General features: G+C 25.8%; 7 protein-coding genes across 12 annotated transcripts; 2 read left to right on the top strand and 5 right to left on the bottom strand.

Moving 5' to 3' along the window:
• Positions 1-27,602: 27,602 nt before the first annotated feature.
• Positions 27,603-28,800, bottom strand: LOC145844177 (uncharacterized). The gene has a single exon (XM_082951549.1). It carries the CDS (start codon positions 28,757-28,759, stop codon positions 27,803-27,805), a length of 957 nt encoding a protein of 318 aa, XP_082807675.1. The 5' UTR covers positions 28,760-28,800; the 3' UTR covers positions 27,603-27,802.
• Positions 28,801-35,603: 6,803 nt separating this feature from the next.
• Positions 35,604-47,614, top strand: LOC145849291 (uncharacterized). Of its 3 annotated transcripts, none has more exons than XM_082954462.1 (18): positions 35,604-35,832; positions 35,903-36,144; positions 36,329-36,381; positions 36,533-36,686; positions 37,557-37,705; positions 38,036-38,205; positions 38,755-38,926; positions 39,003-39,106; positions 39,338-39,481; positions 39,797-39,964; positions 41,541-41,651; positions 43,213-43,327; positions 43,584-43,726; positions 44,429-44,499; positions 44,949-45,053; positions 45,285-45,382; positions 45,453-45,630; positions 47,132-47,614. In XM_082954462.1, the coding sequence occupies exons 1-18, from the start codon at positions 35,757-35,759 to the stop codon at positions 47,252-47,254; spliced, it is 2,376 nt and encodes a 791-aa protein (XP_082810588.1). In that variant the 5' UTR covers positions 35,604-35,756; the 3' UTR covers positions 47,255-47,614. The 3 variants fall into 3 exon arrangements, with proteins under 3 accessions (XP_082810588.1, XP_082810587.1, XP_082810585.1); XM_082954461.1 differs by having other exon boundaries at positions 35,605-35,832; positions 39,740-39,964; positions 41,565-41,651; XM_082954459.1 differs by having other exon boundaries at positions 35,605-35,832; positions 39,740-39,964; positions 47,132-47,613.
• Positions 47,615-57,367: 9,753 nt separating this feature from the next.
• Positions 57,368-69,675, top strand: LOC145829039 (LIM and senescent cell antigen-like-containing domain protein 1). Of its 3 annotated transcripts, XM_082936792.1 has the most exons (10): positions 57,368-57,449; positions 58,631-58,681; positions 63,783-63,951; positions 64,789-64,855; positions 66,256-66,448; positions 66,694-66,771; positions 66,840-66,980; positions 67,700-67,851; positions 68,310-68,385; positions 68,648-69,674. In XM_082936792.1, exons 2-10 carry the CDS (start codon positions 58,644-58,646, stop codon positions 68,760-68,762), a joined length of 1,029 nt encoding a protein of 342 aa, XP_082792918.1. In that variant the 5' UTR covers positions 57,368-57,449; positions 58,631-58,643; the 3' UTR covers positions 68,763-69,674. The 3 variants fall into 3 exon arrangements, with proteins under 3 accessions (XP_082792918.1, XP_082792906.1, XP_082792913.1); XM_082936780.1 differs by lacking the exons at positions 57,368-57,449; positions 58,631-58,681 and adding an exon at positions 60,500-60,681 and having other exon boundaries at positions 68,648-69,675; XM_082936787.1 differs by lacking the exons at positions 57,368-57,449; positions 58,631-58,681 and adding an exon at positions 62,760-62,985.
• A 15,533-nt stretch (positions 69,676-85,208) lies between these two features.
• On the bottom strand, positions 85,209-100,466 carry LOC145846490 (tyrosine-protein kinase CSK-like). The gene is made up of 12 exons (XM_082953252.1): positions 100,386-100,466; positions 99,000-99,101; positions 98,191-98,270; positions 97,281-97,311; positions 96,826-96,905; positions 96,248-96,467; positions 95,378-95,480; positions 95,141-95,309; positions 91,457-91,630; positions 91,158-91,353; positions 90,673-90,759; positions 85,209-86,062 (listed from the first exon to the last, which is right to left on the bottom strand). Exons 1-12 carry the CDS (start codon positions 100,398-100,400, stop codon positions 85,889-85,891), a joined length of 1,431 nt encoding a protein of 476 aa, XP_082809378.1. The 5' UTR covers positions 100,401-100,466; the 3' UTR covers positions 85,209-85,888.
• Positions 100,467-107,949: 7,483 nt separating this feature from the next.
• LOC145847802 (sorting nexin-19-like) lies at positions 107,950-129,718 on the bottom strand. Of its 2 annotated transcripts, none has more exons than XM_082953743.1 (13): positions 129,697-129,718; positions 129,297-129,407; positions 128,748-128,937; positions 128,406-128,523; positions 128,127-128,324; positions 127,657-127,916; positions 125,949-126,135; positions 124,496-124,646; positions 123,370-123,558; positions 120,151-120,260; positions 119,366-119,706; positions 110,602-110,753; positions 107,950-109,642 (listed from the first exon to the last, which is right to left on the bottom strand). In XM_082953743.1, the coding sequence occupies exons 3-13, from the start codon at positions 128,926-128,928 to the stop codon at positions 109,337-109,339; spliced, it is 2,193 nt and encodes a 730-aa protein (XP_082809869.1). In that variant the 5' UTR covers positions 128,929-128,937; positions 129,297-129,407; positions 129,697-129,718; the 3' UTR covers positions 107,950-109,336. The 2 variants fall into 2 exon arrangements, with proteins under 2 accessions (XP_082809869.1, XP_082809894.1); XM_082953768.1 differs by having other exon boundaries at positions 125,949-126,027.
• Positions 129,719-130,882: 1,164 nt separating this feature from the next.
• LOC145837120 (zinc finger SWIM domain-containing protein 7-like) lies at positions 130,883-132,007 on the bottom strand. Its single transcript, XM_082944892.1, has 3 exons — positions 131,929-132,007; positions 131,843-131,864; positions 130,883-131,024 (listed from the first exon to the last, which is right to left on the bottom strand). Exons 1-3 carry the CDS (start codon positions 132,002-132,004, stop codon positions 130,883-130,885), a joined length of 240 nt encoding a protein of 79 aa, XP_082801018.1. The 5' UTR covers positions 132,005-132,007.
• Positions 132,008-132,070: 63 nt separating this feature from the next.
• On the bottom strand, positions 132,071-133,259 carry LOC145832935 (uncharacterized). The gene has a single exon (XM_082940141.1). The coding sequence runs from the start codon at positions 133,241-133,243 to the stop codon at positions 132,251-132,253; it is 993 nt and encodes a 330-aa protein (XP_082796267.1). The 5' UTR covers positions 133,244-133,259; the 3' UTR covers positions 132,071-132,250.
• Positions 133,260-144,179: the final 10,920 nt, after the last annotated feature.

Raw genomic sequence — 144,179 nt, 5'->3', positions numbered from 1 at the left:
TGTAAGTAGTAAAAACAATTTTCAGTTAGTAAGTTTATATTTGTGCAAGTATAAGTAATTCTAATAAATTTTTTTTTTTAATTATTGAATTTTGTAACATATAAGTATTTTTTTGAACAGTGACTTCGAATTTATTTTATTTATTGAATTTATTTTAATTAAATTACTTATAATTTTTTTTTTTGTAGCTTATTAAAAAAAACTCAAGTTAGGGGATTTTTTGAGAAAAAAATTGCGCACCCTATGACCAAAATACCTCGCTACGCCACTGGTAGAAAGCTAAAAACTAATTCAATAAGTTTTAAACTTTTATACTTTTTCACTTTTTTAATTTAAGGACATTTTCTTCAAATTAATTGTACGAGAATGTATTGACTAAACAGTGTAAATTAGTATTTTATTGTAAACTTTGATCTATGTTGAAGTTTAATTTTTAGCCTAATAAAAACTGTATACATAAGAAGTTAAAAACCTCAGTAAGAAATTAATCACTCATTTAAAACAGACTCTTTTTTCCTTCCCATTAACTAATTAAGTACAAAAACTTTTCTAACACAACTTTCTAACTAAAAAACATTTTTTTTAGAATGAAATCGGCTAGTTTAATTATATTACAAATTGCATCAGTTTGTGTTTTTAGTCAGCAAGTTGACGAAACTGTTATTACTGAAGAATGTGACTACTTTCATTTAACTTCTTTCGGGCTGATTTCTTTTTTACCTGACCCAATGAATGCGGGAAACTCAAAATACTATTGTCGTAAATTGGGAAGCGTAGGCTTTCCACTCCTTAATACGCCAGAAAAGGTAAAAGAAGTTACAGAGTTCATCAAAAAGTGTCACGGAAACAAATTTAGTAGTACGATCCGTTACGGGTCACAAAATAAAAATTTGATTAGTAATAATAGCTTTATTCGAATAGGCATTGAATCAAAACAGCATAAACGTTTTTGGCCAGATGGATATCCATTAAGTTTAAAGAAGCACGAAAATATTATTTCAACTGAACTGAAAGAAAAGGACAACTTTGACGTTTTTTTCAGCAACGATTGGGGCTTGCCTGTGTCTTTACCTGATTGCAGCGAGCTGTTGCTAAACACTGCAACAGGAAAAATCGAGCCATACAACCTGTGTAGTTCAAAGGGAAGAATTTTAGAACACAAGAGCTTGTGTTGCCATGGAGAAATCGAGCTACCTTTCCTTTGCTGGTTTCACACTGAAGAAAAAAACATAACACTTACCAAAACCAATATCAAATCTCCTGAGTCCAATATTTGGGTGATGGTGATGTTCATCGTCGGTTTTGTAATCGGTTCTTTTATTGTCGGCTATTTCATAAAAAGAAGTTCCAGAAATTCACAAACAACCTACGGAGACCGGTTGAATCTCGTGGATGATTGTGAGGAGGTGGAGTTTGAGCACCCGCGTTTAGACGCGGTTAAATACCGCCCATCTGCTGAAGAAAAAACCGAATCCGTATCGATCAGCTTCGTTTCATCCAATTAAAAAGGTTGTAAAATCTACATGATTATTGGTTCTCAATTAAAATCTAAAAGTCTAGTTGTTTTATTTTGCAAGCACTAAATAAATTTATTATAGCTGTTTCTTTATATGTAATATATTAAATTTTTATATTTCACAAAAATATTGAAAAAAAGAAGGTTAAAAGTTAAATAATATAACTATGTTGAAAAAAGGACACTTTGCTCAAAAAGCTTTTGACAGATGCAACAAACTGATTTATTTAATTAATATCACTAATTACAAATGAAATTAACTTGAAATGGTTCAAAACTATGTTGCTTTCTATATTTTGTATTGATTTTAAATTAAAGAAAATTTATTAATTTATTGCTATGTATTTATAAAATATTTAAGTGTCTGACCAATGATATAACTAATAGAAATAATTTTTTACGTTTTTTATAGTTTTTTACTTTGTTTTAAAAATAATTATTTTTTAAATCAAGTTATTTTCGCTGAAACTTAAAATTATAAAATATATTTAAACAAAAAGTTTTGTTTTTACGAAATTTGGTGAATTGTGTATTACTGATTAAAAGTTGAGATTTTGTTTCTAAAAGAAAGAGTAAATCAAGTATAAAAATACATCAGAATAAGTTAAGTTTTAAATATATATTTTTCTTTTATTATTATTAAACTTTATATAACAATAACTATAGTTTTTAAAAAATCTCATGTTTAAAAAGTTATTAAGTTAAAGTATTATAGTAAAAATACAAGCAAAATACAAGGTTCATGTTGAAAAAAAAACTAGTTTTGTTCTTATTTTGAAACGATCTTAATTTTTCTTTTATTTAATTTTAACTTTACCTAATTTTAAATGATATTCTGCTCTATAAAAAAATACTAAAAAAAAGCATGGTTATAAATATTAAGTTTAATACATTTAAAACTTACAAAAAATAAAAGATTTCCGATTAAATTTCAGTTTTATATAACTGTTATAACAAATAGACTTGGACTAAATTTTTGAAATTAAAAAAATTAAAGCTGTGTTAACTAAAAACATTTTTGTACTAAAATGTTTTAAATGACTAATGACATAAACTAAGATAATTTTTTGCTTAAAAAGTAAAACTCATTACTCCTATTGGCGAGTTTTTTTTCAAAGTGGGTGGTTTTCTTATTGTAAAATACTTAGTAGAAAATTAGCCAATGTAAACTGAAATATCTAAAGGGAGGACAAGTTAGTTGTGGGAAAAAAAATATTTATTAAAGTTACTAGTTTTCTATTTAATATTGAAAATTTGTTTCTTTACAGTGTAGTTTAAAACGACAAGAAATTTTCTAATATAAATTAGTAGTTTTAAAAAATCTAGTAGTATAATCAACAAAACGTTAGCTTCTTAACTCTTTTTAACTAAGTTACTTAAAAAACAAAAATAAATAAACGATGGTTTAAAAATCTATCAGTTTATTGCAACATTTTGTTGTGTCCTGTACCGATTTGCGAATTATTTATAAATCTTACTTTAAAAACAAAACATTAACTCTGTGTAAATTTGTATATATATATGTATTGACTATTAGGAAAAAGTTGATGGTTAGTTTTTAATATTTTAATTTTTTTTCAAGCTTTATAACAAGAACAAGTTTTAAACATTTCAAAATATAACAAAAACTACAACCGGAAAATATAGAGTCTATTCTTTAGACCAGTGGTCGGCACGGTGTACACTGGTGCACACTAATGTGCATGAAATTTCTTTTAGGGTGAACGAGACTTTTGGGGTGCATGAAACTTATTTTTGTGTACATGATTTTTTTTTTCGCGCACAAAATGAATAAATTTTTTTTTAAATCTTTCTACATTTAAGACATATTCAACCTTGATATCTAATTGACCATTTTGTTGTTAATAAAACGACCATTTTTGTACTCTACTAGTTCTATTCTGTTACATTATGTAAAAATTCTTCCACCCTTTTTTATGACATAGATGAGTTTTCAAGTTTGTTTTTAAAAATATTTTTCTATTTTTGTTGACCATATAATTTTAACTAAATATTTAAATTTACCATTCAATAAAAAGTACCAAGACTACTGATTGTAAATTGGGGTAGTGGCAATGTACTAAATTAATCTAGTTAGTACTTTAGACCTGGGTGATAGAAGTAAAATATTGTTGTAAAAATTAGATCATCGATATTAAAAGTTTATTGAAATGGATAGGGTAAACTGTTAAATTTAAAGTTAGCGTGTTAAATTAACTGGGTGTTACCGAATTATTAGTAAAAAAAACGACTATAAGTGTGTACATATTCTTAAACACAAGCGGCGCTAAAGAATGCAAATTGGGGTGCACAGAATTTTTATTTTATGATTTAGGGTTCACAGATTCGAAGTAGCGTGCCGACTACTGCTTTAGACAATAAAAAGGGTAAATTACAGTATAGCTAATAAGCTTCTCAATTGACTGTGAGTAAAAATAAAAGTATTCGTTACGATTCACGATTGTTACTCGTTTGAAATAGTCCTGATACTCAAAACAACTTAAATAAGAAAATAAAAATGTTGGCTTCAAAATTTTAAAGTTATGGTTTTTTACCCGGTAACTCATGTGAAACTCAATGTAAAGTTTGTTAAATCATGCTAATAAATTTTTTACACGTTTTGTTTATAAGTTTTACAATCACTTTTTATAATAACTTTATGTTAGTACTTTTACCAACTTAACTTATATATTTATTTTAAAAGTGTTGTTTCCCTAGAAGTGTTACTGATTGAGTAGAGAAACTCTATGAGCTTATTTGTTTGTATACATTTGAAAACTCTAAATTTAGTTAACATTTTTTAGACACTATACTAAAATAATAAAAGTTTTGTTTGTTTTTTAAGTTTACCTTGTCAGCAGAATAGTCAGTTATGATCATTGTAAATTAAAAACCATATTAGAAAAAGTTTAGGTATTTTTAACGAAGTTTAGTTAAAAATTAATTTTTTGTAAAACGCTTTCTAAAAAATTTGACAATTAATTAACCATAATCTTAGTAATTTTTAGTAACTTATCAAGTCTGGATCTGACCAGGTATGAAAAAATCGTGTTGGCGACTAACTTTTGCAGATAATCCGACTAAAATCATATAAATTAGTAGTATTTTTGCTAATAAAACGTTTTGTAACTCATGATTTAGTAGTTCTTTTAGAAAAAACAAGTCCTTTGCGTAATAAAAAAAGGTCCGAATCTGGCCTTGTCCTAACTTGTGGATTAATACTTGTTATAAAAATTTTGTAGCAAGTTTTTATTGCTATACAAGTTTTACTGATTTATTAATTTTGTATATAAGGAGGTTTACAAATAAATAACATTGAACTAAAATGTTTGCATTCTTTAACGAGCATTTATATATTTTGACAAATAGTAGGTATGAGACATATTTCATTAAAAAATTAATCATTTTATTATATAAATCAACCAATGCGTATCTTGAAAAGTTGATAACAAATTTGATATAAAACTATCGTGTTGAAAGCCCCAGAATGTCCCAACAAAAAACAATAAAATCAGTAAAGAAGTACAAATTAAAAGTTCTAGTGATTATTGAAACATAATAAAAAATACTCAAAAATCTAAATAAACAAAAAGTGAAACACAAATTTTTTTTAAGTTGTAATTATATTATTTTTGAGTTTATTCTATTTTGAACTGACTGAACATAAAAAAAACTCAGAAAGTTAAACTTCTGGAAATAAAACGGAGCAATTCTGAGTTCAAACTATTGAACTAATAAAACCGGGAACGGGTCACTTTTGCACGAGCGTCACTTTTGCACGAGCGTCACTTTTGCACGAAGGGACACTTTTGCACGAGCGTCACTTTTGCACGAGGGGTCACTTTTGCACGGAGACACCTTTGCACGAGCGTCACTTTTGCACGAGGGGACACTTTTGCACGGCGTCACTTTTGCACGAGGGGTCACTTTTGCACGAGAGGACACTTTTGCACGGAGACACCTTTGCACGAGCGTCACTTTTGCACGAGGGGACACTTTAGCACGACGACTCTTTTGCACGGAGGGTCACTTTTGCACGAGGGGACACTTTTGCACGGCGACTCTTTTGCACGGAGGGTCACTTTTGCACGAGGGGACACTTTTGCACGAGATGACATTTTTGCACGGGTTCACTTTTGCACGAGGAGACATATTTTCACGGCGACATTTTTACACGATGACAATTTTTTATGGCAGGTTTCTTGCACAACGACACTTTTGCACGGAGAGTTACTTTTGCACAAGGGGACTCTTTTGCACGGCTTCTTTTTTTCACGAGGAGACACTTATGCACGGCGACATTTTTTGACGATGACAATTTTTACGGCAGCTTTCTTGCACAACGAAACTTTTGAACGGAGAGTTACTTTTGCACAAGGGGACTCTTTTGCACGGCTTCTTTTTTCACGAGGAGACACTTATGCACGCAGTCATTTTTCCAAGAGGAGACACTTTTTCTAGGCGACATGTTTTTAAAATGACAAATTTTTACGGCAGCTTTGTTGCACAACGACACTTTTGCACAACGTCACTTTTTTAAGATCAATTTTTACACAGCGACATTTTGGCACTATGACTTTTCCGCACGGAACATCAATTTTGCATGCAGGCCAATTAAAATTTTTTTTTTAGCTAGTACCAAATCTGTAACATAAAAAGAAACTGAAAACTAAAGTTTTATAACATACCTATATTTAAGGAAAAAAAAAACCAAAGATTAAAAATTTTAAACAGTAAAAATTGAGGTTAGAAACAAACTAACGATAAAATAAATTAAAGTTATTTATAAAAGATTTATACTAGGGACAAAAAATTTAATTTAATTAGGAAATAGGATATAAAAATACATTAATTGTAAGTAAATTGTTCTAGTTAACTTTGAATTTTAATATACTAATCAACAACTATGCCTTTTTATATAGTTTACTATACGGTTACAAGTTTATCGTCCACAAAAAGAAAAAAAAATAACAAAAATTCTTAATTTATTAAAACAAAGATAAAAACATAATTTGATATAAAACTTATAGGTTAGCATAGAGAGCAAAATTTTAATCACAAACTTATACTTATTTACGCTTTGATGTAGAACGATCAACATCAAATATCTAAATGCATTGACTAACAACAAAAATAAAAACCTAACGCTCCAAAGACATTAACAATAGACCGGCTGATAAATAATCATTTAATACATTGATATATGAGTCATCATTAATAGAGTAAAGGTGCTGCTAATAAAATTGAACTATAAACTTAGCTAAATCCTAAAATTAAATCAATAGTTGATAAAAATTACTTAACTAATTTATTTTTAATACGGTTAAGAACTTAACAATTTTGTTAACAATGATATAACACAGATAAAACGTTTTTAACTTTAATCGAAATTCATTAAAATTTTTGCCAGATACTAATTCATTAGGAAGTTTGCACCATATTTCAACTGACAAATATAAAAAAATGAACTTTACCAAGCCTCATTGTTGAAATATTGCAGCGGTTTTCCTTGAACAGATTATATTTGGTTAATATCTTTATTTTATTATGTAGAACAAATTGGTGTTTTATATTTTAACTTAGGACGAATTTAAAAGAGAAAAAAAAAGCTTATTAAGACAGTTCATATCCAGAGACTGAATGAATGAAATTATTTTATTATGTAAAACAAATTGGTGTTTTATATTTTAACTTAGGACGAATTTAAAAGAGAAAAAAAAGCTCATTAAGACAGTTCATATCCAGAGACTGAATGAATGAAATGTGGTTGTTTTATAATGAAATTTAAATATAAAGTTTTTTTTTTTGAAGTTTTACGTAGAACAATATAATAACGTACCACATTTCTTTAATTAATATTTATAATCTGAATTTAAATAAACTAGATGAATGAACTTAATCTCTCAATAAATTATTTAACAAACTAAGTTTTGATCAACTATATCTTTAGTGCTTCAATAAATCTAAAAAAATATGTGACAGTCATGGAAAATAGCATTTAAACAATTGAAACAGATATATAAGATTTTTTTAATTTAAATATAAACAATTTAGAATACTTTAAACAAAACCAATCTGCATTTTGTTAATTTTTTAAAAGAAAGATAAACTTAATTTAGTAAGGCTTTAAAACACGAATCTTAAGTATTATGTTTTACTTTTATTCTCCTGATGGTAAAAATAGCATTATATGTTTGTTAAACAAATATTTTAATTTTAAACAATTGTTAAATTGGTAAAATAAAAATAATAATTAGTTTATGAAGTGTAAAGGTATTTCAGATTTTACTTGATGTTTATTTTTAGTTAACTTTTTAACTCAGCGTGAGAATAAAAAGAGCAGTAAAATAGCTTATTTTTCATGAGTTAAATTTCGATTATTTCATTACTTTAGTGTTGCATAATCGTCATAAGCTAATGAGAGAGTAACATTTTGAAGTTTGAACTTATGTTTATTCAAAGTATCAAGAGATACTAATACCAGCATCACATGATCATGAAATAAGCCAATGAGAGAGTAACATTTGCAAGTTTGAACTTATGTTTATTCAAAGTATCAAGAGATACTAACATCAGCATCACATGATCATGAAATAAGCCAATGAGAAAGTAACATTTGCAAGTTTGAACTAAAGTTCATCTGCAAAAAAAAGTATATAGAGACATTGACTAATCACCAGACAGAACTATTAAAGTTAATATGGAGCTAAGCCTTTTCCCTTATCCATGTCAAACTCTGCAGTTTTGTTGTTAAGTTTAAATATTTTTTGAAATATTTAACACAAATTATTTTTTTTTTCGTTATTTTTCTTTTTGTTCGTTTATTGAGGATCTTATAAATTGTAAACAATAAATAAGTGATGATTGGGTAAAGAATAAACTGCTTAGTTGTTTTTTTCTATAATTAAAAAAATATTCTATATTAAAATATAACGTAATCTTTAAATTTATAAACTGATTTATTATTAATAGTTTTGATAGTTAATATTTAACTTTTACAAAAATGTAGAGGTTAGCGCATGATTATAATTAACAATTAGAATTTAAAGACTACTAAAAAAACAATTTTTTCGATTTTTGTATTGTACACTGTTTTTAAATTGATATTTTTAGGAAAAAATTAATACAAAAGATTTTATTTAAAAGTTAGAAATAGGTTTCAATTTATATAATCAATCTTTAAAAAAATGTAGTTCTATACATTAATATTTATAATTTTATCTGAGTACATTTTTTAAATATAATAAAAAAACGCACGCAATAGAATTATGTTTTTATATATGTTATAAATCTAAAAAAGGCGTTTAATTGGTCTTCATGCAAAATTGATGTTCCGTGCGAAAAATTCATAGTGCCAAAATGTCGCTGTGTAAAAATTGATCTTAAAAAAGTGACGTTGTGCAAAAGTGTCGTTGTGCAACAAAGCTGCCGTAAAAGATTGTCATTTTGAAAAATTGTGGCCTAGAGAAAGTGTCTCCTTTTAGAAAAATTACTGCGTGCATAAGTGTCTCCTCGTGCAAAAAAGACGCCGTGCAAAAGAGTCTCCCCGTGCAAAACGTCCCCTCGTGCAATAGTGACTCTCCGTGCAAAAGTGTCGTTGTGCAACAAAGCTGCAATAAAAGTCTCCTAGTGCAAGAATGACGCCGTGCAAAAGAGTCACCTCGTGCAAATGTGACTCTCAGTGCAAAATGTCGTTGTGCAACATAGCTGCCGTAAAAAAATTGTCATCGTGAAAAAATGTCGCCGTGCAAAAATGTCTCCTCGTGCAAAAGTGACGCCGTGCAAAATTGTCTCCTCGTGCAAAAGTGACCCTCCGTGCAAAAGAGTCGCCGTGCAAAAAGGTCCCCTCGTGCAAAAGTGACCCTCCGTGCAAAAGAGTCGCCGTGCAAAAGTGTCCCCGCGTGCAAAAGTGACCCTCCGTGCAAAAGAGTCGCCGTGCAAAAGTGTCCCCTCGTGCAAAAGTGACGACCGTGCAAAAGTGACGCCGTGCAAAAGTGTCCCCTCGTGCAAAAGTGACACTGCGTGCAAAAGTGACGCCGTGCAAAAGTGTCCCCCCGTGCAAAAGTGACGCTCGTGCAAAGATGACGCCGTGCAAAAGTGTCCCTTCGTGCAAAAGTGACCCCTCGTGCAAAAGTGACGCTCGTGCAAAAGTGTCCCTTCGTGCAAAAGTGACCCCTCGTGCAAAAGTGACGCTCGTGCAAAAGTGTCCCTTCGTGCAAAAGTGACGCTCGTGCAAAAGTGACGCTCGTGCAAAAGTGACACCCACCCAATAAAACCATTGCTAAGTAAAAAGCTGTTTATAAAGTTATCGGACACAGTGAGTAAATAAGTAAAACATGTGCATTGTGCACACTGAGTCACATAACGAGAATTTACTAGGCTATTGTTATCATTGCTCCCTAATTAATAAATAATAAGTAAATAGGTAAGTACTTTTTATTGTTGCAATCTACAGTAAACCATAAAAATATGTTAAAAATAAATTCTATACAAATATATTATCGATTTAGGCTAAATTACTAAAAAAAAACCAATTCATCAAAATTTATTATAATTATTTAGAACTGTATATTAATAAATTATTGTTAGAAAAATTTAACTTTTGTTTTTTATTAAGGGAGCATTGATAACAATAGCTTAGTAATGTCTCGTTATATGACTCAGTGTGCACAATGCACATGTTTTACTTATTTACTCACTGTGTCCGATAACTTTACTACTAAGCTATATTTTTGCAATGGTTATTTTGTATTAGTTCTAAACATATCATGAATATCTGTAAAATAAACATAATAAAAAAACGTTTTACGTTATTACAATTTTAGTTAAAACGACAAAATACTTTAATTTTTCAAAATTGTTAGACAAATTATAGTTCTGCCTAACTTTAAAAATTATTTAGCTAAATTTTTAAAAATTAACTTGACTGAAGTTAAAGACGTAACAGTTTAACAAATCAAAAATTTGTTTATGTTAGTATGCTTGTTAACTGTTTTATTTAAATTTTTAAAAATGAAGTATAGGCCTTAAAACAGTATATTGTTTTTAAATTTTACAAAAAATTAAATTTTATTTCAGCTTATGCAAATGAAAATAAAAAAATATTACAAGATATAATTACAAACATTATTAAAAAACAAATTCTTTTTTAGAACTATTACTAAAAGCTTTTTTCTTTAAATATGAAAGTTTTTAGTTAGCTTCAAACAAAAAAAAAACAGTAAAAACACAAAAAAAAAACTGTGTGTAAATTTGTATTAACTTTGCATCTGTTTAAAAGCTTAAATTATGCTTAGAGTATTAGACAATTTTAAACAGCGTAACTTTTAAATCGAATAAAGATACCATCATAAAAGTTTTTTAGTAGTAGTTTAAAGAAAATCACAGTAAGCTGCTGTATTTATCTGCTTATTATTTTACTAGACAAGACTTTAAGACTTGTCTAGGACAAGACTAATTAATTTGTTTGTTTTACTAAAATAGTAAGTCTAATACTTTCTTGAATCTAAAACAGTTATGACTGATAAAACTTAGATAATTTGTTTAAATTGTTTACTATATATCAAATTGAAAACGATTTGTTTTAAAACGATAAACACAGCTTCTAAATAAATACAGGTTTTCAATTTATTTCTAAAGTGGTTTTTAAACTGAAATTAATTATCGTTTTGTGGAGCTAAAGAGAAGTTCTTACTAACTTTATATAAATGGCTAAATGAAAGCGCGGTAAAATTTTTAAAAATTTTAGCTCTCTCCAATTTAGAATGTAAATTGTGAAATAAAAAACTAGTAAAATTTGTTATAAGTTTTATTACAAAGGTTTTACTTGATTTTTTTCAAATTAACAAATTATACATAACCTCTTAATCACCTATAAAAAATAATTTGTAAACATCTTAGTAATACTATATAATTAGTATTTCATATCTTTTATTATACTTAAACACTAATTTGTTTAACCTAAATAACCTAATTATACCTAATTAGACCTAATTATAATTGTTTTCTAGTATTATATCATATTAAACAAGGCAATCAATAGGAAATAGCCGATAAAGTCTAATTTTAATTTAGTTAGCTAGAACTGTATGTGATAATAAAAAAGATGCTTAAAAATATTGTTGAATCACTCATTTTTAGAATATTTAAATATTCGAAATTAGAACAAACAATCAATTAAAAGTAGATTAGCTCTTTTGGCTTTTTACAGATTTAATAAAACCATGAGCTTATAAAAACTTGATTTTAGTCATTGAACTACGTGTGTATGTGTTGCTTACAATAAGAAAAGTCTAACAAGCTTGTGGTTGAGTTTTGTGTTTGAAAAAAACAAGCTGAAGAGTTTTCTTTTGTGTTTCGCCCCGAAAAGACTTCGACAGCAAGTCTGACACAGCATATATGTAGGTGAAACGTTGCATGAAAACGCTCGTTAAACCTCAAAAAAGCGGCAAAAAGCAAGAGCGGTTGTGGCGGAAAAGTTGCGTAGCCACCTTTTTTGTTTGAGTTGTACACACACGCACAAGAATACTTGTAGGCGGGGCGAAAAAGGGAGAAGCGAAAAGCGCTGAGTTAGACTAAGCGCGTTAGAAAGCAGAAAGAAAAAAGGTAAGTCGAGCGTTAGAAGAGAAGTACATTGTGAAATTTTGCTGGCCGTTCTGTTCTTTCACCTTCGTGCCGATGGCCAGCCAGTTAAACTCCCTCTGTTAGCAGATTTGATTTCGACACGGAGTTGTGGTAAGTACCTTTGAGTAACGACAAGAAATTGGACGAAAATGCAAAATGTTAAAAGTTAGTTTAAGTCGTGTAATTTTTATAGTGATTTTATTGAAATTTGATCTAAGAAACAAGTTAGTTTTAACAAATTTTTTATAGGAAAAAGTTTTGACTAAGTCTAGGAATACACAAGAATAAAATATAGCTAGTATATACAAAATTGTGTACTTAACGAGCATTTACTCAATAAGACCTCAATAAAAACTATAGAAAGACATGTATATAGACAATTATAAAAAGTTTTTTTAGTTATTTGGTTTTAATGCTTAATATTTTTTCTTTTACTTTATTTTAAATAAAACAAAAAATAAAATTAGGGAATCTTACTGAAACGAATTGTTTAGTTAAAGCTGTTTTTATCTTTGTTTGATCTTAGTTGACAAAAACTAGACTTAAAAAAAATTAATAAGTTTTTCCATAATTTTTAAACTTTTTGGTTTTGAAGCAACTTAAATACAGTTTAAGAAATCTTTTGTTTATAATTTTACGTTCTTCATGATATCACTTACAAACTATTCAAAACATAAATTAGTTGAAAATGCAAATAATTAACAAATTAAACCATAAACGTTACATAAACTGTACAAAATTAAATAAAAGTGTATAAAAATTAGAAAAAGCAAAAAAATCTAAGATAAGAATGTAAAACCTCACTACTGTTAAGAAAAAGAAATAATCTACTTAACAACTTGTTACACGCATAATGTGCGCTTGATGAGAATTCAACCTTCTGGAATGTTCTTTGTAATCGTTACTGTCGATTGGGCCGAGTAAGCGATATTGCGTAACACACATGGCTTGTTTTTCATCTTGCTTTTTCTTTCAGCTTACAACTTTTATATTAGTTTAGATTATTTTTTTATGTAGCGTTATGCCTGTGTTTCAAATAACTAGAAAGCTGTAAAATTTGTTGTTAGTTTAAAAACTTGTACTTATTATGGTATTATATTGATTTAACTTTTAAGTTATTTTACTAAATCTTATGTTATTTATGGTATTTAAAACTCGTACTATACACATTTTACATAATATAGCTAGCTATTTACGAATGGAACAAATAATTTTATTTATTTAAAAACAATTTTATAGAAGATAAATTCTTGTTTTAAATCAGCAGAAAAACAAATATGTAGTTTAAAGTATTACTGCTACTTTTTTTTCGCTTTTAAAACTTGTATATAAAATAATGTAACAGACTAAAATACTGTAAAATATAAATATATTAAACTGAACTAATTTTGAAAAATTAAGTTTAAATACTCTTTAGCAGGAAAAAAATTATGTCGAAAAAAAAAACAGTATAAACTGACATAATTTTTTAATGCAATTAAAACTTAAAAAACAATCTTAGTAAGTTTTGTTTACTTTAACATCCAAAAATAAGCAAAATGATTTAAAAAAAAAAATTACACTTTCTTGATTTATTTTTACATTGTTAATCACAAAGCTTTTTTAAATGGTTAAATAAAGGTTTTCTTTAAAAAGGTTGTTCCAGATTACAATAAAGAAAAAAATGTAATTCAATTTAAATTTACACTTTCTACAGTATACATTTTTAGCAAACTATGATTCATTTAATTTCTTTTTAAAAAATATACAAAAAAATTGAAAATAAGACTGTTAATAACTAGATTTGAAAATACTATTATTTTACTAATTATAACACTTATATTTTGTGACTTTAAGTGTGCATTAAACGCAGGTTAGTTAATTTTAACGGTAACTTTCTTGTGAACTTTATTCTACAATAACCGATTGCATTTTTACCTTAAAAGGCCAGTTTACTGTAATTTATTTGGCATTTCTTTTTAAAAGTTTTTTAGAAACCCTTTAATCTTTAATTTTGTTTTTTGGTAGTCTCAAACAGCTTTTACTAATAATAATAGATTAAACTTGTACTACTAGATACAAAGAAACTTACGTCATAAACAAACTTAGTCCAAGAAATCCTTATCATATGTAGGTAAACAGCTTTAATTGCTTCCTATGTGACTTGGAAAAGGCTATAAATAAAGGCTTAGTAAAATACAAGCTAGTCTTATAAATTGCTTTTGCTTACAACAGTTCTATACTGTTCAAAGTATTTTGTTTGTTTTGTTAGTAAGTTGTCTGATAACTCACCAAGTTTTAAAAATTAAGAGGTGTATTCTTAATAAATTCCACAGAGAAAGTTACCATTTTTTTAAACAAGATATAGTTTTTATACTTTGTTCAGAAGTATTAAAAAAAAAAATCTCAATAAGAAAAGTGTTAATTAATAATAACTTTAGTAAAAACACACGAAAATTAATAAAAAGTAATTTCAAAATCAAAAATAAAGTGTATATTTTGAAATTTAAATAAGCGTTATACTATTTCTACATTTGTATTACAGTCTATAATATCATATTTCTATCGGCACTTTTAACAGTCAAATAACAACTTTGTTTTGTAATCTTTAACTTTATTTAAAAATTCTTTTTTACAATGTTCAAATTCTTGATCAAGTGTATGCTTATAAATTTAAAATTAAAGAACACCAGAGCAAAAAAATGTTCGTCAGAATAAGGAACTAGACAATGGAGTTCTTTAAACTATCATAAAGAGCTCATTGTCGTTCCACACTCTTTCAAACACTTCAACTTTGTTCTTCTATATAAAAAGTGTGTTTTTATTTAGTTGTTTACTTTTTATGTTGCAAAATTTATTTTGTCCAATTAAAAGAACAGTAAGAAATAAGAAGTTTAACACTCATTAAGTTATAATAAAGTAACTGGTTGAGATGTGTTTAAAAATTTTACTTTTATTAGTAATATTTTTTGTTATGAACGAAAATTTCTTATTGACATTTTAGATAAAGTACTTTTGATATTTTAAATGAGATAACCATAATATTCAAAATAAAAACAACTTGCAAAATATAAAGTTTATTGAAAACAAGTGCATTTTTTTCTGTTTTAAACTATTGACACAGTTCAACATAGCTCTGAAAAGTTATAAGTGCTTTAAAGTATGAAGATAAATAGTAGAAAATAAGTGTGTTTTTTAGATAATATAAACATTAAGTATAGGTAAACAAATTAACAACTAATAATAATTACAGTATATATTAATCGTTTACAGTATTAGATTACAATCATTAATTAGTAAGCTCCAACTTAGTATTATAAAATTTGTTCAACTTACTTATAAAATTTTGTATAATAGTGTTATAATAGAATTTAAAACTTTATATCTTTTTATAAAAATTAAGATAATAAGATATATTTTGCACTGAATAACTTTTTCTTACATTTCACTGCATTGCTATGCAAAATATTCAAACCAAAATAATAACTCCTTATAAGAAGTTTTCGCTTTAAAGGTTTTTAAAATTATTATGGATTTGTGCTTTATAGATTGATGAATTAAAAACCACAGATAATGTAAACAGCAAAACGCAGCAATTTATAAAAAATTGATACAAATCATTTTTATATTATTCTATTATTCAGCGGAAATTAAACTTTTTAAATATGAAAATATGGTAATTAATTTTCTCTCGTTACGGCAAAAGAGTTTTTAAAATCTATAAAAACCTTATCTTTTTTTTACTAATAATAATACAATTACAAACGAACTTTGTATTTAATAAAATAAAACAAGTAGCTTACTTAAAAGTTTATAGTAGTAGTTGTAGAGATAAAAGTGTATGGCAAATTAGAAATACCAAGAAGTTTATTAATATGTTATTGACTAACTTTTAACTAATTACTTATTCAATATTAATCCACCTATGTTCTGTAACATGAAATTACTGTTAACAAAGATAATTTGGTACAGTAGATTTTGTAATAATATAGCTTTATTAACTCTAGTTTAATATACAAGTATGAGTAATTTTATTTGTCTTTAACTGAAGTATTTTTGTTGTCGAGCTACAAAGTCATTCACAAAAGCTTGTTACAAAAAATGCTAAATGAAAGTTTAGATGAAAATAATACAATTTGATAATTCTAAAATATTCTTTAAAATTCTATATAGGATGTATACACTTATTAGTTATTAAAAGTTTGTAGCAGTTATAAGAAGCGGCTCTAAGATTTTAGTTTGAAGCAGCGGTTCTTAATCTTTTTTTTTTTGTTTTTTACCCCTTTTTGGAAGGTTATACCAAATTACCCCCCATATACAAAATATTATTTAATTTGAGGAAAAATAATAGATTTTTTGAACTTTAAGCTTATCAAATCTTAAAAATACTAAAATTTAAAGAGTTTATTTAACTTTAAAAAAACTACAGTTAAATATTAACTTATAAATTAAAATAACAATTTAAAAAAAAAAATTCATCACTTGTAATAAAGAAAATTTACCCCCTAAAACAAGGCAATTTATCCCCAGGGGTAAATTTACCCCAGTTTAAGAATAGCTGGTTTAGAGCAACATAGATAATTTTTGTAAATAGAAAAGGTAAAATTAGCCGTAGAGTAGGGTAGCCAAGCAAAAATTCTGGCCCCCAACGTTATTTTCAGTTTGAAAATTATTTATGCAAAGTTGATAAAGTTAACCTATTTTGTAAAAAATTTTTTGAAATATCTTCTTAATTTAGTTTTCAGTTCCAATAGTGATCATTAAATGGTCATTTCATTACAATTTTAGTTTTTAGAAGTTTTTTATATTCCAATTTTTACAATGTAATGTAGTCTTTTATTATTACGAGGCATGCAAAAACTTTTTAAACAACTCCTACAAGCTCCAAAAAAATTAGCCGGCTGACTAGAAAAGTTACCCACCTTTAGTGTAGAGGCTGTTTAAAATAAAAAATTAATCACGCTTTTCAAACGGTCATAAGCTTTTGTGATTAACTTTGAATATAAAAGTGATAGCTGTATCCTGAGTTACCACAACTATATTGAGTAAACCATCTGTATCTTGAAAACTGAGAAGAACTGTGATAATAGTTTAACATAGAGAAACGACATCAGTTTTTAATAAATCAAGTATTTTGCAGATCGTTGTTTTTTCCTTAGTATAAAGACAAAAAGTTCTTAATTACAATTATGGTCAAATAACATTAGTGGTTTACATACAGCTTTTATTGTGTTTCATATTGAACTTTAAATTATTCGAAACTTGAATAATAAAAAAACAAAGTTACACTTTTAGAAAAAAGATTATAAATTTTTGTACAAGCATGCATATCTGCTAAATTTAGAGCTTTTTTTGTAAATTAACATGTAAATTACATATGCTCAAACAAAAAAGATATAAGTTATGGCAACTACGCAAGTACAATTTTTTAAAGAAAAATAAAAAAGAAGTATTAATATATTGCACAAAATTTGTAAATACTTTAAGTCCACTTAAAAAAACTAAAATATTCTAGTCATAAAATATTCAATTATTTTTTTTGCATCTAAACAACTCTAGACTAAGTTAATTAGTAAAGTTAAACTAAGGTTTTTTTTTAAGACATATACCAGTATGTACGTAAGACGAAGTTATGCTTGGTATGTAACAGCTATTTTACAGTCTAGTCTGGTTCGTCAAACTTTAAATCTTAGTTTATTCAATTCTTTATGTACAAAATTAGTCATGCTTTAAAACATACAGGAAGTAAAATAAAAGTATTTTTAATTAGGTAACTAAAAAATAACATAAGAAAATGTTTTCTAAAAATACTATTGTCTTCCTTTAATTGTTATAGTTTAAGACAAACTTAGTTAAAATAGAACATTTAAATCTAATTACATTGTAGTTGATGAGTATGGCAGATTTTGTGTTTTTGTTGTTTTAAAACACAATAGATTGAAAAAAAAGTTTAAGCAATTATATTTAGATCGTGAAAATTTTTAAATATGTTACCTATATGTGTTGAAACAACATTAGATAAACTTTCACCTAAAAGCAATTAACATTTTCTTTCTAATTATGTGTTCATGTCTTTGGAATAAATCTTCGTTAAGTTTGTTCAGAAAAATATAATACAATTAAAAAGTTTTAAATGTATTATACCAAAAATAATCTACAATTTAAAGTACAAACTTTTAATTTAAAGATAAAATACTCAAGGTCGTTAAACACACTCAATATATTATGTAAAAAAGTATGAGCTCTACATAATGCTAGTAAGATTTTTTGAATCAGCTGAAAAGTAGAATTTGTTATTGATAGTAACTACTTTAGATATTATGTATAAAAAATTAAAATTATTAAAAAAAAATTAAACAATAAACTAAATAACAAATTTCACAGTTTTTAGCCCTTTTTAAATGAAAACTACGATAGTAAAAGTAGCTAAATTATTAATGTAATAGTAAATAATAGTTTTTTTGAAAAATCTTTAAAGCTATTTTACTGTAACGACCTTAAACTTAATAGATATAAGAAAACCATATAAGTACTTATCTAAATTTTTTTTAACCTATATTTTTTTTTTGGAATTAAGCATATCTTATAAGATTGAAGACAGTTAAATAATTAAAGCTTTAGTTTTTATCTAAATTTAGTATTTTTAATTATAAATAATCTTATACGGTTTGCTTCGTACAAAGTTTCTCAATTAATGAATAAATTACATTAAAAAAATTGATACTACTGATTTAAAGCACATGATAAGTTTCTTCAACTACCCAGCCATGTAGATTACATTAAATTCCATAGAAGTTTTAGCTAATTATAATGTTTATTTTTTGCTGAAGTATTACGAAAGAAATGTAGAAATTTCCACTATACATCTAAAACTACAATAAATCTAACCACATAAGCTAACAAAGATGATTAATTTATTTCTTACGTCCTAGAGTAAAAGTTGATAACATTTCTAGTTTGCAGGCCAGACTTACCAGTTTTTTTGCGGGCTGTTTTCTTTGAAAAAAATTTTTAAAGTCATGAAACTTTAGAGTAAATTTTATTTGAATAAATAAAAACTTGTTTAACTATAATAAAAACGTCAAAAAAAAAATTAATAAGCACTAGTGCAAATTGAAATTATAACTCAGAGCATATTTATATCATTTATTTATTAACAAAACTAATCAAATGATAAAAATCATTTGATTAGTTTTGCACAAGTTGTTTTCAAACTAAAATTACGTCGAGGGCTATAAATTTCTGCTTGATAGCCCGTACGTTTTTCATAGTTATTTCATAATATACTTTTAAGTTATTTTAAATATTTTAAACAAAGTCTAGAAGTATAAGGTAATTATAACTTTGAACTGATTGTTTTACAGTTTTGTTAAACGCTCACGTTTTTTTTTTGCAAAAGATGGAAAAATATTATTTGTTTTTTTTTGTAATTTTGGCACTGGCTAAAAATATTGAATTTATTGTTTTAATGTGTAATTTAAATTAGTCCCTACATTCAATAAAAAGTTACTTTACAACAAAGAAGTTTTATAGAAAAATTAATTATGAACTTTACAATAGAAAGTAAAATTAAGTTGATGACAAAAAAATTTAAATTATAGATATGGTATTTTTTTTAAATATGGTATACTACCTAAAAAAAAACATAAAACACGAAAATATTTCAAAAAAGAAGTGGCCTAACTAGTTTATTTTTAATATATTATAAACGTATTGAAATATAGACAGAGCGTGCTTAAAAATAATGTGTAAAAAATACATAAGAAATAAGCTATGTGTTTTAAAACTTTTAATCTATAAATACAAAAAAAAAACACAACAAGAAATTTGAGTTAGATAAATTTAAAATTTGAAAAAGGCGTCAGTTCTAAATTTTCATGAAGCTAAATTGAAGATAAAACTTAAAATAAAAAATTATATCATGACTTATCAAAAAATTATCTTTTTTAAACGTTCATAAAAGAAGAAAACAAAACAAAATTTAAGGATTAAGAAAATTCGTAATTTTATATTAATCACTTTTAACATCACGTTTTGTTGTCTGTAGAAGGTTTTTTGCTTTGACCATAGAAAAGGTGTGAAGTAAACATACTCTGTAATTGTATTATAGCAAATAGATTGAAAAGATTGATAGTACAGATATTTTTAGCAAAACTAAGAGACTTCAAAAAGAGTATAATCAAAAATTTATACTTTTTAAAGCTAGTTTGCAAAATGTTTATTGTATTTAGAGTAAATCTTTACGTCTTGTGGTTTCAGAAAAGAAGTTTGAAATTGTTTTTCCTAAGTTAAGACTCTTATGATTCTTTTGAAATAAATTTTAGTCTAAAACTTGTAAAATGTATGATTAAACCGCAAACATAATTAAATGTCATATTTGTAATTGATTTTTACCTTTTTTATGGTTAAAAAATGTCACAACATGTTAATGATCTGTTTGAACTGTAGACTATGAACAGAGTAAACTAAAAAAAACTACTTACAGTATATAATCTACAATACTTAATTGTTGTTATGCTTTTATAGTATAAAAAAGTACATACTTTTCAAAAATACTTTAAAAACAAAACAATTATAAATTATTACCATTTAATAAAAAAATTTTTAGGCATCAAAAATAAATATACATATATACTTTATTATAACTATTGTATAAATAGTGCACAATAAAATCAATTGAAATTGATTAATAAATAGTAGAAATTAACATATTAAAGTTGTGTATTATTTTAATTACAAGTTTTTTTTGAAAAACAACAATTAAGTTAAAATCAAAAGCCAGTACAATAAACGCAAAAAAGGCGGGATTTTGCTCAACCAACTTAGCTAAAATAACGATGAACTTTGTGAATGAGAAAAAGTTGCGCTAGCATAAACTAGCGGATAAAATTTAAAATAGTTACTTGGAAGTCACAATTATACTTTATCAGTTTATACGAGACTTTTAAATTATTTAAAATTTATATATAGTTTACAAAAAAGATGTATCAATGAATCAAAAGAACAGTTTTTAAGATTATATCTAAAACTTACGGCTGTTTTTATGGCTTAACATTTTTTTGGATTAAATAAAAGTTCTGCTCCAAACTTTGTGACATTAAAACGTTACCTTAGAAGCTGACAGTTATTAGTATAAGTAACGTATAGAGTTAGTAACAAGAAATGATGGTTACTGAAACAACAGCTTTTACATAATAAAGTCAGAAGATAAGCTACTATAACTTAAAATTAGTTAAAGATTTGTAATAACTAGCTAGCTATTTTTTAGTTTTTAGATTAGTTAAAAAAAACTAAATGATAGGCTGAGGGCTGTAATTTTCTTATATTACTCTTCAGTTTCTTTAATAGCTTATACCAGTGGTCTTCAAACTAATCAAAATCTGTGGACCCTAAATAGAAAATTAAAACTCTGTGTACCCCAATGTGCAAATATCTAGTTATAAGTTTCAAACTTCCCGTAATATCTAGTGCAGAATTTCCCAATTTCCAAAAGATTTCTCAAAAAACTGCCTAATACCTTTTTTATTTATTTTTTTGCTCTTCATTATCAACTCCAAAACAGCTAGTGTAATTTTCATTTTTTTCCATAATATCTAGTACAAGTTGTACAACTACCACTAAAAACCCTAATACTTTGTTTTTTTTTGCTCTTCATCATCAACTCTATAATATCTAGTGTGAGTTTAATTTAAAGTTACGACTCATGCACCCCAAAATAAGTTTCATGTACACTAGTGTGCACTGGTGCACACTTTGAAGACCACTGTCTTATACAACTTATTTTGAAAATACGTTTTAATTTTTACAGCTTAGTTTCATAACCAAATAAAACAACATTTTACCATTATTCAGTAACTTATTCATATTTTATACTTTTTTTACACATTTTCTCTGTGTACTTAAAAAGTTATGCTTCCGTAAATATTTAAAAAAAAGTCTTGTTTAAGTTATGTTGTTTTTAAATAAAAACATGATTATATTTGTGTATATGAGTACCTAACACTGTAGAAAATAGAATAAACTTTTATATTTATGTTTTAAGCCAGAGTCGGCTGGCATTTAGAAGTTCAAGCAAAGTTTTGAATATTAAGATTTTTGTTGGCAAAAGTTGTAGTTTTTTTACGTCCTCTTTTTTAGTTTCCCGAATTATACTTTTAGGCCATTTAAAAAAAGATTTATAAACCTTCATCTTAAACCCCAGAATATTTAGTGTAAATTTTGAAATTTTCGTAAGTTGTACCGAAAAACTTTTTCAACTTTTACTTTTCTTTTCAGGTTTAGGAGTTTCTAATGTAAGTTTCAGAAATTAACATGCTTGCCCCAATTTGAACGTTCACGGGCCGCAGGTGGCCCGCGGGTTGCAGTTTGATGATCCAAAAAAAAGTATTTGTTTTATTAAAGTTACAAGACAGTATGTGTAAAACATTAATTCAAACATATGTTTTTTACATCTTATGAGCTTCTACTTATAGAAAAGGCTGTTTTAGAAATTAGTGCTTAAATTATTTTAAATAACAAAAACATACTTTGTAGAGGGAAAACAAGCATGCTTACTGAGATTAATTCAGATTGATAAAATTTATTTGGTTATAAGATATAACGCGATCTGATTTTTTTAAAATTAAAAGGTAATCTATAATTTAAAACAAAAAAAAAATTGTACTATTTACAACAATCAAAATTATTTAAAAGTTAAAATAACAAACTCATTTTTTAAGCATAACGAACTTTAGTTTTATTTATAATTTAACAATTATTTATCCATAACTAATATAACAAAAAAAACCATCAAAAAAACTTTTTATTTACACTATACAATTCCAAATATCTTAAATTTAATAAATATTTAATTTTATTTATTTTGTTTGACTGTTCTTTCTATAAAAACAGCGGTTAAGAATTAATAAGGCAGAAACTTGAAGTATGACTACTAAAAAATTTAGTTTAAAGACATCACAACAATAAATAAGCATAAAATTATTTAGGTTTCAATACGCCAGAGTCTGGAATGTATATTTTTTAACTTTGCTAATATGTACTATGTTAAATAAAGTAAAATAATGTTAATCAACCATAGTTAATAATCAGTTTCTAATTTCACTTTTTTTATTTTAAGTAGAATAATTTTACACTTTGATTAGCAAGAAACTTCAAAACTTGTATATATGCTTTAATATTCCTATTTTAATCAAAAATCAATAAGTAAAGCAAACAGTTATTTTGAATAAACTTAGTAAAAAATATCAAAAAATGCAATAATTTTTTGTAAAATAAAAAATTTCGAGTTATAATACGAAGTACAAAAATAAAGCGTATTTTAGTACCCGTATAACTAAGCACTTTTTAGAGAAAAACGTCGAACTAGCTTTTAAAGTCTAAATTTAGCCCTACAGTATAAATTTCTTGCACTAGCCTTTTATTTAAGGTTCAAAATGCTAAGTTGCTATAGTTAAATATTTTAATAATATAATAAAGTTTGTTAACTTTTAGTTAACTATAATGAAATTTTACAGTCTTCTAAATTAGTTTAACTATTTAAATAAATATTGGAATTGATTAACTTTAGTAGTAAAATAATATATTTCGTAGACTATAAAGTTTTTAAACATAAAAAATTTTATCCAAATAAAATAAAAATATACTTTAACTTTAATTACTGTTTTAAATCTTTATGTTATACTTGTAGCTGAAATGTAGAAAACTTATGTGTGTTACTTAACTATTTGTTATCTTTATTCATTACTTTGTATTTATTTAACTGAAATAGTACAAACAGTCTTGAAATAGAATTAACGCATTTTTACAATTTTTTATTCTGTAAAATTTGTAATACTTCTCATATAAATATTTGATTAAAAATTTTTATTTGCTGAAGTTTTTTTCACAATAGTTTTACGTTTGTTAAAATAAAACAAGCTTTTAACTAAACTTTATGATCGTTTAATTTTTTCATATTTAGTTGAATATTTCGTTACGGAAACAAAAAACATAACAAAATGTGAGACTAAATACTAACTGCTTGAATTTTGTTGTTAAGTAATTAAGTTAAATAAGTAATATTGTACTTAAAATCAATTTTTCTAATGGAAAATTCAATGTGTCAACTTGTTTTCAAAACAAGCTTAAGTGGTTTTAGTTATAAAAACTAAGTAGAAAGTTGGCATTTAGTTCTCAAAGTTGCTAAAGAGTTTGTTCCTTCGTTGCAAATTACAGCTCTTGAGAGTTTGCGCGAGAGTTAGAGAATTTTTTGATTTTAACTTCATTTTAAACTTATGCAGTACTCCCATTATAATATGACTCAGTATGTATATTATTAAGCTTTTTACACTTTTGATTTGACATGTAAAAAATTTTGTTGTCTTGTACAAAAAAATTAAAGCAATTCAAAAAATTGTATCAAATCCGTGTTTGAATAATTAAATTCAATTTAATTTCTTATAATAAAGAAATAAGATGTCATTTCATTTAGCAGCGCTAAGGAAACAAGCTTAAAAACCAATTATTTATAAAAATAAACTTATAATAATGTATATTTTGTAAAAGAATCAATGCTTGTCAAAATTATATATAACAATTCACATTTAAGTTGTGTATACTTGTTGTAAATATTTCAACTTGTGTTGTAAATAAAGTAGTGAAATAAACATAGTTCAAAATTTGATTTTATACTTCAATCAATGTTAAGTTAAACTCAATATTTTTATTATTCTATGTCACGTAGTTGTGTTTTTATATTGAAATGTACCGTTTTAAACACAACTTGAAAAATGAACCCACTTATTTTTTAAATGATATTTTTGTACTTAGATTTACCTTTGTTTAATTTTTTTTATCAATTTCTACTTAAGTAGGTGTACTTCTACAACTAGTAGTGTATTTTAGTTTAGTTTATTAATAAATATTATAATGAAGATTTTTAATTCATGTATTTATTGCAATTTTTCAAACTTCGGAAGGGAATGTGAAAGTTTAAAAAGTCTTTATACTTGATGTATAAAATTTTCTTAGTTTTTTTTCTAGGTTAACAAAAAATAGTATGCTTAATTTGCAAATTTTAGGTAAGCATTTATTGTCGAAAAGCAAAAAATTTTTGTTTTGGATATAAGACAAAATATTTAGTTTGTATTTTGTTGCAAAAAAAAGTTTCTTCTTTTTTTTTTATAACATTATGTTTATATCATAATAATTCATCTTTTTAGAAGGTTTCTACTATCATATAACATTAAACACTAATAAGTTTTATGATTTTTTAAAATAATTGAAAAATTTCAATAAAATTATATATCGGGCTAAACATGAAGTGTTTGTTGATACGGTACGAAAATAGCTAATATAATAAAAATTGAATACAGTTCCCAAACTAATAAATAAATGAAAAATCAATGTTTATTATATTTGTTTTTCAAGAATACACTTTTTTACTCATGTGTTTTATTTTATTTAATAATTTAATGGGAAACCATAATGTGTTTTGAATAAAAGCTGAACTTTTGAACTGGAAATTCTTTTAGCCTTTAAACCTAAAAAAGTATACCTAGTGAAAAATAATAGCTCTCTAAGCTAGTTTTGCTACTAAACTAAAGTGTCACAGCTGTCGTTATTTTATGGTTTTCAAGTACAGCTGATTTTACTACGAAACAAGTGTTTAACTCCCTAAGTTTATGTTTTTAGATAAAATATTTTTATTATATGATAAGGTTAATGTGATAAAAAGAATATATGTTAGAAACCGACTAAAAATTTTACACAAAAAAGTAATCTTTCTCTAAAGCTAAACGATAGTTTTTTATAAAATTTTATAAGTTAAAATAACTTGGTTACAAAAAATGCACTTTAATAACTTTCATGTTCGTCTATTTAAAAGTAGATTAATGAAACAGTAAAATTGTTAATTTTTAACTGTACGATATTACTGTTAAATAACTTAAACTACTAATGTTTTATAATAATAAAAATACACGTCATTTCCTTTGCTTGAAAAAAATAACTTTGAGCTCACATTACGTTTTCACGACTAATTCTAGTTTAGATACTTAAGTTTTAATTTCTTTACTTTTCCTCTTATTTTTCAATTTAGATAGTTTTAAGGCTTTTAAACTAAACAAATGTTATAATACAATCACAAATAATTTATATAAAAAAAAAAATGATAAAAATAAGTTTAGTTTGCTTTATATAACATTTTATTATAAAGATTAATTAAAATTCAAGAACCGTTTTCCAAGCTACTTAACAATTTCCGCTTGTTACTAAAATGACATTGTTTGCTCAAAATTGATTTTCACTTGTTATATAAGTGCACAATGAACTAGTTTTGAGTTGCTACAAAAAACGCTATTATGCTCATACACAAATTAAACGTTTTTTGTTTTTATAATGATTTTTCATCATAGTTTTTTGGATAGCTTTTAATATGTAAATTTTTTTTAGCATTTACTGCACGACTTATTATAAGCAAATTTTTCAATAAAATTATTTTTATTCTTCATTATAAATACAAAGTTAAAATAGAGTTTTATCATCAACAAAAAAAAATAATAATAATAAAGTTACCTCAAAGTTTTAAAGTATAAAAAGTATTTGTAACAAAATTTGCATGTAAAAAAAAAAAACTCTTATTTAGAAATATTCTTACTTTTTTGATAATTTTTTTCCATCTATTTCAACAAGTTATCAATAAATAAAAATTAATCACTTAATTTCGGAAAAAATGAAAAAAAAATCATTAAACAAATATTTTAATGCAATCTATCATTTCATACAATTAAATAAAGTATTTTGATTTTAATACAAAAAGAGTCTTTAAATTTTGAATTAACTTAAATATTTATAGTTTTTTTCAATTAATAAACTTTATTAGTAATCTTTTAAAAACAATGAATAAAAAAATTGAAACGGCAGCATTGTAGTTTATGCGTAAGTAAATATTTAGTACAAAGTAAATTACTAGCATTTTACTTATATACAAAAAAATCCTAATGAAATATCTTAAGTTTATTTTTTCAAAGAATATATTTTAATAGTAAACCAAAATCTAAAAGACTTTGTTGAGGAAGTCTAAAAAAGTGTTGTAGTATAACAAAGAAGCAATATATTTAGTTTTAATACATTATGTAAAAAATATTTTTTTCTTTAAAATATATAGACATTGATTAAACTAACAAATAATTTTAGCCATAGATGTTAATTTTTTTTTTCACCTTATGATAATTAAAACTTAAAAAGATTGGAATTTCGGCTACTTTTGATAATGTCGTCTTTTGATAATTATGAATTTAAGTAAAAAAATATCAAATATAATGTTCAATATTATTTTTAAAAATAAAAACCTATACTTTCGTAGAATGACAATAAAACACATACTTTAAATATTTTAGAAACATTAAAGCTAAAAGCACGTATTATAACAAAACATTTTTTTTTTCAAAAAACTGTCAGTTAAAGTATTTAAACTAAATACTACATCTATAATTAGCCAGTAAAAACTTTTAAGAACTAATACACTCGTAAAAATAAAAAATAAAACTACAACATTTTGTGTAACTAAAAGCAGCTTTGAAATATTAAATACAAATTATACTTATTCATAAATTGAAACAATGGCTTGTTTTAATGAAAAAATAGATCTCTAAAAAGTTCAAAAGCTATTTATATTTTTGATATTGACTAGTTTAGATTAAGCGTCTACAACGCATCATAAACGCTGTTAACTTCGTTTGCATGCTTCAGTTTTGAGCGAATTGAGAAAGAGGTAGATAGAATGTTGAAATCATCATCGACTACTATCCTTCGAATTTTTTCTAGTCTGCTTATTAACTTCGGAAATCTTAAATTATCGTTTTCGGCTACAGTCAGTTGTATGAGGTTTTTTAGTTTTAGTATGTCTTGAGTGAAGGATTTGATCTCGTTGTCGTCTAAATGTAAGTGTCGAAGTTGTTCTAAATCGTAGACTCCATCTGGGACTTTGGTTAAATTGCAGCCGTTTAATGAGAGACGTTTCAACTTTCTGAATTTTTCAAGTGAGCTGTTTTCAAAATTGACATCTTTGTTATATCCCAGTGCAAGAACAACTAAATGGTTCGAAAGACTGTAAACTTCATTTGGAATACTTTTCAAGCCACAGTTGCCGAGATCTAGCCATTGAAGGCACATCATGTGTTTTATCGGAGAAAAGCTTCCTTGATATAGATCTTGGTTTCCTGAAAGTCCGAGAAAACTCAGTTTAGTGAGTTTGCTCCACGATTCTGGGACGGTTTTCAAGGAGCACTCGCTCATATTTATCGCTTGCAAAGAACTGAACTCACCAAACACTTCCGAACCTTTAATGTTTAAATTACGATTGAAGCTCACGGCTTGAACTTCTCTAAAAACGAAATACTCTATTTCTTTTATCGACTTTGGAATCGAAGTCAGTCCCATGTCATCCATGTCAAGTGTCTCAAGACACAAGTTGAGAAAGTCTATCATGACCCACTCTGTAGGGTGGAAGTACTTTTGAATTTCGTCGAGGCCGTATATTTTCTTTTCTGCTTTGTCGTTTGAGATTGGTTTGCAGCTCGGCGGTTTTTCAGAAGCCGTTCGTGTTTGTTCATGTTTCGGAGAACAAATCAGCGGGGTAGCTATGGCTACGTCGCTTACCATTTTATATGTTTATAAATATTTAAATAAATATAATAAAATCAAGTTTTAACCTGAGTATATTTAAACTAAAATTGTGACAAAAGCTTTGTTTATGTAAAAGTTTTACAGAACTATGCTAGTTAAAAAAAATTATAGTTTAGCTTTTAATATTTGTTGTAATAAAGTCGTTTGCACATAAAATTTGTGTACTGAAATAGGTATGCTACTTTTAATATTAAATATGAGTTTTAAGTCTTTACAATTTTTTTCAATTTATTTCATTGTACTTACATCCACTATGAAACCAAATATGTTTTTAATACTTCGACGTAAACACAGTATTATTTTCTTTATAGTATTTACAAGAAAACTAATAAAACATATATCAGTTACTCATTTATAACTTAAAACTTTAAGTATAATTACAAAATGTTGTAAATCGTAAATTTTACTACTTCTGGATAAATTTATACTTTTTTTACCTTATAAAAAGCAGAGGTTTTTTTTACTTATACTTAAGGTTTTAGTATTTACTTTTGATATTTTTGTTAAAAAATACATGTTAAAAACATATAAATTATAATTTTAGTACATATATTGTTTTAGTTTATTACTTTTAAATATTTAAAACGATAGTTCACGAATTTTTGAGATACAGTAAAAAACATTCAATAAACACTTAAAGAAAGTAAATGACCTATATTTACTTTATTTCAAAAAAAAAAAAAAAACTCAGTAAGCTACGCTATTTTTGAACAGAAACTCTTATGAAAATAGACTGAAACAAAACTTATTTCTATCTGAATAAAAATATTTTTAAAGAAAAATGCTTTCCTTTCAGTTCATGTAACTTTAATTAAGTTAAAACAAACAAAAAATTAAAAGTTTATCAAAAATTTGTTAAAATCCTTAATTTTTTAAATTTAGTCTGTTATGAATTTGTATTAAGATAATAATTAAACATTAAACACAAAATTAGATATAATTAGCTGTCTAGCATATTTGGATTAAAACAAAATTTCCATTAAAAAGTTGTTTAAATAGAATTAAACTCACAAGCATGTTATTACTAAATATAATTTGAGAAAGTTAGTAACGTTTAAATTTTAAAATGTGATGAAATATATATATTGAAACGGAAATGGCTAAAGTTTCTAAAAAAGCTTACATAAGTTTTTTTATATGTATATAAAGCTAAGTTGTTCAAATATAGTTTTAAACGCAAGTGATTAAAGCAATTTGAAATTTTGTAGTTCAAAAGTGATTATGCATCATTTTAAATTTGAATATACTATTATACTTCTAAGGCTTTACTACTTTATATTTCTAAGGTTTATTAATCATACAAATAAAAATTTTTTTATAGTTTCTTCTAGTCAATAATCTCAATTTAAACTAAATATACTCACTATTTTTTTTTAATTCTTAGTTGCGTTAAGCCAATGATTAACTTAATTAAACTAGTTAATTTTGTTTTCTGTGTTAGCACAGCAGTATACAAAATTATTACGAAAACGTGTAAACAAAAATGTCTTAGTTCTTAATATGTTTTAATATGTTGTGTTATTTCTTAATTTTTTTATATAAAGAGATAGGTTTAAATGTATAATAGTAGAACAGGTTTTTATAGATAATTTTTAATATTAAAAGTAACTGTTTTGCAAATTTTCAATCAAAAAGAAACAATATAACATTTTTATCTGTCTATTTATCTAATGACTATTTAGTCTAATAGCTAAATCAATTTTAAAGACTATCACGAATGAAGTTGTAAGCTATTGTTGAATAACTAAAAATATATCAATTGCGCGGTAGGAATATTTGTATGGAAAACTATAGTTTTTGAAAAATATAAAATTCAATAAGTTACAGTTTTGTTAGCTAAACTTATAATAAACTCTTCAACATAAACTAAATTTATAAAAGTGTAAAAACAGCTACATTAGAAAAAACAAAAATCTTCCTTTTTTTTTCTTAAGTTTGACCATATATAAAAGTGTCTTAACAAATAATAAAGATTTAAAGCTAGTCACAAGATTGAAAAATCACGTGCATTTCATAAAAACCTTTTTCTATCAAAGTAGTTGAACTGTTTTCAATAAGTATACAGATTTTATAAAATTTTACTAATGCAAATCCCACACTTCGTACTTGCTACTGTATTGCTACCTAGCGTTTAAGTTTATACAAATGCCAAATTTATTTTTTTGTTAGGTATACATGTGTTTCATATTTGAGAAAAACAAATAATTTCGTATTCTAAAGTTAATTTAGTGTAGACAGGCAATTAGTTTTAAGCTGTGCTCTAAAATTTTAATAAATTATGATAATCTAATCTTAATAGATTAAATTTTTGACCAATATTTACATTATTTATAAAAAAACTGTGTTATTCATTTTGTACAAAAAAAAAAGTAATTCTTAATGATCATTAACTTTTGTAATTAAACTACTTATATATAATATTTATAAAAAACATTAGAACAATTAAGTCGCTACTATAATAAAGATTGAAAATTTCTTTAGATAGAATGTGATACTAGAAATACATTTTATTTTTATTTTTGAGCTTTTTAAAAACAACAGTGTGTTTATAGAATCTGTTATTTAATGATCAGTATATCTAAATACAGTTTAAAAATGTAAAATTTAATATCTGTTTAATAAATATTTTGAAATGTACATGACTTTCTTTTTAAATTTTTGATATACTAGATGAAATTATTTAGATAATTCATGATTCAACCTTTTAGAAACAAGTATTCTTCAACTAAAAAAAAATCAAACAAATTTTATAACGAACTATCTCTGAAAACAAACAAAGTATTATTAAGTTATATTTTCAGTTTAATCATTATCGATTACATTATAAGGTAAGAGAGACATTGGTTCAGTTTTTGATTGCATATTTATGTTATTGCTAGTAAATTGATTTACTTAATTTGCTAGAAATATAAGTAAATTGATATTTCTAAGGAGATATTTATACACAATTTGATTACTATTGTGTATCATGTAAATATTACTGAATTAAGTGTCATATACTATTCGTTTTTTTTAATAATATATTTTTTGTCTTAGTATTTTTTATGTTCATTTTTTATAAAATTTTAAAATTTTAAATATATAATAAATGTGTATTCGTTGCCTAAATAATAGAGTTGCCAGAATTTGAACTTCATTTTTCATTTACAAGCTGTATACTCTATGGTTTTCTTACACTTAAGTTGTCAAACTTTTAGTCTTGTCGAATTATCTAAAAATCAAACTAAAGTAAAAGAGGCTTTATTTATAACGATTAAGCTTTGAAAATTTTTTTTTGGCTAAAATGTTTGGGGAAAATGGCTACTATGTCGAGTAGAATTTTTATACATAAGGTCTTCTGACCATATTTATGAGTATCGAGTTCTTTTTCGTGTTGAATTTAAGTCCATTTGCTTTAGTAGTTACTATAAGTTTATTATAAAATAAAAGGTAGTTCTAAACTTGTACTTCATACGCGCATTATAAAATAAAGTTGAATCAAACGAAAGGAACTTAACTGATCCATAGTCGTTTCAAGATACACCTATACTAACTTTTGTTTTTTTTTGGAATATTTTAATATTAATGGAATTCAATTCTAAACCAATTAACCTTCGTACGCCTAACTTAAAGTTCTACAACTGTGCTTGGCAGTCATTTATATGTAAAGTACTTCATGTGATAGTAAAAGTCTTTTGTGGTCAGACTTTTTAAAAATAGTCGTCGCAGGAAACCGTAAATTTGTAAAGTTATGCTGTAATGTATAGTGATAGACAAGACTTTAAATGTATCCGTGGTGTACGACTCGATAACCAAAAGTTTTTTTCGTGCATCAGGTTATAGGACTAAGTATGTTGAGTGTTTTTGTTTGTCGTTCGATAAACTATATATAACAAAATCTTTTCGAAATGAAAAAAACTGTTATAAAATAAAATTCAGCTTGGTTTCTTACTTATTATTAAATTTAAAGCATACTTGTAAACAGTTAAAAACACGGTGCGGGTAATAATAAAATTGATAAAACGGTGTTATTTTTACAGATTAATTTAATGATAAACTAGAATATATCAGTATGTGATGATAGAACTGTATTCGGAGTGTGATTTAGCACTATTTAATTAGAAAAGTTTAAAGTTTCTGAACCGGGATCCTAATTTGTTGAAAGTAAATAACTTTAGCTATGTTTTTTTTTAATTTCTAGTTTGTTCTGAGTAGGTTTTGATATTTTATGGTTTAAATTTGTAACTTTAAAACAACTCTGAACTTTGCTAAACTAAACATTTCTTTGCTAAAGGCTTTAAACTTCTTATTATACTTATTAAAAGTACAAATTAGTTATTCATATTTATTTGAAAAAGTGATAAGTAATTAATTTAAAACTAAAATAAGAATAAATATATATTTTTTTAATTAATTGATCATTATATACAATCTAAATTAACTAAAAGGTATAACTATAAACTATTTTTTATACGTATCATAACAACTAAGTTCTCAAAAAAAAAACTAATCCCAATATTATAGATATACTAGAGATAAATTGTATAACTTTCATAGTAAAATATTTAAACTAACCATAATTCAGATGTTTTAGCGTATTGCTCTATTTACAAACATAAAAATGTTTCAGCAAAAGCTTTACTAATACTTTTAATACTCTAACGTTTCTAAATCAAACTAGGTTTGAATATAACAACTCCTTATAAAAGTCAGAGTAAAAGATTATTTTGTAAAAAATGTGTCTACAAATAAATCATTAAACGTTTTTATTAAACTTCTTAAGTGGTAAACAAAATAAAACTTAAGTTTGCTAAAACTAAGCGAAGTTATAAAAGTAAGTTATTCAACCTATAGATTACAATCATAGTATATCACTTTGCTTAGTAAAATTAATTTATTAAGATTCATAATTATTATCAAAAATTTAACCAAAATTTTAGGAAATATCGTAGAGACCTAAAAAGAAATAAAATAAAAAGCTAATAGTAGTTAAGAATTGTAAACTATTTAAAAAACATGCTAAAACTTGCTTATAATTATATTTATAATACCTAAAGTAACCTTATTATTTTTTAAATTTGCATGACTGATCAAACGCAGGTTTATCACTTAAAGTTTCAGAATCAAACTTTTACTGATATCCTTTCTAGGTAAATTGTGAACAGGCTTAATTTATCTGTAAATAGTAAAAAGTGAAAAAAAAAAAAGTTAATTAGTTTTTAAAAAGATTTTTAAATAAAAATAGATTTCGAAACGTGGTAAAATTATTATTTATTTTTAAAAGGTGTATACTAAACTTTATTTCAATTGAAACATTTTTTAAGAGAATTTAAAAAAAGTATAAGAAGTACTAAGTCAGTTTTAGTAAGTAAAGTTTAATAGTTAAATTATGTTAAACTTATTTTTTCAGCTGAAATACTAAAAAAGTTATAAAGATATTAACAAAAAAGCTTAAACTATTGTCTAAAAAATAGTTATAAGTACTATAATTAGTAAATCTAACAATATAGAAACTTTTCAGCTTAGTCTAGTTACACCATTATTACTTTTTCAAAATTTTTACTCTTACTATTTTATTAAAAAAAAATTAAACCAAAAATTAAAAAAAATGTTTCTCTTATCAAAACATCCTTTTATACTAAAAGTTAATTGTTTTAGAAAAAGATATAAAACTGTAAACTCTACGACAAAAAAGTAAATATGATTTTTTTAAAAGTAACTTTTATGTGAAATTTTCCAAAATTAACAGATACTTTTAAGTTTATTATTTATGTTTGTTTAATAGTGATACAGAATGTGTTCAAACTTTTTGACTTTTCTGTACTTTATTAATATTGCAAAAAAAATTAATTTAAATTCCCTTTATTTTGCTAGAGTTTGTTAAAACATTAGTAAGTTTCAGTAAAGTCTTATTGAATTTAAACAAAAAAAAAAATTAAATAACTTTAAAAATATTTATTCTTCATCAAAATTCATATAAATACTTCAAAGGTCTAACTTTAAAGTAGCTACTAATCTTAAGTACAAATATATTTCAAGTTTGTTTGCAAAGCATTTTGTGGTTTATTAGAAGGACTTTGTCAATTGTCAGATGCTTAAGTACTATCATAAAAAGAGATTATTTACCATTTAAATCTAGTTTTTGGGTTAGTAAAATTTAAACATAGCTGACCAAACTCTTCTCTTAGATTTGTTTAGAAAAATTGAAAATTGTTTTGTTTAAATAATTTGTTGTTTATATATAATGTTTTTTATTAAATTAAACGTTATTAAAAGTTTTTTTTTACTTTTTCAAATTTATATCAAACAACAATCCAGTATTTTTGATTTTTATTTTTTTTGAGAAATTTATTGCTTTTCGCTAAAAAAATAAATTAACTTTTGTATAGTCATGTTATTCTTTATTTTTGTTACTAATATTTTTTAAATTGAATATAAATGTTTTTTATTTTAGAATTTGATAGTTTTACAAATTTTAAAGTATTGCTTTAGTAGTTACTTTATTTTATGCGTAGTTTTAAAGAAATATTTACGTTTTGTTTCAAGTCAGTTAGTCTATATTGATTCTATATACTTTAAATAATACTTATACAAGGTTATGACTCCTATTTTTAATTTTTACTACAGCATTAATTTCTGAAACTTTAGCGGCCTTTTACGTCTTAAATTCAATTTTAATGCGTTAAAAACTCTATAAAGCTTATAAAGTTGAACTACTTAAATGAAATGTTTATTAAAACCTTACACTGAAGTAAAACATTTACTCATTAAAGCTTGTTAACTGTTATAATGGTAAAAACTTAAGAAATTGTGAACAGATTATTAATAGTTATAATAATTTTATGAGAACGAAAAACAAAATTCGGTCGCTTTTTGTAGTCAATATTTTTTCTTCTGTCTTCTCTTCTCTCTAAACAAGTTGTTACTTTTATATTAGTTTTATATTTTTGTTACAATGGTAAAAAATAGCTAGAAGGTAAACCGATATTTTCAAATGATTTACTCGGATGAAAATAAAGTTTTATGGCGGCATAGTAAAAGTATAGTAAGAGGGCCTACAGTAACAGCAGGTTGGTAAACTTTTAGTTTTTTTGTTATTTTTGTTCTATTTTTTTTTTTGTTTGAATACAAATATCGTAGATGAGTTTTCACCAAAATATTCCTGTCGGTTACCACCAATAAAACAACTATCAAATGAAGCTACTCAACATAAAAAAACAACTATGAGTATGGATACTGAAGGTGACTGGCTTAAAACTGAGCTAAAAAAACAGGACAGTGTTAAGAAAAGGTTAATAAAAACCTATGAAAACTACATGCAAAATCGTTGTGGACAATCATTGTTTTACTCATTGTCTTCCGATAAAACACTAATTGATAAAGTAAGTCTTTTTTATTGTAAAAAAAGTTATGCCAATAGAATTTAATCATAGTTAAAATGTTTTCGAAAAGTTTTTAAAACTCTTGTTAAAAGATAATAAAGTTACTAAGAAAAATATATATGTGCTTTGTAACCAACTTATTTAAAAAGTACAAACTTTCTTTGGTAAAATACAATTAAAACAGAGCTGTTTTGATGACTCTTCGATGAACTATGGGTTATACGGAGATGACTTAAGGTAAATTGTGTTTAAGCTAAAATTTAAACTGTTAAGCATATAATAATTTTTTTCTATAATAATTTTTTTTCTGTACAAAACTTAAATATAACTTTTAATATGTTTGTGTGTGTTGTTTTTAAATTAAAATTAACTGTAAGATTGAAAATAGAGCAAAGGATTTAAGAGTACGGCTGTATGAACTGTCTGAAAAATCTACAACTTACAAGCAGTTTAACCCCTTTTCATTAAAACCTTTATCGTACGACTTTGATGATTTTCCAAAGTATGTTCATGCAAAAGATATCAAAAAAGGAAATTTTAAGGTAGACTCTACTTGTAAACATATTAATTGTGCAAATTAAAATCAAAATTAAAAAATAATATCTCCAAAATTAATTAATTTTTTTTTGTATATACTATTTGTTATTTAATTTTAAATTTTGTTAATATTGATCTTATAAAACTTAACTGTTGTATCTGATATTAGTTTTGAGCCGTTAAATTTGTATAAATTTTTTAACAACTTATAGCCTGTTATTTGATTTTAGATTTTGACACATGTAAGTAAATAATAAAATTGCACACACCTTATAAACTTTTACAAGTGGAAAAATTTATAAAAACACATACTGAACAAACATCTTTTTACTTTAAACGTATGTGAGAAAATCAAAATTGTATTTTAGTAGTATTTTCGTAAATAACCTTTTTATAGTTTTTAATATTTATTTTACTTCGTACTTTCAGTAGGAAATATCATGTTACTAACTTAAATTTTTAAGATTCAATATAATATTTTATACATTGTTTTTAGTAATAATGTTTCAACAAAGTTTAGTTTGTAGCTATTAAAAATAAAATTATTAAGTTTTAGTAGTATTAATGTAGTTGTTATTTTATATCAAAGATTTGTTTTCTACAAAAACAAAATCTAAAAAAACGATTAAGTCACATGTTGATATCAACTATCTTTGTTTCTCATTTTTATTTAGGTTGTCACTATAATAAAAATTATAGTGAAAGTTTATTTATAAGTGACTTTCAAATAGTTTAATTTTTTTAGTCAATTAAGATTAAGATCTAAATTAAGTATTTCAATATCAGGTAAAAAATACTTCAGTGAACACTAAGATAAGTTTAGTAGATAAATAGATGAATAAATTACACAATACAAACAAATTATAACTTAATAGAAGCATATGAGGAAAAACTACATTCAACTAAATGAAAAAATACTTCTTATTGATAAAGAACTTCCATTTTGTAGCTTTAAGCATGATCCTTATCATTGGAGACTCAGTGAAAGATTAAAAAGTAAATTACAAAAACAATCCGAACCAAAGTAAGTGTGAAGTGAATAAAGTTATATATCAATATGTTATTATTTATCTATCAAAAAGGTTCTGTACTTTATAAATTAGTTGTTTGAACACTGGAAAAACATTTGCACTTTTTATTAAAACAATAAAAAAATTTGAGCATTTTTTATATCTAAACTTGAGTCGCTGAAAGTAACCTACTATTTTATTTTTTATAAAAAAATTCCTTGTATATTCTTTTCTGGTTTAAAGTTTTTTGTACTTTTTTTATGTAACACCTACATTAACTATACATAATTTAAAAAATCAACTTCTTTAAAATATTAATACCTTTAATAAGTGTCAATTTTCAGAATAAAAAGAAAAATTAAAATACCAAAAATTAGCGGTATACCAAAAGTAAAAAAGAAGGCAGCAACAATCCCAAAGAATCCTTTTAAATCTAGTCTTGAAAGAAACATAGAAAAAAGTTGGTTGAAAAAGTATTCTCCTCCTAAAAAGATTCTGGAAACAATTGAAAAAAGTAAATGTATTAAAGATATATAGTTTTAAGCTTTCTGTAAAAGGCATAGTTAATTCGGTTTTTAATAAGTTTAGTACTTACAAATTTGCTGTTATGTATATTTACTTAAACTTACAAAAGTTAGCTATAATTTAAGAAACTTATTGACATACTTTATAAACTCTGTTATAAGTAGTTAGAAACAAGTTAAAAACAAAATTAATTTTACTCTGAAAGTTTATTAGTACACTAGCATTATGTATTTGAAAACAACTTGCAATACATACAGCCTGCATTGATATTTGTTTAAGTTAATAGTTATTACCTCCATAAAAATAATTTTTTGTTATTGTTTAACTTTTTTGTTTTAATGTTAAAAAAAACAGAGCTCTTATAATAAAGTCGAGTACTGTTAGAATTAAATTTAAATCATCTCTATCATATTTCTTTTTTTTAATGATTTTGTTCAACTCAATACTTTTCTATTTAATTTTTGATATTTTTTATTAGTCACATAAAATAAGAACTATTTAACTTAAACTTTCGTATAAAAAACTTAATAACTTTAAGATTGGGATACGAAGAAAATCGCTATAGAAACGATAGAAAACGTGGAGGAAATTATAAAAGAAAAACAAGACCAAAACGATGTAAAAACCGTAGAAAAGATGTTTAAGATAGACTCAACTAGTATGACATCCCAGTCCTTTTTATTAAAACAAACAGAAAATAATTCAAAAAAGTAATTAAAAAAGTAAAACTATTACAAATAAGTTTTGATAGTTATTATCTAAATATGTATTATTTTTCACTTTTAGCACAAACTCAAATCAAACGATAGACTCTTTAAGTTCAGTGACTTTAAGTGAAACTTTTCACGAAGCAGATGTTCTTCAAAAAGATAGAACTTATTTAAATAAAAGTCAGTGCAAAGTTTATTTAAGTCTAAAAAATCTTATTGATAGTGTATTTTATTTTTATATTCTAATTTTAAGTTTTATTTACAAAGGAAAAATTAAAATGGTTAAAAAAAAAGTAATAAAAACTATTAAGATTCATTATTTTCAATTTCGAAATATTATCTAATTACCTATATTCAATGTTATTAGAATTTTCTTTAAAACTTCACTAAAATTAGTTAAAATCCTCAAAGGTAGCAGCACTGACTTCAAAGAGGAAGAATTCGGCGAAAAAATTAATTATTCAGAAAAAATTGAGGCAGGAATAGTAGATCCTGAAAATGATGACTCTGTTTCTGAAAATGTTAATGAAACAGTTTCTGACCTGCCAAAAACAGGTTTTGAGAATTACAAAAAAAATTGTAAATTCTTTTGCATGTTTTCATATGCGTGATATGTAGAAAAAACATCAAAATAAAAGTTAAAGAATATTTGCATGGTCATTAACTAAAACAGTGTTTATTACATTTCAAATCAGTTTTTGTGTTGTTAATTATCATTTTCAACAGTTTTTTAAAAAGTAGACTAAATGAGAAATTTTTGTACCTGATTGTTGTTTTTCTTTACTTAAAATTACCAAATAATATGAAATAAAGAAATAAACAAAGTCCATGAGGAAACATCAGAAGTATCTAATATTTCTAAATTGAAAGAGAGTAAAGTAGAAAGCAGCTGTGAAGTATTAAAGTCAGACAAGCTATCGAAACAAGGTGGTTGCACTGAAGTTAAAGACTTGAAGAAAATTGAAATAGAAAGTTTACAGAACGAATCAATAAGTAACTCATCTGATATAGAGACTTCAAAAGAAGCACTAATAATTGGTAATAGTTTAGTTAAAGTAATATTTTGCGTATCAGTAGATTTATAATTTTAATTTTTAAAAGTTTAGTTACATTAGTATAACTTTTAAACTAGTGTTAAACTTATTCATAAATTTCGGCATATTAACTCTCTTTTTTGTAGTCGGATGTTTAGAAGTGTGTTAATATTTGTTAGATTGTTTTAAAAAAGTATGCAGTTTTGTAGTTAGTATTCTTGCATGCTATTTTTTTTTTTTTCAAGGAAGCAACAATATTCAAATTGAACTTTTTACTTACTACTTTATAATAAAAAATTTCTTGAGTCATTATTTTATCTTGTGTAAATTAATTATTAGTAATAAAAAGTGTATCATTTAGGACTTGAAGTCTTTTTTTTGAATACCAAAATGGGCGATATTTCTTTTTTTGGATCAAAATGGGCTCTGAGGGAGCAATAATTAGTAGTTGAAGTAAAAAATTATTATCTAACTACTAAAAAGAATAATGTCTAACATATAGGAGCTTTCTGTAATTTCTGCTAAAAGGGCAACAATGAATATGAGTTTTGTAAACTTTGGAACAAGCTTATTACATGTCCTCCTAATTGTAAAGTGACCTTATGTTCAAATATATATTTTCGACAAACTAATGATAAACAATTAATCATAAGTACATTAAATAATGGTAACTGCTAAATATGTTTTTAAACATTCCTGACCAATTTAAGATAACTAAATTAAATATATAACAGTAGAAAGTATTGTAAAAGTATAGAAATATATTGTTTTATTTTTATTTTAATAATATTATCAAACATGTGATGAAAAAATTTTTGAACAACTAATACCGTTGTTAATCTTTAACATTTACAGTCTTCATAGTCATTATCACACCACAATATTTTAAATATAAATGTTAAGAGTTTTTAAGTTTTTATTTTTTGAAATAGTTCAGTCTAGTTGTAGTATAAATATTTTTTTACAAGATTTATTAGAAGACTTAAAGACTTTGTTTTTTTTTTTATTGAAGCAAATAGATAATATTTCAAAACAAATACTTTTAACACAGTGTCTTTCTCCAAAAATTAACTTGGCATATAAATAATTTAACTACAATATAATTGTCTAAACGTGTCTTTAATTTTTTGAAACATGTAATTTTGTATATGCCACGCTCAAAACTATCTTAATATAATTCAAAAAAGAATAAAATCTCTAAGTTTAGATTGTAGTTAAGGGTACATATGTTTGTACAAGACAAAATATAGTTTTGAAAAAAAAAAGTTTATTGTATCAAATAAAAAACTAAGTTGTAACTTTTTCAAAATTACGTTGGTTTATATTCCTTACATCTTTTTTATAAAACTTGATAATCAATATTAATAAAAAATGTTCTTTAAATTAAAAAAAGATGAATAAGAAAAGATTGACTACAAAATATTACAAGATTTTAAAGAGCTTTTTTGAACAAAAAAAATATTTAAACTTATACGCGACACTTTTTTTTAGTTTAACAATAAACTACATTAACATTTCACTATGAATCTAACCACATACGTTTTTATACAACTATGAAAAATTGAATACCAGCTTAATAGATAATCATAGTCAAAAAATTGAAGTTGAGAGCCATGATACAACTTCATTAGCAATACCAAAAGAATTGCAAAAAGAACCTGAAATAAGAATACCTTCTCCAAAAATAATTGGTTTGTAAAACTTTAGTCTTTAAATCAATAAATATGTTGTATTTTTTTATAGCTGGTCTAATTTTAACAAGCTAAAGGCCACACAACCAGTGCACTTAACAAAATTTTAGTTGAAAATTACATCTAAACTTAATTAAATTTAATATAAAGAAGAAAAGTATTAAACTACTAAAAAACTAACTAACAACTTTAGTTACACTTTAGTTTACCAGATACGCTTTACCACAGTTTGTTTTAACTACTATGTTATTTGGGAACGGGTCAAAAGTGCACGAAAACAAAATTGCACGAAGGGTCAATTTTGCACGAAGACAGTTTTGCACCAAGGATCAGTTTTGCACGAGTTACAATTTTGCACGGAAAGGTCATTTTCGCAAGAGAGTAAAAAAAAAAAATAAAAATATATAAAAAAAAAACAGAAAAAAAAAGATAAATTTATAAAAAAAACAAAAAGAAAAAAAATGCTGACCGAGGGTAAGGGTTAGGGGTAACAGTGATAGTAAAAATCAAAAAATAACTAATCAAATTATTATCAAAAAAAGCAAGAAAAGATAATAAATAAATAAAAAATATTTAAAAAGAAAAAAAGTTACCGACCGAGGGTAAGGGTTAGGGGTAATAGTGATAGTAAAAAAAAATAAATGATAATAATATAAAGTTACCGACCGAGGGTAGGAGTTAAGGGTAACAGTGATAGCAGTGGCGTCGCGTGGTATTTTTTTTAGGTGGTACAGAAAAAAAAAATCCGAGTTGCCGGTGCTCGAATTGCTAGTGATCGATTTGCCCCTGGTCGAGTTACTTCTGCTCGAGTTGCCTCTGCTCGAGTTGCCTCTGCTCGAGTTACTTCTGCTCGAATCGCCTGTGCTTGTGTTGCTTCTGCTCAAATTGCCTGTGCTCGAGTTGCCGGTGATCGAGATGCCTCTGCTCCAGTCGCCTCTGATCTGCTTAGCTTTGTTTTCATGTTTTGTTTACAATAGCTTGTCGAATGATACTTAAGCTTGTACTGTTTTGGGGGATTTTCAACTTAGTTTACTTACCGCAAGATATTGATTTTGCGGTAATTCTTGAATAAATTTTGCTTTTTTGAGTTCATTTGCGGCAGTCAGCTAAGAATTTGCGGCAGTGTAGTGAGCAAAATGGTCGTTTTCTAAATTGGAGTTTTATAAGAGATTTTGTTCTAAAATGTAACGAAAACGTTATAGATACTTAATTTTTTCTTACAAAATTATAAGGTGGTGCAGTTGCGACAGTGTAACACCCCACGCGACGCCCCTGAGTGATAGTAAAATAAAAAAAACGAAAAGAAATTAAATTAAAATTGATAAAAAATCAAAAAATCAAAACAATAAAACATTCAACCCGTGCAAAAATATCTCCGTACAAAATTGTCTGCTCGTGCAAAAATGTTCCCTCGTGCAAAAGTAACACTTCGTGCAAAAGTGTCTTCGTGTAATTTAGTCCCCTCGTGCAATTTTGTCATCTCGTGCAAATTTGGCACCTACCCATGTTATCTATATCTTAACGCAGATAGCAAAAGTTATTTTGTAAGTTTTTGTTACAGAAAAGAAAACTGAAAAAAGTATAACAAAACGTAAAAGAAAGCCTAGAAAAAGTTTAGTACAAGTAATCAAAACTAAGGAAGTTGAAACTACTACTGAAAACGACTCATCTTTCAGGTATTTTTTGTGTAATTATAACACGTATAACTTTTAATAACTTTTTGAACTATAAAAAGATTTAACTTACCTTAAATATTTCTTCTTTAGTAGAATATTCAATCTTTAATCATAAACTAGCGTCGTAAGCCAATAAGCTAAGTTTTAGTAGATTATTCAAAAAAAAATTAATACTTTTATTATCGTAAATTTTAAAACATTTGATAAACTTATTAAATTCATAAGTAAAAAAAGTAAAAAAAAAAAAATTTTTCAGATGGGCTGACAACCAAGCAAAACTTCTTGCATTAAAAAGAAAAAGAAAAGCGCAAGAAAGATTCGATAAAATGAAAGAAAGAAGAAAGTCAACATTTAATGATTTAGAATTTTCAGATGATCATAAAAATGATCAAAATTTTAGTAAGAATGTAATATGTTTCGACGAATGCATCATACATTGAATAAATAAATTAAACTTCACTTTAGTGAAAGATTATTATTGGACTATTTTTTAAACAAAATAATGAGTTAAGAGAATAACACACTGTTTTAAATAAAATTTGAGTTTGGTTTATTTCAAGGAGTTTACTACGTTCAAAATTAAAAAACTTTTTTTTTCTAGTCATTTAGTCTTTATGCGTTGTCACAAAATATATTTTATTACCTTGGTACTCATTAGTAAAACCAAGAAAGTAGTTTTAATTCAGCAATTTTATAATCTTTTTGTGTCTGTTTTAAACTAAAAAACTAGTACAAGTAACTAAATTACTGAGAACATCTAGAAATAGCATAGTATGTTGATTAACAGTATTTCTTATAATATTTATAACAAACTTTTCAAACTACAATTTTTTTAAGTGTTTGTATTTGACGATGACTTTCTAGCTGTATAGTTGTATTCTTGTAATTTTGAAACTCAAAAAAAAAAACTTGTAAGGACTAACGTAACTTTTTTTATTTAAACAAAAATTACCTTAAAATAAAGTGTGTAGTGTTTTGTACAGAATATTTCGAGCTTTATATATAAAACTAAGCTTAGCCAAAACTAGCAACATAACTAGTTTATATAAATCAATGCTTTTATTAGTTTTGTTTACAATTAAACCTTTAGTATCTAAATAGGTAGCTTCTTGGAACCGTACTGTATAGTTGACCCTGAGCTTATTGAATATTATGAGCGTGTTTTCAAACAGGTAAACCTTATTTAAATAAATTGAATAGAAGTGTGTATTATATTTGATAAAAGTCTTATACGATTTTCTTCTTATTTTTTAATTTTGAAACTCATTTTATTATTTTTTTATATCCTGAATAGTAAGATACAAACTTAGAACAAATATTTTAACTTACTATCTTTAGGCATTCTTGTTTTTGCTTTTATACTAAACATTGATCTATACTTTAACAATTTTAAATAAGAATTTATCAAAACTGAGCTATCTTTAAAAACTAATTAAAATACTATCGTAATTTTAATGTTTAAAGTAAATTAAATTTCATTATATTTTGATAATAAATCTTAACAGAAATTTTTATTATAACTTATCATTGAGTACGATAAAAAACTATTGATTTCATCGTAATATTACACACTTGAAGCACTTGATATTACACTCAATTACAATGTTTTACAATGTCACAGCACGACAACAACAAGGACGGGTACTTAGAAGGTTTTGAGGCGCTACTAGCGATTGATTATGTTATTCCTGACATTGACGATGCTCATATAGAGTACATTTATCGAGTTAGATTTTTTTGGTTATTTGCTTAAGGATGTTAATGCCTTGTCAGGTGATACTAGTTGACTCTGCAAAAAGAAAAACGACGTATAAATTATAAAGCTTTTGTAAGCCTCATGTTAATGTTCTGAAACAAAAAGTAATCTTTTAAACTCTCTTTTAGAAAGTACAGCTGCTTAATTTTGTTCTTTTTTTTTGGTTATTATTTCAAATTAATTTACCTTAAACCTTTTTAGATCCTTGAACTTTCAAACTTGCCTATATACACGGGAAAAATGAATCAAAACTTGTTCAATATCGTCCTATCACTAACCAGAAAAATAGAGTCTTTAGAGTTAGTTTTACTTCTTTTGTATGATTTGATTAGTAAATTCAATGTTTTTATTTTAAAAACTAATTTTTAGAGGGTTTATGAAAGGAATGCTGAACAGCATGGACTTTCAATCAATCGATTGGAAGTTTTATCATGGTAAGAAACTGTTTCAAAGACTTGTAGACAACAGTAGTGATGAAACAATGTCAATTGACTGTTTGTTATTTGAAATAGAAGCTGGTTTGCTGTCTAGATTTGAAAACAAACAAGTTTGTATTTAGTTTAATAAATAATTGGTAGAAAATAAGATTATTCTGTTTTATATCAAACCTTAAAAAATATTAAGTTTATATGTAAAAGTTTTTCTTGAAAATTTCTCATAATGACTGATGACGTTTATAGCTTTTTAATCCTTTTCAACTAAAGTAACAATGGACAACAAAAGGTAGGTAATCATGTTGTACCGTGACAAAGGGAATTCAATGATAAATGTTTACTAAAAAGATTTCTTTTGTTATCAATTAATCTATAATAATACCGTGTAGTAATGATATTTTTGTAAACTACGTGACAAGGCAAAGCTATTTTAATGTTTTCATAAAAATCAAAACAGTACTATAAAAAACTAAATGAAATGTTTCAATGCTAAGTTTCCTTATACCTTAAGTAGTTTAGTACAATTTCAGTAACTATTTAAAATTAAATTTTTAGGCTGATGTTTAGATTAAACTTTAATTTAATTAAAACGTTAAGTAAAATTAGTACATTTTTCCTTGACTTTTTACACTTTTTTTAGTAAGAACAGACTCCCATTAGAATTATAAAACACTTATTATTTAGTGCAAAAAAGTTATCGTTATAAAATTATCAAGAACTCTGTTCTAAAAAATTTAAAATGAAAATGAAAATTGTCTTGAGACTCTCAAATCTTATTGTAAGCATAAAAAACAGTGAAAGTTGATTAAAAAAAATATAAATTTATACTTTATATACTTCACTTAACAGTTCCATAGTCTTATCAATTTTTAACCTGTACAGGGTTTTAGAAGTTTTAAAAATGATAAAATAGAATGGAAAAAAAAAAATTAGATTAATTAATTTAGATTTAAAAATATCACCAATTTATAAAACTAAACGTTCTTCAAAGTATATACAGAGGGTAGAAAAATACTCATTTCAGTTATCTTAAAAAATAGTATTATTCAATTTTTATTTAACATTTGTATACTAAAAATAGTAAAAAAACCTTGAAAAATTAAAAAAAAGTTATTAAATACTAAAAGCTTATAACTTTTTTCAATCTTAAAATATAAAAAAGTATTTTTTGCTTTAAAAATGGGTAATAAAATGTTAACGTGTTTTGTATAGCCTACATTAGTAGTGGGCAATTTTTTCTAATCGGCGTGCGCGATTTACCTCGAATAGCCTTTTTCGGGCTGGACTTGTTTAAACAGCATTATTTGCAGCTTGTATATTTTGGATGAACTATACTCTGAAATAGAGAAAAAAAACTTTCAAAACCTCAAATTTACTGAGTTTTTTATATTTTACGCACTACAGTGCACTAAAAATTATTTTGAAATAATTTAAAAATTGTTTGCTATAAAAATCAAATTTTTGATATTTTGCATAAGTAGGTCAGGAGCCAATGATTTCTATTGGTAGGCCAGATCTAGATACTTTGCCAAGCATAACCTATACTTTTTTTTTTTTGAAATTTTTTTGAAAGAGCTGTTGTAAGCACATTGATTATAAAATACTTTTTTCCAGATTCGAAAAGAGTTGTCCAAGTTTTCCCATTTCAACCTGCTAGACTTCCTCACTTATCTACCACTGTTTACTTACATTCATGATCACATCGTACACCAGCCACTTAAAATGTTCGAAACATGACCTTTGTTTTTAAAACTGTCTTAAAATTTTCAAAGCCATATATTTTTATGCACTTAGTTGTTTAGTTTTCACTGTTTTTAGTAAAAACAAAGTCACAAATAAAGAGTAGGTTATACTAGAAGAATGATATCTTTTTATATAATAATTTCAAATTACTTTGAAGTAATTATACTTTTTTGTTCAAGTAAACCTATTGTCTAGTTTTTTACTACGGATTTTTTTTTTAACTATTGCAATTTTAAAACAAATTATAATTTTCATTAATGTTTTAAAACAAATATTTCTCAATATGTGCACAGATGAAAACTATATTTTTTTATAATACTTTACTTGAGTAAGCATGTGTTATATAATTGTTGAATAAACATTTTATTAGTTTTTATTAAAAAATATGATCAAACTATAAACAGTATATTGATTTTATTATTTTTAACAAACATTTGTTTATTCATTTTTAATTTTGTTTTAATAAAAACAACTTTTACTGCTATACAATATTACACAAGTAAGAAAACAGGGTTGACTAAATAGAACTAAACTAAAACATAAAACACGATTAAATATACGAAAACTAATGTAATAAAGAGCATCCTTGCTAATCCAGTCATATTAAGCAAGCTATTATTTAATTATAGCTGGATAAAAACAAACAGTCGTATTTTTAATAATCAACCTCTTTTCAATTAAGCCATTTATATAATAAAATTCACACTAAAATTTTCCTAATTTAATTATTTTTGATTACTTTAACAAATTAATTAAAACAGATTGTAAATAAGTAAAGTTAAATTTTGATAAAGTTAAAAAAACTATTTAACGATAAAAATATTACAACATACAAAACTTAATTTATATCTCTATAATAACTCTTGATGGAAACGAATGGAGGTTTAGTTAACTAACCAGTAAGGTTTCTTAGCCAAAAACTCACGGAATTAGATGAGTTGTGACACTATTTTTTGTACGGTTTCTGGTAGACAACGATAGTAGGCTAAGCTAAGTAATCACCCATTTTCTGTGTGGTTTCATCAGTCAGTCACAACCTTATACATCATGCTTGCATGTATAAACCGTTTGTAGATTGAAGACTGCAAGATTTTCGGTTGTGAGTGACTGATGAGTCCTAATCAGGACAAAACCGGTCTCAGTCTACCGAAAGCTTTAAGCCTGATGATCAAACTGGTATGATCAAACCTTGTAAACTTGAGCTTGTCTCACGGCATATGAAACTCCAGGCTTCGGTTCAGTAGACTTTCGTCAATATTTTTGTTGATTGAATAAGTTACGAAAACTTTTTTAGTGTGTTTCCAAGAAATATTAAAACACAGTTAAGGTATTAGTACTAAAATCTAAAAAAAAAACTAAGTTCGTTTACAATTAATGATTTCTCTGAAAAGTATTACTAATTTGAACATTTAAGTATCTTGAATATGTCTTAAATTTTAGTCACAGCTAGCTCAATGAGCCAGGCTTAAAAATATACACAATTCAATTGAGCCGGCGGAAAATTTAAGTAAAAAGCTTAGGATTCCGTCAATAAAACTGCTAAAAAAGACAAAAAAAAGGATTATTTAACTTGGGCAGCTGAGAATAGTGCATAAAAATATCAAAATAAATTTTGAAAGCAATGTGTCCACTGTCCATGTAGTTAATTTAACTACGCTACTGATAAATGAAAATTCTAGATTAGCAACAACCTCATAGAAAATATAGTGGACTCAGGATGATAACCGGTCAGTCAATAAGCTACCCCTAGGAATTTCTAATACAACAAACATCAGGAAACAGACTGAGATATTGTGGAATCAAGAAACAAGGCTACTTGGCTTATTTCTTGATTCAAAACATTAAGTTGTATTTAGTTGTAGTCTGTAACCAAATATATAAGATAAATGTAATAAGCTCTGTGATTGAAAACAGTTAAATAAAATGCAACATTAGGCGTTCATCTGCGCGTCCCTATATGATTTTAGCCATTTATTCATTGGGAAAAGATCTTTAAAAAGTTTCACTTTGCTTATGCCTTACCCATCTTAATGAGCTGCTATTTTAGAAATATATAATAGCATAGACTCCTATAATTTAAGCTAAAGGTGTCAGAATTGAGTTAACCACTTATGCAGTAAATATCTGCTTAACAACTTATTAGGGACAGCCCCACCAAAAAACACAAAGTAGAAAAGAAAAGAAAAATACATAACGCTTTGGTTAATAGATCTCAATACTAGAAAGCACAACAGCGAAGAGATTACAAAAGCTTTATATACTGATCTAACCATACATGACCTTTTGTACCAAGTAACCGTGGCTGCATAGATCCTAGAGATTAAAACTGAGGTTTTAAAGTTTGTATTGTAATTCAGAAATGTTTTCAGACGAGATATGCTATTGAGATAAGGAGCACTCGTTCTTTGAGGCCATATATTTCAGCTTGCTTGAAATTAGTGTATCGTAGAAATTTAGTACAGGTTTATTTAAGAGTTTTGGTTTTTGTATTTACATTGTACAGCTTTAATATTGCTAATTTAACTCTGCACGTAAGGCTCTTTTTTCATGTAATGTAGTATTGTTTTATAAATTGAATTTCCGTTATTTCATATCACAGGGCAGCAGACTAGTTATTCCAGTACTTACACGATATAACAAACTTTAATTTTTTCTAGCATCAAGTTTTTAAACGCTCATAATCGCTAAACACAAAAAACCGTTTGAATTGATGTTAAAAAAGAAAAATTGATTAAATTTTTCTATTTGTTAAGATAATTTCAAGCACTTAAAATGCAAAAGAACTGTATTTGTAAAAATTGTAAAAATTAGATAAATCGTGTCAAGTTTTGTAGCTTGTATTGTACCGTTAAAACGCTTAGATACACAAATAGTTTAAACATAGAGCATGAATAAAACTTTGACCGTTATAAGTACATAAACTTGAAAACTGAAATAACTTTAATGTTTTAAGACTTTTTTCTCTGTTATTATTATATATTCTATGATAATGTAAAATATACAAGTATTTTTTGTTTTTATAAAATTTGTGAAAATATTCGTACTTAAAAAAAGTCAATCTTCATAAAAATAAAATAAAATAAATATTTATAAAGTTTTACTTTATTAGTTATATATTCAGTCTAAATATTTTAAAAGCAAAAAAAAAACTATCACTGTATTTGATTTATTTTTTATTGTGCTAATTAAGTTAATGTTTTTAACTTATTTTTTAAAGGTTATAAGACATAAAAATTAAAGACTTGTTTTAAATTACGATAAACCTCTACCCTAATATGTTTTTAAAATATATATTGTTGTTTTAATCAATACCGTTTTTCGATCCATTTGAAGTTTTTTTTATAACAATTCTTAGACCTTAAAATTTTAAAAACGCATAAACAAAAACAGTCAGTGTAAGCTGACCAGCTTGTCTGCTACAAAAGCACTACATTTTTTTCAAAACTTAAACGGCCGTTTTAGCACGTTTAACTTGGGGCTGAATATTCTACACATGTGTCGCTGATTGGCTGATCTATTTTCATAGAAATAAAACTATTCAACCGTAAATTTTGATGCTATTTATCATATTTTGGCACCACAAGTTGTTACAAGTTAGCAAAACACTTGGTTTAAAATTCAAAGGTCTGTTCTCAAATATTAAACCTTACTAGTTTCAGAAATTTGTATACAATTTTACTGTAATACATATGTAGGATAAGAAAATAATATTAAATAATAATTTAACTTAGGATTATTTACTTTTACTGCTAATATAAGGTTATTAGTGGTTGGGTCCATTATTTTTGTATAAAAATTCATAGTAATTACCTAGGATGAAGTTGCACCAATTTCAAGCTGAAATTTTATTGAATTTAATGTCTTTCTAACCATTATTTTAGGCTAAAAATCAATGTTTTATGCAATCTATGTTTAGCCTGAAATATACTTTGTATTAAACAAGCTTTAAATACAAAGTGAGAATAAAATTTATTTATGATAAACTAAAGTATTCAATTAACTTTGTTTTACAATATTATAATCAATATAAAAAATTGAAATGATTTTATTGCTTTATATTGTTTAATAAAAGCGATTAAATATTTAAGTTTTATTAGTTTATGATATATAACTCAATTTGTGTACTTATAAAGTATAACTTTTTAGCCAAAAATTATAGTTAAGAATACATCAAATACAAAATAATTTCAGTTAGATATTGGTGCAACATCATCCTAGGTAATTATCAAATTCATATTGGCTTTTATGTAATAAAATATTTATAGGGTTGCCACACACTAATGAGCTCAGGAAAATTTCAAACAATAGAAAATCTCTGGGAAACTCACGAAATTTTTAATTTTTTAAAACTCTGGGAAACTCAAAGCAGTTTTAAGATATTTAAAAAAATCTCAGGAAAAATTTTAAACAGTTTATAAAAGTATTTTTGGATTTAAGAAAAAATTTCGGGAAGGTTAAGGTTACTCACAGAAGATTTTATGACAAAGAGTGGCAAACAAGTATATATTAGGACTTGATTTATATTATTTCCAACGCCAATTTTCTTAAGGTCACTAAAAATATTTTATTCCTCCATTTTAAAGAAATTTACTAAAATTTTCCAGATTTTTTTTTAAATATTACAACAACTTGTAGAAAGTATATTTATAAAAAAAAGTTTTAAAAATTTATGATAAAAAATGTGTCAACACACTTTGCATCATGCTCATAATTAGTTTCACTAGTAAATGCCATTAGTGTCTTGATTTTAAGTAAGATTGCAAAACATCTTCAAGTTGAGATATTTTATAAATCATCATTCTACAACCTGGAAGAAATTCTGATATACCTGTTAAAAAAACTATGAACATAATTCTAATTACAATTTTTTTTTTAATTATAATTAGTAATTAAAATTTTTTTCTACAAGTTGTTAAAAATTTATTATTGTTACTCTGAGAAATTTTTTTAACAATTGTTCAAAATAAGAAGGATAAGATAGATTTTAGTGAAATCTTCTGTACTTGCCTTTTGAGTTTGCATTTAAAAAAACCTATTGAACTCTCTAACTTTGATTGGTTGTAGCTTCAAAGTTACTTTTAATCAAAAAATATTGTTAAAACTAACTGGTAGCTTAAAACATATATAAAAAAAACAATTGGATTTAATACATCAATTTGTATTAATTCCAAAATGGAAACTTAATCTCCCAAATAAAAAACCACTCACAAATAATACAGCAGAAAGTGCAAACGCCAAAATCAAGACTATTACAGGAACATACACTTTAAAATATTATGAAGCTTGTAGACATTCAGTTTATAGACATTAAAAAGTCCTTTTATAATGAAGGACAATTTAGGATACTCAAAAATACTGCCCTAAAATTTAATCTTACTAAGCCACAATTAAACACACTTTTTATCATTTTACTCCACCGACAACAACACATACAAAATTTCAACATGCAGAAAAACAAAGACTTTTAAAGCAGCATGGAAAAAACACCTTGTATACATAAACTTATGTACAATCAATCAACAGACAAAATAATTACAGCTAGAAACCAGTTAAAATACCAAAAAAACAACAAATGTACTAGAGTTTTAAATAGGGCTTTATAATGATCAGCTCAAGTTTTTTTTCTCATTTTGAAATATTTTCACTCCACATTTACAACACAGACACATATCTTTCTTAAAGCATACTTATTTTTAGTTTAATAACCTTTTAGAGGAAAACATATTAATTATTTTCTTCTTTTTACATTTACCATGCACACACACTTTAGAACAACTTTCTTTACTTTATGTTTTTTCTTTCTTAATGTAAATATGTATATAAGTTTAAAAAATAAAATAAATAAAAATATAAAACTACTTAAAAAAAAAAATCTTACTTGTAAACCTGTTAAAAAAAATATTTTGTTTTTTTATTTGTAAATTCTTTTAAAATATGTACATAAATATTTAAATTAAAAAGGTTGAGTTTATTTTTGGTTAGTTAAAGGTCAGTTATTCATTCAGGTAATTTTTTTCATATTAGAGTTAGTTTATTAAAATTTTTTAAATACTTTTTGTGAAACACACTTAGTTTTTGATCTGAAAAATTTGAGTTAACTTTTGGTTAGTTAAAGGTCAGCTATTCATTAAGATAAAATTTTATTTCTTGAAGTATTAGCTTATAATAATTACAGTTATAGTTAGTTTTAATTAAGTTCAGGTTAAATCTATAAAATAAAGTTCACAGGGTAACTTAGGCCTCTGATTGTTTTTATAACTTTGTTTTGGATCTAAAACATTGTGTGAACAACAGATATCTAATTTGCCACAAGAACTTTTTTTAAGGGTATAGGGGGTTAAAGCCAATCACTTCCATGTTTTTGCATATTTATATAACTATGATTCTTCCATTAAATAAGCAAAAGGAAATTACAGTTGAGGGCAGGGGATTACATCCATGTAAGGTACGCACAAATTTTTTAAAATGTTTATCTTTTACATTCAAAGAGTATCTTTAAGAAGTATACATCTATGTAAGGTAAGAATAAACTTAGGGGCATAGGGGGGTTAAAACATTTTTTTAGAAATAGTTATTAGTTAAAGGTCAGTTATTCATTAAGATAAAGTGTAACTCCCCTGTAAGAATAAATTTAGGGGCATCGGGGAGTTAAAATATTTTTTATGTTTTAATGTGATTTTGTTTCGTATAGTTTTTAATAAGCTACAAGTTCTTTTTTACAGATTTTAAAAATTCAAAATAACTTTTGAGATATAGCCGGTCAAAGTCAAAGGCAACAATAGGTTCCATATGGGAGGCAAAACTAAAACAGCTAATAACTAGAAATCACTAAAAATATATCTTCTAGTATTCCCAGTAGTTTTTGAGATAACTACCACAAATTTTTAGGAAATTTTCCTTGCAATATTTAAAAATACTGGTGCAAGGAATTATTAAAATTATAAAAAAATCTATATATAAAAAATAAAACATTTTTTTTTTGTTTTTTTGTTATAATTCTTTTTTTTTTGCAAAAGACTTTTCTAAACATTGCAAGGAACATTTCCTAAAAATTTGAGGTAGTTATCTCAAAAAACCTAGGAGGAGATAAATTCTTAGTAATTTCTTGTTATTTACTGTTTTAGTTGTGCCTCCCATAAGGAACCTATTGTTTCCTCCGACTTTGACCGGCTATATCTCAAAAATTGTTTTGATTTTTTTAAATCTGTAAATAGCATCTTGTAGCTCAGTAAAAACTATATAAAATAAGATCACATTGTGAAAAAAGTGTTTTAACTCCCCTATGCCCTTAAACTTATCCTTACCTTACACGGATGCGTACTTCTTATAAATACTCTTTGAATGTGATAGATAAATAATAATAGGCTTTTTATTTATTTTTTTATAATTATATGTGCTTACTTACATAATTGTAAAAATATGGCAGCGGTGGGCTTTGAAACCTAACATAGGTGTTATTGAGTAAAGGTACGCAGCCTTGACCGTTCGTCCAAGTTGCCTATAGAACAACCGCACATTTTGGGTTTATAAATGTAAAATTTTTAACAATTTTTCAAAAGTTTTTGCATTGAAATTTATTCATAAATACTAATTCAATAAAAGTATGATAACATAACTAATTATGTACCTATTTTGTTAACATAGCAAACCAACTAAATCAATATTTGAATTAATTTAATAATTGTATTTAATCAAGTATAATACTTGATATTTAAAATAATACAAAACAACAAAACAAAAACTATACGTAATACACACAACAAGGTAATACATATAACAAACAAGATAATTGATTTACTAAAACTAAATAATAGTAATAGTTACTTTAACTTAAACTGTTATGCCTAAGTATAAGCTTAATATTTTAACCTACAATTAATTAACTTTTTTGAATCCTACGTTTAACCCTTACTACACTCATTTTATGTCTAATTTATATAGATCTCATGAAATTTACTCCTTTATTAAACTAATTCTTAATTACTTTTAGAGTTTTGTTTTTTAATAATTTGAAAACTTTTTCAACTATACTTTTATGTTTATTTTCGTCAAAAAAAAAATTACTGTAAATTTATACTAAAAACGTGCTCGAATTTTTTTTTTTACTATTTTTTGTTTATATGTGATAAAAATCTCGAATCAAGATGTTTTTTAAGCGTTTTGTGTTACTTTTTATTTAAAATTTTGTTTTCTCTTAGTGTTTTCAATGAAAACAGCTTTTATACAAATAAAAAATATTTTTTTAAAGTACAAACAATTAATAAAATTCATTACTAAACGGGTTATCAACCAATGAGAATTTAAAATAAAGTTTTTGAATGTACGAACCTTGATTTAATTCCTTTGATAAACCTGTTTTGACCATATATTTAATATTCTGTCATTTATGTATCAAAGAGTTATAAGTAGAATTCAAAATGATTTTAAAGTGTATTCTTGTCTCTTTAAACGTTAAATTTTATTTATACCTAGTTTTTCTATTAACTTCTCATAAAAACATCTATTAATAATATTTTGATATTTACATATAAAAAAATAATCTATATATGACGTTTAAACGACGTTTTATTGTTTGTTTAATTTACAAAATGTACTAAATACCATTGCTTTTGTTGAAACTGATTAAGTTACAACGTTTATAAGTTTTCTTCTTATTTTTTGAGTTTTAACATAAAAATTTAACCGCTTTTGATTATTTTACCCAAAAGTACGTTTCTTTTATTTGTTTATTTTAAAATTTACGTAAATTTGGTTTTTTATAGGTAATTATTAAAAAATTTAAATAATACTTAGTGGCTAATAAAAACACTAATTTAATTATTAAAAACTAACTGTTTAATGTTATATTACGTAGATTAGTTATTTTCAAGTTAACTTAATACATCTAAGTTAAGTTTAAAATATTAGAGTTTTTTTAGATTTTTTATTAATAATATGTTTGCTTTTTTAATGTTATCGCATCATTTTGTCCCTGGTTTCGTAATAATTTTGAAAAATTTAATAAATTTTTATGCTCTTTAGCGCCACAAATTTTAAACAAATCAGCGACTCATTGGTGGAATATTCAGCAGAAAATGTGAACAGTGGTGTGTTGTATAGGGTGTCTTGCCAAACGTGAACTTTTTTCCTTTAAATATACACCAGTTTTTACTGGTTCACTAAGCTTTACTGAGCACAAAATATGCAGTTAAGTACTATTTTTCAAAGTTCAACTCAAACTAATTAAAGACAATATGTAAGCTAATAAGTCAATTCAGCAACAAAAAAGGAAAGTGAATAATAAAAGATCGTTAATTTTTAAACAAACTAAAGAACTTATGCAAACAAAAAATAAATAAGCTACTTAATTAAAAAGGATAAAAACTATAAAAAAGAATTAATTCCAAACTGTGAGGTAAAATATAAATCTATTACTTGTACATTATTACTCTAATTCTAAAACAGTATTATTTTGTGCTCAGTAAACTATTACACCTGCAATAAAAACTGGTGCATATTTAAAGGAAAAAAGTTCACGTAAAAACTGGTGCATATTTAAAGGAAAAAAGTTCACGTTTGGCAAGACACCCTGTTGTATGTAAAAGAGTAAGGGCGGAGAAAAGAGCGAAAAGTAGTAGAATGAGCTGAAAACAACCTTATAAGTCGTATTGTTACTGCCTAGTGGTCAGAAGATATAAATTCTCATCACTTTATTGCAGCTAAAAACACCATTTTTTTGAATGAATGGTTTCAAACCATGTGTTTGATTTTTTTGTTTCAAGGTATTTTATAACAGTTACACAATAGACTTAGTATATATATATACTTTATTTTTACTTAAACTGCACAGGTGAAGTGTTAACAGAAAGAAAAAAATTACAATTAAGTCTTTACATTACTATACTTTCTGTAAAAATTAACAAAATTCTTATAAATATAATTTTTTTGTTTAAAACTATTTTTAAAGCTCACATAAACATTTTATACAATAATAATAGTTACTAATACATTTAAAAAAACAATTAACAAGAAAAATTTTATTTATTCAAGATTCATTAAATTTGTATTTAAATGAAAAGTTAAAAGTAAACAATAACTAATGTTAAAATAACTTAATTTTATATTTATAGATATTTAAAAGGTAGATTTGATTTTTTGTACAATTTATTGTCATTGGTTGTGTGTCATTTGGATTTGAAGAATCTATTAGGTGAGTTGAACTCAAAACATTTTTTGGTTGAATTTCATGTTATAAATTTTTCATTCTTAACTGTAAAAATATTTTGTATTTAGTATTTATTTAAGCATATCACAAAGTCTTAAAAAATGTTCTATCTATTTACTGAAATTTGAAAGAGCATATTTATAGTTTAAATTATATCAATTATGCAAAGTTTATTTACTAAAATTTTATTGATAAAAACAATTTAAGTCTTAAAAAATGTTCTATCTATTTACTGAAATTTGAAAGAGCATATTTATAGTTTAAATTATATCAATTATGCAAAGTTTATTTACTAAAATTTTATTGATAAAAACAATTTAAAAAGAAAACTAGTTCTTCTGATGTTTTTGTAAATTATAAAAAAGTTAAAAGAAGCTTTTTAGATAAAAATATTTTGCAATCCCTCAGACTACTTTAATACTATAACTAAAGCTCATTTAATGTCAATTAAATTTAATAAATATATTTTAACCAAGTTGTTTTAGTCATTTAAAAGTATTAAACTAACTTAACTTTACTATTTTTTATATTATAGAAACGTATTTTTTAAACAAATATAAAATTAAATTAATTGAATTGGTTTTATCAGTACTTAACTTATGTAATGAGTTTTTCAAACCATCTATTGAAACATTACAAAGATATAAACTGAATTTTAACCTTAAATGTTAGTGTAGTTTAATAAGTATATAATTTTAAGTTAGTAAAACGTATATCTGGTATTTGCAAATAAGTTAAAAAAATAAATATTAAAATTACTTAAACCCACTAAACAATTGCAAAATGAAATAATTGTTTTACTGGTAATAAGTACTTTATATATAGTTTTCTTTTCCTAGTAAAGTATACATGTAAAATTTTAAGCTTCTTACTTTGTAAATGTTTTTATTTAAGCTAGTGTTTTTCTTAAAAGGAGATAAATAATAAATCTATTGCTTTTCCATTTAAATATTTTAAAAATATATATAGCTTTAAAGTTTTTAAAAAAAAGTGTTAATTTTATAATGAAATTTAACAGTTTAAAATTTTTTTATTAAATTTTAATTAAACAGTTTTTTGTTCATCTTCTATAAGGTTTAGTTAAAATTGTTCTTACAAACAAATTAAATTATCTATAAAATTGACTAAATTATACTTCAAAAAATAACTTGATTTATCCTTTTAAGGTTGAACTTAGAAATGGCTCAAGCTATTGGAGCACAAATGAATGGCATGCAGTCAGTTTTAGTTTTTTAGTAGAAATTTTACAGATACTAAACAAAATTAAAAAAGTTATTTTTACACACGAATGTGATGAAAATAATAAAACCTCTAAAGTTGTTTATTCTAATTATTACAAAAATTTTAAGATTAAACTAGTAATTAATTATTATAAGTTATGCTATGTTTCAGTTTTATATATCTGTAAAATGTTCTAAAAACACCTAAAATTATATAAAAGTAGCAGTTTATTTTTAAGACAAACGTGATAACTCATTTAGAAATTAGTTTTTATTTTCGATTCTACTTAGATGAGTTATGAAAAAAAAACTGCATTGTAAAATATTTTTCTTAGTTTGTAAAGTACGCAAAAATTAATATTTTTTTTTTTAAATGCATAATTTTAAAAACCAATGTAGCAGACAAATAAAAATTGTTTCAATATGTTAGTTTCTTTTGTTGAAAGTACATCAAAAGAATCATTTTATAAATATTACCACTTTGATATTGTACACTAGAATTTATATTTTTCCAAGTGTTTTACTTATTTTATTCCTAAAAAAATGTAATCTTAAATACAAATAAACCTTTTCTTTGGAGTACTAAACCTTTTGAAAAGTTAAGACAGTTATTTAAAAACTATAATGCAACAACTAATAAACAAACTAATAAACTAAAAATATTTGAGCTTTTAACGAAAAATTTAGTTTTTAAAATATGGAAAAAAAGCTTGTCGAATTTGTCAACGTCAAATAAAATTATTTTACGACTTAGAATATCAAAATTTTACGGTTAAAAACAATAATTATTTGTTGGAAGTTGTATAAAGAACAACGCGTATTGATTAAAAAAGTCTTTGATTTACCTAATACTTTTGGTATAAAAGTAATATCAGTAAGATGTTAGTGTTAGCTATTTTAGTAAACTAATTTTTAATGTAAAATAAAACTAAGTGAATAAGTTATTAGATTAGTAAAAGCTATTAAGTAAAGTTAATGACTTTATAGCTCTTTTTATTGTGTTTTTTTTTAAATTCAAAATTTATTTATTATTTCTTTAATAGCTTTGTTATGTTCTTAATAAGTAAATTTAAATTTTATTTAAATCTTTCATAAATAAACTACCCATTTTTTATATATTTAACGTTAGTATAACAACCTTTTAATGAAGTATGTCTAAGTAGTACTCATTTGCACTTCTCAGGATTAAAGTGTTTAACAAATGTTGACAGTGTTTTTTGTAAACATTTAATCCTTTTAAATAAGATTTGGTGTCTTTGTGTTTTTCAACCAGCTAGTAATAGTTCAATTCAATGTTCTATTTTATAAAAAAGTAAGTATTTGTGAATTTTTTTATAACCTGTTTTTTATGTTTTCAAATATTTTTTCCTTACTTTTAAAACACATAAAAAGTTGTGTTTACAACTAGAATGATATTACACCAAAAGGCACACTCTAAAAAAATCAAATACCGAATTAACGACTAGTGAAAAATCTCATGTAATATTCTAAAGACATTCACTGTTAAATTCAAAGTATAAGACTGACTTGCTTTCTGAAATTAAAGTGCTAAACTCTACGATTATTTTCTTTTCAGAAAAAGCTTTGTTTTTAAGTTTTTGAAATACTCTAATTCTTTTCAGTTTCTATTTACATACAACACTATCTAAAAAGTAGATAAATCGTTTGCGTTAATACAAAAAAACGAATAAATGAGAAGGACTTTTCTATAGACTTTTTTTCTACCGGATCTTACGCAAACTCTTGCACAAATATAAGAAAAAATAAGTCTTTTAAATGTGTCTCAGTTAGTTCTTAACTAGTGGGTCAAAAAAATCTATTTTGATGTCTTCCTTTTTTAAAAAGAAGAGTACAAAACGAATAAAAAAGAAATATGAGCCTGTGTGTGTAATCGAAGATGAGGGGGATTATCAGGAGCCAGATGACTTGATCGGCGACGAACCCTCTGGAGAGCTGATTAGAAGCCGTGTCGGATCTTTCAGACAGCAAGCCGAAAGGTTGAATCTTACATTTTTTGATTTGTTAAATTGTAAGAAACGTGATCTTTTCTTTTAGTTTATGTCAGTTTTGTCTTTACTCTTGCAAGCAAATTTTGCACAGATTTAAGTTGAACTTATCATAACTTAAAAACCGTATATAATTTTGTTTGATTATTTTTCAATATAAGTTAGTTTTTGTTTTATCAACCAACTTTAAAGATTTTATTGACTTATAGGTATCTAAAATATAACTATTAAAAATTAAATCAATGAGTTTTTTATAAGTTAAATTAGTCATTAAACTAAGAGTAATTATCGAAAACTAACTGGGTTAATGGAAGTTGAGTAAAAATTTTTTACTCAATTCGTAAACTGATTTTATGAAGATAAAATTATGCTTTGGAAAATTTTTAAAACATGTATTTAAATAGAATATTTAAATTTTGGTAGGTATCAAACACGAACTAACATATTTTTAAACACAAACATCTAATAGCGCTCACGAAGACTATAAACGTACAACATAAAATTATATCCTTATTTGGAATAAATATGAGTAAAGCGCGCTGGTGCACGTAAAAAATTTAACCGAGAAGTTCGTATGACGACAGCAACTTGTTCAGCCAACCGTGTAAAACTTTAACTAGCGACAAAAATTTTGTAAAATTCGTTTTTTTTTTGTTTTATAAAACACTAATATTTCATTTAATGTTATGTTTATTATATTGAATAAGTAATAAGAAATTCTTATAACAAGCTCTCAACTATTGGAAATAAAAGCTATCCAAGTAAGTTGATATTTGAGATGTGTACTAATATTTAATACTTTGATAATACATGCATAAATCAATTTGTTTGTTCTTAATTTTAATTGATTTGTTTATAAGAACTTTAACAAAAATTAAACAGCTTTTCAAATAATTTTAATCAAAAACAGTTAATAGCTAGTACAAAGTTGCAAATAATTACTTTTTATCTGAAAATCCCTAAATTAAGAGTTCTAATGTAAATGCATTAAAACCATAACAGTCAGATTACTCTTCTTATATATATTTTTTATTGCACTACTTAAACAATTTAAATTAACGTCTAGATTTAAGGTTTAAACTTTAAAGTAGTATAGATAAAACAAAATTACCAAGATTAAACTGCTTTCTTAACAACAACTTCAATAATCATCTGAGAGTAAAAATGTTTGTAATAATTCTAACATTAAAAGGATCTCCAAAAGTAAATAACTGTTTACTAGAAGCAGAAAAAACCATAATAAAAATATTAAAGCTGACAGAAAGTATATATAAAAAAATTAAAGATAAAAATTAAAAATTGTAACTAACATTGATAATATTGCTTTATAACTGATTGTCCTCAAAGTTTCAAATTAAAAGTATGCAGCAAGATAGTTTTCAAGTATATACAATCTGAATATTAGCAGATTCTTGAATAAAGTGGCCGTAAGTTCATCACAAAATAGGAAATCTTGTTTTTTTAAGCTGTTTTAAAATTAAGCAATTAAAACATTGACTTAAACCTACATTTGAAGTTTTTTTTTTTAATTCATAAGTACTTTGATTTAATAATCGTTTGAAACTAAACATTAATAATTTTAGAAAGATGTATAAAACAATAGTTTACTTATAATATTACCGTTAGCTTAACTATTTAAAACTCAAAACCACCATGATGCATATAAAATATTTTGAATATTTTTTCGCCCTTCTTTGTTTGATTTGCAAAGTTGTTTTCCTTCTTAAGTTAGCCAGTGAAGTTTGTAACATTTAAATACTTTACAATTAAATAATCTCAAACAGTAACAGACAAAGACGAACAGAAAGCTTTCATTTATTATGCTCAGTTTAACTTTTCATTTATAATAGTGTACATTTTAGTTAAGCTAAAACCTTTTTCAAATAGTTTTTTTTGTTGAACTTTAGTCGGATTATCATGTTTATTAATTATAGTATATAACTTTAAGTTATTTAACTTCAGTTCTTATTCTTTTAAGATTTAAAACCATTTTTGTAAAAATGCTACGCTTGGTCTGTTACGTTTGCTTAAACAAACACTGTAGTGTTGGATAAAAAGCGCACAACATTTGTGAAAGCAAGTCTACTAGGAAGAACTTTATAAAAGTTTTTTTTTTGTGATATTTGTTTTCTTAATTAAAATCTACCGAATTTAAATTGAATATTAGTTTGAAGTTTCTAAATAAAAAATGACTACAAAAGCACATGAGTTAGGTTTTGAATTATTAGATTCTGATTTGTTTAGAAGGAGAAGAGACCCTAATCATAGTTCTAACATCGACTTATCTCCATTAAAGTATGATAATTTTAATTATTTTTATAAATTTTTATAGTTAAAAAAATTTTAAAGTCGAGAATTAAACATTTTGTACGCGTAATCAACAAAAAATACTATTTTTCAAAATAAAACATTTAATGCTCAACGTATTAGAATTTAAACAGAATTATTTATGAAATAAGAATATATATATAAACATCAGTTTTCAAATAAAATATATTATTTGCTTTACTTTTATTGATAATTTAATAGTTATATAACTAATTTGAATTTCTGTTTGTTTACATATTTTTAGTTAGATTTATTATATATTTTTGTTCTCAGCATAGTTTTTAACTTTCAAGTAATAAATGTTTTTAATTTTTAACAACATATTTTTAGATGATTTTAGTTATATTTTTGCTCATAATTTTTTATATAAAAGTAATACTTAACTATATAAAAAAGTAATTTTTTTTGTTCAAAAGATTTTTTAAAATTGTATTATAGCTACTGTGATTAAAGATATATTTTTCTATATTAAAAACTTGAAATAGTACAATTTTACTAAAAGTATAGAAAAAAAGTAGGACAGTTTTTTATTTAGTTTAGTAAACTACCTGGTTAACCAGTGAATAAAAGTTTTGTGAAAATACTTTTTTTACATGTAAGAAAGTACTTATAAGTCTTGATGATAATTTTAAATAAGATTTTACGTAAGAAAACAGAAAGAAGACGTTATTTTATACTTCCTCGCAACTGAATATTTTTAAATACCATAAATTATATTAAAATCTAAAATTCTGTAGTATAGTTTACAGTTTAATATTTTATAGTATTGGATCACAGCCAGGAAGTCAATTAAATCAAGTGATATGTGTGAGGTGCAAACAAGGTTTCGGTCCAGACAAAGAAATGATAAACTCGAATGGAGAAATTTACTGCGAAGAGTGTTTTGTTTGTGCTCAGTGTTTCCAAAAATTTCCTGATGGACTTTATTATGAGGTTTAATATCTTTTATATATTTAGGTTTTATTTTCTACTGAAACTTAAAATGATTTAAAATGTTGATATTTAATAATGCATTTTTATTTTCACTTGTTTTAAGCTTTTTTTGATGCTTTCAATAATCAGTTGGAAATTTATTTTGTTTACTCTACAATAATAAATGTTGTTAGCTGACGAAAATTTAACTAAAACTTAGTAAATTTTAGTATTCTATTTTATGCTTTAAAAAAAGATTTGATAAATTTTCAGCTACAGTCACACTTTATTTGTAATAATTTAAAACATTATTACCAAAAATGGTAAAAAGCCTTTAATCTTAAACCATTACGCTAAAGTACTAAGCTTTAGTAAAAAGTATTGCTAATTGAAAGGAAATGGCTTTTCGAAGGTCTTTAAAAAAAATCCTATTAACAAAAGTAAGCTTGGCAGTTCATTAAAAATTTATATATCTTTTTTGAATTTCAAATGAGTTTATAGCCTTGTTTATCTATGGTAAAGCTCCTTTAATAGTTTCCAGGCCTGTACAATAATTTCTATATATTAGTTGCTCGTTTAATTTTATTAAAATTCAGTTAGTAATAAGTAAATAAAAATAGTTACTTTTAGTTTTGTCACAAATATAATTACAGCTATTTTAGTAATGTTTTAAGTTTCTGTTCCTAGCTAATATACTTTTATTTGTTCAATTATAAATGTTTGTTATAATTTGACACACTAAGACTGTTATTTTTTTATCTTATTAAAATCTGTTATAATGACTTAATAGACTACAAATTTAGTATTTAATCAAAATATGTTTTACTAATTTTGACCATCTTTTTACAAACTAAACAGTATGAAGGAGTGAAGTATTGTGAACACGACTTTCATATGCTCTTTGCACCTTGCTGTGGAAAATGTGGTATGAATTTTAATCCATTTATTCTAAATCTAAATTCTGTATTTCATTAAAACTAAAACTTTTATATCGTAAACAAAGACCCGTGTTTTGAAACAATTTGGAATTTTAAAAGTAAGGTCTTTCTTTTTTTGCAGGTTTTTTAAGGTTGCACTAATAACTAAATAATTCTTGACTTTGATTAAGTTTTATACTAAACAGACAAATTAAAAAATATTAAATGAATATTTTAATACTTTTTTACTATAAAATGTTTAAGTAAAACGTTTGCATAAAACTGAAATAAACTTTTTTTTGTTTTCTTACGTGTTTGACTTAAGAAAATATTTTAATTTTAAGTATTACTCAACATATTTTAAATGTTTCGTTTTTAAGTTGCTATGTGTAATTTTTTGTATTAAACATGGTATATGAAATTGTTTTAAGATAATATTTTCTTATTTTCTTATGTTTTCAAAATCACCTATACTCGTTTATCTGTTTTATTTACAGACACTTGTCTTTAAAAGATGAGATCAAAAAAGCAAATTATTTTTTTAAACTTTTAAAAACGGCTTTTAAAGACATCAATCTTAAAACATCTATTAGAATTATCTAGTGTTTGTTTTTTTGTACTATTTAAAGTAAGTAGCCACGTGTTTATGAACTCATGTAAGTTACTTTAAACAAAGTCTTAGATTCAACATTTGACTTTTTTTAAACATTTAAGATTTTTTTTTTAAAGTTATTTAAACAAATGTTCAAAAAAAATTTTTAGCCTCAATAACACCTTTTTTTTGTAGATGTTTTGTTTATGCAAAGTTTGTATTTCAAACATGAACTTGAATTTTTATTAATTGTTATTGATATAACTAATAAACTAAGTTGTCTCCGTTTCATCAACTTTTTCTATTTTAAATTAATATCTTTATAAGCTAAAATAATGTAAATACAATCAACTATATATAGGTCTTAAAAACATTCGTTTAAAATCCTAATTTAAACTTTAAATTTTTCTACTCACCTCGCACTTTTAACTTGGTTTTAATATGTTAGACGGCAGGTGGTTGTAATTTAAACTGTTCTGTATTTATGTACTTGTTTTTAAATGAACATTACTTGTACAATTTTTTAATTAAAGTTAATCTTGCGCCCACTATAAAAAGTTAAGTTTTAAAAGAATTTTTTAATGCTTTTTTGAAGCATTTCAAACAGAATTTATTCCAGCGTGCACCAAAAAACGATATAAAACTGATGTTCTTATTCTAATGATAATAAATCAGGCCAAACATTCAGGAACATAGCAATACGCATGTAAAGCATCAAAAGTTCTTAATAGTTATAAAAGCCCGCTTTATGTTTTATTTTTTCACAATTTAGATCAATCAAACTACTCGAAACTCACAAAATCTTAATAATTTCAGAGGAGTTCATAGTCGGAAGAGTCATCAAGGCGATGAACAACAACTGGCATCCTGACTGCTTCCTGTGCCAGATCTGCGGTTGCGGGCTGGCAGACACCGGGTTTGTGAAAAACGCAGGCAGGGCTTTGTGCAGGCCCTGCCACAACCGAGAGAAGGCAAATGGGCTGGGAAAATATGTTTGCCATAAATGCCAGTAAGTCTTTTACGTTAAAAAAAAATTTTACAATAAAGTTTTAATTAAATATACGTTAAAGTTAATTAGCTTGCATTTAGGAAAATTTATATAACTAGTATATAGTTTTAAATGCATTATAAGTCAAAAAGTTTTAGCTGAATTAAGAACCGCATGTAATACAAAACCAATTATCAAAGCATGATCCTTAAAAAAAACAAAAAAAAGTTCTAGTTATAAAAGCGTAAGCAAAAGTTTGTTTACAGCGCGGTGATAGAAGGTCCTCCACTCAGGTACAAGGGCAACACGTACTGCCCGTTCCATTTCAACTGCACATCTTGCGGGTTCGTTTGCTTGCAATGAAAAATAACTCAAAATTATTAGAATTTTCTTAAAAACATTTGTTTAACAGAAAGGAGCTGACCGCAGAAGCGAGGGAGCTACGGGGCGAACTGTACTGTCTGCCGTGCCACGACAAGCAGGGAATCCCCATTTGCGGGGCCTGCAGACGCCCAATAGAAGAAAGAGTTGTGAGAGCGATGGGAAAAACATGGTTTGTTTTTGATAACTATTTTCATTAAAAAACCATTGATATTGAATGTAATAAGAAAGTGTATGTCTTCTTATTATAATTAAATATATAAATAAATATTAAAAATTTAATTAAACATAATTTTTAAAACTTTGTTTACTTTACAACGTAGCTCCTTTTTAATTGGAGTAGAGCCAACCTTTAGAAGCTTACCTTGCCTATTTTTATTTACTTTAGTAGTCATAAACTCTTATGTTGGCGTTTAAAATATTTGTTTAAAAAAAGCACTTTTCTCTGCTGATATCATAAGCACAAACATTCCTTCTTTTAGTATTAGAAAGTAGTAACAAAATTTTTTCTGTAACTTAAAAATACTTTTAACTGTTAGAGTTATTAGTTGGGTCGCAATACTTTTCCTATTAATTAAATTTGATAATAATTATTTTGTTTTTTGAAATATAACAGAGATAACAAAACTTAAAGTTGAAGAACTTCATTATTAGTTTAAATTAGTATTATTCAGCAGTTTCATATAGATAAGTATTGTACAAAAAATGTTTGCTTACTAATGATATACTATTTTTTTATAATAGAAAATAACCTAAACCTATATTTTAACAACGTACATATGGTTTCTAAAAGCACTTTAAAATATTTACAATTTACATAATTAAATAATAATTCGTATCAGCAAGTCCAAAATTTAAAAAATATTTATACAAAACTCTGTATCATTTTAGGCATGTAGAGCATTTTGTGTGTGCCCAGTGCGAGAAACCTTTCCTGGGTCAAAAGCATTACGAACGCCGTGGACTTGCGTACTGTGAAACTCATTTCAATCAGCTTTTCGGCGATGTATGCTACCACTGCAACGAAGTTATTGATGGAGATGGTATGTTTTATTTATTTCTTACATATACTAACAATGACAATTAAATAAATTAAGTAGTTTTAAAATCAAATGATTATATGTTTTTATTGTTCAAATTCCCTATAAAAATATCAACGACTAAGTTTAAAATAAAAAATGACGTAAAAATAGCAAACCAAATCGTGATCTATAAGCGTATGTTTAAGCACGTTAATTCAAATAAAAACTTTTTAAATTACTGAGATAAACATTAACAATGAATGTGACTTCTAATTTAAAAGATCAACACATTTTTATTTTATTTTATTGTACAGCATACGGTGTTATTACAACTTTACTAAATTTAGTTTACTTCTTTTATTTTAGTTAAAACAAGCCTGTTAAAACAAGTTATTTAAAAAGTCTGTGATTTCACAAGCTTATATGAAAAACTACAAATTTTACATATTAAAGTTGTTTCATTATTTTAATTTGTACAGTTGTCTCAGCGTTGAACAAGTCATGGTGTGTATCCTGCTTCCAATGTACCTGCTGTAATGGAAAACTTACTTTAAAGTTTGTTATTTGTTTTAAAGTTTTTAAATATTCTACGAATATATATACTTTTTTAATTATGATAGTGGAGTAAATATTCTTATGGTAGCTTTGATAAAAAGAATATTTATATTTAAAAAAAACTGAAATCTTTAAATTGACGTTCGTAATTAAAATGACTAGTTCTGAAAGAAGCAATCTTAAAATTATTAATATTTTGAAATATATTGTAATAATCTAAATAAAATTAAAACCTAAAAATAAAATATACTAATTTTTACAGGAACAAGTTTATTGAGTACGATATGAAACCAGTTTGTAGAAAATGCTATGAAAAGTTTCCTGTTGAACTTAAAAAGAGGCTTAAAAAAGCAGCTGAAGCAGAGAAAAAGCGTTAAAATATGCTTAAAATCAACAGATGAAAGAACTAACTATTATTTTTATCAGTTTCAACTTGAATATATTTTTGAAAGATAAGTTACTTGCTGGTATAAGTTAACAGTTTCTTGTAAATTGGTCAAATTTTGAAATGTATTATTTCTTACAAAAAGCATAGCATCGTTTTTAAATAATTCTTGCCACTCAGTTTGTTCTATTGTTTTTTAAACCAACATTTTAAAAACTCTTCTAATTCTTGATAATAATTTGCTTTAATAGTACTTTTTTATTCATAACTGAAGAATTTAAAATTATCAATGCTTTCGAGTTAAATTCTTAATTTTATGAACAAAATCTTTTTAAAGGTTTAACATTTATACCTAAAAAATAGAGTCGTTTTTCATGGAAATTCTAATAAGATATTTATGTGTTTTATCTTTTAAAAGTACTGATTTTTATTTTTAGTTTGATTTTTAAGATTTTTTCTTTACTATTACTATTATAATGAAAAAAAAGACATAAAACTTTTTATTCCTAAATGTTGTATTTTTAAAATATGTTTTTTAAGTATTTTTTTTTGTTAATTGAACATTGTATACAGGTAAATAAAATAAATTTATCATACCGATTTTTAAATAAAAGCTGTTCAACTATGTTTCGTTGTTTATAATTTTTGCCTTTAGCTGGTGAATATGTCTTATGTACGATTCAGTGCCTACAGTAAAAGTATACAAAATTAACATTTAAACATTTATACACAGTTTAAAAAAACACACTTTGAAACAATGACTCAAAACTTTTTACATAATATTTGTATATTTATCATAAGGCACAACTATTTATGTAAACTAGAAAGAATGATTTTGTTTTATGTATTTTAACCCCTTTTACTCAATAATATTAATTTCTTATTTTAATTTTACTACGACTTAAAATAAACTTTGTAAAAAAGTATTGTCTTTTTATTTAAAATCTATCATATAAAAGTTTGTAAAATTAATATCATATTGTTGAAAATACTTAAAATTAAATTGCTTGACTAAAATCACTTTTAAAAAATTACTTAAAGAACAGTTTCCTGAAATGTATACCAATATCCAAATTTAACTTTTAGCTATTTTTTTAATCGTTTTTAATGCTAAAACAGTTTACTATTGTTTGATACTAAAATAATAATAAAGCTTTGCTGATAACCTTTACTTTAAATTTTTTGAGTTCTAATTAACTTTTTATGTTTTTAAATAATAAGGAAATCAAAATATATTTATTAAAGTTTCTTGCTATATAGTTAATTGCCTTAAAAATTACTCAATTTACTGAAATGTAAAGAGCTTATTTAAAAAGTTATATAAATAGCTTATTTAAAGTTTTTTGCTAAAAAATTTAAACAACTAAAGTTTGTTTAAAGAAAATGTTTCAAGTTATTTACATTTTATATATTCCTGTAACAGACTTCAATGATTCCCATGAGTGTTTTCTTGACTTTTGCTCGAAATTTTTTTAACTTAGCTAATCAAAAGTCCTACTCACAAAAATGGAAATATACTTGATCTGTTATTTTGCTATAATTTTTGTCTAGATAGAATCATACCTTATTCAGTAACTTCTTTATTGACAAATACGTGTGACCCTAACTTGTTTTCATTTAAAATTCAAAGTCAAAAAGTTATCAATGCTAAAAAAAGTACATATGGTTTTAAAAATTCAGAATTTGAAACCATCAATGATTACCTGTCAAATTATAGTTGGACTTCATTATTTAACAAGTCGAAAAGTCTCCAACATTTTTATGACCAATTTATCAGCTCAATTCAAACCTCAATTAAACGTTTCACATTACTTTGTTCTAAAAATAACAAAAGTAAGAAATATCCATCTCACAATAAAAAATTATTAAAGGAAAATTTTTCCTGTACAAACAAAGTAAGACAAATAAATTATTTTCTAAAGATTATAAATATAAGTCAAAAGAATATCAGTTAGCCGTAAAAAAAATACAATCTTGAATTTGAAGAAAAATTCTGCAAAAACCCTAATTTAAAAAGTTTTATAGTTACGTAAAGTCTAAACTTAAATTAAGTACTGCAATACCCCTTTTATATGACAATAATTTAGATAAAACAATAAAATCAGATTTTGAAATAGCCTCACTTTGTAACAAAATTTTTCAAAAAGCACTTAAAGTAAAGTTGATAACCACGAAAGTTTCAAACTAGCTAAAAAAACTGTAGTAAAATGCAAACTTTTTTTATAACTTATGAAGACATTAAAAATTCAATTAACCTAAAAGATAAAATCATTAGAACCCCAGAAAACATCCCGCCCTATTTTATTAAGTATCCAATTCCATTAATAATTTTTCACTTTCATTGATTTAAATTGCTCTAAAGAATTAGCTGAAGTAGCAAAACAATGGAAAATGTCGTTTGTTATTCCAGTTCATAAAAAAGGTAACAAACACAACGCGTTAAACTATAGGTCAATATAGTCATCTTTAACTAGTGGGTTCTCTCGAATTTTTGAATTTATAATATCTGTAAAAATTTTGAATCACCTTTTTGACTATAATTTACATCTGATGAACAATTTGGTTTTGTCCCTAACCGCTCTTCAAACATTCAACTAATAATATGCATAAATTTATGGATAGTTCTTTATCTCAAAATCAAATGTACTAAAATAGTTTACACTGATATCCAAAAAGCTTTTCATTCAGTATCACACAAACGAGTATTAAAAATATTGAGTCAGTATGGACTACCTACATGAATCATTAGTGAAGTGGTTTATTAATTTTTTAATTTGGAGATCACAAAGAGTGGTCATTAACGACACGCTGTCAGACCCTTTATCTATATATAGTGGAGTACTACAAGGTGGTGTAATTGGTCCCCTCCTTTTTTTTTAATTTACATTAATGATATTAGTTCAAGCATTGATATTAAAAGTGACATGAGTTTATTTGCAGACAATACAAAAATCTTTAGTGAGTCAAATATCTCTTTACAACGGTCAGTTCATTACAATTCATTAACAACGGTCAGTGGCAAGGTTCTTTTTTTTCAAAGAGTAGATGCTATGTGGAACAAATGACCACAGGATGTAGTATCGTGTGAGAAGGTGGAACATTTTCGATTAAACTTAAAAAGATTTAATTTGAAATGTATAAATATCAGAAAAATTCATTAGTTTTTCATCAAAACAATACAGAATAAAAAATAAAGATTTGTATAATATTTATCTTATTTTACTAGCTACCAATTTCTTCACTTTCCTATTTGTAATATTAATTAGTTTTATTTCCCTACGCCTCCCCTCTGACAGATACTAATTTAATATAATTATTTTTGTACAAATAATTTTGTGTGTACTAATTTATTGCACTTTATATCAATCAAATAGGTTTAAACTTGTTAATGAAATTTTAATTTTAACTATGTTTGATGTTTTGTTTATGTTTATTTTGTGTTTGAAATAAATATTTTATTTTAATTATTCTCATTGTGTTTCTTATTTAAGTTGCTCAGGTTTTGATGTCTGAGTCCAACATTGCATAGTAAACAATATAATAATATAGATATTTTTGTTTAAATAAGATTGGTTCATTAAAAAATTATTTTATTTGATTCATTTCAGTTTAAAAGTTTGTTCAAGTTAACATTGTACATAAAATATTTAATTAATGTTTCAATTAAGTTGTTAAATCAGTTTCTAAGGAAAACTTAATATTATAAAAGTTAAAGTAAAAAAAAAATTAAACTGCAAAAAAATAGATCAAATTAGTCAAAAACTCATTTAAAATAAAATTATAATAAACTAACTTAAACAAAACCTGAACAACTTTAACAAAGAATGAATTTTTAAACTGCCGACAATACTAACAAAGTTAACTAAACTAAAGGAAAAAGTTTGTAAATATACTAATAATACTCAAGAAGAAAGTCGGATTAAAATATACTTTATTAAAACATACTAATAAAGATTTAACTTAAAGAAAAATGTAATAAAGATATTGTTTAGTTTTAGAAGCTTAGTAATACTTGTAACGTATCAGGATTTCCATAATGGATGTTGTCGTCTCCTTTGACATGAAAAAATAAATTTGTGTCAATGTAGTAAAGACGCAATTTATAATGAAGGGAGGCGATTATTTTTTAATTTTTTGCCATGCAAGCAATTATGAAAATTAGTTTAAAAAACCTTATATGGATTCAAAAAATAAAATATCTATCAATTAATTTGATACAGAAATTAAATAGAGCCAAAAGTGAAGTTAATAATATAAATTTTATGCTGATATATTTTGAAGTTTCTATAATTAAAAATTAGCGGTGACTTTTTTACAATCATTTTAGTATTTGAATACTTTACAAACCTACTCTAGTTGTATAAAATGAGATGATATGTATTGCTCGCAACAGGTTTAACTGATCGAACAAATTTACACAACATTCTATAATAAACAAATGTTTTCGATATGACTGTATATTATATCAAAAATAAAAGGCTCGCTACCAGCCGAAATCGGCTATGCGTATTACGCATATAAGTAAAAAAACAGACGGTAATAATAAATTCTAAGCACAGTGATGCAATAAATAACAATATAACTAATAAAGTTAAATACATGAAATTTAATAAATAGTAAACTCATTTTGCTTTTCGTTTTTTAAAGTTTTGTTTTTCCTATCACTTAGTCTTTTGTGTACAGTAGATCACCATTTGGCGAGGTCATCTGCAAGCAACTTCCACTCACCAGTTGTTATATTCAAGCTTTTTAGGTCGCGGTTGCATACTTACTTAAAACGTAATTTTTGGCGACCTCGGTTGCGTTTACCAACGACCCACTCGATATACAACATGAATTTGCTCTTCATCCATCCTCAGAAAATGACCGAGCAAGCGAAGCCTGCGCTTATTGAGGGTAAAGCACATGGTGGCAAGACTAGTGTGTCTCAACACTTTCTCTTTCGTGATCTATTGTTGCCATGAAATAAATATACGACGAAGGCTTCCTGAACGCGAGACAACATTCATGTTTCACTACCATATAGCAGAGTTCTGCATACACATGAACAATAAACGTTAGTCTTTTTGCGAATGCTTAACTTTTTATTATCCCAAACTCTTGCAGTTAACCGAGCGAAAGTACCTGAGGTTTTACGAATACGACTATTAACTTCTGTGCCAAATGATGCGTGGGATGCATCATTTGAGCTAAGGTATATTTTTTTTTCACTTAGGATTTTAGCTTTTTGCTACTTATTGTAAGGCCGAAATCCAAGCAGGCAGAAAAAACTGATTCAGGGTTATTACACTATACAACCTACTGAAGTTATCTTTTTAAGATAAATTTTTCTGATACTTTAAGAATAAATTTTTAGTAATAAAACGTACAAAAGAAAATTTGTTTTCGAGAATTAATTTTTAGCAACTTATTTAATGTAAATTCTCTAATCAAAACAAAAGAAGTTTGAAAGGATTGCACTATAATCTAACCAACTTGAGAGTGCAAGAAGTAAATTTAATGGATTTAAAACTATAAGAAAGTTAAAAACTTTAAATGAGAAAATTTCATTTGTTTCAGAATTATTTAACTACTTTAAAATTTATGAAGTGAGTCAGTTTATTATCTTTTTAAATGATTCTAATACAGTACTATAATTCTAAAATCTAGCTATTACTAAAGGTTACATTTATTCTAATTTATTTTCTATTTAAGTGTAAACTAATGGTTTTCACATTGTAAAAATACTTTGAAAACTTTCTATAACTGATATACATGCATATCACTAATCTTATTTTTATGTTTTTTTTTATAAACAACAAACTACAATCTAAATTTCGAATGACTTCTTTTTTAGTTAGCAACGTTATGTTTAAAAAATAAGTTTTATTAGAAAAAATATTTGATTTGTTAATAGAAAATAATCACATTTAGTTTATAATAACGATAATCAATGCAGTAACTTCTCGGATCTTTACGCACTCGTGACGTTACGCATTCTCGTTTAGTTACGCATTTCAGAATTCTATAAAACTCGGAAAATAAAAATTTTAATTTTTTTTTAATATTGCACAAATTAGGTTTAATGTATATTTTTAAATTAAAATATGTTTTTGAATGCTAACACACCTCTCTACATCTTTAGGCTTTGTAAATTTATGTTCCTTGACTAATTGATAAACATTTAGTTATACCTCAGTATATCAGAAATTTTGTTAACAATAAGAGATTAAATCTAAATTCTGAAATAAATATGACTGTGTTTAATAATGAAAGTATAATGAAATAATGAGATTTTAAAACACAAAGAAATAATACAGCAGTCTTGCCCTATATATTAATAAACACCATTTTATAATTGTAAAGAAATGCTTAATTATAAATTGAATTTGCTAAGTAGAATAGAATATAAATGTTACATATAAATAAAGATTGGGATAATTTCTACTTATTATTAAAATATTAAAATTATTTTTACTCGTATTATTATTATTTTATAGAAATTCAAATCCTTTTTTTTAATATATGTATAGTTTTATCTGCCGTTTTCATATTTATAAATGAAGTAAACAAATAGTTAAAAGTGGGAAAGTGCCCAGTCTGCTTTTAACTAGAAGCAATATTAAAAAACAGCCATTATAGTGAGTATATTTGGTACCTCTCGTTTCTTTACGATCTCTCATATCTTTACGCACTTTTTCTGTGGACACAATGTGCGTAAATAAGCGAGAGGTTACTGTACTGTATTATAATTAGTAATGTACCGGACTCACTATCCGGGTCCGGGTCCGGCAGGATATTGCCATTTTTGTCTGTTATCCGGATCCGGCCGGATCTTGATATGAAAAAAAAGTCCGGATCGGGTTCCGGCCGGATTCTATTTTGAAAAAAAAAGACCGGATCCGGGTCCGGCCGGATCCTTATTTGAAAAAAAAGTCCGGATCCGGGTTCAGCCGGATTCTAATTTGAAAAAAAAAGTCCGGATCCGGGTCCGGCCGGTTACTAACAGAGATCCGGCCGATTCGGATCTAGTTAGTCAAAAAGAACATACAGAAATTTTTTTTTTTCAAAAACAAACCCTGTGTAAATTAAAAAGAGTCATTTTCGTCAGAAAATGCCTTCGAAAATTAAACACCTACCGTGATTGGATCATTTTGTACACGTTAATAATTTACATTTGTTTACATTTAAACTATGAAACAAACATTTCAGAAATGCAACTCTTTACCTATGTTGTAAAATTAAAAACTTTACTACCAAATTGTCAACCTTATGGCTAGCTATTCTACTGATTATTATATTAAAGTATTTTTAGACTCAGGCTAGTTTATACTCACTCTAGCTAGTTGTTTTTTGACTTAAACAGTGGCAACCCTGCTAGTTTGAAAATTTTTGGGAATTTTTGAAAATCTAAGGCTGCCTCAGGCTAGTTTAGTTTTTTATAAAAACTCAGGCTAGTTTTAAGATTTTTTGAAAAACTCAGGCTAGTTTTCTTTTAGATTTTGAATGAGTTGAGATGATCCAGTTTTCAATATTTTGTGATTTTCTAGTTAGTTTTGTTCAAGAACTTGATTTTAATTGATTTTAGATTGGTAAGGCTATAGGGGGGTCCACCTTGATTTTTACAAATTGATCTTATTTGATAGATTTTAATCTTAGCTACCAGATACTTTTCACAGCTTAAAAAAATTTAAAGTAGTTTTCGAGATACAAGGGCTCAAAGCCGGCCAGCTCAATAGCTTCCTTTAGATTTAGAAGGTGCAAACTAAAAAGGCAAAAAAAAATTTTTATTAAAAATCTATCTCCTCCTACAGTTTTTAAGCAATCTTATTCAAATTTTCACAGTTTACTCTTTACTAAATTTTAAATAATTTGAGTGTATTAAATTTTATTATTTTGTGAAAAAGTCCCCTTTTTTCAAAAAAAGGTGTTTTTTTTTAATTTTTAGACCTTAAATTTGTAAATTTAATTATTTGAAATTCCAACACTCAAAAGCTTTTAAACTATGTAAGAAATATTTTTTTGAAAATTTGAGGTACCTAGCTTAAAAAACCTAGGAGGAAATAGATTTTTAGTTAAATGGATATTTCCGCGCTTTTAGCTTGCGCCTTCAATTAGGTCCCTATGGAACTCTCCGGCTTTGACCGCTCATATCTCAAAAACTGCTTTGAATTTTGTAAAGCTATAAAAAGCATCTGGTAGCTAAGAAATTATTCTATTAAATAAGATCAACTTGTAAAAAAAGTGTTTAACCCCCTATAGCCTTAATTGTAAACATTATTTAAAATGTTAAAATGTTCAACCTTGTGGCTAGCTGTTCTACTGATTACTAGCTTAAAGTAATTATTTTTTTGGTTTTTCAAAACCTCATTCTGACTCAGGAAAGTTTATAATCACTCAGGTTAGTTTTTTTGAATCAAAGAGTGGCAACCCTGATATTAGCTAAAATTAGGTGATATTGTGGTTGCCAAAAATCATGGAAAATTTATTAGTTTAGCAAAAAAGATATTTTAGTGTTTTTTATTGTTCTTTCAATTTAAAGTTTTTTTTACTGTTTTTTCAATTTCAAGTTTTTTATTTGTTTTTTTAATTTTAATAAAATTAAAATTTAAATATTGTTCAGAAAATTAGCAAACACACCAGCTACTATTTTTAACTGTTAATCTTAACTAGACCTTAATAACATGTCATAAACTTTCTTATTATTTAATTATTTTAGCAGCACATTAATATTTTTTAGTCTTAATTTTTTTTACACTATAATTTTTCAAAATTCATAAGTATATAGTTAGATATAATACATAAAAGAAAAAATTCACTCAATTGTACTTAGTTAGTAGTCAGTTATATAAAGTTGCATTATCGTACATAGTAGTTTTTATACTACTTACATTACAAATACTTAGAGTATTAAGAATTCGGTTCCAGATCCGGTCGGATTTTAATTTGAAAAAAAAAGTCCGGTTCCGGCCAGATTCTAATTTGAAAAAAGATCCGGATCCGGCCGGACCCGAAATTGTGGGTCCGGTACATCACCAATTATAATTACTTGTAGCATTTTCTTAAGTGAAAGTTTAATGTCTATAACTTTTTAGATGCAAATGCTTTATAAAATTAAACATAATACTTTTTCTATATTTTAAATGTTTCAACTACCGATGATGAGTTAGGAAAGAAAAACTGTAAATAGTAATTGAAGACTTATTACTTAGAATCGTTTAGCTTTTTTTGTTTAGAAAACACAACTTCAGTTGTAGAAGTCAAGCTACCAAATAAAAAGCCTAGAATCTAGGCCCTAGATATGCTCTCACGCAAAACACTTCAATAAACGTTATATAATGAGCCTTTTTAAGTAATTCTTTAAGTTAGAGCTAAATTAGAAATTAACTTAATTAATTGTTATGAAGTGTTTATACCATTTCTTTTTAATTTATTTTACTTATAGCTTCGTTTATCTATTAACAATTCGACGTATTATCTTCACTATCACTAGGAAATGTTAATTATTCAACTTATATATACTTTATTGAATGACAAAAAAGACTCAAAATATTTGGTCCAAGGACCTGGTTATCGAACAAACTTTCGGTTATCGAAGTCGCACACCACCGATACCTTTTAACGTCTTGTCCAGGGCTAACTAACTAAATTAAATTTTAGAAACAGCTTCATATATGTAGAAAGTAAAGCACGACCATTTTTAATTATTACCTTTATAGGCAGCAATTATAATTTTTTCTACACATTTTTAAAAACTAACAAATCTAAGCAAACATCCTAAGTAATCAATAACAGCAATGGATAAATACATCAAAGCGATTATCTACAGCATAACTTTTCTTCATCCACCTTAACTGATCTATTGAATTGTTAATTTTCTTGCTCTTACAGCTGTCGGTGTACTCGAAATACTAAAACACTTGAAACTACAATCCAGTAATCTTATTTAAAAAAAATTAAAAAAGTTTTAAAATATTTACAAAGTTTAAACACATTTACGTGACTGTCGCATGCATAAGCAAGGTTTGTTATTTAGATCGAATTTTATTAGCTATTAAAATTTTCTCATTTTTTGTAAGATATTTCGAGTATTTTCTTTTCCAAGTAAGTGTTTTATTTTTTAACAAGTATGTATTAAAAAATGTATAACTACTTAACAAACTACCTTAAATCTATTTCATTGACAAAAAAGTTAGATTTTTTAGTAGGCATTCACAAACATTAAAAACATATTTAAAAATTCAAGACAATAATTCATTTTGCAGTATATTTTATTTTTGTTAACTAAAAATTTTTCAATCTACCCTTTTCAATAGTTTTTGTAGATAACTAAATAGATTTTTCTAAAATAGTAAAATTAATAAAATTGTAAGATTATGCGTCATAATAGGTAAATAAAATTACATGTACTAGGCGATGCTAATATAAAGTTGTTTAACAAAATTTAAAGTATAAAGCTTAAGTACTAGAAATTGAAAGTATTAATAGCAATTTTAATAAGAGGAAACCGACTTATTTAAACTTTCTTAAAATAAAATTAAACAACAAAAACAAAACTTAGTAGCGAATTTACAATAATTTAAACAAATTAGAGTTATAAACAAATTTTTGTTTGCATAAACTTGGCTTATTAGTTTTAATAAATATAGACTCTAAAACACTTAAATGATACATGTTACGTCCTTTACAAATAATTGAAAACATATTATCGTTATAGTTTTTTGCGCATTCTAAATTATTTAACAGATGTTCACCTATTGCCGATTGACTTTTTATTGGCTTATTAGTCCCATAGATCATCCAGTTTCGCAATGCGTTGGTCACGTGTTGGTCCCTTCTTATGTGAAATCGTTGCGAAGTTCTCCCAATATACTCACTATCACAGTGGCATTTGTATTTATAGATTATATTGCATTTTTCTTGATCAGGAGTGAGATCTTTAACGATTCCGTTAAGTGGTTTTCTAGTGGAATGGGTAATTCTTAATTTAACTGCCCCAAAAGTGTTATCTACGGTTTCTAAAACTTGGTTTTCAAAAAGCTTAGCTTCCTTTCCTAAATATGGAAGTCTTAAGTATACTACACATTTATTTGGGCCGTGTTTTGTAGGACTGACAAGCTTCGCGGTAGTCCTATTGATAGTTTTTTCAATAACTTCCAAAGGGTAACCTAAGGAGCCAAAAATACTTTTAATATTACTGATTTCTTCACTTAGTTTAACCTCAGAACAAATTTTATGTGCTCGAAAAACTAAGCACGATATTAAGTTGGTTTTTTGTGAGGTGGGACAAAAAGACTGCCAAGGAATATATTGGCCTACGAAAGTTTGTTTTCTATAAATGGATGTGTTTAAAGAGGTTGGTGTTCTTTCAACTAAGACATCAAGGAAAGGTAAAGAGCCATCAGCTTCATGCTCACGAGTGAACTTAAGTGAAGGATGTAAGTTGGAAATTTGGTCAAATAAATCATCAACATTGTAGTCTGTCTTGTAAGAAATAAAAATATCGTCAACATATCTAAAGTAATTAAGGGGTTTTTCTATATTCGTAAATAAAATGGACTCAAAATAGCCAACAAATATATTTGCTAACACAGGACCCAGGGGGCTGCCCATCGCGACACCGTCGACTTGTCTATAGATGTAATTGTTGAACCTAAATTCTACGTTCTTAGCTGCCATGTAAAGCAAACTCTGGCATATCTCTTTTGGAAACATTGGTGGATTTAGATTTGAATTATAAAGCTCGTTTACACATATGTTTATGGTTTCATCTAAAGGTACATTTGTAAAAAGACTTTTTATATCGAAAGAACACATTTGGTCGGATAAACAGGGGTTATTACGTAGATTGTCAACAAAATTAAAGGAATCTTTTACGCAAAATTTGGAAAATTTGTTAGAAACTTGACTTAAAATAGGAATTAAAAATTTTGCTATTTTATATTGGGAAGAATTTATCATATCTAAGATGGGTCTGCATGGAAGGCCTTTTTTATGCGTCTTCGGAAGTCCATAAAGTTTAGGGCATTGGGATCCAGTTGGTCTAATAGACTCATAAACATCTTGGGAAATAAAACCTTTAACATACCAGCTTCTGAGTTTCTTTTGAAAAGCTTTCTCAATTTTAACAGTTGAGTCTGCTTTTTCAACCGGGCCTAGCTTAATAAATTTAGATTTGTCATCTAAAATAGCATTCATTTTGTTTATATAATCCTCCTTATTTAAAATAACAAAAGAAGTACCTTTATCTGCTTTTAAAATAACAATTTGATTATTTGATTTCAACGATTTGTAGGCTAAATTGCAACTTTTAAACATTTTAAAATCTGCATTGTTTATTCTACTATTTTGTAAGGAGTGAGATAAATCATATAACTTAGCATAACATCTATCTAATTTATTCTGCGAAAAAGGTTTGTGGTGTTTTAACTGTCCAGTAAGAATTTCAAATTCTGAGAAAATACATTCTCGTTGTTGTTGAAAAGGTACGGAAAAACGTAGACCATTTTCTAAAACAAACTTTTCATTTTCATTTGGGACGTAGTCAGAAAAATTTAATACTTTAGTTTTACTTGTTGCAAATTTACCAAATCTTTTAACTTTTAAATGAGACAGACTTTTATCATCTTTAATAATGTTATTTTTATTTGTTTTAGTGTTAAGAGCACTCAAGTATTTTAAAAACCTTAGTTTATCGAGAGTTGTAAACCAATTTTCAGTTTCTTCCAAATCTACATAATAATTTGCTTTTATATATTTATTTAAACTTTTAAGTCTATTTATTTCATCTTGCATAAACAACTTTTCTACAGACGGACTACATTTCAGTTTAGATTTTCGTTAGAAAATTAGTTAGAAAAACATATTTATTTAAAAACAGCTGTTACATTTGAAAACTTATTTATCTGATTCTGTAAGTTCTCACGTGAATAACAAGCTTAATCATAAAAGTTATTTTTTGATACAAAAATGATCTATAATTTCCTAAATCAAAAATAAGAATTCTTGATCGGAGCATTGATACCAAAGAGTTAATTTCTTTATTTTTACCAGTTCACATACTCTTTTTAAAACCGACAAAAGACTGTTAGTTTAAACCAGAAATTTATCATCTAAAATTTAGTTGTATGCTAACATTTTTTAAATTTATAAACAAGTATAATAAGTCGTTTTAATTATTTTATTAATGTTCTTCAAATCATGCACACAACTTTGTTTAATGTGCACCGAAATTTTCTTGACCAATAAAAACATTACTAATTAGATATTTTTAATCTTATTCCATTTTTAAAAACACATTTTTTTTAACATACAGTATTGACATTTGTAGTAACAGTTCAAAAAAAAGATTACTACTAAATTTTGCAATAAAGAAAAAAACAAGTATTTTTATTTAGGTAGTTGATAGAAAATTTATCTTTAGAAGTAATTTTCTTTGTAAATATTTTCAAACGTTGAGAAATACGCTTTAAAGTACATCTTGATAATCTAATACAAAGTCGGCAGCGTTTTATAAGTCAGGGACCAATCTTTCTAAAAAAAGCTGCTCGCAGACAGCAACAAAAAAAATATTTTGCAGGCCGCGTTTATTTCAAAATTTTTGTAGTAATCAAGATAAAAAATTGTGTAAAATAAAAATGTGCAGAATAAGCAATATTAGATCACTAGTGATGAGTAATTATTAAGTTAAAAGTCTAATTTTAAGTTTTTATCAATAAAGTTTTTATTTTTACTGTTGTAAAAAGGTATGTTTTGAGCTGAAAAGTAACTCGTATGCAGCAGGTTTTGGCTTTAAGGACCACATTTAGACCGCAGACAGCAGTTTTCCGACACCTGGTCTAATGCTTCACTAATTTAAAAAATTAATTAGTAAATTTTTGAAGTTTGATTTAAAGGTTTGTTTTTTGAGATAAATTTTTTTTTTTTTTTTAATTCTAATTTGTGTAATAAAATTTCAAAATCAAAAACTTGGTGGCAATCATTTGAAATAATAATAAATTTGTTTGATCAATTTATTAGTTGAGAGGTATACTGTACTGACTTTACTATTTGTCCAAATAGTTTGCTAATTTTCGCTTAGAAGACGTCACTAAATCAAAGTTACAACAAAGAATAAAAATTTTCTTAAATAGCAGTAATACATTTGTAGAATAACTTCTTTTTTTGTCCAAAATGGTTTTCACTAACTATAGCTGTTAGATAAATATTTATTCATATGTTTTCTTTTTAAAAGAAGCTAATATACAGTTGTCTAAACAACGCATAAATTTCTTATGGCTACCAAAATTTGTAGACTGATGCTTTTTTACTGAAGCTTCATTAAATATAAAACTTTCAAAACAATGTTTTAATTCATTCGTCAGGACTAAACGCATGGTGTTCTAAGTCCAAGAAACAATAATATTCACAAACGCTAGGATTTACAAAAGTTTAAATTATGTTAAACTGTAGGCACAATCGTTTACTTTTGTAGGTCTGCAAATTTATCAACCACGTTTTTTTTTTATAAATTAAAAAAAAAAAAAATATATATAACTAAAAAATTAATCTCGATTTAAAATATATTAAATGCAGGGTTGCCACAGATCAAACTGAGAAAAATTTCCTGACTTTTTACTAAATTTTTTCTGCCTTTTTTAAGTCAAACTCTTAATTTAAACTTGTTCTACAATACATAATCTAACATTTAAAACTATTTCTAATTTTAATACAACAGTTTTTTGCTGAATCCAATCATCAAACTTCCATTACATTTATTGAACCATCTGTGTATGATTGATGTATTTGCAATAAACAGCTCTACCAGCAAAATACTTGTATTATTACATTATAAACACAGCTTGTCTGAAAAAAAGACACATTTTTTTAGCATTTCCTAACATAAATGTATCTAAGAAAACGAAACGACATAAAGGAAATTTTACAACTAAAGTACATAAAATTTGAAGTATATATCTGCTGTATATAATATTTCCTCTTATCATTTAGTATAAACTTGTTACAAATAAATATACTCTTATTTATTTTAAAAACTTATTCTACAAAAAGTACAAATAAGTAAACTTAATTGTGGCATATACCTCTCTTATAATTTATTTTACAAATTAAAAAAATTATAAAAAGGAAAAGTATACACATTAACTTCTTACATAAAATACTAAACTAACTGCTTAGTTATAAAGAACTCAATTATTTACTAAAACAAAAAACACTTTGATTCTAAAATTATGCTAGATTAACTTTTGTGTACATGTCACAGTTCCACTATGAAAGTGTCCTTGCTACAGATCATCAATACTAAAAAACTTACAAAAAGTGCTTGTTCAAGTCGGGTAGTTGATCAATATGTTAATAGAAAAACTTTGCAGTTATATAATGTATAATTTATATTAGGTTAAGGCATTGGAAATTAAATAATTTTGTAAGTTTATAGGAAAATTTTGCGATTTTTGTCTGACTATAGATTGATTTTCAATTAATTTTTACCATTTGAAGGCTTTGGAATTAAGGAATTTTGTAAATTTAAACTGACAAAACCTGACTTTTTTTAAATTTTTTCAAATTTTCTGTTTTTTTTTTTTTTTTAATTTCCTGAATTTTCCTGACTTATTTTTAAAAACCCCCATTTCTTCCTGACTTTTGTCATTTTTTTAGTTTTTCCTGACCTTGTGGCAACCCTGTAATTGTTTATTTGTTTTTTTCAGTATGCCTCTATCCATGTTGGAAGTACTTATAAAATTCTACTCTGTCTAGTTTAAGATTCTTGCTTCACACTACTATTAAAAAACTCGACTTGTTTTTATAAAAACTTGTTTTATTTTTGGATCTTTATTTTAAATAACTTTTTCTCTAAAAAGTATATATAATCAAAATACTTATTTAATGAAAGATTTGTTTAATAAACAAGTTAATTGATTATTTGCATGTAAACTTTTAGTCCTTTTGAATCATGACCAGATAAAAAAAATATATATACTACTAAAGCTATTTTTACAGTTAAGTTGTTATTTTTTGAAAACAATCTAATAATTACACCTTTATAGAATACACTTACTTATACTATAAACTTTTTTACTATTCTACATTATATTCACACATTTTTAATAACTTAAACAAATCACAATACTTGCTAAATATTTATTCATAAATCAATAACAGACTTCTTAACTTTATTGGTGTCTCTTTGGCCTTAAGCTTAAAATACATAAGTTAACTTGAACAAAATAATTTCATTAGAATTTAACATCGAACACATGTCTACAAAGTTTTACTTGATTTTGTAAAAATCCGTTATTTTTATTTATTAAAGATATAAGAATATTAAACATAAATATAGCTTTTAGTTTAACTATTAAAAAAAGTTTTATTTGCATTATATAAAACAACATTTTCAAAGAGTATTTAAACTAATAATCGTCTTTTCAACTAAAAAAACATTATTTCAATAAAAACATGATCTCAAGGTGAAAAAAGGTTCTATAGTTACAAACATTTTAAAAAATTAACAGAAGTCACTTAAAACATTTAAAACCTTAAATCAAAGGCACAGAAATAAAATTGCACAATATCATTTAACATTGTATTGTTCATACTTTTTTAGAAGAAAGTTTATGGTTAAATCAACAAATAGTTCAAAACATGTTTAGGTTTTTCAAAAGGAATGTGAACTAACAAACTTAATTACTGGTTTAGTGCTCTATCACAACTTATATTAGTAAATAATAATTAGTAAAACTTAAAACATAATTTAATTATCACTAAAAGTATACTGGCTAAAAATCATTCGAAGTACAACTACAAAATGATAAGTAAAAATGATTAGGAAAATCTAAAATATGTTTAAACTTTGTTTTATCTTCAAAAACAAATTAAATAGTTAGATAATTGATCTTTAAATGCTTCTAAAAACATCGCTCATAACTTATTCATCTTATTATATAAAAACAAAACGACTAAATACAGTGAGAAATGCGGAAAAAATTTACAACTTATTCTAGTACAACTGAAGCATTAGTTTTTCTTTTAAATCTCTTTTTTTTTGTAATCCTTCAAGCGTTGCTAGCAAAAAAAACTCTTAAGATGAAAACAGCAATTTTCCAAATATTTTTACAAAGTGAAACGAAACAAGGTAGCAGTGGATTAAGAGGTGATGTCGATGTCGTTGAGCATTTTGCACAACTGGCTGAAAGTGGGCCGTTCCGAGGGCATGATGTCCCAACAGACCCGCATCAGTTGGTACATTGTCCCCGGGCAATCTTCCGGAGCTTCCATGCGGTATCCCTTCATTATTTTCTGCAGAAGGTTCTTCACAGGCTGTTCAGAGTGATGACTTAAATGAAGGTTTGGTGTCAAAAAAGTATGCGATAAAATTTTTAACAGGCGACGTTTTAAATTGTGACAATTCTGTGTTAGTATGAATACATCTTGTATTTTTTATATTAATTTTGTTGTTACTATCATAATATTATTAATTAAACCTTCTGATACTTTTTAATTTTTCTCAATTACAAGTTATTTTTGAGACATGGTCGTTTAAAAGACCATTTATATGGGTGGGTGTCAGAATGATACAGCGACAAAATGACACGGTGCGTCACTTTGGCACGGTGCGTCACTTTGACACGGAGGGTCACTTTGGCACGGCGACAAAATGACACGGTGCGTCACTTTGGCACAGAGGGTCACTTTGGCACGGCGACAAAATGACACGGTGCGTCACTTTGACACAGCGACAAAACGACACGGTGCGTCACTTTGGCACGGAGGGTCATTTTGGCACAGCGACAAAATGACACGGTGCGTCACTTTGGCACAGAGGGTCACTTTGGCACAGCGACAAAACGACACGGTGCGTCACTTTGGCACGGAGGGTCACTTTGGCACAGCGAAAAAACGACACGGTGCGTCACTTTGGCACAGAGGGTCACTTTGGCACAGCGACAAAACGACACGGTGCGTCACTTTGGCACAGAGGTTCATTTTGGCACAGCGACAAAATGACACGGTGCATCACTTTGGCACAGAGGGTCACTTTGGCACAGCGACAAAACGACACGGTCCGTCACTTTGGCACAGCGACAAAATGACACGATACGTCACTTTGACACAGCGACAAAATGACACGGTCTGTTACTATAGCATGGATTAACAAAATTATAAGCAAAACTAAACTTTTTCAGTAATATAACTTTTGATTGTAAAATTTTGATAGTAATTAGTTAAACAAAAAATTTATTATACTTTTTCTAAACTATAGTAGCTTGATACATTTGAAACTATATATGATACAAGGCTTTAAAATTTAAGTCATAGTATAAAAACAAAAATATTCTTAAGTTTATTTTTTACGTTTCACGACTTTTCATTTTTATGTAATGAATAAAATTTAGTACTTTTTGTTAAACGTTTAATTAATTATTATCAGGAATCGTTATAAAAAATAACTAAGATTTAATTTAATACAGACTTATTTCGTTGTAAGAATAAGTCATGCGTGTTTTAACTCTAGTTTTTAAAAATACAGAGTTTAGCTGCTTTTGTAGTAACTAGCCAGTTATATTAAATATGTTTAATATTTTAACCTAGTATTTGTTTAAGTATACAAGTTTTTTTATTACTGTTTTTTAAACGACAAAAGGTTATCGCTCGAAAAGTTATACCAAAGAACATTTCAGTTATCGAGTCGTAAATCACATGCTTTAACAATCTATTACAAGCAGTTAAAAATAAATTTTTTTAATGTTAAGTCCTAAATTTCCAAAAACATACGAAAAAATATTCAACTAAAGTTAATAAGTTAGGATGTTTACTTAAAACTCTATATTGAAAATGTATAATAAACTTGTTTAAAAGCAAATAATTAAAATAAACGGTCCTGGAGCCTAAATTTATGAAAAATTTAGAAATAGTATTAGGAATAGTTAAGAGAAAATTAAGAGTCTGATGCAACTATTCATGCGCATTTATATATTCATCACTTTTAAGAAAATTAAGCACTAGAGGTTATACAACTTGAGTCCTAATAAATCAAATTTAGTTATTCTTTAAAATAGTGTATTAAATGTTAAGTTTATCGTCAATTTAGTTAATTCTATTAAAGTTAATACTATAAGTCTTTTTTATTTTTACAAAATTTTGTAGCCTAAAATATAAATATTTAAACTTAGATTATGACAGATATTATAGTAATTTTTGAATATAAGGAATTAAATAGCATTTATACTATTAGTTTTAGTATTATATTACTAAGAAAAATTGTACTTTGTTAAAGCAAGTCTATAATAGTCTATATTACAAGTGTGTAATAGTGATTTATTGAGTTTTTTTTAAAGAAGTGCTTGATGTAGGTAATGTTTTGCTAAAAAAAATAATTTATTTGCGGTTATTTGTACTTATACTTTTATCTATGCATTTAAAGTGCTTAGGTGCACAGTTTTATTTGCGAAAGAGCATTATACTTCTACTTCTAAGTGCACGATATATGTTGCAACTAACAAAAGTCGCATAGAGGCGCAAAATTTTGATCTTTTAAGTCAAGTGCACAATGATTTTTTGAAGATATTGCTACTAACGTAAATCGTCAGGGAACGCAGTATTTTAGTTCGAAATTGCAACGTATTAAGTCGCCAAAAGAGCGCAAGTATTACTTTTTTTAAGCATAAAAACGTAAAATAAGAACCGCAATAGAATTTAGAATTACAACAGCAGAAAAGTTGTTTTCGATAACGTCTGAGTTTTAGTTTAAAAAACGAATTTTCCTCTGTGTTTACACCTACTATTTTATTGTTTTGATGTGATGAATGATTGATCTAAAATGTAGATTGTATGTTTTAAATCAGAATGTTGCTGAAGTTTAAAAAATATGTTTATATGAGTTTTTATCTTTCTAGTCGTAAAATGGCAAGTAATTTTTTAATTTTATTACTCGTTTCAAGTTATACTACAAAACTGTGTTTAAGTTTTTCCATTCGAATTAAATCAAAAATAAATTCCTTTTAACTTTGGCAGTCGTATTTTGTTAAAAAAGTTGCTGCTTTTGCATTTTTGTGAACGTTGTATGATACAAATAATTTTTAGTCGTTTATTAAGCACAGCTTTTAAGCACACCTTACACCTTGCTACTGCTTAAAAGTGAGTATGTTGTTTATAAGTACGACAAAAGACAATAGCAGGTATAAACATTACGTGTATCACTTTATTTCATGAAGTCACAATTAAAAATTCCTGCAGTCTTTGTTTTCAAAGTTAATCAATGTGATTGTTGCTGATTCTACAAAACCGGTTAGAAGACAGGAAACCGTAAAGTTTCCTAGAAAAACAAGATCGTTGTCCATACCAATGAAAATTGAAGTTTCACAACAAATCGTTCCCTACCTTATTAACCACCGTGTCATTTTGTTGCTGTGCTAAAATGACCCTACGTGTCATTTTGTCGCTGCGCCAAAGTGACCCTCCGTGTCAAAGTGACGCTCCTTGTCGTTTTGTCGCTGTGCCAAAGTGACCCTCCGTGCCAAAGTGACGCACCGTGTCCTTTTGTCGCTGTGCCAAAGTGACCCTCCGTGCCAAAGTGACGCACCGTGTCATTTTGTCGCTGTGCCGAATTGACCCTCCGTGCCAAAGTGACGAACCGTGTCGTTTTGTCGCTGTGCCAAAGTGACCCTCCGTGCCAAAGTGACGCATCGTGTCATTTTGTCGCTGTGCCGAAGTGTCCCTCCGTGCCAAAGTGACGCACTGTGTCGTTTTGTCGCTGTGCCAAAGTGACACTCCGTGCCAAAGTGACGCATCGTGTCGTTTTGTCGCTGTGTCAAAGTGACCCTCCGTGCCAAAGTGACGCACTGTGTCGTTTTGTCGCTGTGTCAAAGTGACGCACCGTGCCAAAGTGACGCACCGTGTCATTTTGCCGCTGTGCCAAAGTGACCCTCTGTGCCAAAGTGACGCACCGTGCCAGAGTGACTCACCGTGTCATTTTGTCGCTGTGCCAAAGTGACGCACCGTGTCATTTTGTCGCCGTGCCAAAGTGACCCTCCGTGCCAAACTGACGCACCGTGTCTTTTTGTCGCTGTGCCAAAGTGACGCACCGTGTCTATTTGACGACCGTGTCATTTTGTCGCTGTGTCATTCTGACCCGCTTCCATTTATATTGTTATGTATATACTGACCTTGCCAAATGTTTTTTGAATTTTTTTTTCCACATTTTCTAAATTTAATCTAAGTCTTTAAAAGTATAAGTTTTTTGTTTTTTTTTTCAATTTTAGTATAAAACTAAATAAAAGGTGAAAAAATGTTTTAATAGTATAAAAATATTATAAAAATAGTATAAAAGCTACAATAATGCTACTTTAAAAGTATTTTAACATATATAAAATTCTAAAAGATACAAAAAAAACCTCTTTTGTATATGACAATTTTTTGTATTTAATCAAAATTTCATTATTTATTTATAATCTAACAAAGTTGTTTAAAATTTCAGGATATTAAGTGATTTTTGTGTAGAATTTCAGCTTTTTCCAGATTATATTCACAAATTCTCAAATTTGAGACTTTTCCAGGATTCTAGGTTTATCTAGCAATCCTAATACTGAGCATTTTTTAATTCTTTCAAATATAATTTCATTAAATTAAACATTTAAGGGTATGAAAATAACTTTTTACCATTCAATAGAAATTAATAGTTAAGTTATTAGTGAATCAAAGTTATCCTAAGTTATATGTATGAATAAGATTAAATTTTGGTTTGATTTTAAAAAGAATTAAACTTTCTAATTTGATATATTAAAATAAAATATAAACAATGAACTTCACCGCTATATTAAAATAAAATAAAAATGAATAATTGTTATTTTATTTTACTGAGTATATTGAAGTTAAATAAGTGTCTTAAAGTTTTAAAAAACACAGCAAAAACATTTAAAAACAAAACTTACAACTTTGGGGTATGGAACCCTCCCAAAACTCCACATTTCCCATAAGGTTATCCCAAAACTCCAAACATCAGACTTGTTGGAAAATTTCTGAAAGTTAATGTTTATATCAATAACCTACAATAGAAACTAAAAGTAAAATAGATATATTTTTGATTAAAACCAATAAAATATTGTGTAAGTACAAACATAATTATATAAAGCTTAAAATACCAAAAACAAGTAAAAACAAAATCCAAAGTTTCAAATTTTTATTTAATGTTAATAAAATAATAAAAAAACATCGCTATGAAATTCTTAAGTAATTGGGAATTTTACATGAATTAATATTATAACTTTATAAAGACGCTCAACTAAAATTTTTAAAGAACATTTTATAAATAAATGTATAAACAAAATATAACTTACAATTACCAAAAATAAGCCTTGACTGTAATATCTTTTCTATCAAACTAATTTAAAACATTACATTTTAACAAAAAACCAACAGATTTTTTTAAAGCCTCAGGTGCGGTCCACTTGACAGGAAATTTGCCTCCTTCCTGATTAAAACTGGCTTCTCGGGCGAGTCCGAAGTCGGAAACTTTCGCAACGTACTCATCATTTATCAGGATGTTGCGCGCCGCCAAGTCTCTGTGCACAAGCTTCATCTGCTCCAAGTATTCCATGCCGGATGCGATACCCCTGTTTCATTGAAGCTATTAGAAATCACGGTAGACATTTTTTGGTTTAATCACTTTAATAATTATTTATTAACAATCTAACATCAATTAAAGTTTTAACCAACTTTGCAAATGATAAGAGGTCTTGTTGTCTCACAACGGACCTACCCCGGCTCCTGAGGTACTCAAGCAAAGCACCCCTGGTCATAAACTCCAAAACAACGTAAATAGGGTCGTTGGTGTTTGGCGAGGGTAGGACTACTCCTAATAATCTTATTAGGTTTTGGTGGTCGAGGGACCTGAAAATATATTTGATAAAGTTTATTGATACAGCCTGTTAGAAAACGTTTTATTTACTACTTAAATTATTTAAAGTATTTCGCAACTGATTAAAAGATGAGTTTGAAAACAAAATATAACTTCAATAACAATTACTATCTGAAGTAAATCTAACTCTTATTTAAACATGCAACTACAACTAGATATAAAATAGTACATGTAATATTATAAAACTAAGTGCAAGCTTATAATGCAATTTTGTTTGTTATGTTGTAATCATTATGTGGAAGTTTTTGCAAGTAAAAAATTTTATGTCGTAAAAACTTTACAAAGTATCGGGTAAGTAATTTAAAACTAACTATAATACATACTAATACTATTGAAAAACTACTTGAACTAATAAAAAAATAATAGTTTGCTTTAATTTCCGCAAAATTGCATCATTTATAAATCCAGTTTACAGTTTTAAATTTTACACAGTTAATTAGACTTTTTTTGCAAAATAATCCATAAATTTATCTTTTTTTTTTAACAATATATGCTTTTCTACAAAAAAGACAAAAATTTATTCTATTGTGTCAAACCCAAGTCATCATAAAAAAACTATAAAAATAAGTTCAAAATTTCCATAGTAATATATAGGCAACTAGCTTCTTTAATAATTTGTTTATAAATTATTCAATTAAATTCAATAAATGACTGTGTCTCATAATAAAATAATGTCTAGCTATAAACAAGTAAATTGCATTATTAAAACTGATTAAAAAATATTATAAATAGAAGACATGTGAAAAGCAGGATACAAAAAATTTTACAAAAAAAAAATTATAAAACAAACAAAACAAAAAGAAAAATTTATAGTTTATCTAAGTAACTACAGTTTTTGATACCTTTTAAATTAAAAACAATGTTTGTTTGTGCAATAATACACAAAAAAAACACCTATTTTACTTATATAGTCTTCTGAGTCTTATTTCACACAATTTAGACTTAGGCCTACTTATATATTTATAGGAGTACTTAGAAAACTTTAAATGATTCTGATAAAAGCTTACTTTAGATAAAACATGTGTAAACTCTTAAATAATGCTAAACATTATATTGAAGCTACAAGGAAATGACTTATATTACGTCACTCAAAATTTTTGCTTAGAAAGGGTTGATTTTTTTCTAAATAACTTAAAGTTGTCAACTTTATCAATTATATTTAAATACTTGTTTAGTAATGAGTAAAAACGAATTTGACAATAGCAATATAATACCAAAATAGTTATTTTACAAAAAAATACATTACCAACGTAAAATATACAATGAGATATAAAATTAAATAGTAAGTTTCGATAAATTCACTTTTCAAAAGTTTAAAGAAATCGGATTTTGTAAATAAACTACTTTAATTTTCAAAGGACTAATTGACAAAACTTTCTAACGCTTGTTTTTTCTGTTGCTTAACAAAGATTTTAAGAGTTTTGCTAATAGCAGGCTAATTTGGTTGATACTGCTTTTAAAATGTCAATACTCTTTTAATCGATAATCTAAAATCTTAAAATTATTTACTTTAGAAAATGAAATCTTTAACTATTTGACCTTACAAAGAGATAAACAGCTATTATAGCTATAATCATTAGCTTAGCTACGTACTGTTTTTAAATACAACCACCAGCTAAGATTTAAAATTAAGAAAAAATAATTTCCCTGAAAAAAGGCTAATGTGTTATTTTGTATAATACCTATCCTGATGCTATACTTCTAGACAATATTTCTATACAATTCTTTAATTTAATCAATACTTAATTACTGCATAGTTTCACGAAAATCAAGAAAATAACTATTCGTATTGGTAGTAAAACATGAAAAAACATCATATACCAATTAACTTAATTGTTTGAATATTATGTTACTATTTTAAGTCGTGTTTTAAACAGGATCCCTTAAACATGTAACTTTTTTTATACTTTAAAACAAAACTTTACTATTAGCTTTTACTATTTATTCTCACGTTTTTTTTTATACAAACTGTTTTTGCTTGTAAATGAGAATAAAATCTTTAAATTTAATTAGTTTACAAACGGATTTTTTTTGTTGAATATGTTATTAATCCAATATAAAAAAATATGATGAAAAGTACAAATTGCAAATAAATCTAACTTTTTAATACAACTGAACAATTTTTTTTATTATTGTTTCAAATTAATTTCGTGAGTAAAATATCTAATAAATATTTACAGCTTGATATAAATTTATATGAATTGTTCTTTTATTTTGTGTTTGTATAGTTGGTAAAAGGATTTAAAAAACTTACAAAATACGTTAAAATGTAAACAGCAATAAACTTAAGTAAATCATTAAATAAGCTTAGACTTAAGGTACATAATAACGTCTGCTAAAGCTGACTAACAAAAGTAAACTTTAACTAGGTAGAAGTAAAAAACATTAAATACTATGTGAATTTGTTTTTTAATTTTATTTTTTAATGAAACTTTGTTTGTTCTTTTCAAAATAAGCTTGTATGTAGGGCGAGTAAAATTCGATCGGTTTAAAAAACTGACAGTTAATATGATACATTTAAATAATTCTCAGTATACATAATTTATAACCATTTAGGTACAAAACATCACTACTTGTTATATTTTAGATTTTTATCTATGCCTCCATAAAAAAAATACAATGCTACACATACAACTCAAAAAACATAAATGAAAAAATAGTCAGCATACAACAGCTCAATAGTTTTATTTGCTTAGGAACCACAAAACATTTACTAGAATTAAAAATTATTAATGTATACTAAAACATGAAAACCAAAGTAATATATTTAGTCAAATACTTAGTTGTGCTTAACTATGATAGTTATAAGAAAAATTTTAAATTAGTTTTTAGTGAGTATATTGTGTAAATAATTACTTTCAATACACTGTGTTAAATACATCTTGAACGTAGTAAAAACTCTTTATACCTAAATTTTCTATAAAAAAATTGTGAAATTAAATCATACAAACTATTTCTAAATTAAAAAAGTGATTATGATAAACATCTTTTTTTTATGTCAAAAGTATTTAAAACTTTAATTAGTAACGTGTTTACTTTTAAGTAAAAAATATATACAAATACAAATAAAATCTACAAGTAAATATTACTATTGATAAAAATTTCACCCCTCTACCTATCAGTAAAACTAAATAAATATTTTTTTAATTTTCAAACTCACTTACTTTTTGACTAAAAATAACTAAAGACTTTAACTTAGCATCAATAACATGATCCGAGCAAATCCTGAATTTACTAACCATTTAGAAAACATGCTTTAAGAAATTTATAGGGAAATTAAACTATTTATAGCTTGCTTAAACAAAAAATAAAAACAAAACAATAAATTTGTACAATAGTTATTATTACACAGAACTAGTACAAAGCTTGAGTTGAGTATATCTAGTAAAAAAAGTAAAACTAGGTTAAACAGTTTTCACATAACTTAAAATATTTCATTCAAAATTTACACATTAATAAAAATAAACATTATGAAAACTAACGTCATAACAGATGCTTCAGCTAAGAAAGCTTGTGCTGCTTTATCAGTGTCTTTTAAGGATTTTATGGCGACTTTTTTGTTTTGATATTCCCCTTGGTAAACATCTCCAAAATCTCCTTTTCCTATACGATCTTTAAGTATAAGTTCCTCTCTTTTAATCGTCCATCCAGCTACAAAAGCAATGTAAAACTTAAGAATATAGTAATCATAGTTATTATTGCAAAACTAAATTATCAACCTTTATGGAAGTCTTCAGTGTTGACACTGTAGTCAAGGTTTCCTATTTTTTTAAGAGGTTTGCTCAGTTTGCAGACGAGGCCATCAGCATCTTTCTTGTAGTACTAAAATAAAATCATTATAAAAATAAAACTCTAATTTATAATTTTTTAGTGATGATTGTTATTTCAAGACCATTTGCTTCATACCTAAATTAGTTGTAAGTTGATTTAAATTAGTACATTAAGTATCATCAAAAAATTTATCAGTTTAACATATATACTCTCAAATCAACATCTGAGAAACTATCAATAACCCCTTATTAATGCACGCAAAACAAGAAGGTAAATCATTTGGTGCAAAAATAAAATATTTTTTATAATAATAAAATGTTTATTTAAGTTAAGCTGAGAAAACTGCAGAAAACTAATACAGGAATAGTTTTAATTTAGTACTAAACGTAAATTATAATTAAATAATAGTTAGAGTTTTTTATCACTATTTCTGTAAAAATCCATAACATATTTAGTAGTTCTTTTGATCATTACAGCTTCGTTAAGATAAAAAAAACAAATTTATTTTATTAAATTTAGTTTTAACTACTTTATACTCTTGTAAATTACGCAGGTAAGTTTAATTACTTCTAAAAAAGTAGAGTCATTGTTTAGGTTTTATATAAGATAAATAACTAAATATGATTACAATAAATGATTTTTTTACAAACATTCTCTTTTTGCTGATAGCTCGAATGTTTTAACAATAAATATTAAAAATAAAAACGATAAAAAATTAAATCCGTCAAATAACACACATATTTAATTTTAAACAAGCTTTTATTAATTTTTAATTATTAATTGTTAAGTTCATTTCTTTTGTACTTTAGTAAACTAACATCAACGAGTTTGGAAAGATTTTCAAAATACTCTTCCTCGTCGATAGTCAGCTTGTTATGTCGAAAAAGTACTCTGTAGTGTTCGACTTTTTCGTCATAACACACGCACATGGTGTAATCACCAGGGTAGTTGGTGCTCTCTCTGACGAGAAACAGCCCGTCTTCCCGAGGCCTCAGTATCTCTTCAGCCCTTTGTCGAGGAATTTTACCATGAAACCATCTGTGCAAACACAGTTAAATTAACACAAAAATATTTTGTATCACCAATGAACCATATTATAAAATAAAGATAAAATTTTAGATACTCCAAACTGCGTAAGTATTTGCTAGTCAAATATATTAACTTTATAGTTTTATTTGTTTTGTTTACAGAGATTGTGTTATTTAATAAGCTGTAATCAAAAATGATACTTATTTAGGAAACTTTTAAGTCGTAATAAAACAAAACCTTAATAAACCAAAGTTACACTTATTTCTGTATATAGCAAAACTTTCTTATAAGTACTTGAAACATTTATTTACACATAGGTAAGTCGAATTGAAAACTTATTTAATTAATAAAAACTAATGCAACTTACGGCATAGCATGTAGTTTTACAGCTTGATGGCCATGAATGGGAGTTGGAGACTTTTTATTTTGTATTGCTGATGTGTTATTCTGTACAAAACTTTCAATTTGACAAAACTTAGATTTTATTTTAAGTTTAAATTCTTTTTACTAGCCTTATTAAAGATTATTTTTCTATGAAATTATTAAAACGATAAAATTCATTACTAAACTATATTTAGTCTTAACAAAGTTTTTTTTTTATAAAAAGTTATAATTTTCTAAATTTTCTTTTAATGATGTCAAATACTTAACTTTAAGGATACTTAAGATTTAATTAAAACATATATTAGAAGTTTGTGGTCAAAGTAGATGAATATTTTAAGTGATTAATCAATGATAACATGTCTACTTAACATTTTATTGCTTTATTAGACATAAAACATCAAAAAAAAATAATCAATTATTACAAAACAACTAACTTACCAATACATTTGATGGTGGTTTAGCTGGAAACCTAAATCAATATATAATGTAGACTTCTAAACAATATTTGACTTTTCAAGTACATATCTACTTCTTAAACAATTATTTAAGACATAAACCAAATTTAGAAAATTAAAATAATTCTTTTTTATGACAATGTGTTTTTTAATGCTATTTTATAGTTTATAACAACACAGTGATAATTCACAGTGTTTCTTTAAATAATAATTACAAAAAATTTCTCGGTTAAAAGACTGGGCCAATACATTTAAAAAATATATATATTCAAAATTTTGGGTATATAACGTAATAAAACTCAAAAATAACTTGCAAAATGTTGGCGTTTAAATAAATATATGATTTTAAATTATAATAAGCTTATAACTACTATTTGAAAAAGTTCTTAAAATCCATTAAATAAAAACTATATTCACAAGAAAAGAACACATGTTAAGAAATACAGATTTATGAATTCAAAATAGTAAAAAATTTACTTCAGGTACTAAATACATTGATTCTTGTACTTTCATTTCTAGTAAAAAACCATTGTGTTAAAAAGGTAGTCTTACTAGACTTTGGAGCTTCACGATACAAGTATAATACAATGTAACAGATAAGGCAAAATTGCATTGCTATGCGTCAAACAATACAAACGTCACAATTAGAAAAATTGTATATAATTACGCAAACGATTATGACGGATGCTTTAATAAATGATTCCTAAAAAACACGAGCTACGAAATCTTTTATGATAAGTTGACATAAAAAAACTAAACAATATCTAAGCAATTTTAAAAAAAACAAACACTAATTTTTAAAAGATTTTACTTATATTTTAATATGTCTAAAATCATAACTATTGCTGAACTTTTTTCTAATTAATAAAACTAATTTAAAAATGAAAACTTACGGCACAATATAATTTGCTGGAACCATTCCAATACTGCCTTCTAAACTTTTAGCTTTGTACCAATTTGGATCTTGAGTCACCTAAAACAAACAATTTTCTTATACTTTATCTTTTAACAAAAGTAAAATTACTTTACACAAAGCCGATATACAGTAATCGTTTATAATATAAATTGACTGAAAGTGTTCTGTCAAATCTGATTTTATTTTATGATTTTGAAAGCAAAGCTTTCCTGCACCATTTAAGTTTAAATTTACAATTGAAATAAAAAAAGGTAGAATTCATAGTTTGAAATTGCAGAAATATACTCAACTTTAAACAATAATAATTATATAATTAAATGTATTTTTATTTTATTGCAACCTGTAGTGTATTTTTTATACAAAATTCTTTAAAGAGCTTGTCATAAGACTTTTTTATAGTTCTAGAATTTGTACAACATAAATAGATTTATTACCTAATTGAAATTTAAAAAATTTCAAACCTTTTGTTTTCTTTTTTTAAATATAACCTCACACAAATATTTTGTATAAATACATAAATGATTTGTATTTTTCCACAACTTAGTTTACTATATCAGCAGCTTTATGTGAAGGTAACAATAAATTTAGTTTTACACTATATCAAATTTAAATTATAAGTTCAAACTATTTTCTTTGCTATTTCGATTGTATAATACTATTTATTGTTCATAACAATACCAAATTAAAAAGAATTTTTGGTGCTTAAAAATAGAAATTAAATTATACCAGTAAACTATTAATTTTCGCCGCCCTTATCTTATTGAAACAATGCTAAAAAAAACTTACTTTAATAATTTCTAAAGTTTCATTCTTTTTAAAGCTTAAGTCTCCCCTGTTGCTAGCTGAAAAATCGTACATACACTTGCACTTTGTACCAGGTGGCATAGTCTTAAAATAAAAAAAGTTTTTTTTTTGATTATACAAACAACTACCATAAGAGTTATTTTTATCATAAAGAATGGAAGAAAAGTATTTAAGATTGGTTTGTTGAGTAAATACATTTTATAAAAAACCAAAGCAAGAAACTAACATTTTATTTACTATTACTACTATTATGTAAAAAATATAAAATGTGTCAATAATTAAAAATTAAAAAAAATTAACAAAAACAAGTACATGTAGTAGTTTATAAAAAAAATTTTACTGATAATAAACTTGACTTTCAAAGTTAATTAGTTGTAAAATTTGTTATTAAGCATGTTTTTATATTTTTTGAAAACCACATGACAACTTTAACAACTAATTTTAGATATTTTACATAACAGTTCTTTCTTAATTAAATTTAAAAAATAATTAAACAATTTATGTCTTTTTTTAACAAACAGCTATTTTTTAAGCTAAAACCTTATAAGTAGTGATAGCCACAAGGTTAAGATTTGATACTATAAAACAAACAAAAACTGAGTTAGAATTTAACGTATCAAAAAATGTAAAAACTTCAACTAATTTGTGAAAAACTGACTTAAAACAATAATTACTAAAATTTAAAATAGTCTAATCAGCCTTTACTTCTTGAAAAATTATTTTAAAAAATAATCTGACTGAGCAAACCAATTTTTTCTAAGGTTTGAAACTAGTCTGAGTAAGTACGATTAGCCTCACATGTGCAACCCTGAATATGAAATTAACATTTAGAGCTTAAATCATTGTTTATTTATAAAACTATAACTATGTTGTTACTCTTACAACAAGTGAAAGTTAACTTTTAAAATAGTAGTAAAATGTCTGTTGTAAAACAACAAAACACTTAAAAAAAGCAATTTTAAAATAAAAACCACATACAATTTTAAACAAATGATAAATTTGGAGATTGTTTTAAAACTACCAAAAAACTATTATTGGTATTCAAACAAATTATTAACACAGGATTTATTTATTTTTATAAATACTAATTTCAAGTAGAAATAAATTTTATTAAACTCTCTGTGTTAAACTATGTTCAAAACATTATAAGAAACATATAAGTACAAAAAATTGTGACAGATAATATAAATAATAATTACACTAAGTTTTAGACTTATTGAAAAGAAATATGAACATGTAACTTAAAATTTTGATATTTTAAACAGTATGTTTGTAAAAGTATTGCTCTGTTGTAAGGTTAAAAAAATTTCAAATAACTATACAAGTAACTATACTTAAATACTTAGATACAGAAATACTATAACTTACACCAGTCTTGGACATTTTCACTTTTTTTTTTAGCTTGATAAAATAGTTTCTGTAAAAAAAATGCTGACTAAGTTCTATACAATTTACATATATCTGTTTAAGGTATTAAACTTATTTGTTATATTAAAATTATGATTTTAAATAAACTGGTGTTAGTTCAAGCTACTTAATATTTTATATCAAATATGCTTTGTTACAAACTCAAATTTTACTAAAATATTTTATATTTATAACTTAAACTAGACCTAACAATAAAATAAATACAAGTTTTACAGCTAATATTTAAAGGCAAAACTGTAATGAGCAAATTTAGAAAAACAAAAGGTTGATCATTTAAAACTAGAATATCACCTCAATCTATGACATTGCTTTATATAAGTTTGTTTTCTATCTTTATGTTTTTAATAAATAAGGTTAAACAAAAAGATGAAGTTTTTTTTTTCCTTCAACTGAAAACTTCAATTTCAAAATATGATTTAAAACATAATTTAAAACATAAAACATACTTACGTTGTAAGTCAACAACATTTTTTAATCACTGAAATATTAACCTTTACATTATATAAAGATTTTTTTGTGTAAAGTAAACTCTATATTTAAACCTTTAACATTGAAATTTTATGAGATTATAAAACAAATTTATTAAGTAGCAAGCATTTAAGAACTTGTAATTTTAGAGTTTTAAATCTTTTTGTGAGTTTAAAGTATTTTATAACTTACATTTTAAATATGGGGTCTAATTACTACAAATTAAATTTTCTTTTTTTTTTTGTTAAAAGTTTGACTTTAAATTTTCATTTACCCGTTGATAAATCACTGTTTTTTATTAGTTAATTTTCTACATTATGTTATCTGCTTTTACTGTTTTTTTTAATTTAAAGTAATTTTTGAGATGAAGCAATAACAGTTCAACAGTTTAATAGGTTTTTATGGAAGGCCAATTTTAAAGAAATATAGCTTACACAGCAATAATATTCATAAACTAAGTAAAAATAATTCATTAAAAACTTCAGATTACTAATCAATTTTAATAAAATATACGTAGTTTTATGTTACAACTATTTTTAGAACCACAATATTAATACAGTTATTTGAGATTTAATGTAATTTCTTTTAAATTGTATCCAAAACTTTTATTCAAAACATCTAATTGGTTTCCTACTTAAATCAAAATTATTAATAGTAATGATTTAACAATGTGATAAAAAACTTAAAAGAAATTTTTTCTTTTGTGATTAAAAGAAGTTTTCTTCAAAAATGATTTAAATTTCTAGTTTATAATTTGTTAAAGAGTCTACTATTTAACTTTTAAACTTCCTTCACAGCCTATGTTTATGAAAATATTGAAAAAAAGTAACAAAATAAGAAAGCTGGAAAATGACTAAAGTCAACCAATTTTGAATACATGTAAATATCATTGTAATAAAAAAAACGTAACATCTACTAAAAACATAACATAAAAAATTTAAAGTCTTAAAAAATAGCATGAGCTTTCAAAATAAAGATTTAAATTAGCCAAAAATTGGCTTGTGTCTGCCTGAGTACGTGGGAAACCTAAGAGATCCAAAATCTACTTTTGAATTCCACTAATATCTTTTTATATAGCTTACAATTTATCACTTAAATTTTGTGAAAAATCTTTTGACTTTTGGTTCAATCACTAAATGTTTTGTGATCAAACACGAAAAGTTTTGAATCACTAAATGACCCAAAATATATTTAGGTACTAAAAAAAAATTAATGACCCTTGTAAACACAACTGGTACTGCTTGTTTAATGTGAACAATGGACAATCAATTCACAGCCATTAAACCATCATGTAAAGCAAAACAACTTCTAGTGAACAAAAAGTATGCCTTAAAAATAAGCACTTGTAAATATTATTTAAAATATTTTCCTTGTGAAAATAAAGAGATAAAAGAAAAAGGATGGACAATGTATTGCATGCTGGCTGTATCTGACTTGCAACATATTTTTTAGGTTCAAAACAACTGTGAATACCAACTAAACATAAAATATTATTACTAGAAAAATTGTCAGATTGCCACTCTTTGAGGCAAAAAGTCAGCCTGAGTGACCAAAAACTAGAATAAGTTAGCATCAGTCGCCTTGGCATCAGTTGGCCTGAGTTTATAAGAATATTTTTTTAAATAATTAACATGAATCAAAAACTGGTAAAATTACTGCAAATCAAGATTATATACCTAAAATTACAAAAATAATAACAAAAGGACTTTAAAATAACAAATTATGAAAAATTTAATAAAATAACTAGCTCAAGATTTAGGAAAACATCTTAACTAGCCATAGTTTTGAAAAACATATTTCATGAATGCCCTAGTCAGCCTGAGTTTTTGAAAAATTCAAACTAGCCTGAGTTAACCTGTGTAGCCTGAGTGTTTTGGCAAATCTGAATGATGTAATTCTAAGATTTTTTATAAATGATTTAACTTAATTCAGGATTTAGCAAGCATTTAGTGGCAATGTGCTAAATTTTGTAAATGAAGTTGTTAGCAAACCTCAGTTGTAATTTTAGCTTTTACTCGTCATAACAGACCCAAAATATCTAGTATAAGTATAAAAATTATTTTGAAATGTACTAAGACCTTTTTTTGCTCTTTGTTTTGAACTTCAGAATATCTAACTTTTACCTTACATAGGCCGCATCCCATTTAAAATAAAAACATGCTTGCAGACTGCACTTTTATCCATTGCTAGCTGCAGTTTACTGACCCCTGACTAAAACAGATGTTAAGAATAATGTAAAAAGTATAATAATATGGCATAGTTATTACTTTTCAAATAAAGCATACTAACAGTAACACTTAGTTTTTAATAAGTACTAATATATACTTAATGAATTTAATTAAATTTATTTTAATTATATTGTGATTAACTACTTCTAATGTAATTCATTTATAACACTATAGTTAGTTATTTTTTCTTTTGAATAAACTGTAATAATAGTAAAGTTAAATCTTACTAATTAAAAATTTTAAATTAGTACACCATGTGAATAAGTTTTATTGTAGTTATTATTTGTTATTAATTTGCTTCTTAATAAGTATATATTTTTTTCTTTGCATGAGCGTAACTTTTGCACACAGGGTCACTTTTGCACTAGTGGACAATGTTCTAGCAATTCTTTAAAAACACAAGCGTCACTTTAGCACAAGGGGAAACTTTTTGACAGAGTCACTAATGCCTGGAGGCTCACTTTTGCGGAAGAGTAAAATAGGTATATAAATAAAAAGAAAAAAATTGTAAAAAAAAAACAAGAATTAAAATGATAAGATCAATTATGTTAAAAAATAAAATAAAGACCAACCGAGGGTAAGGGTTAGTGGTAACAGTGATAAAAATATATATACACACTTAATGAAAATCATTAATCAAAAAAAGTAGTATTTAAAAAAATATATATAAGAAATAAATTATAAAAAACAAAAAAAATCATAAAATAAAAGTTTACTGACCGAGGGTTAGGGGTAATAGTGAGAATAAATAAACTCAAGTTAATAAAAAAAAAAAAAAATTCCACCTGTGCAAAAGTGATACTGTGAAAAAATGTCCCATTGTGCTAAAGTGCGCTTGTGCAAAAGAGTTGCCGTGCAAAAGTGGCCCTGGGTGCAAAAGTGTCCCATTGTGTTAAAGTGACGCCGTGCAAAAGTGACACCCATATGTTTTTATACCTATGAAAAACTTGTATTTTTCTTCAATTTTCTAAACAGAAAGAGCTTAAACTTATATAAGAACTTATTTTTTATAACCTAGTCTTGATACTATTGAAAAACTTTAACATAAATTATAATTTAGATATGTAGTTAATTTTCTCATAAAGAACAAAGTGTTTTATAATAGTTTCTCAATATATATTTATTTTTAATAGTGGTCCCTATAGTATAGTGGTCCTAATAACGGCTTTGAAAACTATCTGAGTTGAACGTTGCAAGATTGGAACCGATTGCAAACACATATACTAAAAATAAATTTACCTTAAACACTTAAAATTAATAACTAAAACACTATTTTGTCTGTAAAAATTATGAAACTGAACAAAAATAAAAATATATTTAACTAATGTTATATTTTCAAAAAAAAATTATGGTAAAGAAACATTAGTCTCAAACTCTACCCCTTCTAACAATAAGCGTTTTCTGGGTAAAGTGAGTGTTAAGAATGAACTTATTTTCCTTATTCAGTTATAAAGGGAAATTTAACTTTATCTCCGGAGTAAGACTTGATAAACAAAAGGTTACACCAGGTCCTTAGAACCAAAGTTTTTAAATCCATTTTTTGTGATTCAAAATACAATAAAGTTTACATGATATAATTATAAACTAAAGTTCAAATTTATTTTTTTTACTTGATAAGGACATAAAGTAAATTTCAAAACTTACTAGTTTATTGAACAACAAAAAAAGGGCTTAAAATATTTGGTCCTAGGACCTGATGCACGGAAAAACCTTTCGCTTATCGAGTTGTACCTCACTTGGATACCTTTTAACATCTTGCCAGGACTTTTACAACAACTCATAACAATTATAGTTATGAGAATTAGAAATTATAATTGAGCTATAACTACAAGTACTAAATGTTTATTTTAAATTTTAATAAATTTAAGCACATACAAAGAAAAGTTAGTGATATTATTAAAGTATAGTATGATTTACAGCTTTTGTTTACTACTCATGTTTATTCTTACTTATATACTTAAAGATGAGATATATGTTTTTCTTTTTCACAGCATTTTTACCACTTCTCCCTTTTTATGTTATTATGGAACTTTATATTGCATTTTTCATGGTTGTTCTTGTAAAACAAGCAACATGAAAAATGTGAACGTACATGATCTTAAAAATTTATATCTAAGGGGAGGAGACAGTGTGGTGCCCATGGTAAACTATAGTTTCCATAGTCTAGCATGGGCAGAAATCGGTATAAAAAAGAGTGCACACTAATTTCTTCTTTGAAAATAATTTTGCTTTGAGTTAATTTAAATAACAATACTTTGAAAAAAAATTAATTAATAATAATATTGATTTTTCATTGATCTTAAGTTTCTTTTTATTGTTTTAATTAAAATTGCTCAAAAATGTTATAAAACGTATGGTGTGAGGCTTAATGACCAAAAAGTCTTTCTCCACACTAATCTGTTGACCATAGTTGTGAGTGTTCACATTTTTCTTCTCTCTTTAATGTCTTGTTTCAAAAAGGTTATTTTATATTATCCTGATGGCAAAAGGGTCCTAATGACGGCATTGAAAACTTTCTAAGTTGAACGTTGCAAGATTGAAACCGAGTAATCAACACATCTACAAAACAATTAAAATTAATAAATGAAAACGGAAATAAAAAGAGTATTTTCTGTTCATATTTATTAAGTTGCAAATGGTACCTGAAAACTAATAACAATCTTGCTAAATTAGTTCATATGACAAATTTTAATAAGCAACTTATTAAATAATTTAACTGGATTCAGTATAATTAAATACAATTGTATATTGCAAAAATTTTGCAAGGTAGACTATGATCATTTTAAATAAATATCAAGTAATTCAGACTTAAGTTTTATTTTGGGGAAACTTATTTAGTACTAAAATGTTAAATTTTTTTATAAGTGTAGTATAGTAGCCAATCAAACTAAATATGTACAGTAAACGTTATTTTTATTTTATCCTTTTCTGTCATTGCTGACATTGCTGTCCGATTTATATGTAAAAAATATTCTTTTTTATTCAAATAGAAAAAAAAAATATTTTGCATGAAGAACGGACTTTTGTGATTAATGGTTCAAATTTTAACTAACTTATATTTGTATAGTAACCAGCCAATTTAATTTGCACTTTAAACACAGCCCGAAATTTCAAACTTAATTGGTTTTTTTAAACTTGAAAAAGTATTGTCTTTAATCCATTAGAGTTGAATTTTAGCCTTTTATTATTTTTTTAGCGTGTAAATTTCATAAAAACTTTCGATGAATATGTTTTTGGTTTTGCTTGTTCGAAGATCATACTACGTTACATTGTTAAACTTCTAATTTGTAGTTAATTAATAAAGTTTTTTGAAAGTTATGGCGACTATTTGATTTGTTTTTAATGTTGAAAAGAACGTGTCAACAACAAAAAGGGTCTTCTAGAACCAAATAATAAACTACTTTAACAAACACGCTTTTAAAAAAGTCCAGTTTTAAGTATATACAAAATGCATTACTCGTCATTATTGTCGTTGACTCGTTGAGTATTAGTAATTTTTGCATTAATTTTTTATAATGGGATGTTTAGTATGATTATTAAAAAATTAGGTTTTCATTGCTAGAAAATTATATCTAGTAGGAATGCCAATAACCATATATCATACGTTAAAATAACAAACTTATAGTTTTTATTTGTTTTGTACGTTTAATTCAATTAAACTTTAAAGTTAATTCAATTTTTTTTTTATTAACAATTGCTAATAAAATTTAAAACTTTGAATTAATTATTCTCCTTGTATTTAAGCTGAGAACTTTTATTGTCATGTTTAAAGTAAAAAGTACACAAACTTTAAAGTTAATAAAAAAAGAAATAATGCAGAAAATTTAAACTTTTACTGTTATTCATTGTATATACTTATATTTTTTAATTACGCAGCTAAAAATAAGTGTTATAAAAAACTTAAAAATTCTAACACACGTAATGCTTTAATAGTATTTTTGCTAAACTATTAATTGAAAAAACATTATAATACATAGACAAAAATAATAGTGGTTGTAATTTTAGGAAAAAAGTAATGTCCATTAGCTTCAGTTTATAATCCGGATATCACATAAATTACATTCAGATTAGGTGCACCAACTCATATCTAAAATACTTTTTTCAGTTCTCAATGAGTTTAGCTACATACCGCCGTATAGTATAGTGCTTCAACTATTATGACGCCATTAAGATTTATTTTGAATACCTTAAATAAAGCTGAATAAAAAAGTATGTGTTTAAGGGCAAAAGTAGAAGCTGATCTGTAAGCTAAAATTTTATAAAATTTATTTTCTTTCAGAAACGTATGCCCCTTTTCTAAATGAAATTTTATTCAAGCTTTCATTGATTTTTCCACAATTAAGTAAGTATAAAACTATGGGCTTAAAACATAAATAAATACCCGTGATTATATTTAATGAATAAGTGTTTTTTTATCGTTTAATTAAGATATAATCTATCATATAAAAATTGGAAATGTAGAACATGGAACCAAAGTTGTTTATGGAAAGTCAAAGATATTACTTATTTTTATGTGTAAAAATTGTAGCTCGTTTACTTGTTATGTTTGAAAAAAAATTAGGTAAGTTTATTGACATAATATGAATACGATAACTTTGTATACAGATATTGTATATACTTTAAAAACTAGATGGTTGTTCAATAATTAAAACAGGTATTTTCTGACTGTATTTAAAACACAAAACCCGCATAAAACTTTATTGTTGTGATACTTTAACACACCAAAAATTATCAGGTTATCTCGTTACAGGGATGTTATTAAGGGGTAATAGGATTATTATAGTATATTAATACAACAATCAAAACAACACTTATATTTATTTACATAAACTAAACAACACAAAGATACAATTACATCACTCTATACGAGAACTAAAGTTAAACACACAAGAAAATATTAGTTCTTAAATCTAACGTGTTTAAAATGCATTTTAACTTAAAGCACACTTGCCGAAACTGCTACTGCACTGTAATTGCAAGTCAAATTCCGTTTTATAAGCACTAAAAAACAAATGTAACTCCTTTAAGTAAACAATATTGTTTATTGTTTTAGAAAATTGTTTTAAGAGTTATAAAAATTGTTTTGCAAAAGCTTGTTTTGAGAATAATGAAAATTGTTTTTATTATTACAAAAAATTCCATATTTATTCACGAGCTTTAAAATATTAAAATGAGATGCTAATATCATTACAAGGTAACAGTTTTAGAAACAAGAAAAGACTATATTGTAAATTTTTGTAGTAAACACCGTGCACATGATAAGCTAATGTTTGTTTTTTTATTCTGTATATACTTTCTTTTCAAAAATATTCTTATACTCACTGAAATAAAGCAGTGGAGTGGTACAATTAACAAGTAAAATTGTTTGTGTTTTCGCAAAACAATTTTCTTTACCGGACAAATAAAACATATTAAATTCTTTAAAAACATTCTATTAACCATGTAAAATATTTATTTGTATGTATGAAAACAACTACGTTCAAACAAAGGAAGAAAAAACCAAAAACTTTATGATATGAATAAATTCTGAACTTAAATAATATTTAAAGTTAGAAACGTTTTTACTTTGATCTAATCTGTATAAAGAAAAAAAATGTTAAACTATTTTTAAGCAATAGTTTAACAAAAAACTAAATATCAAACTTAAACAATTTTCACAGCAAACAAACTCAAAGGCAAAATATCAGAACACAAGTATTTTAGAAAATTAAACATTTGCAATAAAAAGCTGGTATGCTAGCATATTATACCACCACCTAAATCAAGACATTAGATACGTATATTTTGAAAAAGAAGCGCAATAACGAAATAATTATTTTGAACTAATAATGCTTTATTTCTAATTGGGAAAGCATACAAAAAGTAAGTTTTACAAAGCTCAAAACCTAAAATGTGTTGGCATTAACGAAAAACTCAAAGCATCATTGCACAACTAATATTAGTAGAATTCATTTTATGGGTTTATTCTTCAACTAATTATTCAAAAACATGTTTAAAACACTCATCAAAATATGCTAGTCAGTTTTAATAATAAAGCTGCTTTTAAATTAGAAACATTTTAGTTAAATTACAAAACAAATATTATTAGAAAAGGTTGTTATAAATTATCAATCTTCACCAAATATTTTTATAAACTATTTTTTACTAAAATGAAACAATAGAAGAGGAATTTTTTTAAACTGCAATATAACGACACTATTTGAGGCTAATGTTGCTGCGAGTCAAAAGTAAATCATCCAAATCAGGAAAGACGAAACTGAGCAAACAATCGATTAGGTGATACACCAAATGTCTGTTTATTGAGGCATTTTGAATGCTGTTTAAAACATTTTGTAGACCCTTACAGTACTCTTCTTCGCCGATACGGCCAGCAATTATAAATTCAGGAAACAGTTTCTTTAGAACACCAAGAGTTTCCTGTTCACTTTTGTGGGTTGTGTTTTCTTCTTCGCTTGTGGATACCCATTCGCCTTTTTCGTTCCATAATGTCGACTGAAGTTTCTGCAAAATAATTTTAATTTTTAATCTGTTTATACTACTAATATTCGTTAGTTAGTTATCATTTAAATAGCAAACTAATCTTTATTAGCTCATTTATAATACATTTTTATTTGAAAACAAATAATCAAATGACAAATGGAACTATAAACTAACAAACTTTCAGCAACATGATGATACTGTAGATATAAATGTTAAAAGTATTTTGAAACTTGGTAAGTTAAATTTTAAAAATTTAAGTGTTAAGTAAATAAAAACGTTGTTTTTTTTTACTCTAAATTTATATTTCAAAAACATATGTATAATACAATCAAAAATAAAACTAAAAAATACTATATTTACTTATACATACTTATCATAAGAAAAATATATATATCTTTTTCTTATCAAATAAGAAACCGAATTTTAATACTTTATTTTGTTTAATAGTTTCTTTGCTACTTGAAAACAATACAGAAAAAATGCTAAAAATTGTGTGTTTTTTAACACTCAATTATTATTTTTAACTAATATAGTAATCAAATTATCTCTTTTTAATAAAATTTTCATTTTACATGAGATAATAATACAGTATTACATTACTATTTATAATTTAATTTGTTTGAAATAAAAGTTTACGTTTCAACTTAAATATGTTTTGTTCTAATTCATTTTATAAGAAACCAAAAATAAAATGTATCTGCATAAAAGAAACTAATACAAAATTTATATTTAAATTATTGCAACTTAAGAAAATTTTCAAAAAAAGTACACAAATAAATATTTATCGGTATATAAACAAAGCAAAAAACTGCTTTTAATCAAATAAGTAATTATGCTACTATTATAAGTGATAACAACATGTTCCAAACCAATATACAACTAAATTACAGATGTTATTAATCACGTTTTATTTGTTATTTTTACTAAAATTTACAAAATTATTAAATTAAAAAGTTTTTACTTTAATTTTAAAAACTTACTTCAATATAATATGACCATTTTTTCATAGAGGTAAGATTTTCTACTGTGTCATTAGAAATGCTTTGCAAGTACTTTCCTAACAACATGTACACTAACGTCTGTTCACCTTTGTTTATTGACCATACTGTTCCTAAGCATCGACATATAAGTACTGAAAATTATACTCAATAAAGTACTATAAATAAGTATATCATATACACTGAATAAAAAAACTTTAAAAACATGTAACAGGGTTGCCAAATTTTTTTTAGAAATTTCTTCCAGGTATTCGTAATTACAAGTTTTTGGGCTCTACTTGTAGTATAAAATTAAGTTTAAGGTATAAAAACTGTCTTAATTAGTAAAAAAACATGGAAAAGATATTGTAAAGCTACTTTAAATGTGTTATTAATAAAAAATTTATAATTAAAAAAAAACACTATCTATATGACAGATTTTTTGTGTCAATTCCAAATTTCATTACTTTACATGTAAAATCATTTTAAAATTTCAGGTTTTTTTTGTTATTTTTGTCCAAAATTTCTCAAAATACAAGTTATTTGCCTAAGTTGTTAAATTACATGCTTTTCCAAGACTCCAGGTTTTTTGGCAACCCTGATGTAATGTTTAAAGACTGTTACCGTAATAAAGTTTAACAGGTTTTACTACTTTTCAACTACCTTATAACCTTTTAGTTATTCTTTCAATCTTATACCTTGTCATTAATATTTCTATTAAATTGCATCTTTAAAATAAAGTATTTTACTTAAATTAAACATAAAAACAACATATGTTCTTAAAAATACCAACCAGCTTAGAGCATTTATTAGAAAATTCTTAGGATATAATAAGCAAAAATTTATTGTAAACTTTTGACTAAATTTATTTTAACTGCATTTAGTATATGTACTGTACTACTTAAAACTTTTTATTACAAACAAGACAAATAAAGTACTGTAGTATTTTTCAGTACATATATATATATATATATGTATATAGCAGGGGCGTAGCGTGGGGAGGGACGCTGGCGCATGCGTGCCACCCAAAAAAAAAGAGGTAAAAAAAATGTAATATCTTTATTCTTTATTGATTTTTTTTTCTGATTAATTTGCCGTTTTTCAACTAAGTTTTTCTAGTATTTGAAAAGTAAAACGAAATTTCAATACTAATTAGTAACAAATTAGGGAAATTACCCAGTATACTGATTCGGTGCGTGATTTCAAATGTGCACCAATGTTGATGCAAAACTCCATAAGGAAAAATTTTATAACTTCATTAACTTCATAAGAATTTACACTCAAACAGTACGCAACCAGTTAGTGCACCGCAGTAGTATAACCTTATGAGAGAATTTTCTACAAGGACAAATGCTAACATTTTGTTAGCAAACCATAAAGCTAAACCTGTTTTATAGTGATAATGATTCAAGAATAAACAAATAGTAGCAAAAATAGCATTTAATAACTGCTAATAAAATAAAAATAAATTGATAATAAGAACAAAATATATTAACAACATAATTTAAAAGATAAATAACAAAAAAAAATAATAAAACAAATAATAAATAAACAGTTCATACTGTGAATGAAGTTTTAATCTCACTGTACAAATATTATTCTTTAAATTACCCTTAACTTAAAATTTTTATTAAAAGTAGTTTCTTTTTTTATTAAGATAACAAACAAATCAAACTTTGCTATTCTATCAGCCATTAAGTTAAAAAATTAATCAATTTTTGTAGCAAGTTATTTTAAAATTTATTCAGTCACATCATGAATAATATTATAGTAACTTGTAAAACAGATTTTTTACAATCAATATTTAGTCTTAAAGACTTATTTGATTAATTTTAAATTTAAATTTATTTAATTTTAAATCAAGTTTAAATGGTATTTAAAAAAAAATTCTTTCTACCCACTGTTTGTAGTATTTAAAAAATGCTATTCCCTAAAGATCATAGAAAAACTGATCTAGAGATAAGTGAAAAGCTATATTTCTTGTGAATTTTTAAAAGCATTGAAAAGGTTGACCTTCAAAAATTTATTTTTTTAACTTTTTGTTTTGTATCAAAAACATTTAGTAAAATCTTTCCACACACTAAGGATAACTCAAGATTCTATGAAGTTTTGGAAAACTTTAGTATGACTCAGTTAAAAGCAGGATAATTTTTTTAATTTTTTATAAAATTAAGTATTTTTAAGCTCAGGCTGACTAAGGATATATTTGTTTTTTTTGTTAACTCAGGGTAGATTAAGTGGTTTTAAAAGCTTTTTTTAACAGCAGCCTAGTTTCTATTAGTTTAAAAACAATAAAAAATATCTTTAAAAAAATTTAAAATGCCTATGATGACACATGATGTTTTTAAACTAACTCAGGATAGTTATTATGACTCAAAGAGTGGCAAGGCAATCCTGATAGCTTCAAAGTTGGTTGTTTTTTGAAAATTTGTTTTATAAAACTAAATAAAAAGTAAAAATCTGTTTTTATTAATTTTTAGATTATTATTAGAAAAAAATATGCAAAGTAGTATTGTATGGAATGTTGCAAGTCTAAAAATATGTCAGATAGGAAAACTATCTGAAGCTAAAAAACTTGAATTGAAAAATAGCAGACCAACACCAGATATTGCTATTACTCAAGACTGCAGTTCAAGTGGTATAAAATTTTAATTTTTGTTTATATTTCAGATTTTCTTCATTTGTTAAGATATATTTTTACAGTTTTATATTGTAATATAGCCAAAAATGTAAAAGTTAAAACAAAAAAAAAACTAGCTCTTTAGATTCAAAACTTTTAATTTAAATACTGAAATTTTAACATTTTTATATAAAAGATAGAGATAGTATATTAAAAGCTGCAACAAACTAAAAGTATGAGTTATTTTAAGTTTAATACAATTCTTTTTTGCTTATATAAAATAGATATTGAACATTATTTAGAAATTGCTCAGAGAAAAATGTTTTGATGTATTAATTGTTGTACTTAGTTGACTATTTATTTGTAGTTTAAGGCCATAGGGGGGTAAGCCATGTTTTTTAGAAGTTGATATTATTTTATAGATTTTTTTAAAGCTTTAAGATACTTTTTGTTGTTTTAAAAAAATCGATTTTTTTTTTAGATATGAACAGTCAAAGTCGGGCCGCATAATAGGTTCCCTATGGGAAGGGAAAACTAAAACAGCGAAAAAAGGCTAGTTTGTTTAAAATCTATCTACTAATACTTTTTTCAAGCAATCTTCTTCAAACTTTAACAGTTTAATCTTTACAGGGTTGCCACTCTTTGAGCCAAAAAATCTTCCCTGAGTGACCAAAAATTTCCCTGAGTAACCTTAAATTTCCCTGAGTTTCCCTGAGTATTTTTCAAATCTTAAAATTTTTTTTTTCTCTTCTAACACAAATTATTAATACCTCATTCTCATTTTTCTTCTTTAATAATAAAAGGAAGGTTGTATGTGTATGCTTCTGCATTAAATTTATGAAAAAATCTGTTTTCAAAAACTCAATCTTAAAAGGTTTAAACCAATTAAAAATTAAAAACTAAATTTTTGCACGACAATAATGTGCAAGCTGCAGGACCCTGTGTTAATAAGTTGAGGTAGACCTGAAGCCTCTCTATCAAAGTTAACTTTTTTTTGCAAGAGCAACGTTCACATTTGGTCCATCCATTGAAATTTGGGTCAAATTTTTTAGGTTTAACTCTTGAATTTCGGTCAATAGGGCTTTTTTTAAATTATCTGCAGTACAGTGACCTAAAAATGCTGAAGTAAAATATTGACAGTGTCCTTTTTTTTTCTTCATGCATCTCACCACCAAATCTAGTTGAGTTTTTTGCAAGATTTTATTGAAACACTCATCAAATGAAATGGAATAAAAAGACGAGCATAAAACTGTTTCTTTTAAGACATCTTTAAAAAAAGGGGCTATACCAAAGTTTGTTATATATGAATATTTGGTTCTATTCATGCAGAACTTTTTTGCAATTTCACTATCAGGAAAAATGGTAGTGAATAAAGTGTTATTATCATTGCAAGAGTTTCCTGACCAGTTTTCTTTGGTACACTTGAGAGCCCAATAAATTTCAGCAGCTGTTGAAGAAGTTGCAGCTGATATACTAGTTGAACTATTAGTCCCACCAAAATAAGAAGTAATTGCATTATTTTTACTCTTAGAGGCTTTCAATTTAAGATGTTTTTTCGACATACTGTGCGATTTCAATGCCCTTATACCCATGTTGGATAAGGCCATTGGTGTATCATCACCAGACCACTTACATTTAAACTTCTCTTTGTCTACATCCTCAAGTAACCAATCTTTGAAGTCTTCATGGTTAAGCCAACTTTTTTTAAACAAGGTTTTAAACTGTACTTTACTCATAATACTTAAAAAAGCTTTTAAATTAAATCTGCAAAAAAAGTTGTAAAGTATATTAAAACAACCACACTAAAAAATTAATTACCATTACTGCTACTACTTTTGAAATTATTATTTATAAACAAAAATTTAACCTCTATTTTTTTAACATAAGTAATACAACACTAATCTGTATTCATTTTAATTTTTTTTACTGAAAACAAGTAGTTGTAAACAAATAACAAATAACTTTATTATTTAAAAAATAAGAACAAATAGTACAACATAGTGTTTTTTAAACTACATAAGTAACTAAAAATAAAAAGTTTATTAGAATTTTTCAATGAATAGTTAACAACAACTTTCATTTCTCTAAACTGTTTGATTTTACTTAAGTAAATATAAATTTAAAACTTAAAAAAACTACAATGTTAATACTAAGATTATTGAAGAACTAGCCGCAAGGCTAAAAAAATTCTAAATTACCACTTAAATAATAAAAATTACTACTTTTGAACAAAATATTGAAACTGGATTAACTAAACCTCATTCTAGATCTAGAAAAAAATTTCCCTGAGATTTTCAAAAACTTCCCTGAAATTTAGAGAAAAAATCAAAACTTCCCTGAGTTTCCCTGAGTTAAAAGAAAAATGCCAAAATTCTCTGAGATTCCCTGAGATTTTCTACAGTTTGAAAATTCCCTGAGATTCCCTGAGTGTGTGGCAACCCTGTCTTTATACAATAACAAAAAAACATTACTTGTGAATTGAAAAATTTGTAGTAATTTTTTTATTTTTGAAAAAAAAAGACTAAATCTTTAAATTTTTTATATAAAATTTTTATTTATTTTAATTATCTAAATACTAAAGTACATTTTTTTTCTTGTAATGTAAGGAACATTTTCTAAAATTTGAAGAAGATTGCTTGAAAAATGAAGGAGATAGATTTTTAGTAATTTCTTAAATTTCCGAGAAAATTGACCCCGAAAAAATTGCGGCCCAAAAGTTTTAATTTAAGAATTTTTTTGAGAAAAAAATTTGCGCACCCCCTGACCAAAATACCACGCTACGCCACTGGTATATAGCAGTCAAAGCATGTTTAAGGAAACAACCCAGCAATACCAGGAAGCTATAAGAGAAAGTGGGTACGATCACGAGTTAGCCTATAGCCACAAAAGCGAGAAGGGTAAGAACAAGAAAAGAAGGAAAAGAAATATTTTATATTTCAATGCTCCATTCTGCAAAAGTGTGGCAACACGGGCTGGGAAGCGCTTCCTAGAGATTGTGGACAAAAACTTTACTGAAGACCATCCATATTGTAAAGTTTTTAACAGGAAGACACTAAAAGTGTCCTATTCCTGCATGCCAAACATGAAACAACTTATAATGGCACACAATCGAAAGATGTTAGACACGCAGGACAAAGAGAGGCAAATGTGTGACTGCAAAAAACAAGAATGCCCGGTAAATGGAAGTTGCCTAATGGAAAATATTATATTTAAAGAGACAGTCATAACTGAAAATCAGACCAAGTTTTACGTCGGCTCGACTGGACTATCGTTCAAGAATCGCTACACAAAGCACAAGTACAGCTTCAAACACGAAAAACATAAAAATACGACAACATTATCGCAGTACATTTGGAAACTAAAAAATTACAAGGTCAATTTTAAAATTCAGTGGGATATATTAACAAGAACGAAAAATAAGTATAATTTAAAAAACGGATGTAAATTGTGCAATGCGGAAAAAATCGAAATTTTAAAAGTTAAAAAATCTGAATCTTTAAACAAAAGAAACGAATTACAAACTGGTTGCATACATTATCGAAAACAATTCATCTAAAAACTCTGTTAATAATTTTGTCAAAATTTACTATCTATTCCATTATTACGTAATACCTAATTTTGTATAACTTTATTGCTGTACTTACAAGTTTGCTTTTCATTGAATAAAACTTGGCTGAAGACGCGTATTAAACGCAGAAACAGCTGTCCCAAGCAAAAGTTTATTTTGTGTATTTTAGTTCTGTATATATATATATTAAAGGTTTTATACAAAGTTCTGATCGATAGTGCTCGACAAATCAAATTGGAGCTTAATATTTATTTATTTAATTATATAAAAACTATTAAACATTTATAAAAATATTTAAAAATCACCTTTTTAAACTTTCCTAAAAAGCATAGAATAACATTTACAGCGTATTTCAAATTCAACTAATCGTACAATAAACTGTACCATTACTACGTCATAATTACTATAAAAAATTCTAAAATCGAAATTTCTGTTCACTATTATAATAAACTACAACTCACTGAAGATCACATGAAATTTTACATTTCAATGTGTGAAACAGCTGTTTGAATTATAGTTTTTATATAATTAAATAAATAAATATATATATATAAGCAAAAGTTTATTTTGTGTATTTTAATATTATATACATATATATATATATAAAATAAGGTTAATGTTTAAACTTAAACACTTTCAACTGAGCCCACTTGAAGGGCTTTTAAATAATTTATTAAAATGGCGATTTTAAAAATTCTGGAACATATGTTTCATAAAGCTTTAATTTTTCATAAAGCTTTAATCATCAGCCAGTTAAATTCAAAATAAAAAGCACTGTACTAAACAAAGATACAAAAGTTATGCAAAAAAACAAAAAACAGTATGACGTAATATTGCTCATTTAAATAAGAGGAGCGAATTTATATCGTCTTGTCGACATACGAAAAAGCTTCTCTTAAAACACAACAAATTTTGAAGCATTTTATAGTCAATTAACTGTTGTTTTCGTTAATTTTTAGTTGTTTGATTAGTTAGAAGGTAGATCGATTTTTGTACTGAATATTTGTAATGTACAATATTACGTCATACTGTTTTTTGTTTTTTTGCATAACTTTTGTATCTTTGTTTAGTACAGTGCTTTTTATTTTGAATTTAACTGGCTGATGATTAAAGCTTTATGAAACATATGTTCCAGAATTTTTAAAATCGCCATTTTAATAAATTATATATATATATATTTTGTGTATGTTATTTCTATATATATATATATATATATAATATTAAAATACACAAAATAAACTTTTGCTTGGGACAGCTGTTTCTGCGTTTAATACGCGTCTTCAGCCAAGTTTTATTCAATGAAAAGCAAACTTGTAAGTACAGCAATAAAGTTATACAAAATTAGATATTACGTAATAATAGATAGTTGCTTTTAGACAAAATTATTAACATAGTTTTTAGATAAATTGTTTACGATAATGTATGCAACCAGTTTGTAATTCGTTTCTTTTGTTTAGAGATTCTGATTTATTAACTTTTAAAATTTCGATTTTTTCCGCATTACACAATTTACATACGTTTTTTAAACTATATTTATTTTTCGTTCTTGTTAATATTTCCCAATGAATTTTAAAATTAACTTCGTTATTATTTAGTTTCCAAATGTACTGCGATAAAGTTGTCGTGTTTTTATGTTTTTCGTGTTTAAAGCTGTACTTGTGCTTTGTGTAGCGATTCTTGAACGATAGTCCAGTCGAGCCAACATAAAACTTGGTCTGGTTTTCAGTTATGACTGTAGCTTTACATATAATATTTTCCATTAAGCAACTTCCATTTACCGGGCATTCTTGTTTTTTGCAGTCACACATTCGCCTCTCTTTGTCCTGCGTGTCTAACATCTTTCGATTGTGTGCCATTATAAGTTGTTTCATGTTTAGCATGCAGGAGTAGGACACTTTTAGTGTCTTCTTGTTAAAAACTTTACAATATGGATGGTTTTCAGTAAAGTTATTGTCCACAATCTCTAGGAAGCGCTTCCCAACACGCGTTGACACACTTTTGCAGAATGGAGCGTTGAAATATAGAATATTTCTTCTCCTTCTTTTCTTGTTCTTACCCTTCTCGCTTTTGTGGCTATAGGCTAACTCGTGATCGTACCCACTTTCTCTTATAGCTTCCTGGTATTGTTGGGTTGTTTCCTTAAAAATGCTTTGACTGCTAGAAATCTTCTGGAGGCGGTTATTCACTGCCACCGGTATGTGTTTTAACACATGCTCTGGATGGTTTGACTTGCTATTCACATAAACCGTATGCGCATTTGGTTTTCTATACGGCTTATGACTTTCATTTTGAAGATCTAAAGTAACATCTAAGAAGTCTGTTACAAACAGATTGGCTTCGATGGTGACATCAAAACAAATGTTTTTAAAGACTTTTCTTAGATGTTTGACTTTTCTCTCCATATCTGGTCCCGGTAGAATGTCCACCACTGCTAAACCATCGTCACGGTATATATATATATATATGTAAACTACTAATAATAAAAAATAATACTGAAACAAATTGCTATATGAGGTCAATAGATATAGAAATACGTTTAACGTCGAACATTTTTTCAACACAAGTAATTAAAAACTAACAAGCAATAGACTGCTCATCATTGTTATTCACTCCAACTGCACTTTCGTCACAAGGACCACTGCGAGTCTTCGCTTGTCGCTTATTGGCCAACCGCCTCCCGAGCAGCTCACCGCATTCCGCCCATCTCTCTTCGCTTTTTTGTCCGCCAGAGGTCAGAGTTCTGGTGACGTGACCGAACATCTCGTCCATTTGCGACGTTTTGTGCCAGCTGCCGGTGACGATTCGGCGTATTTTCTGCACCATCTGCGAGTTGTTATTTGACTGGTTGCCGGTGGCTTCTTGGTTGCTGTTGAACTTGTCGCGGATGTTGCTCACCGCTGATATGAACATCTTGTCGATTCTGTTGGTAAGTAAAATTTTATTTTGCAAGGTATGTATATAAATTAGAAATAACTTAAGTTTTGAGAAAAGCTCGAGGCAATTTTTTAAGTAGTATTTATTATTTAAAATAACAAGGTGCTCTGAACTTGTAAATTTTATCTTGGAAACTTTACATATAAAATAACATTGTTCCATTTTAATAAGCAATTATTAAGTTCATTGACAAAATTAAAAAAAAATTATTACAAGAATATATATTTTTTAGTATGGGTCATTAGCTATTAGACAATTTTTTATAACTTCATTAAACTAAAATTCAGTAAAACTTTTTTAATTTAAATGCTATTAAAATATCAACATAATCACTATTTTTGTGCTCTCTAAACAAAAAAGGTCATTATATAACTAATAAACTTTTATTTATTATTGTTTATCATGAAAATATGTTTTAAACTTTTAAAACCTCGGTAAAATTTCTGTTGACTTTCCAACAAATGCAATTCTGGGGTCTGAGTCCAAAGCAAGAAACTCTGAAAGTTCAGGTTGGCACTCGACTACTGGAATGTGGCATAGCTAAAATTTTATTGTTAGGATAACTGTTGTTGCAATTATGTTATTCTTTAAAATTTTAAAATATGAGCTGAAAAACATAGGTATACTAAAAGATATAAACTGAATTAACTTTATAAGTTTTAACCATATCGAATTAATTTGAATTACTACAACTCAAATACAAAAATCAATTATTACCTTTGACTGAAAGTAATGTTTCATCATACTGATATACTAATTTTATTTGGTAAGTATTTTAATAGATATTCTATATGAAATATAGATATAAAAGAGATATTCTAATTATTTAATTTATTATACTTAATTTGAATTTAATACCTATTCAGCGTGGTAATAAATGTCTTACTATAAAAAAATAAACTTCAACTCTGTTACATGGTCTACATACTTTAAAAGGATTTATCAAAAGAGTGATCTCGCCCCCTTAGTTTGGGAACTAGCGTTTTATGACAGTATTTTTTTTCAAACTACAACAACTAGTCTAAGTCAGAGTGAGTAAATACTACACACTGTATAAGTACATATTAAATATACAGAGTTATCGCAATAGGGATAATAAGGGGATATTGTTAACTGCGTGCTCTTGTAGAAGTCAATCATACTATGGTACAAAAGCCTATTTACATTAACAAAAACAAGTGAATAACAATAAACAACTAAAAAGTTAGACTGAAACTACAAATTATAACAAAATAATAAAATCGAAATATATCATACATACTCAGATGCTATTGTTAAACGTTTTAATATATTTTCACTGCATTCCTTCAGAAACGTTCCTGCAGAATAACAAGGTTTAAAACACAGCTTTGCACTAAAAACAACAAAAGAATATCTTAATGCTAATTGGTCATTTATGAGATTTACAAAAGTAGAAAAATAATCAACGCAAAAATAATTATAAAACTAAGCATAATAAATACAAAAGAAAATGGTCAGTTAATTAGACAAATAAAGACACTTTATAATCAAAATGTTTTTGGTTACATAATTACAGTTTATTGTTTAAAAATATTGATTTAGCCTCTAATCTCACTAGGTCAATTACATTATTGAAATGGCTAACTACTCGGAATCTCGATAGCATATAGTTATTGCACAATCTGTGTTCAATCTTGTGCACAATCAAATGTTCCGTTATCGATGGTATTTTTGCAGCATTAATAACTGTTTTTGTCTTTATGTTAGTCTTTTTCTTTCATAAAATTTAATACACACTTAGGTAAATGTTCATTAACTCTTGTTTTAAGATGCCTGGAAGTCTGACCAACATAACTTCTTTAACAGAAGCAGTTAAATCTATATACTACACAACTTTTATCTAGATTGGGTAACGGGTCCTTGAACTCCAATCTTAAAACTGGATTTGAAAAAAACACTACTCTGGGTTTTATCTGATTGTAAATTCATTGTATAAGATCTCTTACTTTCTTCTCAAATAACTGTGATATTTACCCAAACATGATAATTTGTGAACCGCAGGAAACTTCTCCAGTCCAAACAACTTAGGTTTCCTACAACTTTCATCATGTAACTTAATGACTCTCTTAATAAATTTCAATGGATAACCATTTTTCACAAAAGTCTTTTTAATTTTCTCTGTTTCAGAATGAAGTAACTCAGCAGAACAAATCATAAAAGCTCGATGGTTTAACGTCTTAATCAAGTTAAGGGCATCGGGGGTCCACCTTGATTTTTACAAGTTGATCTTATTTTATAGTTTTATTTGAGCTATCAGATATTTTTAACCGCTTAAAAATTAAAAGTAATTTTAAAGATATGAGCGATCAAAGTCGGTGACCTTAATAGGTTACTAATGGAAGGCACAAACTCAAAACGCGAAAAAAGACCATTTCACTAAAAAATTATCTCCTCCTTCATTTTTTAAGCAATCTTCTTAAAATTTTCACAGAAAGTGTATAATTAAATTCTAAAAAGATTGAATTCAGGATTTTTTTTAATTTCAAAAAATAGAATTTTTATTGAAACAAAACTACCTATTTTTTTGTTTTTTAATCTAAAATTTTTGTTTTTTAATATCCTTAAAATTCCAACATTAAAAGTATTTTAAACTATAAAAGGAACGTTTTCTGAAAGTTTGAGGTCTCTAGCTCAAAAGGTGAAGGAGAAGATAATATTCTAGTGATTTTTTAAATTTTTGAGAAAATTGACCCCGAAAAATTTGCGGTCCATATATTTGTATCGGAAACTTTTTTATAAAAATTACAATATCTGAAAAGTTAAACAAGGTATTTCAATTCTATAAAAACTGGCTTGTGGTTTGTACTTCAAGCTTTTATATAAAATCTAACGTTATTTTTAGTATAAAATAATGTTGAACCCATCCCCTATGCCCTTAATTTTTCGTTACTTAGTACAAAGGACTAATAATGCAAGTATGCCCGATAATAATAGTTTTCAGTAGACACTAGTGAGAAATTTTTCTGTACCCCTGGTGATTAGTATATCCAAAAAAGGATTATTATACTTTTGTTAATCTCTTTAATGACTAAATAGCATTAAGATATTATTTTGTTACTTTTAGTGAAAAACTGTGTTTTAAACCTTCTTATTCTGCAGTAACGTTTCTGAAGATATGCAGTGAAAATATATTAAAACGTTTAACAATAGCATCTGAGTATTTTTATATATTTCGATGAAATTACAATATACTGATGTTTGTGTAATTAAAAAAACAATAAAACACAAATAAACGAAAAGATAACTAAAAGATACTTGGAGTTTAAGATAACGAAAAACCTACACTTTATCTTTCTTAACACCCAATAAACGTTACCGTATAACACACTTAAAGACAATAACTAATAACTTAAAACTGCTGGTACGCAAAATTGGGAGTAAAATGCTGTTAAGCTTCCAAAAATTTTATAAACTTTGATGAAAATGCTTGATTTAATTTTACAAAACATTGTTTGAAAAAAAAAGTTAAAAGTTCTAAAAATATAACATTTTAAGTACTAAAAAAACTAAACAATAGCAGAATGTATGATTAAAGTATTTTATTTAAATACAAAGCTAGGATTATTTTAAAAACCGAACATAGAAGAAAAAATTCTATATGAACTTTTTACTCAAATTTTATACTAACATGTCTAAGATATTCTTGGAGAAAGAGTTTCCTTTTTTCAATAAATGCTCTGTCCATATTTCCTTGACCAATCGCCATTGGAAAAGTTTTTGAAGGGCCTTTTATAGACTTCATAGCTTTTTTCAATGCAGGGCTTTTATTTAATAGTCGATCGTGGAGGTTGACAAACTCTCTAAACCTTCTACACACCTAGAAATATTAATACAAGTAACAAATAGATAAGATTTATAGAAACATTTTTAAATGAATAATACATCAGCACTAAACGAACAAGCTTGGATACATTTTTAAATATTGTACTATTATCAGGGTTGCCACTCGTTTTTCAAAAAATTTTCCAGGTTTTCCAAATTTCTTCCAGGTTTTTAAAAGTACACACTTTTAAGTTTATTTTTAGTTTAGAGTTAATTTCTATATAAGAAACTGTGTTAAATAGTATAAAAACATTGAAAAGATACTGTAAAGTTACTTTAAATATGTTTTTAATAAAAAAAATTTTTGATGATGACAAAAAAAATCTTATTTTTATGATAGATTTTTTGTGTCAAATCGAAATTTTACTACTGAAAAAGTTAAAATTATCAAAAGTTTCAGGTTTTTCCAGGTTTTTTGATCAAAATTCCAGGTTTTTCCAAAATTTCTCAAATTCCAGGTTTTTCCAGGTTAATTTTTGCTAAATTGTCGAATTCCAGGTTTTTCAAGGTTTCCAGGTAAAGTGGCAACCCTGTATTATGTAAACACATTTTCTCCGCGAAGTTATTATTGTTGTTGTTTTAAAAGAAAACTGTAATTAAGGAATAAAGATATTATAGTTTACTTCATAAATAAAATTATGATAACTCACATTAAGATAGAATAGAAAATTGTTATTTAATTGTAAATATCTAAAAATGTAGTAATTTCATGTGCAAATATGTTTTATTTTAAATACATGTTACATGGTTAGATTTGATCAAGACTTTTTCAAAATAGTATATCAATTCTAACTTGAAAAACAATAATAAATAACAAGCAGTTAGCCTTACTGAGGTTTTCAGACTGAATAAAAATCTATTTTTAGCAAAATGTAATAAACTTTTAAAAAAACTATGTTGTTCAAAAATTTGACAAATTAAAATTATTAAACCTGTCTATTTTCAAAAGTAAACTCATTTTCTTTCTTTTCCGTCTGATAAGATATTTTATACAAAGTATACTTTTTTGATAGATCATGAACTTCTTGAGTTTCGAGGGTTTCTAAAATTTGCAAGTTTTCAAATCTGCTTGCATTCGGTAGCCTAAGTAATAGTTTATATATTGTATAAGATTTAAAAATTATAATTTCAGACAAAATACAACAAAAAGGTTTAAATTAATATAACTTATAAATTAAGGTTTGGCATGTGTTTTCTAACTTAACTTATAATGATTTTAATAAAAAAATTAAAATAATAATAATAGTTTAAGTACTACCAATTGCTAACAACCAAATAAAAATGTTTTGCATTTCACTTGTACAACACTTCTACTAAGTAGAGTTCAAGATACTCTGTATAACTTTTTAAAGCATTATTAAGCCTGATTAGAAACCCTTTTGGTTCAAGTTACAAACTATTTTCATAGCAAGAAATAAAGTTTCACTCAACAACAACTTATTACCTACTAAATATTCACATGCATTGCATGATTTGAAATTTGTTTACAAACTAAAAGCTTGAAGTTACGTTGATCAGAATTAACTATTTATATGTTATACTTTGTTACCTATATAGTAATGAATTCTTGTAATTTACTAGATTGATTGTTTTTTACTTAGCCTAATAATTTCAAAAACTATATAACTTTATAACTTGAAAAAATATATTTGTTATTAATCATTCCTATTTAAGTAGAATATTTTATTTAATCAGCAATATAAACATGTTTACAGGACTAATGAAAATATTATAAGATGGGAGTATTATTACTATCAAGAAGACACGTAGCTTGGTACGTTTCTGCAAATCTGCAAAAAACGTATACAAATTTGCAAAAAAAAAAAACGCGCTTTTGTTTCAATTCTTTAGCTTTCAGCAAATACCCTGTTTTCTTAGCTTATAGTATTTTTTATACTTAGTTTTGCCCTCCTGATAGATAACTTTGAAATATAAACACTCTTTAGCACTTGTAGTGTCTAAAAAATTAAACAAATCAAATACATTCAAATGGTATACATTTAATTCACTTAGACTATCTTTATCAAAAAGCAATACACTGTAAAAAAATCTATTTAAAAGCTACAGATTTTTAAATGTGAATTAAAAATCATGATCTTTTGTGTTAAAGATTCACTACAACTTCCAAAATGTTTAACTAATTTTCTTCAAGTTTTTATAGTTAACCAAGTAATTAAATTTTAACAATTTATTATTACTGTTTAAATTTATTTTTTTTTACATATAGCTTACTTTAAAATCTTCAAATTAAGTTTTAGTCTTTTTTTTAAGACTTAAACCTCTCTGCTTTAAATTAGATATATTGAAACAAAACTAAGCTAAAATTGATTAAAACCAGAACCTGAACAGTTTTAAAATTCATTTAATAAATGACTTAAAACTTACTTGCAATAAGTGTCTGGTGAACTTTCGGTGGATTTATATTCTTTATTTGGTCCTTGTTCACACGGTATTTGTTTGGTATCTGATAAACTTTTTAAGTTAAGTAAATCTTCTTCAAAATTATCATCTGTAATAGTCTTAACTTGTACGCCAGAATTAGACTGCTCATTTATTACTGCATCATCATCGTCTAATGTATTTTTCATATTTTTTTAATAATAATGTAACTTGTTTTAAATCAAACAATTTAAAGTTCTCGACTTAAATGTCTTTAAGGAGATTTATATCCAATATTTATTTCAACAGTTTATTACAATCAAAACAATGTTTCACTCCTATACTTGCATATAGGAGATCCTCAGTTGTTGTAAATAGGTCTGAAAAAATTTTTTGAACAAAATAAATGGAAGTGAAACAAAAATAAAAACTAAAAACTAATGTTTTAAGAGCAAAAATAAATCTTAAATATACTAAATTTAAGTAAAAAATTTTTTTAGTTTATGTTACGCTTTTAAGAACTTTGTTGGTAAGATACACAAAAAAAAAAAAAAAATATAGTGCTATATACGTTAAAATAGTAAAACATGACTCACATTGAAGTTAGTTGCCAGAAAAAACAAATAGAATACTAAACACAACATTTGCAATTGATAATGCTATAAATTGACTGTTTAAACTTAAAGATAAGAATTTCAAAGTTAGGTTTATGACGTAACTATATTGGCGCACAATTTGAATTAATATACTTTAGTTACAAAGTTAGAAAATTTTTGTTAAATTGCCTTATTGAATAAAGATTGTGTAATCAAAAGTTTTAATTTGGTATCGTGCTTTGGTGTAAATAAAAAAGGAAACAATTTTTACATGGGCGATAAAAACTCTTTACAATTACAAATAATTTAACTTACTAATCAGCGGGTGCTAGTTTAAGTTTTAAAGCAGAGCTTTTGGAAATGTGGACAGTTTGCAAATAGTTCGTACCTCTTATTTAAGTTGACTTTTTTCTTAGCATTGGCTATCTCTATTTTTTCTAAAATACAGGTTTTGCAGATGCTATGTATGCTTTTAATTTCCCCAATGTGGTGAAGGATGCTCCATTTTATGTCGTAGGTGATTTTTTTATGTTTCAAATGCCAAATGTATTTTGCTAGTTCGGTCCCGTTATCTTTATAATTTTTGAAACTGTTGTTGTGGGTTTCTGGCAACTAACTTCAATGTGAGTCATGTTTTACTATTTTAACGTATATAGCACTATATTTTTTTTTTTTTTTTGTGTATCTTACCAACAAAGTTCTTAAAAGCGTAACATAAACTAAAAATTTTTTACTTAAATTTAGTATATTTAAGATTTATTTTTGCTCTTAAAACATTAGTTTTTAGTTTTTATTTTTGTTTCACTTCCATTTATTTTGTTCAAAAAATTTTTTCAGACCTATTTACAACAACTGAGGATCTCCTATATGCAAGTATAGGAGTGAAACATTGTTTTGATTGTAATAAACTGTTGAAATAAATATTGGATATTTTTTTAATCATATAGTTACATAAAAAGTATAAATTCAACATAAACACACAAAGCTTTTAGGAAAATTTATATACATTTTTTTTAAGTAAAAAAGTCCTTTTTTTTTGGTTTCGAACAACTAGATTTTTATAAAAAATAAACAAAACAATGAAAGCAAATAAAAACATTAAAACTTTTGTTTCTAACCTAAAATATCGCAAATAGCCTTGCGTATCCACACAGGATCTGCCAACATGGAAATGAGACTTTCAAGGCAGTTCTTGGCTATCAGCTCGCGTACAACATACAAAGAGGTTCCTGCGAGGTTGTAGTTATTAGGCAGCAATCCCTTCAAAACGACGACTACTATGGACCTCTGATGATTCGTTTGCGTGTCGTTAAGGGACATAGCAAGGTGGCCGTTGAGTTTCTCATAGGCTTCAAGTAAGCAAGTGTCGTCAACGAGCCTGTAAAGATAAAGGCATATTTGCTGTATGTAACTTGCTAAAGTATCAACTAAAAACACTATAACTTAGTGTTGAGAAAAAAGCATGTTTACTAAATATACAACTTCAAATGGTACTTAAAAATTTGTTGAATGGCCAATCGGTATTACGTTTTTAGAAAGTTAGCCAAATATCTACAAAAAAGAAATATTGTTTTATGAGCAAGCAAACTTTTCTTTTATACGTTGCTCGCAAATTCTTTTACATTGTTTGTAACAATCGTAGTGCTTTAAAAACATGGACAAAATAGCTTTGGTAAATAGGTTTCTGTCTATTTTTTCAACTCTATGGCGTAATTGGTTGAAGAAATATTCAAATAGTGAAGAAATTTCTTTGATAAAAGTCTCATCGTAACTAACTGTGTTATACCTAAAAAAATCGAATAAGTTTAAGACGATATAAACAATAAGTGAAATCAAACCTATCAAAAGTGTAAAATATAACACTTACCAGCTCAAAATAAATTCATTAACAATATTCGAAGTTAGTTCACGTAATTTTTGAGTAAGCTTATCATCAAACTTTGTTCTTTCATCAGAATTAAGAAGTAAATAACCGGGTTCAGAATCTAAATAATTATAATAATTTATGTATGTTTTATGACAGTACTATATTTTAATGACCAAAATTAATGCTAACAATAACTTTTTATGACAATTCAAACATAAATTTAAGTTGATAGTCAGTAATAAAAAAAAAACAGGTATTAAAAAATTGGTAGTTTAAATCTTTCGGGTTTTTTACAACTATTTCTACAAAATAAGACTAATATAAAAAGTATGAAAAACCTACCATTTTGAAAGATTGCTTTGAAGATAAAATCGATTGAGCATAGTTTGTTGTTTACAACAGAAAAGTATCCAACAAAAGACGTAAAAATAAAGGCTAGAAGAAAATTTAACACATGCGGTAGTGAAGACAAGTAGTAGACCAGAAGTGTTAGGGATAATAATGTGATGACTAACGTTTCCATTGTATATAGCTGAAACAGCATTAAAATTATACCGAAGCATTACTGTAAAATTCGAACAGATCTAAAAAAAGCTTAACTAATATACATTTTAATATCTCTTTAAGAAATATTTATTTTATTTTAACTACCAGTAAAAACTAACAGCATTTTTTTTTTCAAATTACACAAGTTTTAAATTTATAATAAATCTAAAGACCAACAGTAAAAGCAATTGATAAGGTGTCAGACAAAAACATTATTTTATATTCTTCAAAATTTTTATTAGCATATGTTTTTCAATTATTGTGTAAGATAGTTTTGTGGTATATTGTTTTATTTAATTAGACTTAAAACATTTTAAAAGTATATTAAACTCAAAATACACTCACTTTCTAATATTCTTGTTCATAAAGTACAGTAGAAAGTTGCTCTTCTGTCATTTCTTCGTTCTGGCATTTGTTCATAGCTTTACACAAGTGAATAGCTAAAATGTGCTTGCACTGTAAAGAAAAAAACTTACCTTAATTTTATATACTCATTTTACTCTATAGTACTCCGCTTTATTTTTACACTGCTCTTTATATTAAACTTTTAAAAATGTATAAAAATGTACTTAAAAATAACTTTCTACGAAAATTCTAATTATGAATTTAAAAATAAAGTTTACTATAAAGAAATTAAGAATCATTAAAAGATCTTACTCTTATACAAACTAAGTAGTTTTCGCACCAATAACCTTAAAAGTAAAACCATTCAAAGCTTTTTCTACAAAAAAAATATTAAACTGACCGTTATTAGCTCAGACCTTTTTAGCACACCATAAGCAAAAGACAAACAAGGACAAAACTGAAGAGATACTGGACAAGTGTAAGTTTTTCCCGCAGAGTTTTTAACCTTAGATAGTTATTAAGTAGTATTGTATAAATAAAAATATTTCTTTATAGGTTATATTTTATGTCTAAATACTGTGGCAAACCTTGAGGAGTTATACTACTTCAAACAGCTAAGTAAAATGTACCAACAGTATTTTAAAAACAATTTTAATCAGTCTCGTTTATTTTGTTACAAATTGCTTTAAAAATATAGTTGATTTTTATTAATTTCTATTTTCTAAATTTTATTGTCAAACCTTATTATATATATAAAGTTTTGAGACTAAAAGACTGTTAGTCTAAATAAGCTTTTTTTTAAGTATTTTAATGAAAACACAGTTGTGTTCTAGCATTAATTTGAGATTAAAACCTCCTTAGTATATAAAAACACTTTGCAAATATTTATAACTTATATAACTATAACATTCTTGTCTATATATTTTATTACAACTTTTTTATGTTTTCAAAGTGTTTAAAAGCAAATATTCTACTTATATTTCATACAGCTACAAAGATTCTAGCTTAAATCGACAATAAAATTGAAACTCAAACTAAACTTTAATAGCGTTATCTAAAAAAACATTTTTTTAAATAACTTCAAAAACATTTATTATCATATTTTCGAAATTGATGTCCAAAAAGTTCAAAAATTTCATCACATAAAAATTAAAAACATTTTAATATTAAAACTTACAAAAACCTTTTAAAAAATTCCTAAAAATTCAAAAGGAGAATGAATTTTATATTTTTAAATATATAACTTTAATATTTTAACTTCAATAACTTAAAATGTTTGCTATAAAAGAACATATAATTCAGTTGAATAATGATTGTGTTTGTTTAAACCAGTATAATTCTATAACTTAATCCTTTTTTGACTAATTCGAGTTATGTTTTAAGTATAATTAATTGATAAAAAAGTAGACACCCTATCTAATCCTAATTAAATATGAAACTTAACTAACTTTTGGTATTAAAATTAAAGAAGCCAGTTAAACTTGTTTTAAAAGTTGTTTAAAACTTTTGAAATATAAAATACATATTTAACTTTTGCTTGATCTTTAAGTATTGTATGTAAATAACACTTTAGTTTATTTTTTTATTTAAACAATCCTTATTTTTTTAATTAGAAGCAAACAAACTTGATAAACAACTTTTCCAGAAGGTGAAGTATACTTGACAACTGCTTCTTTATCAACTAAGTCAAGGGCAGCCAAAAGTGGTTTACCAAAGACACAGTTTAATCTAAAATTGTTGAAATATATTACATGTAATTAGCAAGAAAAAACTAAGTTTTCGAATAACAATAACAAGAGTGGTGGACTTAATAATCATAAACATAAGTCACTAACATTTCTATAGCAAATTCTTAACTTTAAAATTAACAAACAAACTAATAAACAAAGGCAATTAGGTGGATAGCATAATTTTATTATTATAAATATAATATTAATAGGCTTTTATTTGAAAGCCTAAGCTTGTAACTTTAAGTTTCTCACTATAAATTTTTAATTTTCGTTAAATTTTTAGATATACTACCAGTTTTGTAAGATGATAGCCATTTAAGTTTTATACAAATAAAATTGTTCTCAGAAATTTAGTAAAAGTTTAACATTAAAAATACCTATTGTTTGTTTTCTTTTTTTCTTGTCATAAAATTCAAGTAATCTAAAATTAAGCAATAAAACTTTGAATATTTTTTCAAAAAAGGTTAAGGTTAAACATGTTAAGTTAAATACTTTTAGTTTTCCTTTTTAGTTTACACCTTCTGTACAGAACAAAATAAATTTATTATCGTAAATACTAAAAAACTACTCTTAAGTTCTGTTGGCTTTCTAGTAGTTGGGATTTATATAAAATTAGACTAACTTGTAAGTAAACATGATAGATCGAATTTTAAAATCTTACTATTTATTTTTTTAAATTTGTTGTAAAGTATTTCAAAAATAGTAAAAATACCACACTCACGGAAAAGTTTTTATTGTTTAAAACTGAAGAAAACACAATCAAATAAAGTTTACTCATCACATTTATAAAACTAGTTTATTACAAAATAAACTTACGCAGAAAGGAGTCTTGAGCTTACTGTAAAAATAGTAATTGGTAATAAACAAAAATAAAACAGTTATCTTAATGATAGAAAACCAACTATTTCTGGTAGCTTTATATTCTTGTTCAACTTCTTTTAATAGATCTCTTACTACAAGGTCTACGATTGTATTCATTACTTAACTAAAAATGATATGTTATTTTTATAAAAGAAAAAAGTTCTAATTTATTTAAATGTTCGTTTTGTTCTAAATAGCTTAGCTAAATAAGAAGTAATAAAAAATTTCAGCTTATAATAGTTATAGTTTATCAATTTCTTTGAAATTTTAGTTTTTAATAAGCTTTAACTAAAAATAAGATACATGCATAAAACTGTTTTTGTATTATAAAATAAAAAAAAATCTATAAAAGAAATAAATTAATTAAAATCCATATCTCATTCTTGCAGCATCACGCTTTGATTTACCAGCAGCCCACTGTTCTTGAAGTTGAATTTCATTGGCTTTGGCTTGGTGAATAAGATATGAGAGCTGATGTTTTGACTTTTGTCTTTGTGTTGGTCCCCCTACCTTTTTACTGTGTGACTGTCTTTGCATGCTAGCTTCTTTAGTTAAATTTGCTAGAAGCATTTGCTTGTTTCCTTCCAAGGCATCATCTGCATTGACATCAATAAAATCAATTTGTTCCTTTGAATTCTTTCCAAGAAACTTTTTGTATTCTTTTGAGTTGAGCCAGTTATCTTCTGGTTTTGGTTCGTGAACTAGAGCAGGTGGGTTATATAAAGATGAATTTTGATTATCTTCAGAATTTCCATAGTGTGAGTATGGGACGTTATAGCTGTTCTGAGGGTATGAATTCAAATATAAAGATTGGTCACTTTTTGACTGTGAAACATTATCATTTATCAATGAACTATAGGTACGCAGCTGATTTTGTGATTCTATATTATTTGGAGTCGAGTTATCAATTTCTGACTTTTCATGGAAAGAAAAAAAAGGAACTTCATCTTCATCATCACTCTCTTTGTCAACTACTTTTATCTGAACAATCTGTTTTGGTTTTTGCAGTTTGGGTTTTACATTAACAGGTTTTTTCTTAGTAAGTACATAAGGCATCATTAGGGTTGATGATGATGATTTCATTCCTCCAAAACTACTATTTGGAGCAGGAAGCTTGGAAAATAACCCAGAAGTGCTTGATTTTTGGGAACTTACTTTAGAGACATTGCTCTTTTTGACAGGTGGTGCACCATAATCCTCGTCGTCTGAAGACTCATATTTTATTTTTTTAGGAGCTAATATTTTTAGTTTGTCCCCTTTTTTAACTATACGACTTTTGAGTACACTAGAGCAGTTTTTTTCTGCCTCATCTTCACTTGAACTACTGCCATATGCAGCTAAAGCACTTAAAGACATATTCAATAAAAATTTAATACCTGCAAGTAAAAGCAATTCATAAAATCGTTAAGTTATCTTGTAAATTTTAGTTACTTATTTTTAATTATCTATTATAAATAATAACTTTTTTTTTACATGAAAACTTGTTTAAGTGTAATTACACTCGAAAAATAACTATAAGTTTTGATAGAAACAAATGTAAAATGTATTTTAACTGATATTGAAAACTTTTTTCAAATAATACTATTATAAAATGAAAGTTTGCTTATACTTATGTTTTTCTGTTTGCACAAAACCAGCAAAAAACATAAGTTCAATGCTATACATAATACTATTTTATTTTTGGAAGATATTAATAACAAAAATTAGCAGTGACATTCAATTGAAAACTCAAGTTATACTTGCTGTAAAAGAGTTGTTAGTTATAGATCATAAAAATTTTAATTAATTTTTGCAATAGTTGATTAAGTAAAAAGTTTTAAATACAAACATATAACAAAGAACTTTTTCATTACTTATTTTCTCTAAACATTTTAAAGTTTTCAAAATATCTCTTTTCATTTCTTGAGCAATTAACTTTAAAATTTAAGATATTATACCATGCATTATTGAAGTGTTTGTATTGAGACAATTCAAAAAAATAAATAAATAAAAATTTTATGACCAAAAGTAAAACACTAACTACTTTATAACTCCAAATTTAATCATTCATAAATTAACATTAACTAGACTGAATAAATTTGAGAACTATTGCAATTAAATAAACAATTGCAATTATTAAAAACTGTAGAACAAAACTGATATTTAATAAAATAGTCTTTTTTGTGTTTTAATTTGGTCCTTCCATTAGAAACCTTTTGAACTAAATAACTTTGTACCATTATATCTAAAAAACTTCTTTAAACTTTAAAACTGGTAAAAAACAACTGCTATCTAAGTAAAATAGATTTGAAATTAGATATACTTGTAAATAAAAAGAGCCTAACTCCTCCCCTATGGCCTTAACTTTATTAAAGTCTACTAAATCAAAAGTCTTTATTTGTGCATACATTAAAAATCTGCATATGTACCTATTTTAAAACTTTTGAAAGTTTACCAGGTTAAAGATAAAAAAGTTATAACAATTAGGGTTGCCAGTTTTCTAGAGGAAAAATATAGTCTAAGTTAGCCTGAGGTTATCTATAATTCTCAAAAAAAACTTTGAAGTTGGCCATTAGTTTTTTTAATTTCTTCATGGTTTTCTTATTAACTTCCAAGCTTTTAAAAGTAAAAGTTTTCTTAACTTTTTTAGTTAAAAAGATATATTTATGATAAATAAAATTACTGAATATATATTGTAACTCTACTTTAAACAGATTTTAAAATTACAAAATTCTAAACCCTTTTATTGTTTTTTTTATCACTTTTACATCAAAAGTTGTTACTCCTAGCTCTGTAAGCTACAGTTGACTTTATGGAGTATCTTTTGTTAAATTATATTTTCATTTCCAGTATGTTTCTGATAACAGTTTCTTATTAGCTCCAAACAAAAAATATTCAAGGGCGTAGGGGAGGGGTCCAACATAATTTTATACTAAAAATAACATTGGCTCTTATATAAAAGCTTTAAGTACAGGTTACAAGCCAGTTTTTATAGAATCAAAAAACCTTATTTAACTTTTAAGATATTATAATTTTTGTAAAAAGATAGCGGATACATATGTATGAACCACAAATTGTTCAGGGTCAACTTTCTTGGAAGTTAAAAATAACTAAAAATCTATCTTCTCCTTAACTTTTTGAGCTAGAGACCTCAAAGTTTCAAGAAATGTTACTTTTATAATTTAAAAGAATTTTAATGTTACGATTTTAAAAATAATAAAAGATAAAAACATTAGATTAATAAACAAAAAAAATAGGTTGTTTTTTTAACAAAAGTTTTATTTTTGAAAATTAAAAAGTTCCTGCATTAAATTTTTTTTAGTTTTTTTTTTAATTTTTTAAAATTAAAAAAAAAATGTTTTAATTTAATGATAGATTCTTTGAAAATGTGAAGGAGATAGATTTTTAATGAAGAAGTCTTTTTTTGCGCTTTTGGTTTGCGCTTTCCATTAGGAACCTATTGAGATCACCAACTTTGATTGCTTATATTTCAAAAATTACTTAGAATTTTCTTAAGCAGGTAAAAATATCTGATAGCTCAGATAAAACTCTATAGAATAAGATCAATTTTTAAAATCAAGGTGGACCCCTCCGTATGCCCTTAATTATATTAGACTTTTTTTATTGTGACTCATCTATTTCCCACTCTTTCATGAAAAAATCACTACTGTTATAATTTTATTTCTTGTTTCCATAAATTAAATAAAAACTGCTAATAAAGCTTGAACAACTAAAAAAATAAAATAAAACTATACAAAAGGTCATAAAATATATCAAAAAAATTAAGAAAAAAAGTCATTAAAAGCAAGGTTTAGAATATATCAAGAACATTTTGAATTTACACGAAAACTTTAAACAAGCTTGAGTTTTTAAAGGAGCTGAAAAAAATACGAGCTGTTTTCTTTAAAATTACTCTTGTTTTCACTTTACTCCAGACTTATCTAGCTTAGTAGGCACTAAGCATAATTTAGACTTTCAATAGAAGAATTTGAATGTTTTTCCTCCGCAATATCATCCAAGAAGTTGTCTTTTTTAATTTCAAAAAACTTATTACAGTATAAAAATTAATTAGAGCTGCCATTAATTGAAGAGCTGCCAATTCTTAGTAAGTGACCAAAAATAGTCTGAGTTACATCAAGCTATCCTGAAATGGACTGAGATTATAATAAAATTGAACAAATAAATATATATATATAGATATACTTTTTTTCAAGTTTTGGTCAATAGTACTTGGCAAGTTAAATTGGAGCTAAATATTTAATTATATAAAAAACATCAGTTTTATACAGGTGTTTCATATATGAGATATTTCCATCTTATATAATCCTCAGTAAAGCTTAAGTTTATTAAACAAGTTTTGCAGAAATGGAGGATTTAAAAACTTGATAAATATTATGACACAGTAACAATAAAGGTTTTTGTGCAGTAAGTTAAGTTTGAAAAATATGCTGCTTTTAGTTTTGTTATTTGTTTAAGAACTTGTCCAACAAACCCACTGTTTGTGAAAACTGGTCTGCCGAAATTGAATGATGTGTTTAAATTGCAAGTTGGTAAATTGTTGCAGAATAGTATGACTGGATTTGATGTTGAGCATAAAAGTTTTACTCTTGCTAGTTCTCTTCACTCACATAATACAAGATTTTCAAAAAAATTAAATTTCATAACTGAAAGACCTAGAACAAGACTTGGCCTAAACTCCATTAGGTATTTGGGTTCAAGGTTTTGGTCTAGTGCCCCAGAAAATTTAAAAAAATTAAAAAAAGATAAGTTTAAATGCGGTTATAAAAATTTTCTATTAACTTGCTACAAGAAGTGGAACTTGAGTGCTTTAATCACATGCCTGAGTATATTGTTTTATTGTCTTATTTTTTTTGCATTTGTGTATAAACTAGATTAATTATATATTTTGTTTTCCTCGTTGATTTCTGTATAAATTTAAGTTAAATATTTTATGTTATTTAACTTATTTTAATATATAAAGGAACATTTCTGTTGAGATTTTTTACTTTTTCTAATACAAGTTTGTTAAGAGAGAAATTATTTGTCAAGTTTTTAAATATTGATCAAGATTTGTGTTAACTTAATGCTAGCAATAAATTACATAAGATTTTCTTTTAGAGTTTGTTGTTTTGTAGCAATTGTTTTTAAATTACACTGCTTAAATTTTCAACAGCTAATTGTGGGATCACTTGGTGGCAGTGATATCATAATTGGATTGTTGCTATTGTTGTTTTATTCAGAACGTCGGCAGCACTTGCTTGGGGATTTGAGCTTCAGGATTTTCCCACACTTTGTGGTTTTTAGTGTTGAGATTTTAACCTTGTGAGTGTTTGCCAAATGACGTGTCACCAGGGTTTTTTTCAATAAAGGGTTAGGATAAGCTTTTTTTTTTGTTAGTTTAAAGTTCTACTTTTTTTGTTTATAGATTTAGCTTTATTTCTTAATTAAATGGTTAATTTTTTTCTTAATAAATTTAAAGATAGGGCAGGTGGAATAACACGTGATGAGCTCAAACTCACTTGCATGACCTTCAGAAAACGTTTATTGTTGTAGAGGGGAGAGTGAGTTAATTCTGATGTTTTTCTACCTTAAAAAAAAAAAAAATTGTGCAACTTTAAAAATTTCTAGTAATTGCTATTAAAAACTTTGTAAAATATGGAAAGTAAAGGTTATATTAGAAAAATGTTTTAAACTGCTCGTGTGCCTGACTTAATTTTACTTATATTTGAATTTAATTAGGTTTTTTTTTTATAATTTTTTGTAAAAAATGCATCTATTAACATTTAGAAGAAAAAGATTGACATTGAGCATAGTTGTCAACTTTGCATTAAATTTAACAACAATTTGAACTATTAGTTTAAGTAATCCTAATTAAAAGCTTTTTATATCCAGAAGCTTCAGCAGGTGTAAATTTTTATTCTAGATGTTAAAACATACAATGTAAGTATAAAAATATATCTTCATTGAAAAATTATACAATGGAAGCATGTATTTACAGGAACCTAGTGTTGAATTGAGAAGCACACATTTTTTATATTAGATGAAATCTGAGAGTTTTCCCAAAAGCTTTTTCAAAAAGGGGAATTTTATTTGAGGGATAAATTTGCATGCATAACAATGCTACTACGATAGAATAATTCAGTAGTTTTTGTTTTTTTATTACAGACATGATGTGTATAGCAGGGTTTCTAAAACTTTTTTTCATAAGGCCCTCTGTGAAAAAACTAAAAAATTAATGGCCCCTCCAATGAGTTTTCTCAAAAAATACCCTTAAATACGCCAAAAACTTTTTACTTTTTTGTTTTTCATCATCAAATCAAAAATATATACTAGTTTAAGTTTCAGATTATGACCTTACGACTGTCGCTATCAGCTGGCTTCTACTTATACACTATTATGGGCCTAGTTTACAACGCAACGTGTGCTTTAACTTGTATAATGGAAGTCTCCAAAGTAACGCTTAACTTATAATTGTTTTAAAAGACTAATATGACTTACTTACTATTTACTAAAGGTTTAATAAATAAGTCATTTATGTTAATTTTAACGTAGTTCGAATCTGTGATAATGATTATATTTACAATGAAATCGCGAAACGAAAAGATGATAAAATACTGCACAACATAAACTAATAAATCGAATTATCAATTCTTTTAAAAGACGACAATACTTGAATCAAAGAAACTAAAAACTAAACGTTCAAATCAAACTCAAAAAGTGTTCTAAAATCGAAATAAACTCGACAACAAGATTGAAATTATTAAAACTTAAGTGCAGCGAAAAGCTGCACTGACTTCAGTTTGCTGCAACGCTGTAGAAACTAAAAGCCCAAATTACGCGCGATATTCTTAATTTATACTCGCTTGAGAGAAAAGAGGAAAATAAAAAAGAGACAATTACCGCGTAAGCGGCACACGGCCCTACTATGGCTCCTTTGCAGCTCATGGCGCGTCGGCTGCAGTCGCTTTTGATTGGATAATATTTTATTATTATTATATTGTTTATTGTGCAACGTTGGACTCAGGCATCAAAACCTGAGCCACTTAAACAGGACACACAAAAGAGAAAAAGGGAATAAACTTATATTAAAAACTTTAAGATAAATAATATATATTTATATATATATATATATATAAATAATTTAAATGAAAATACAAAGTTAAACACAATGTGATATACAAATGAACTAAATTAAAAATTCAATTCAAAAAATTCAAACTTATATATTACTTAGTACACACAATAAAGAAGTTTGTCTAAAATCATCGCTTATAAAACAAAATTCATAATTACAAAATAAATAAGTAAACTAATAGTTTGTAGGGGGGAGGCATAGGGAAACGAATACTTTTTCTTTCGTTTATAGTGGAAAATTAGTGAATTTTACTGGTATTTATTGTATTTAAATCAAATATTTTTAGTTTTAAACGAAATTGTTCTACCCCCTCACAAGATATTATATCCTGAGGTAGTCTGTTCCACATAGCTTTTGCTCTGTGAAAAAATGCGCCTTGCCACTGACTGTTTTGAAAATCATGTTTACATTTTATTTTCAAATTATTTCCTCTTAGTTGATATTTATTTTGGGAAAAATTAAAAAACTTGTTAAAAAAACTTTTATATTTGCCATTGATAATTTTGTAAAGAGTTAATAGATCAAATTCCCATCTTCTATATTCCAGTGATTTCAAGCCAAATTAATTCATTTTATCATTATATGATGTGTAAGATATGTTGCAACGACTACAAATATGACGGGTAAAACTCCTTTGCACAGATTCAATTTTATTAATATCCTTTTTTAAATGGGGTGACCAAATTTGGGTACTAAACTCAAGTTTAGGGCGAACGTATGTTTTAAATAGTTTTGTCAGAATTGAAGCAGAATTAGTTTTAAAACTTTTTAATATTTGATAACATGTAGTTTTTGCAATCTTATATAAATAGTTGATATGTTCATTCCATTTTAAATCTTTGGAAATATAAATTCCCAAATCTTTAAAAATATTTACTTCTGGTAACTTGATATTATTCATTAAGAGGTGCAAAATTTGATTTTTTTTGTTAATGGTTAGAATTTTACATTTGCTAGGATTTAAGTTTAGCTATCTTGTTTTTAACCATATGTAAGTATTATCTAAAGATAGTTGTAATGAACCATTTGACTGACTAAAGATTTTGGCATCATCTGCAAATAAGCTTAACTCACTTTTAATATCAATGTCTAAACAAATATCATTAATATAAATTAAAAAGAGAAGGGGACCAACTACACCACCTTTTGGTACTCCACTGTAGATTGTTAAAGAGTCAGAAAGCGTATTATTGATGAGTACTCTTTGTGATCTATTATTTAAAAAGTTATCAAACCAATCAATTAAGCTTTCATGTAGCCCATACTGATTTAAAATTTTTAATAATCTTTTGTGTGATACTGAATCACAGGTTTTTTGAATAACCGTATAAACTACTTTAGTAAATTCATTTTTGAGATAAGGAACTAACCAAGAATGTAAGCATGTTAACAGTTGAATGGTTGATGAGCGGTTTGGGACAAAACCAAACTGTTTCTTAGTTGATAATTTATTATCAAAGAGGTGATTGAGAATTTTTACAGGTACAATATGTTCATAAATTCTTAAAAAGCCACTTGTTAGAGATATTGGTCTGTAATTTAACGCATCGTGTATATTACCTTTCTTGTGCACAGGAATAATAAAAGATGTTTTCCATCGTTTAGGAACATCAGATAGTTCTAGAGAGCAATTAAATATTAATGATAGTGAAAAAAATTATTGATTGGATAACATGCTTGATATAATAGGGTGGAATGTTTTCTGGCGTTCTTATGATTTTATCTTTTAGGTGGTTAATTAAACTTATAATGTCTTCATAGGTTATGAAAAATGTTGCATTGTACTACAATTCTTTTGGGGTAGCTTAAAAAACTGGTAACTCTCGTCTTTTTTAAAAACTTTTTGAAAATTTATGTTAAAAAGTTCCTCAAAGCTATTCCAAAATCTGAGGTTACTGTTTTGTTTTTATCATTATCATATAAGAGATGTATGGAATTATTTAACTTAAGTTTAAATTTCGCGTAGCTATAAAACTTTTTTAAATTTGGGTTTTTGCAGAATTTGTTTTCATATTCAAAGTATTTTTTTTAAGTTTAAAGTAATAAAACTGTTTTTCCGATTTATTTTTTATACATTTATGTAAGGTGGGTTAGGGATAAAGGTGTAGATTAAAACTTTGGGTAAGGTGGGTTTGGGATAAGGGTATAATTGTTCTTGATACTCTGCTGTAGGAAACGGGCCACTTTTGCACGAGCGTCACTTTTGCACGGCGTCACTTTTGCACGAAAGGTCTTTTTTTGCGCGAGAGTAAAAAATTATATAAAATAGAAATAAAAATAAACTGTAAAAAATAAACAAGTAAAAAATATAAAAAGAACAACTAATATTAAAAAAATTACCGACCGGACCGACGGTAAGGGTTAGTAAAAACAGCGATAGTAAAAATAAAAAACTAGAAAAAAATATTAAAATTAAAGAAAAAAATTACCGACGGAGGGTAAGGGTTAGGGGTAGCAGTGATAGAAAAAGAATATATATAGTATACTATATATAGTATATTATATACCTAATAGAAATTATTAGAATAAAACAAAAAAAAACAAAAAATATATAAAAATAAATTATAAAAAACAAAAACAACAAGTTAAAAAGTTTACCAATCGAGGGTAAGGATTAGGGGTAATAGAACTAGTAAAAAAAAAAATCAACCCGTGTAAAAGTGACGCCGTGCAAAAATGTTCTCTAGTGCTAAAGTGACGCTCGTGCAAAAGAGTCGCCGTGCAAAAGTGTCCCCTCGGGAAAAATTGACGCCGTTCAAAAGTTTCCCCTCGTGCAAAAGTAACACCCACCCCTGCTGTATTATCAATTTACCTCATTTGCATAAGTTTACATAATGTTATGATTAAAAACGTTTTCAAAAACTTACAGCTGCAGCCGACCCGCTTACAACTGCAACTTAAACTTCTAAATTGGATTTCAAAGGGGCCGTACGGCCCACTTTATTAAAAAATACTTTACAGTTTTTCGAGCATAATGAACAGTGTAAACTTAATAGTCAAAGATGATTTAGAATAACAATAATTGTTAAAGTTAAAAATGTATATATTTACTTTTTTAACATATTATTGGAGTAGTTTTATTCTCTTGTTAAGTCTATATATCAGTAAACCATGTCAAGCGGCCCAATAAGCTTAAAAATCTGGCCAGCTAAGTTAAATTATCGAAAAAGGTTGAAAAACGACATAGTAAAAACTTTAAGTGTTAGAGCAGAGGTCGGCGAACTGCGGAGCGGGAGAGGAGAATATTTTTAGTCTAACTAGTGCTTCCCGCGAACATGCAAACTTGGCCAGTGAAACTTTTTGAAATTTACCCTATATATTTAAAAAACTGTATAAAGTACAGAGCTAATAAAATATTGGAGAGCTTAATTTACATAAATTATTTAACGATATGTTACAAAATGAACACTATAAAAACTTACAATAGATATTCTAGGATTTGAAAAATGAAGAGCAAAAAAGTTTCTAGCAAAACTTACCGGAAAACTTAAGGTTTGAAATTTAGAGTAAAAACTACCGCTGTCGCCCGCATTTTTTTTTAAATTTGTTAAAGGACCACTAAATGCCTATCTAACTCTGATTCATATTTAAAATAATAAAAGTACCTTTTTAGTTTTTCATAGTTAGTTTTCAAAAAACATAGTAATACGTTTAGAATAGTTGTTGGATAAACAATAAAAGCAGTACGCTATAAGACAACGAATTAACACGTAATCTGATTTATTCTTTTGGGTTTTCAGGTGTTGGATGCCTTTAAAATTACCTTGAATTAATAAAAATAAAACATTAAACTGTGTTCAATGACATAGAATACATATGTTGGAGTTAAAGTTTTGTAAAACTAATTAGTTAGAACCGAAACGATTATAAAGAGTGGATATAATTATTAAGGGTACGTACTTTCTCCTTGTTTGGATAACGTAACATAAAATTCAACGTTAAAACAATTGCAAGTACCTAATGTATCAAAAAAAACTTAAGTATACTTTACAATAAGGTCTCATATTTTTTAACAAGTGGTACTTTTAAACTTTGTATCATATTAGTTGTATTTTGCTTTGTACAAGGCTCGTTTACTTCATAAAATTACTGGTTGTTTTAGATGTATAGCTTGTTGAGCGACGAAAAAAGCGCTCAAAATATTTGGTCTTTAAACCTGGTTCACAAGATACCTTTCGGTTATAGAGTCGCACACCACGGATACCTTTTAACGTCTTATCCAGGACTTACTTGCTTTAGAACTTACTTGTCTAGGATCAACTTAAGGTAACAAAGACTGCTTGGGTCTTAAATCTTAATATAACTTTAATTATGATGAAACAGATCAACAAGTTCTCTTTAAAATTTTGCTTTTGCATCTTAATTCAACTGTTTATTAACTTATTTTTTTTAAATATATAAACATATACAATAAACTTAGTTATTCTGTAGAAAATTTAAACTTGTGTAAACAAACAACTAGTTTTTACTATCTAAAAGACTTTTAATTTTTAGCACTGAATTCTTTAACCATACAAAAAGCCAAGTAATCTAAAGTAAGTTATTTATGACAAAAATTACTTTTAAGTTTTTTCAGATAAGGATGTGACACTTTTTAAAGTACTCTTTTTACTTGGCATTTTACTTAAAATTTAAGAAGATAAATACAACGTAGTGCAGCATGATTTCCAATTTTCAACTTGTTATAAGTTGGTCAAAAGCTTTGTTTAAATTATTTCATCAATATCAGCTTTATTTTCAATTTTCATGTTTTAGAAGTTGTAAAAAACACATTTTATAGATTTCTCTAAAAATACGCAGCCGAATTTTTTGATTGTTACTTGTTTAGCAAATCCTATTAAAATTTAAACGAACCTTTCTTATATCTGAGGTAAATTTTAAAATACCAAAAAACTAAAAAAAATTAAAAAATGAAGTTATAAACTTATTATTTCAGTTATAAAAAACATTTCATCCTTCTAAAAAGTTATTATTTACTGAGGATAAATTATTTAAGCTTAAGTTATCTAATATAAGTGTGATACTAAGAGTATATCAGTTAATGAACCCAGTTAATACCACTTTATTTCATAATGGTATAAAATTAATTTATGTATATTTATATGAAGTCAAAATCTAGTAATTATCGGTTGAAAAAAAAAGTTGATATATTTAATAACTTGTTATAAATCAGTGTCA

Source organism: Thalia democratica, chromosome 1, assembly GCF_965202585.1.
Source record: "Thalia democratica chromosome 1, ktThaDemo2.hap1.1, whole genome shotgun sequence".
Classification (NCBI taxonomy): Eukaryota; Metazoa; Chordata; class Thaliacea; order Salpida; family Salpidae; genus Thalia; species Thalia democratica.
The sequence above is the reverse complement of the archived record's forward strand: the minus strand, read 5'-3'. Positions and strand labels throughout refer to the sequence as shown.

Excerpts from the sequence above, each read along its gene's own strand:
- LOC145844177 (XM_082951549.1), bottom strand. The coding sequence starts at position 28,759 with ATGGTAAGCGACGTAGCCATAGCTACCCCGCTGATTTGTTCTCCGAAA.
- LOC145849291 (XM_082954459.1), top strand. The coding sequence starts at position 35,757 with ATGATTTACTCGGATGAAAATAAAGTTTTATGGCGGCATAGTAAAAGT. Across the intron at positions 37,706-38,035 it reads CAAAAACAATCCGAACCAAA|AATAAAAAGAAAAATTAAAA; the intron begins GTAAGTGTGAAG and ends GTCAATTTTCAG. Across the intron at positions 38,206-38,754 it reads TCTGGAAACAATTGAAAAAA|ATTGGGATACGAAGAAAATC; the intron begins GTAAATGTATTA and ends AATAACTTTAAG.
- LOC145829039 (XM_082936780.1), top strand. The coding sequence starts at position 60,509 with ATGTCTTCCTTTTTTAAAAAGAAGAGTACAAAACGAATAAAAAAGAAA. Across the intron at positions 63,952-64,788 it reads CTGATGGACTTTATTATGAG|TATGAAGGAGTGAAGTATTG; the intron begins GTTTAATATCTT and ends CAAACTAAACAG. Across the intron at positions 64,856-66,255 it reads ACCTTGCTGTGGAAAATGTG|AGGAGTTCATAGTCGGAAGA; the intron begins GTATGAATTTTA and ends TAATAATTTCAG.
- LOC145846490 (XM_082953252.1), bottom strand. Across the intron at positions 91,631-95,140 it reads GCTGAAGCATCTGTTATGAC|GTCCCTCGACCACCAAAACC; the intron begins GTTAGTTTTCAT and ends ATATATTTTCAG. Across the intron at positions 90,760-91,157 it reads CTGAGGCTTTAAAAAAATCT|AAATTTTCCAACAAGTCTGA; the intron begins GTTGGTTTTTTG and ends ATTAACTTTCAG.
- LOC145847802 (XM_082953743.1), bottom strand. The coding sequence starts at position 128,928 with ATGGAAACGTTAGTCATCACATTATTATCCCTAACACTTCTGGTCTAC. Across the intron at positions 119,707-120,150 it reads TCAACAGAAATTTTACCGAG|AATCGACAAGATGTTCATAT; the intron begins GTTTTAAAAGTT and ends ACTTACCAACAG. Across the intron at positions 110,754-119,365 it reads TGATGAGCAGTCTATTGCTT|TACTTATATGTCGATGCTTA; the intron begins GTTAGTTTTTAA and ends TATAATTTTCAG.
- LOC145837120 (XM_082944892.1), bottom strand. The coding sequence starts at position 132,004 with ATGAATACAATCGTAGACCTTGTAGTAAGAGATCTATTAAAAGAAGTT. Across the intron at positions 131,865-131,928 it reads ATATAAAGCTACCAGAAATA|TAAGCTCAAGACTCCTTTCT; the intron begins GTTGGTTTTCTA and ends CTATTTTTACAG. Across the intron at positions 131,025-131,842 it reads AGCTCAAGACTCCTTTCTGC|ATTAAACTGTGTCTTTGGTA; the intron begins GTAAGTTTATTT and ends CAACAATTTTAG.
- LOC145832935 (XM_082940141.1), bottom strand. The coding sequence starts at position 133,243 with ATGTCTTTAAGTGCTTTAGCTGCATATGGCAGTAGTTCAAGTGAAGAT.